The sequence below is a fragment of the Mytilus galloprovincialis genome, chromosome 3 (genome assembly GCF_965363235.1).
Source record: "Mytilus galloprovincialis chromosome 3, xbMytGall1.hap1.1, whole genome shotgun sequence".
Lineage (NCBI taxonomy): Eukaryota > Metazoa > Mollusca > Bivalvia > Mytilida > Mytilidae > Mytilus > Mytilus galloprovincialis.
Window position 1 is genome coordinate 4,481,175 of NC_134840.1, and position 144,179 is coordinate 4,625,353.

The 144,179-nt window shown below is 35.2% G+C and overlaps 4 protein-coding genes and 1 long non-coding RNA gene across 6 annotated transcripts; 2 read left to right on the top strand and 3 right to left on the bottom strand.

Moving 5' to 3' along the window:
• Positions 1 to 46,815: 46,815 nt before the first annotated feature.
• On the bottom strand, positions 46,816 to 70,505 carry LOC143066982 (uncharacterized). Its single transcript, XM_076239879.1, has 7 exons — positions 70,487 to 70,505; positions 69,540 to 69,655; positions 55,290 to 55,417; positions 52,135 to 52,272; positions 51,016 to 51,097; positions 48,414 to 50,753; positions 46,816 to 48,380 (listed from the first exon to the last, which is right to left on the bottom strand). Exons 2-6 carry the CDS (start codon positions 69,601 to 69,603, stop codon positions 50,470 to 50,472), a joined length of 696 nt encoding a protein of 231 aa, XP_076095994.1. The 5' UTR covers positions 69,604 to 69,655; positions 70,487 to 70,505; the 3' UTR covers positions 46,816 to 48,380; positions 48,414 to 50,469.
• A 13,832-nt stretch (positions 70,506 to 84,337) lies between these two features.
• On the top strand, positions 84,338 to 85,870 carry LOC143066984 (uncharacterized). The gene is made up of 2 exons (XR_012975824.1): positions 84,338 to 84,643; positions 85,252 to 85,870. It is a non-coding gene; the product is annotated as an uncharacterized LOC143066984 (long non-coding RNA).
• An 830-nt stretch (positions 85,871 to 86,700) lies between these two features.
• On the bottom strand, positions 86,701 to 88,393 carry LOC143066983 (uncharacterized). The gene has a single exon (XM_076239880.1). It carries the CDS (start codon positions 88,295 to 88,297, stop codon positions 86,732 to 86,734), a length of 1,566 nt encoding a protein of 521 aa, XP_076095995.1. The 5' UTR covers positions 88,298 to 88,393; the 3' UTR covers positions 86,701 to 86,731.
• Positions 88,394 to 92,789: 4,396 nt separating this feature from the next.
• LOC143067001 (transcription factor IIIA-like) lies at positions 92,790 to 112,562 on the bottom strand. The gene is made up of 9 exons (XM_076239925.1): positions 112,425 to 112,562; positions 107,786 to 107,886; positions 105,540 to 105,630; positions 104,724 to 104,812; positions 99,769 to 99,842; positions 99,232 to 99,318; positions 98,200 to 98,423; positions 97,215 to 97,268; positions 92,790 to 93,380 (listed from the first exon to the last, which is right to left on the bottom strand). The coding sequence occupies exons 1-9, from the start codon at positions 112,521 to 112,523 to the stop codon at positions 92,820 to 92,822; spliced, it is 1,380 nt and encodes a 459-aa protein (XP_076096040.1). The 5' UTR covers positions 112,524 to 112,562; the 3' UTR covers positions 92,790 to 92,819.
• Positions 112,563 to 118,773: 6,211 nt separating this feature from the next.
• Positions 118,774 to 143,739, top strand: LOC143066999 (uncharacterized). Of its 2 annotated transcripts, XM_076239921.1 has the most exons (19): positions 118,834 to 118,957; positions 119,435 to 119,572; positions 121,208 to 121,364; positions 122,304 to 122,406; positions 122,875 to 122,996; positions 123,262 to 123,382; positions 124,896 to 124,965; positions 127,994 to 128,197; positions 130,100 to 130,235; positions 130,679 to 130,810; positions 132,867 to 133,007; positions 136,007 to 136,081; positions 136,632 to 136,766; positions 137,541 to 137,777; positions 138,378 to 138,500; positions 138,927 to 139,199; positions 141,131 to 141,373; positions 141,999 to 142,115; positions 143,253 to 143,739. In XM_076239921.1, the coding sequence occupies exons 2-19, from the start codon at positions 119,504 to 119,506 to the stop codon at positions 143,363 to 143,365; spliced, it is 2,571 nt and encodes an 856-aa protein (XP_076096036.1). In that variant the 5' UTR covers positions 118,834 to 118,957; positions 119,435 to 119,503; the 3' UTR covers positions 143,366 to 143,739. The 2 variants fall into 2 exon arrangements, with proteins under 2 accessions (XP_076096037.1, XP_076096036.1); XM_076239922.1 differs by lacking the exon at positions 119,435 to 119,572 and having other exon boundaries at positions 118,774 to 118,957.
• Positions 143,740 to 144,179: the final 440 nt, after the last annotated feature.

A 144,179-nucleotide genomic window follows, 5' to 3' on the forward strand; every position in this document is an offset into this window, starting at 1 on the left:
TATGTATTTGTTGCCCTGTTCCTGTGCTACAAGTCGATATCAATTTTTTATATGTGGCCCAAATATTATGCCCGCAACGTGTGTCAACCTAAGGTGTGCGTGTTTACGATTACGTTAAGAAAATGACACCTCCGCTAACGCTATTGGGTCTAATCGTTTTCTCCGTTTTTTCAAAAATACCGGCGAGTTTATCGGCTGAGCACAACTTTAGTGTTATTAGTTAGTTGCCCTGGCAGTTTGCTAACTTTCTGCCGCTATTTATAGGGGGTCGCATGTATAGTTTGTCCACAATTCATTAAACGGAAGTGACTTTCCAGACTGTCATAGATTTCCGGGAGTGTGCTAAATGCCGAAAGTTGTCACAACAAAGCATACATCTACTGGTATGTATTTGTTGCCCTGTTCCTGTGCTACAAGTCGATATCAATTTTTTATATGTGGCCCAAATATTATGCCCGCAACGTCTGTCAACCTAAGGTGTGCGTGTTTACGATTACGTTAAGAAAATGACACCGCTAACGCTATTGGGTCTAATCGTTTTCTCCGTTTTTTCAAAAATACCGGCGAGTTTATCGGCTGAGCACAACTTTAGTGTTATTAGTTAGTTGCCCTGGCAGTTTGCTAACTTTCTGCCGCTATTTATAGGGGGGTCGCATGTATAGTTTGTCCACAATTCATTAAACGGAAGTGACTTTCCAGACTGTCATAGATTTCCGGGCTGTGCTAAATGCCGAAAGTTGTCACAACAAAGCATACATCTACTGGTATGTATTTGTTGCCCTGTTCCTGTGCTACAAGTCGATATCAATTTTTTATATGTGGCCCAAATATTATGCCCGCAACGTCTGTCAACCTAAGGTGTGCGTGTTTACGATTACGTTAAGAAAATGACACCTCCGCTAACGCTATTGGGTCTAATCGTTTTCTCCGTTTTTTCAAAAATACCGGCGAGTTTTTCGGCTGAGCACAACTTTAGTGTTATTAGTTAGTTGCCCTGGCAGTTTGCTAACTTTCTGCCGCTATTTATAGGGGGTCGCATGTATAGTTTGTCCACAATTCATTAAACGGAAGTGACTTTCCAGACTGTCATAGATTTCCGGGAGTGTGCTAAATGCCGAAAGTTGTCACAACAAAGCATACATCTACTGGTATGTATTTGTTGCCCTGTTCCTGTGCTACAAGTCGATATCAATTTTTTATATGTGGCCCAAATATTATGCCCGCAACGTCTGTCAACCTAAGGTGTGCGTGTTTACGATTACGTTAAGAAAATGACACCGCTAACGCTATTGGGTCTAATCGTTTTCTCCGTTTTTTCAAAATACCGGCGAGTTTATCGGCTGAGCACAACTTTAGTGTTATTAGTTAGTTGCCCTGGCAGTTTGCTAACTTTCTGCCGCTATTTATAGGGGGGTCGCATGTATAGTTTGTCCACAATTCATTAAACGGAAGTGACTTTCCAGACTGTCATAGATTTCCGGGCTGTGCTAAATGCCGAAAGTTGTCACAACAAAGCATACATCTACTGGTATGTATTTGTTGCCCTGTTCCTGTGCTACAAGTCGATATCAATTTTTTATATGTGGCCCAAATATTATGCCCGCAACGTCTGTCAACCTAAGGTGTGCGTGTTTACGATTACGTTAAGAAAATGACACCTCCGCTAACGCTATTGGGTCTAATCGTTTTCTCCGTTTTTTCAAAAATACCGGCGAGTTTTTCGGCTGAGCACAACTTTAGTGTTATTAGTTAGTTGCCCTGGCAGTTTGCTAACTTTCTGCCGCTATTTATAGGGGGTCGCATGTATAGTTTGTCCACAATTCATTAAACGGAAGTGACTTTCCAGACTGTCATAGATTTCCGGGAGTGTGCTAAATGCCGAAAGTTGTCACAACAAAGCATACATCTACTGGTATGTATTTGTTGCCCTGTTCCTGTGCTACAAGTTGATATCAATTTTTTATATGTGGCCCAAATATTATGCCCGCAACGTCTGTCAACCTAAGTTGTGCGTGTTTACGATTACGTTAAGAAAATGACACCGCTAACGCTATTGGGTCTAATCGTTTTCTCCGTTTTTTCAAAAATACCGGCGAGTTTATCGGCTGAGCACAACTTTAGTGTTATTAGTTAGTTGCCCTGGCAGTTTGCTAACTTTCTGCCGCTATTTATAGGGGGGTCGCATGTATAGTTTGTCCACAATTCATTAAACGGAAGTGACTTTCCAGACTGTCATAGATTTCCGGGAGTGTGCTAAATGCCGAAAGTTGTCACAACAAAGCATACATCTACTGGTATGTATTTGTTGCCCTGTTCCTGTGCTACAAGTCGATATCAATTTTTTATATGTGGCCCAAATATTATGCCCGCAACGTCTGTCAACCTAAGGTGTGCGTGTTTACGATTACGTTAAGAAAATGACACCTCCGCTAACGCTATTGGGTCTAATCGTTTTCTCCGTTTTTTCAAAAATACCGGCGAGTTTTTCGGCTGAGCACAACTTTAGTGTTATTAGTTAGTTGCCCTGGCAGTTTGCTAACTTTCTGCCGCTATTTATAGGGGGTCGCATGTATAGTTTGTCCACAATTCATTAAACGGAAGTGACTTTCCAGACTGTCATAGATTTCCGGGAGTGTGCTAAATGCCGAAAGTTGTCACAACAAAGCATACATCTACTGGTATGTATTTGTTGCCCTGTTCCTGTGCTACAAGTCGATATCAATTTTTTATATGTGGCCCAAATATTATGCCCGCAACGTCTGTCAACCTAAGTTGTGCGTGTTTACGATTACGTTAAGAAAATGACACCGCTAACGCTATTGGGTCTAATCGTTTTCTCCGTTTTTTCAAAAATACCGGCGAGTTTATCGGCTGAGCACAACTTTAGTGTTATTAGTTAGTTGCCCTGGCAGTTTGCTAACTTTCTGCCGCTATTTATAGGGGGGTCGCATGTATAGTTTGTCCACAATTCATTAAACGGAAGTGACTTTCCAGACTGTCATAGATTTCCGGGAGTGTGCTAAATGCCGAAAGTTGTCACAACAAAGCATACATCTACTGGTATGTATTTGTTGCCCTGTTCCTGTGCTACAAGTCGATATCAATTTTTTATATGTGGCCCAAATATTATGCCCGCAACGTGTGTCAACCTAAGGTGTGCGTGTTTACGATTACGTTAAGAAAATGACACCTCCGCTAACGCTATTGGGTCTAATCGTTTTCTCCGTTTTTTCAAAAATACCGGCGAGTTTATCGGCTGAGCACAACTTTAGTGTTATTAGTTAGTTGCCCTGGCAGTTTGCTAACTTTCTGCCGCTATTTATAGGGGGTCGCATGTATAGTTTGTCCACAATTCATTAAACGGAAGTGACTTTCCAGACTGTCATAGATTTCCGGGAGTGTGCTAAATGCCGAAAGTTGTCACAACAAAGCATACATCTACTGGTATGTATTTGTTGCCCTGTTCCTGTGCTACAAGTCGATATCAATTTTTTATATGTGGCCCAAATATTATGCCCGCAACGTCTGTCAACCTAAGGTGTGCGTGTTTACGATTACGTTAAGAAAATGACACCGCTAACGCTATTGGGTCTAATCGTTTTCTCCGTTTTTTCAAAAATACCGGCGAGTTTATCGGCTGAGCACAACTTTAGTGTTATTAGTTAGTTGCCCTGGCAGTTTGCTAACTTTCTGCCGCTATTTATAGGGGGGTCGCATGTATAGTTTGTCCACAATTCATTAAACGGAAGTGACTTTCCAGACTGTCATAGATTTCCGGGCTGTGCTAAATGCCGAAAGTTGTCACAACAAAGCATACATCTACTGGTATGTCTTTGTTGCCCTGTTCCTGTGCTACAAGTCGATATCAATTTTTTATATGTGGCCCAAATATTATGCCCGCAACGTCTGTCAACCTAAGGTGTGCGTGTTTACGATTACGTTAAGAAAATGACACCTCCACTAACGCTATTGGGTCTAATCGTTTTCTCCGTTTTTTCAAAAATACCGGCGAGTTTTTCGGCTGAGCACAACTTTAGTGTTATTAGTTAGTTGCCCTGGCAGTTTGCTAACTTTCTGCCGCTATTTATAGGGGGTCGCATGTATAGTTTGTCCACAATTCATTAAACGGAAGTGACTTTCCAGACTGTCATAGATTTCCGGGAGTGTGCTAAATGCCGAAAGTTGTCACAACAAAGCATACATCTACTGGTATGTATTTGTTGCCCTGTTCCTGTGCTACAAGTCGATATCAATTTTTTATATGTGGCCCAAATATTATGCCCGCAACGTGTGTCAACCTAAGGTGTGCGTGTTTACGATTACGTTAAGAAAATGACACCTCCGCTAACGCTATTGGGTCTAATCGTTTTCTCCGTTTTTTCAAAAATACCGGCGAGTTTATCGGCTGAGCACAACTTTAGTGTTATTAGTTAGTTGCCCTGGCAGTTTGCTAACTTTCTGCCGCTATTTATAGGGGGTCGCATGTATAGTTTGTCCACAATTCATTAAACGGAAGTGACTTTCCAGACTGTCATAGATTTCCGGGAGTGTGCTAAATGCCGAAAGTTGTCACAACAAAGCATACATCTACTGGTATGTATTTGTTGCCCTGTTCCTGTGCTACAAGTCGATATCAATTTTTTATATGTGGCCCAAATATTATGCCCGCAACGTCTGTCAACCTAAGGTGTGCGTGTTTACGATTACGTTAAGAAAATGACACCGCTAACGCTATTGGGTCTAATCGTTTTCTCCGTTTTTTCAAAAATACCGGCGAGTTTATCGGCTGAGCACAACTTTAGTGTTATTAGTTAGTTGCCCTGGCAGTTTGCTAACTTTCTGCCGCTATTTATAGGGGGGTCGCATGTATAGTTTGTCCACAATTCATTAAACGGAAGTGACTTTCCAGACTGTCATAGATTTCCGGGCTGTGCTAAATGCCGAAAGTTGTCACAACAAAGCATACATCTACTGGTATGTCTTTGTTGCCCTGTTCCTGTGCTACAAGTCGATATCAATTTTTTATATGTGGCCCAAATATTATGCCCGCAACGTCTGTCAACCTAAGGTGTGCGTGTTTACGATTACGTTAAGAAAATGACACCTCCACTAACGCTATTGGGTCTAATCGTTTTCTCCGTTTTTTCAAAAATACCGGCGAGTTTTTCGGCTGAGCACAACTTTAGTGTTATTAGTTAGTTGCCCTGGCAGTTTGCTAACTTTCTGCCGCTATTTATAGGGGGTCGCATGTATAGTTTGTCCACAATTCATTAAACGGAAGTGACTTTCCAGACTGTCATAGATTTCCGGGAGTGTGCTAAATGCCGAAAGTTGTCACAACAAAGCATACATCTACTGGTATGTATTTGTTGCCCTGTTCCTGTGCTACAAGTCGATATCAATTTTTTATATGTGGCCCAAATATTATGCCCGCAACGTGTGTCAACCTAAGGTGTGCGTGTTTACGATTACGTTAAGAAAATGACACCTCCGCTAACGCTATTGGGTCTAATCGTTTTCTCCGTTTTTTCAAAAATACCGGCGAGTTTATCGGCTGAGCACAACTTTAGTGTTATTAGTTAGTTGCCCTGGCAGTTTGCTAACTTTCTGCCGCTATTTATAGGGGGTCGCATGTATAGTTTGTCCACAATTCATTAAACGGAAGTGACTTTCCAGACTGTCATAGATTTCCGGGAGTGTGCTAAATGCCGAAAGTTGTCACAACAAAGCATACATCTACTGGTATGTATTTGTTGCCCTGTTCCTGTGCTACAAGTCGATATCAATTTTTTATATGTGGCCCAAATATTATGCCCGCAACGTCTGTCAACCTAAGGTGTGCGTGTTTACGATTACGTTAAGAAAATGACACCGCTAACGCTATTGGGTCTAATCGTTTTCTCCGTTTTTTCAAAAATACCGGCGAGTTTATCGGCTGAGCACAACTTTAGTGTTATTAGTTAGTTGCCCTGGCAGTTTGCTAACTTTCTGCCGCTATTTATAGGGGGGTCGCATGTATAGTTTGTCCACAATTCATTAAACGGAAGTGACTTTCCAGACTGTCATAGATTTCCGGGCTGTGCTAAATGCCGAAAGTTGTCACAACAAAGCATACATCTACTGGTATGTCTTTGTTGCCCTGTTCCTGTGCTACAAGTCGATATCAATTTTTTATATGTGGCCCAAATATTATGCCCGCAACGTCTGTCAACCTAAGGTGTGCGTGTTTACGATTACGTTAAGAAAATGACACCTCCACTAACGCTATTGGGTCTAATCGTTTTCTCCGTTTTTTCAAAAATACCGGCGAGTTTTTCGGCTGAGCACAACTTTAGTGTTATTAGTTAGTTGCCCTGGCAGTTTGCTAACTTTCTGCCGCTATTTATAGGGGGTCGCATGTATAGTTTGTCCACAATTCATTAAACGGAAGTGACTTTCCAGACTGTCATAGATTTCCGGGAGTGTGCTAAATGCCGAAAGTTGTCACAACAAAGCATACATCTACTGGTATGTATTTGTTGCCCTGTTCCTGTGCTACAAGTCGATATCAATTTTTTATATGTGGCCCAAATATTATGCCCGCAACGTGTGTCAACCTAAGGTGTGCGTGTTTACGATTACGTTAAGAAAATGACACCTCCGCTAACGCTATTGGGTCTAATCGTTTTCTCCGTTTTTTCAAAAATACCGGCGAGTTTATCGGCTGAGCACAACTTTAGTGTTATTAGTTAGTTGCCCTGGCAGTTTGCTAACTTTCTGCCGCTATTTATAGGGGGTCGCATGTATAGTTTGTCCACAATTCATTAAACGGAAGTGACTTTCCAGACTGTCATAGATTTCCGGGAGTGTGCTAAATGCCGAAAGTTGTCACAACAAAGCATACATCTACTGGTATGTATTTGTTGCCCTGTTCCTGTGCTACAAGTCGATATCAATTTTTTATATGTGGCCCAAATATTATGCCCGCAACGTCTGTCAACCTAAGGTGTGCGTGTTTACGATTACGTTAAGAAAATGACACCGCTAACGCTATTGGGTCTAATCGTTTTCTCCGTTTTTTCAAAAATACCGGCGAGTTTATCGGCTGAGCACAACTTTAGTGTTATTAGTTAGTTGCCCTGGCAGTTTGCTAACTTTCTGCCGCTATTTATAGGGGGGTCGCATGTATAGTTTGTCCACAATTCATTAAACGGAAGTGACTTTCCAGACTGTCATAGATTTCCGGGCTGTGCTAAATGCCGAAAGTTGTCACAACAAAGCATACATCTACTGGTATGTATTTGTTGCCCTGTTCCTGTGCTACAAGTCGATATCAATTTTTTATATGTGGCCCAAATATTATGCCCGCAACGTCTGTCAACCTAAGGTGTGCGTGTTTACGATTACGTTAAGAAAATGACACCTCCGCTAACGCTATTGGGTCTAATCGTTTTCTCCGTTTTTTCAAAAATACCGGCGAGTTTTTCGGCTGAGCACAACTTTAGTGTTATTAGTTAGTTGCCCTGGCAGTTTGCTAACTTTCTGCCGCTATTTATAGGGGGTCGCATGTATAGTTTGTCCACAATTCATTAAACGGAAGTGACTTTCCAGACTGTCATAGATTTCCGGGAGTGTGCTAAATGCCGAAAGTTGTCACAACAAAGCATACATCTACTGGTATGTATTTGTTGCCCTGTTCCTGTGCTACAAGTCGATATCAATTTTTTATATGTGGCCCAAATATTATGCCCGCAACGTCTGTCAACCTAAGGTGTGCGTGTTTACGATTACGTTAAGAAAATGACACCGCTAACGCTATTGGGTCTAATCGTTTTCTCCGTTTTTTCAAAAATACCGGCGAGTTTATCGGCTGAGCACAACTTTAGTGTTATTAGTTAGTTGCCCTGGCAGTTTGCTAACTTTCTGCCGCTATTTATAGGGGGGTCGCATGTATAGTTTGTCCACAATTCATTAAACGGAAGTGACTTTCCAGACTGTCATAGATTTCCGGGCTGTGCTAAATGCCGAAAGTTGTCACAACAAAGCATACATCTACTGGTATGTATTTGTTGCCCTGTTCCTGTGCTACAAGTCGATATCAATTTTTTATATGTGGCCCAAATATTATGCCCGCAACGTCTGTCAACCTAAGGTGTGCGTGTTTACGATTACGTTAAGAAAATGACACCTCCGCTAACGCTATTGGGTCTAATCGTTTTCTCCGTTTTTTCAAAAATACCGGCGAGTTTTTCGGCTGAGCACAACTTTAGTGTTATTAGTTAGTTGCCCTGGCAGTTTGCTAACTTTCTGCCGCTATTTATAGGGGGTCGCATGTATAGTTTGTCCACAATTCATTAAACGGAAGTGACTTTCCAGACTGTCATAGATTTCCGGGAGTGTGCTAAATGCCGAAAGTTGTCACAACAAAGCATACATCTACTGGTATGTATTTGTTGCCCTGTTCCTGTGCTACAAGTTGATATCAATTTTTTATATGTGGCCCAAATATTATGCCCGCAACGTCTGTCAACCTAAGTTGTGCGTGTTTACGATTACGTTAAGAAAATGACACCGCTAACGCTATTGGGTCTAATCGTTTTCTCCGTTTTTTCAAAAATACCGGCGAGTTTATCGGCTGAGCACAACTTTAGTGTTATTAGTTAGTTGCCCTGGCAGTTTGCTAACTTTCTGCCGCTATTTATAGGGGGGTCGCATGTATAGTTTGTCCACAATTCATTAAACGGAAGTGACTTTCCAGACTGTCATAGATTTCCGGGAGTGTGCTAAATGCCGAAAGTTGTCACAACAAAGCATACATCTACTGGTATGTATTTGTTGCCCTGTTCCTGTGCTACAAGTCGATATCAATTTTTTATATGTGGCCCAAATATTATGCCCGCAACGTCTGTCAACCTAAGGTGTGCGTGTTTACGATTACGTTAAGAAAATGACACCTCCGCTAACGCTATTGGGTCTAATCGTTTTCTCCGTTTTTTCAAAAATACCGGCGAGTTTTTCGGCTGAGCACAACTTTAGTGTTATTAGTTAGTTGCCCTGGCAGTTTGCTAACTTTCTGCCGCTATTTATAGGGGGTCGCATGTATAGTTTGTCCACAATTCATTAAACGGAAGTGACTTTCCAGACTGTCATAGATTTCCGGGAGTGTGCTAAATGCCGAAAGTTGTCACAACAAAGCATACATCTACTGGTATGTATTTGTTGCCCTGTTCCTGTGCTACAAGTCGATATCAATTTTTTATATGTGGCCCAAATATTATGCCCGCAACGTCTGTCAACCTAAGTTGTGCGTGTTTACGATTACGTTAAGAAAATGACACCGCTAACGCTATTGGGTCTAATCGTTTTCTCCGTTTTTTCAAAAATACCGGCGAGTTTATCGGCTGAGCACAACTTTAGTGTTATTAGTTAGTTGCCCTGGCAGTTTGCTAACTTTCTGCCGCTATTTATAGGGGGGTCGCATGTATAGTTTGTCCACAATTCATTAAACGGAAGTGACTTTCCAGACTGTCATAGATTTCCGGGAGTGTGCTAAATGCCGAAAGTTGTCACAACAAAGCATACATCTACTGGTATGTATTTGTTGCCCTGTTCCTGTGCTACAAGTCGATATCAATTTTTTATATGTGGCCCAAATATTATGCCCGCAACGTGTGTCAACCTAAGGTGTGCGTGTTTACGATTACGTTATTTAATTTATTATTATTGATGCATTGTTTATTTGTAATGTAATTATTATTGTATTAAGAGAGCCTTATTGAAAATTGGTGTAATCCAAATGAGTTACTCTCTCTAAATAAAGATATTATTATTATTATTATTATTATTACGTTAAGAAAATGACACCTCCGCTAACGCTATTGGGTCTAATCGTTTTCTCCGTTTTTTCAAAAATACCGGCGAGTTTATCGGCTGAGCACAACTTTAGTGTTATTAGTTAGTTGCCCTGGCAGTTTGCTAACTTTCTGCCGCTATTTATAGGGGGTCGCATGTATAGTTTGTCCACAATTCATTAAACGGAAGTGACTTTCCAGACTGTCATAGATTTCCGGGAGTGTGCTAAATGCCGAAAGTTGTCACAACAAAGCATACATCTACTGGTATGTATTTGTTGCCCTGTTCCTGTGCTACAAGTCGATATCAATTTTTTATATGTGGCCCAAATATTATGCCCGCAACGTCTGTCAACCTAAGGTGTGCGTGTTTACGATTACGTTAAGAAAATGACACCTCCGCTAACGCTATTGGGTCTAATCGTTTTCTCCGTTTTTTCAAAAATACCGGCGAGTTTATCGGCTGAGCACAACTTTAGTGTTATTAGTTAGTTGCCCTGGCAGTTTGCTAACTTTCTGCCGCTATTTATAGGGGGTCGCATGTATAGTTTGTCCACAATTCATTAAACGGAAGTGACTTTCCAGACTGTCATAGATTTCCGGGAGTGTGCTAAATGCCGAAAGTTGTCACAACAAAGCATACATCTACTGGTATGTATTTGTTGCCCTGTTCCTGTGCTACAAGTCGATATCAATTTTTTATATGTGGCCCAAATATTATGCCCGCAACGTCTGTCAACCTAAGGTGTGCGTGTTTACGATTACGTTAAGAAAATGACACCTCCGCTAACGCTATTGGGTCTAATCGTTTTCTCCGTTTTTTCAAAAATACCGGCGAGTTTATCGGCTGAGCACAACTTTAGTGTTATTAGTTAGTTGCCCTGGCAGTTTGCTAACTTTCTGCCGCTATTTATAGGGGGTCGCATGTATAGTTTGTCCACAATTCATTAAACGGAAGTGACTTTCCAGACTGTCATAGATTTCCGGGAGTGTGCTAAATGCCGAAAGTTGTCACAACAAAGCATACATCTACTGGTATGTATTTGTTGCCCTGTTCCTGTGCTACAAGTCGATATCAATTTTTTATATGTGGCCCAAATATTATGCCCGCAACGTGTGTCAACCTAAGGTGTGCGTGTTTACGATTACGTTAAGAAAATGACACCTCCGCTAACGCTATTGGGTCTAATCGTTTTCTCCGTTTTTTCAAAAATACCGGCGAGTTTATCGGCTGAGCACAACTTTAGTGTTATTAGTTAGTTGCCCTGGCAGTTTGCTAACTTTCTGCCGCTATTTATAGGGGGTCGCATGTATAGTTTGTCCACAATTCATTAAACGGAAGTGACTTTCCAGACTGTCATAGATTTCCGGGAGTGTGCTAAATGCCGAAAGTTGTCACAACAAAGCATACATCTACTGGTATGTATTTGTTGCCCTGTTCCTGTGCTACAAGTCGATATCAATTTTTTATATGTGGCCCAAATATTATGCCCGCAACGTGTGTCAACCTAAGGTGTGCGTGTTTACGATTACGTTAAGAAAATGACACCTCCGCTAACGCTATTGGGTCTAATCGTTTTCTCCGTTTTTTCAAAAATACCGGCGAGTTTATCGGCTGAGCACAACTTTAGTGTTATTAGTTAGTTGCCCTGGCAGTTTGCTAACTTTCTGCCGCTATTTATAGGGGGTCGCATGTATAGTTTGTCCACAATTCATTAAACGGAAGTGACTTTCCAGACTGTCATAGATTTCCGGGAGTGTGCTAAATGCCGAAAGTTGTCACAACAAAGCATACATCTACTGGTATGTATTTGTTGCCCTGTTCCTGTGCTACAAGTCGATATCAATTTTTTATATGTGGCCCAAATATTATGCCCGCAACGTGTGTCAACCTAAGGTGTGCGTGTTTACGATTACGTTAAGAAAATGACACCTCCGCTAACGCTATTGGGTCTAATCGTTTTCTCCGTTTTTTCAAAAATACCGGCGAGTTTATCGGCTGAGCACAACTTTAGTGTTATTAGTTAGTTGCCCTGGCAGTTTGCTAACTTTCTGCCGCTATTTATAGGGGGTCGCATGTATAGTTTGTCCACAATTCATTAAACGGAAGTGACTTTCCAGACTGTCATAGATTTCCGGGAGTGTGCTAAATGCCGAAAGTTGTCACAACAAAGCATACATCTACTGGTATGTATTTGTTGCCCTGTTCCTGTGCTACAAGTCGATATCAATTTTTTATATGTGGCCCAAATATTATGCCCGCAACGTCTGTCAACCTAAGGTGTGCGTGTTTACGATTACGTTAAGAAAATGACACCTCCGCTAACGCTATTGGGTCTAATCGTTTTCTCCGTTTTTTCAAAAATACCGGCGAGTTTATCGGCTGAGCACAACTTTAGTGTTATTAGTTAGTTGCCCTGGCAGTTTGCTAACTTTCTGCCGCTATTTATAGGGGGTCGCATGTATAGTTTGTCCACAATTCATTAAACGGAAGTGACTTTCCAGACTGTCATAGATTTCCGGGAGTGTGCTAAATGCCGAAAGTTGTCACAACAAAGCATACATCTACTGGTATGTATTTGTTGCCCTGTTCCTGTGCTACAAGTCGATATCAATTTTTTATATGTGGCCCAAATATTATGCCCGCAACGTCTGTCAACCTAAGGTGTGCGTGTTTACGATTACGTTAAGAAAATGACACCTCCGCTAACGCTATTGGGTCTAATCGTTTTCTCCGTTTTTTCAAAAATACCGGCGAGTTTATCGGCTGAGCACAACTTTAGTGTTATTAGTTAGTTGCCCTGGCAGTTTGCTAACTTTCTGCCGCTATTTATAGGGGGTCGCATGTATAGTTTGTCCACAATTCATTAAACGGAAGTGACTTTCCAGACTGTCATAGATTTCCGGGAGTGTGCTAAATGCCGAAAGTTGTCACAACAAAGCATACATCTACTGGTATGTATTTGTTGCCCTGTTCCTGTGCTACAAGTCGATATCAATTTTTTATATGTGGCCCAAATATTATGCCCGCAACGTCTGTCAACCTAAGGTGTGCGTGTTTACGATTACGTTAAGAAAATGACACCTCCGCTAACGCTATTGGGTCTAATCGTTTTCTCCGTTTTTTCAAAAATACCGGCGAGTTTATCGGCTGAGCACAACTTTAGTGTTATTAGTTAGTTGCCCTGGCAGTTTGCTAACTTTCTGCCGCTATTTATAGGGGGTCGCATGTATAGTTTGTCCACAATTCATTAAACGGAAGTGACTTTCCAGACTGTCATAGATTTCCGGGAGTGTGCTAAATGCCGAAAGTTGTCACAACAAAGCATACATCTACTGGTATGTATTTGTTGCCCTGTTCCTGTGCTACAAGTCGATATCAATTTTTTATATGTGGCCCAAATATTATGCCCGCAACGTGTGTCAACCTAAGGTGTGCGTGTTTACGATTACGTTAAGAAAATGACACCTCCGCTAACGCTATTGGGTCTAATCGTTTTCTCCGTTTTTTCAAAAATACCGGCGAGTTTATCGGCTGAGCACAACTTTAGTGTTATTAGTTAGTTGCCCTGGCAGTTTGCTAACTTTCTGCCGCTATTTATAGGGGGTCGCATGTATAGTTTGTCCACAATTCATTAAACGGAAGTGACTTTCCAGACTGTCATAGATTTCCGGGAGTGTGCTAAATGCCGAAAGTTGTCACAACAAAGCATACATCTACTGGTATGTATTTGTTGCCCTGTTCCTGTGCTACAAGTCGATATCAATTTTTTATATGTGGCCCAAATATTATGCCCGCAACGTGTGTCAACCTAAGGTGTGCGTGTTTACGATTACGTTAAGAAAATGACACCTCCGCTAACGCTATTGGGTCTAATCGTTTTCTCCGTTTTTTCAAAAATACCGGCGAGTTTATCGGCTGAGCACAACTTTAGTGTTATTAGTTAGTTGCCCTGGCAGTTTGCTAACTTTCTGCCGCTATTTATAGGGGGTCGCATGTATAGTTTGTCCACAATTCATTAAACGGAAGTGACTTTCCAGACTGTCATAGATTTCCGGGAGTGTGCTAAATGCCGAAAGTTGTCACAACAAAGCATACATCTACTGGTATGTATTTGTTGCCCTGTTCCTGTGCTACAAGTCGATATCAATTTTTTATATGTGGCCCAAATATTATGCCCGCAACGTCTGTCAACCTAAGGTGTGCGTGTTTACGATTACGTTAAGAAAATGACACCTCCGCTAACGCTATTGGGTCTAATCGTTTTCTCCGTTTTTTCAAAAATACCGGCGAGTTTATCGGCTGAGCACAACTTTAGTGTTATTAGTTAGTTGCCCTGGCAGTTTGCTAACTTTCTGCCGCTATTTATAGGGGGTCGCATGTATAGTTTGTCCACAATTCATTAAACGGAAGTGACTTTCCAGACTGTCATAGATTTCCGGGAGTGTGCTAAATGCCGAAAGTTGTCACAACAAAGCATACATCTACTGGTATGTATTTGTTGCCCTGTTCCTGTGCTACAAGTCGATATCAATTTTTTATATGTGGCCCAAATATTATGCCCGCAACGTGTGTCAACCTAAGGTGTGCGTGTTTACGATTACGTTAAGAAAATGACACCTCCGCTAACGCTATTGGGTCTAATCGTTTTCTCCGTTTTTTCAAAAATACCGGCGAGTTTATCGGCTGAGCACAACTTTAGTGTTATTAGTTAGTTGCCCTGGCAGTTTGCTAACTTTCTGCCGCTATTTATAGGGGGTCGCATGTATAGTTTGTCCACAATTCATTAAACGGAAGTGACTTTCCAGACTGTCATAGATTTCCGGGAGTGTGCTAAATGCCGAAAGTTGTCACAACAAAGCATACATCTACTGGTATGTATTTGTTGCCCTGTTCCTGTGCTACAAGTCGATATCAATTTTTTATATGTGGCCCAAATATTATGCCCGCAACGTCTGTCAACCTAAGGTGTGCGTGTTTACGATTACGTTAAGAAAATGACACCTCCGCTAACGCTATTGGGTCTAATCGTTTTCTCCGTTTTTTCAAAAATACCGGCGAGTTTTTCGGCTGAGCACAACTTTAGTGTTATTAGTTAGTTGCCCTGGCAGTTTGCTAACTTTCTGCCGCTATTTATAGGGGGTCGCATGTATAGTTTGTCCACAATTCATTAAACGGAAGTGACTTTCCAGACTGTCATAGATTTCCGGGAGTGTGCTAAATGCCGAAAGTTGTCACAACAAAGCATACATCTACTGGTATGTATTTGTTGCCCTGTTCCTGTGCTACAAGTCGATATCAATTTTTTATATGTGGCCCAAATATTATGCCCGCAACGTCTGTCAACCTAAGGTGTGCGTGTTTACGATTACGTTAAGAAAATGACACCTCCGCTAACGCTATTGGGTCTAATCGTTTTCTCCGTTTTTTCAAAAATACCGGCGAGTTTTTCGGCTGAGCACAACTTTAGTGTTATTAGTTAGTTGCCCTGGCAGTTTGCTAACTTTCTGCCGCTATTTATAGGGGGTCGCATGTATAGTTTGTCCACAATTCATTAAACGGAAGTGACTTTCCAGACTGTCATAGATTTCCGGGAGTGTGCTAAATGCCGAAAGTTGTCACAACAAAGCATACATCTACTGGTATGTATTTGTTGCCCTGTTCCTGTGCTACAAGTCGATATCAATTTTTTATATGTGGCCCAAATATTATGCCCGCAACGTCTGTCAACCTAAGGTGTGCGTGTTTACGATTACGTTAAGAAAATGACACCTCCGCTAACGCTATTGGGTCTAATCGTTTTCTCCGTTTTTTCAAAAATACCGGCGAGTTTATCGGCTGAGCACAACTTTAGTGTTATTAGTTAGTTGCCCTGGCAGTTTGCTAACTTTCTGCCGCTATTTATAGGGGGGTCGCATGTATAGTTTGTCCACAATTCATTAAACGGAAGTGACTTTCCAGACTGTCATAGATTTCCTGGCTGTGCTAAATGCCGAAAGTTGTCACAACAAAGCATACATCTACTGGTATGTATTTGTTGCCCTGTTCCTGTGCTACAAGTCGATATCAATTTTTTATATGTGGCCCAAATATTATGCCCGCAACGTCTGTCAACCTAAGGTGTGCGTGTTTACGATTACGTTAAGAAAATGACACCTCCGCTAACGCTATTGGGTCTAATCGTTTTCTCCGTTTTTTCAAAAATACCGGCGAGTTTATCGGCTGAGCACAACTTTAGTGTTATTAGTTAGTTGCCCTGGCAGTTTGCTAACTTTCTGCCGCTATTTATAGGGGGGTCGCATGTATAGTTTGTCCACAATTCATTAAACGGAAGTGACTTTCCAGACTGTCATAGATTTCCTGGCTGTGCTAAATGCCGAAAGTTGTCACAACAAAGCATACATCTACTGGTATGTATTTGTTGCCCTGTTCCTGTGCTACAAGTCGATATCAATTTTTTATATGTGGCCCAAATATTATGCCCGCAACGTCTGTCAACCTAAGGTGTGCGTGTTTACGATTACGTTAAGAAAATGACACCTCCGCTAACGCTATTGGGTCTAATCGTTTTCTCCGTTTTTTCAAAAATACCGGCGAGTTTTTCGGCTGAGCACAACTTTAGTGTTATTAGTTAGTTGCCCTGGCAGTTTGCTAACTTTCTGCCGCTATTTATAGGGGGTCGCATGTATAGTTTGTCCACAATTCATTAAACGGAAGTGACTTTCCAGACTGTCATAGATTTCCGGGAGTGTGCTAAATGCCGAAAGTTGTCACAACAAAGCATACATCTACTGGTATGTATTTGTTGCCCTGTTCCTGTGCTACAAGTCGATATCAATTTTTTATATGTGGCCCAAATATTATGCCCACAACGTGTGTCAACCTAAGGTGTGCGTGTTTACGATTACGTTAAGAAAATGACACCTCCGCTAACGCTATTGGGTCTAATCGTTTTCTCCGTTTTTTCAAAAATACCGGCGAGTTTATCGGCTGAGCACAACTTTAGTGTTATTAGTTAGTTGCCCTGGCAGTTTGCTAACTTTCTGCCGCTATTTATAGGGGGTCGCATGTATAGTTTGTCCACAATTCATTAAACGGAAGTGACTTTCCAGACTGTCATAGATTTCCGGGAGTGTGCTAAATGCCGAAAGTTGTCACAACAAAGCATACATCTACTGGTATGTATTTGTTGCCCTGTTCCTGTGCTACAAGTCGATATCAATTTTTTATATGTGGCCCAAATATTATGCCCGCAACGTCTGTCAACCTAAGGTGTGCGTGTTTACGATTACGTTAAGAAAATGACACCTCCGCTAACGCTATTGGGTCTAATCGTTTTCTCCGTTTTTTCAAAAATACCGGCGAGTTTATCGGCTGAGCACAACTTTAGTGTTATTAGTTAGTTGCCCTGGCAGTTTGCTAACTTTCTGCCGCTATTTATAGGGGGTCGCATGTATAGTTTGTCCACAATTCATTAAACGGAAGTGACTTTCCAGACTGTCATAGATTTCCGGGAGTGTGCTAAATGCCGAAAGTTGTCACAACAAAGCATACATCTACTGGTATGTATTTGTTGCCCTGTTCCTGTGCTACAAGTCGATATCAATTTTTTATATGTGGCCCAAATATTATGCCCGCAACGTCTGTCAACCTAAGGTGTGCGTGTTTACGATTACGTTAAGAAAATGACACCTCCGCTAACGCTATTGGGTCTAATCGTTTTCTCCGTTTTTTCAAAAATACCGGCGAGTTTTTCGGCTGAGCACAACTTTAGTGTTATTAGTTAGTTGCCCTGGCAGTTTGCTAACTTTCTGCCGCTATTTATAGGGGGTCGCATGTATAGTTTGTCCACAATTCATTAAACGGAAGTGACTTTCCAGACTGTCATAGATTTCCGGGAGTGTGCTAAATGCCGAAAGTTGTCACAACAAAGCATACATCTACTGGTATGTATTTGTTGCCCTGTTCCTGTGCTACAAGTCGATATCAATTTTTTATATGTGGCCCAAATATTATGCCCGCAACGTCTGTCAACCTAAGGTGTGCGTGTTTACGATTACGTTAAGAAAATGACACCTCCGCTAACGCTATTGGGTCTAATCGTTTTCTCCGTTTTTTCAAAAATACCGGCGAGTTTATCGGCTGAGCACAACTTTAGTGTTATTAGTTAGTTGCCCTGGCAGTTTGCTAACTTTCTGCCGCTATTTATAGGGGGGTCGCATGTATAGTTTGTCCACAATTCATTAAACGGAAGTGACTTTCCAGACTGTCATAGATTTCCGGGCTGTGCTAAATGCCGAAAGTTGTCACAACAAAGCATACATCTACTGGTATGTATTTGTTGCCCTGTTCCTGTGCTACAAGTCGATATCAATTTTTTATATGTGGCCCAAATATTATGCCCGCAACGTCTGTCAACCTAAGGTGTGCGTGTTTACGATTACGTTAAGAAAATGACACCTCCGCTAACGCTATTGGGTCTAATCGTTTTCTCCGTTTTTTCAAAAATACCGGCGAGTTTTTCGGCTGAGCACAACTTTAGTGTTATTAGTTAGTTGCCCTGGCAGTTTGCTAACTTTCTGCCGCTATTTATAGGGGGTCGCATGTATAGTTTGTCCACAATTCATTAAACGGAAGTGACTTTCCAGACTGTCATAGATTTCCGGGAGTGTGCTAAATGCCGAAAGTTGTCACAACAAAGCATACATCTACTGGTATGTATTTGTTGCCCTGTTCCTGTGCTACAAGTCGATATCAATTTTTTATATGTGGCCCAAATATTATGCCCGCAACGTCTGTCAACCTAAGTTGTGCGTGTTTACGATTACGTTAAGAAAATGACACCTCTAACGCTATTGGGTCTAATCGTTTTCTCCGTTTTTTCAAAAATACCGGCGAGTTTATCGGCTGAGCACAACTTTAGTGTTATTAGTTAGTTGCCCTGGCAGTTTGCTAACTTTCTGCCGCTATTTATAGGGGGGTCGCATGTATAGTTTGTCCACAATTCATTAAACGGAAGTGACTTTCCAGACTGTCATAGATTTCCTGGCTGTGCTAAATGCCGAAAGTTGTCACAACAAAGCATACATCTACTGGAATGTATTTGTTGCCCTGTTCCTGTGCTACAAGTCGATATCAATTTTTTATATGTGGCCCAAATATTATGCCCGCAACGTGTGTCAACCTAAGGTGTGCGTGTTTACGATTACGTTAAGAAAATGACACCTCCGCTAACGCTATTGGGTCTAATCGTTTTCTCCGTTTTTTCAAAAATACCGGCGAGTTTATCGGCTGAGCACAACTTTAGTGTTATTAGTTAGTTGCCCTGGCAGTTTGCTAACTTTCTGCCGCTATTTATAGGGGGTCGCATGTATAGTTTGTCCACAATTCATTAAACGGAAGTGACTTTCCAGACTGTCATAGATTTCCGGGAGTGTGCTAAATGCCGAAAGTTGTCACAACAAAGCATACATCTACTGGTATGTATTTGTTGCCCTGTTCCTGTGCTACAAGTCGATATCAATTTTTTATATGTGGCCCAAATATTATGCCCGCAACGTGTGTCAACCTAAGGTGTGCGTGTTTACGATTACGTTAAGAAAATGACACCTCCGCTAACGCTATTGGGTCTAATCGTTTTCTCCGTTTTTTCAAAAATACCGGCGAGTTTTTCGGCTGAGCACAACTTTAGTGTTATTAGTTAGTTGCCCTGGCAGTTTGCTAACTTTCTGCCGCTATTTATAGGGGGTCGCATGTATAGTTTGTCCACAATTCATTAAACGGAAGTGACTTTCCAGACTGTCATAGATTTCCGGGAGTGTGCTAAATGCCGAAAGTTGTCACAACAAAGCATACATCTACTGGTATGTATTTGTTGCCCTGTTCCTGTGCTACAAGTCGATATCAATTTTTTATATGTGGCCCAAATATTATGCCCGCAACGTCTGTCAACCTAAGGTGTGCGTGTTTACGATTACGTTAAGAAAATGACACCTCCGCTAACGCTATTGGGTCTAATCGTTTTCTCCGTTTTTTCAAAAATACCGGCGAGTTTATCGGCTGAGCACAACTTTAGTGTTATTAGTTAGTTGCCCTGGCAGTTTGCTAACTTTCTGCCGCTATTTATAGGGGGGTCGCATGTATAGTTTGTCCACAATTCATTAAACGGAAGTGACTTTCCAGACTGTCATAGATTTCCGGGCTGTGCTAAATGCCGAAAGTTGTCACAACAAAGCATACATCTACTGGTATGTATTTGTTGCCCTGTTCCTGTGCTACAAGTCGATATCAATTTTTTATATGTGGCCCAAATATTATGCCCGCAACGTCTGTCAACCTAAGGTGTGCGTGTTTACGATTACGTTAAGAAAATGACACCTCCGCTAACGCTATTGGGTCTAATCGTTTTCTCCGTTTTTTCAAAAATACCGGCGAGTTTTTCGGCTGAGCACAACTTTAGTGTTATTAGTTAGTTGCCCTGGCAGTTTGCTAACTTTCTGCCGCTATTTATAGGGGGTCGCATGTATAGTTTGTCCACAATTCATTAAACGGAAGTGACTTTCCAGACTGTCATAGATTTCCGGGAGTGTGCTAAATGCCGAAAGTTGTCACAACAAAGCATACATCTACTGGTATGTATTTGTTGCCCTGTTCCTGTGCTACAAGTCGATATCAATTTTTTATATGTGGCCCAAATATTATGCCCGCAACGTCTGTCAACCTAAGTTGTGCGTGTTTACGATTACGTTAAGAAAATGACACCTCTAACGCTATTGGGTCTAATCGTTTTCTCCGTTTTTTCAAAAATACCGGCGAGTTTATCGGCTGAGCACAACTTTAGTGTTATTAGTTAGTTGCCCTGGCAGTTTGCTAACTTTCTGCCGCTATTTATAGGGGGGTCGCATGTATAGTTTGTCCACAATTCATTAAACGGAAGTGACTTTCCAGACTGTCATAGATTTCCGGGAGTGTGCTAAATGCCGAAAGTTGTCACAACAAAGCATACATCTACTGGTATGTATTTGTTGCCCTGTTCCTGTGCTACAAGTCGATATCAATTTTTTATATGTGGCCCAAATATTATGCCCGCAACGTGTGTCAACCTAAGGTGTGCGTGTTTACGATTACGTTAAGAAAATGACACCTCCGCTAACGCTATTGGGTCTAATCGTTTTCTCCGTTTTTTCAAAAATACCGGCGAGTTTATCGGCTGAGCACAACTTTAGTGTTATTAGTTAGTTGCCCTGGCAGTTTGCTAACTTTCTGCCGCTATTTATAGGGGGTTGCATGTATAGTTTGTCCACAATTCATTAAACGGAAGTGACTTTCCAGACTGTCATAGATTTCCGGGAGTGTGCTAAATGCCGAAAGTTGTCACAACAAAGCATACATCTACTGGTATGTATTTGTTGCCCTGTTCCTGTGCTACAAGTCGATATCAATTTTTTATATGTGGCCCAAATATTATGCCCGCAACGTCTGTCAACCTAAGGTGTGCGTGTTTACGATTACGTTAAGAAAATGACACCTCCGCTAACGCTATTTGGTCTAATCGTTTTCTCCGTTTTTTCAAAAATACCGGCGAGTTTATCGGCTGAGCACAACTTTAGTGTTATTAGTTAGTTGCCCTGGCAGTTTGCTAACTTTCTGCCGCTATTTATAGGGGGTCGCATGTATAGTTTGTCCACAATTCATTAAACGGAAGTGACTTTCCAGACTGTCATAGATTTCCGGGAGTGTGCTAAATGCCGAAAGTTGTCACAACAAAGCATACATCTACTGGTATGTATTTGTTGCCCTGTTCCTGTGCTACAAGTCGATATCAATTTTTTATATGTGGCCCAAATATTATGCCCGCAACGTGTGTCAACCTAAGGTGTGCGTGTTTACGATTACGTTAAGAAAATGACACCTCCGCTAACGCTATTGGGTCTAATCGTTTTCTCCGTTTTTTCAAAAATACCGGCGAGTTTATCGGCTGAGCACAACTTTAGTGTTATTAGTTAGTTGCCCTGGCAGTTTGCTAACTTTCTGCCGCTATTTATAGGGGGTCGCATGTATAGTTTGTCCACAATTCATTAAACGGAAGTGACTTTCCAGACTGTCATAGATTTCCGGGAGTGTGCTAAATGCCGAAAGTTGTCACAACAAAGCATACATCTACTGGTATGTATTTGTTGCCCTGTTCCTGTGCTACAAGTCGATATCAATTTTTTATATGTGGCCCAAATATTATGCCCGCAACGTGTGTCAACCTAAGGTGTGCGTGTTTACGATTACGTTAAGAAAATGACACCTCCGCTAACGCTATTGGGTCTAATCGTTTTCTCCGTTTTTTCAAAAATACCGGCGAGTTTATCGGCTGAGCACAACTTTAGTGTTATTAGTTAGTTGCCCTGGCAGTTTGCTAACTTTCTGCCGCTATTTATAGGGGGTCGCATGTATAGTTTGTCCACAATTCATTAAACGGAAGTGACTTTCCAGACTGTCATAGATTTCCGGGAGTGTGCTAAATGCCGAAAGTTGTCACAACAAAGCATACATCTACTGGTATGTATTTGTTGCCCTGTTCCTGTGCTACAAGTCGATATCAATTTTTTATATGTGGCCCAAATATTATGCCCGCAACGTCTGTCAACCTAAGGTGTGCGTGTTTACGATTACGTTAAGAAAATGACACCTCCGCTAACGCTATTGGGTCTAATCGTTTTCTCCGTTTTTTCAAAAATACCGGCGAGTTTATCGGCTGAGCACAACTTTAGTGTTATTAGTTAGTTGCCCTGGCAGTTTGCTAACTTTCTGCCGCTATTTATAGGGGGTCGCATGTATAGTTTGTCCACAATTCATTAAACGGAAGTGACTTTCCAGACTGTCATAGATTTCCGGGAGTGTGCTAAATGCCGAAAGTTGTCACAACAAAGCATACATCTACTGGTATGTATTTGTTGCCCTGTTCCTGTGCTACAAGTCGATATCAATTTTTTATATGTGGCCCAAATATTATGCCCGCAACGTGTGTCAACCTAAGGTGTGCGTGTTTACGATTACGTTAAGAAAATGACACCTCCGCTAACGCTATTGGGTCTAATCGTTTTCTCCGTTTTTTCAAAAATACCGGCGAGTTTATCGGCTGAGCACAACTTTAGTGTTATTAGTTAGTTGCCCTGGCAGTTTGCTAACTTTCTGCCGCTATTTATAGGGGGTCGCATGTATAGTTTGTCCACAATTCATTAAACGGAAGTGACTTTCCAGACTGTCATAGATTTCCGGGAGTGTGCTAAATGCCGAAAGTTGTCACAACAAAGCATACATCTACTGGTATGTATTTGTTGCCCTGTTCCTGTGCTACAAGTCGATATCAATTTTTTATATGTGGCCCAAATATTATGCCCGCAACGTGTGTCAACCTAAGGTGTGCGTGTTTACGATTACGTTAAGAAAATGACACCTCCGCTAACGCTATTGGGTCTAATCGTTTTCTCCGTTTTTTCAAAAATACCGGCGAGTTTATCGGCTGAGCACAACTTAAGTGTTATTAGTTAGTTGCCCTGGCAGTTTGCTAACTTTCTGCCGCTATTTATAGGGGGTCGCATGTATAGTTTGTCCACAATTCATTAAACGGAAGTGACTTTCCAGACTGTCATAGATTTCCGGGAGTGTGCTAAATGCCGAAAGTTGTCACAACAAAGCATACATCTACTGGTATGTATTTGTTGCCCTGTTCCTGTGCTACAAGTCGATATCAATTTTTTATATGTGGCCCAAATATTATGCCCGCAACGTCTGTCAACCTAAGGTGTGCGTGTTTACGATTACGTTAAGAAAATGACACCTCCGCTAACGCTATTGGGTCTAATCGTTTTCTCCGTTTTTTCAAAAATACCGGCGAGTTTATCGGCTGAGCACAACTTTAGTGTTATTAGTTAGTTGCCCTGGCAGTTTGCTAACTTTCTGCCGCTATTTATAGGGGGGTCGCATGTATAGTTTGTCCACAATTCATTAAACGGAAGTGACTTTCCAGACTGTCATAGATATCCGGGCTGTGCTAAATGCCGAAAGTTGTCACAACAAAGCATACATCTACTGGTATGTATTTGTTGCCCTGTTCCTGTGCTACAAGTCGATATCAATTTTTTATATGTGGCCCAAATATTATGCCCGCAACGTCTGTCAACCTAAGGTGTGCGTGTTTACGATTACGTTAAGAAAATGACACCTCCGCTAACGCTATTGGGTCTAATCGTTTTCTCCGTTTTTTCAAAAATACCGGCGAGTTTTTCGGCTGAGCACAACTTTAGTGTTATTAGTTAGTTGCCCTGGCAGTTTGCTAACTTTCTGCCGCTATTTATAGGGGGTCGCATGTATAGTTTGTCCACAATTCTTTAAACGGAAGTGACTTTCCAGACTGTCATAGATTTCCGGGAGTGTGCTAAATGCCGAAAGTTGTCACAACAAAGCATACATCTACTGGTATGTATTTGTTGCCCTGTTCCTGTGCTACAAGTCGATATCAATTTTTTATATGTGGCCCAAATATTATGCCCGCAACGTCTGTCAACCTAAGGTGTGCGTGTTTACGATTACGTTAAGAAAATGACACCGCTAACGCTATTGGGTCTAATCGTTTTCTCCGTTTTTTCAAAAATACCGGCGAGTTTATCGGCTGAGCACAACTTTAGTGTTATTAGTTAGTTGCCCTGGCAGTTTGCTAACTTTCTGCCGCTATTTATAGGGGGGTCGCATGTATAGTTTGTCCACAATTCATTAAACGGAAGTGACTTTCCAGACTGTCATAGATTTCCGGGAGTGTGCTAAATGCCGAAAGTTGTCACAACAAAGCATACATCTACTGGTATGTATTTGTTGCCCTGTTCCTGTGCTACAAGTCGATATCAATTTTTTATATGTGGCCCAAATATTATGCCCGCAACGTCTGTCAACCTAAGGTGTGCGTGTTTACGATTACGTTAAGAAAATGACACCTCCGCTAACGCTATTGGGTCTAATCGTTTTCTCCGTTTTTTCAAAAATACCGGCGAGTTTTTCGGCTGAGCACAACTTTAGTGTTATTAGTTAGTTGCCCTGGCAGTTTGCTAACTTTCTGCCGCTATTTATAGGGGGTCGCATGTATAGTTTGTCCACAATTCATTAAACGGAAGTGACTTTCCAGACTGTCATAGATTTCCGGGAGTGTGCTAAATGCCGAAAATTGTCACAACAAAGCATACATCTACTGGTATGTATTTGTTGCCCTGTTCCTGTGCTACAAGTCTATATCAATTTTTTATATGTGGCCCAAATATTATGCCCGCAACGTGTGTCAACCTAAGGTGTGCGTGTTTACGATTACGTTAAGAAAATGACACCTCCGCTAACGCTATTGGGTCTAATCGTTTTCTCCGTTTTTTCAAAAATACCGGCGAGTTTATCGGCTGAGCACAACTTTAGTGTTATTAGTTAGTTGCCCTGGCAGTTTGCTAACTTTCTGCCGCTATTTATAGGGGGTCGCATGTATAGTTTGTCCACAATTCATTAAACGGAAGTGACTTTCCAGACTGTCATAGATTTCCGGGAGTGTGCTAAATGCCGAAAGTTGTCACAACAAAGCATACATCTACTGGTATGTATTTGTTGCCCTGTTCCTGTGCTACAAGTCGATATCAATTTTTTATATGTGGCCCAAATATTATGCCTGCAACGTGTGTCAACCTAAGGTGTGCGTGTTTACGATTACGTTAAGAAAATGACACCTCCGCTAACGCTATTGGGTCTAATCGTTTTCTCCGTTTTTTCAAAAATACCGGCGAGCTTCTCGGCTGAGCACAACTTTAGTGTTATTAGTTAGTTGCCCTGGCAGTTTGCTAACTTTCTGCCGCTATTTATAGGGGGTCGCATGTATAGTTTGTCCACAATTCATTAAACGGAAGTGACTTTCCAGACTGTCATAGATTTCCGGGAGTGTGCTAAATGCCGAAAGTTGTCACAACAAAGCATACATCTACTGGTATGTATTTGTTGCCCTGTTCCTGTGCTACAAGTCGATATCAATTTTTTATATGTGGCCCAAATATTATGCCCGCAACGTGTGTCAACCTAAGGTGTGCGTGTTTACGATTACGTTAAGAAAATGACACCTCCGCTAACGCTATTGGGTCTAATCGTTTTCTCCGTTTTTTCAAAAATACCGGCGAGTTTATCGGCTGAGCACAACTTTAGTGTTATTAGTTAGTTGCCCTGGCAGTTTGCTAACTTTCTGCCGCTATTTATAGGGGGTCGCATGTATAGTTTGTCCACAATTCATTAAACGGAAGTGACTTTCCAGACTGTCATAGATTTCCGGGAGTGTGCTAAATGCCGAAAGTTGTCACAACAAAGCATACATCTACTGGTATGTATTTGTTGCCCTGTTCCTGTGCTACAAGTCGATATCAATTTTTTATATGTGGCCCAAATATTATGCCCGCAACGTCTGTCAACCTAAGGTGTGCGTGTTTACGATTACGTTAAGAAAATGACACCTCCGCTAACGCTATTGGGTCTAATCGTTTTCTCCGTTTTTTCAAAAATACCGGCGAGTTTATCGGCTGAGCACAACTTTAGTGTTATTAGTTAGTTGCCCTGGCAGTTTGCTAACTTTCTGCCGCTATTTATAGGGGGTCGCATGTATAGTTTGTCCACAATTCATTAAACGGAAGTGACTTTCCAGACTGTCATAGATTTCCGGGAGTGTGCTAAATGCCGAAAGTTGTCACAACAAAGCATACATCTACTGGTATGTATTTGTTGCCCTGTTCCTGTGCTACAAGTCGATATCAATTTTTTATATGTGGCCCAAATATTATGCCCGCAACGTGTGTCAACCTAAGGTGTGCGTGTTTACGATTACGTTAAGAAAATGACACCTCCGCTAACGCTATTGGGTCTAATCGTTTTCTCCGTTTTTTCAAAAATACCGGCGAGTTTATCGGCTGAGCACAACTTTAGTGTTATTAGTTAGTTGCCCTGGCAGTTTGCTAACTTTCTGCCGCTATTTATAGGGGGTCGCATGTATAGTTTGTCCACAATTCATTAAACGGAAGTGACTTTCCAGACTGTCATAGATTTCCGGGAGTGTGCTAAATGCCGAAAATTGTCACAACAAAGCATACATCTACTGGTATGTATTTGTTGCCCTGTTCCTGTGCTACAAGTCTATATCAATTTTTTATATGTGGCCCAAATATTATGCCCGCAACGTGTGTCAACCTAAGGTGTGCGTGTTTACGATTACGTTAAGAAAATGACACCTCCGCTAACGCTATTGGGTCTAATCGTTTTCTCCGTTTTTTCAAAAATACCGGCGAGTTTATCGGCTGAGCACAACTTTAGTGTTATTAGTTAGTTGCCCTGGCAGTTTGCTAACTTTCTGCCGCTATTTATAGGGGGTCGCATGTATAGTTTGTCCACAATTCATTAAACGGAAGTGACTTTCCAGACTGTCATAGATTTCCGGGAGTGTGCTAAATGCCGAAAGTTGTCACAACAAAGCATACATCTACTGGTATGTATTTGTTGCCCTGTTCCTGTGCTACAAGTCGATATCAATTTTTTATATGTGGCCCAAATATTATGCCCGCAACGTGTGTCAACCTAAGGTGTGCGTGTTTACGATTACGTTAAGAAAATGACACCTCCGCTAACGCTATTGGGTCTAATCGTTTTCTCCGTTTTTTCAAAAATACCGGCGAGCTTCTCGGCTGAGCACAACTTTAGTGTTATTAGTTAGTTGCCCTGGCAGTTTGCTAACTTTCTGCCGCTATTTATAGGGGGTCGCATGTATAGTTTGTCCACAATTCATTAAACGGAAGTGACTTTCCAGACTGTCATAGATTTCCGGGAGTGTGCTAAATGCCGAAAGTTGTCACAACAAAGCATACATCTACTGGTATGTATTTGTTGCCCTGTTCCTGTGCTACAAGTCGATATCAATTTTTTATATGTGGCCCAAATATTATGCCCGCAACGTGTGTCAACCTAAGGTGTGCGTGTTTACGATTACGTTAAGAAAATGACACCTCCGCTAACGCTATTGGGTCTAATCGTTTTCTCCGTTTTTTCAAAAATACCGGCGAGTTTATCGGCTGAGCACAACTTTAGTGTTATTAGTTAGTTGCCCTGGCAGTTTGCTAACTTTCTGCCGCTATTTATAGGGGGTCGCATGTATAGTTTGTCCACAATTCATTAAACGGAAGTGACTTTCCAGACTGTCATAGATTTCCGGGAGTGTGCTAAATGCCGAAAGTTGTCACAACAAAGCATACATCTACTGGTATGTATTTGTTGCCCTGTTCCTGTGCTACAAGTCGATATCAATTTTTTATATGTGGCCCAAATATTATGCCCGCAACGTCTGTCAACCTAAGGTGTGCGTGTTTACGATTACGTTAAGAAAATGACACCTCCGCTAACGCTATTGGGTCTAATCGTTTTCTCCGTTTTTTCAAAAATACCGGCGAGTTTATCGGCTGAGCACAACTTTAGTGTTATTAGTTAGTTGCCCTGGCAGTTTGCTAACTTTCTGCCGCTATTTATAGGGGGTCGCATGTATAGTTTGTCCACAATTCATTAAACGGAAGTGACTTTCCAGACTGTCATAGATTTCCGGGAGTGTGCTAAATGCCGAAAGTTGTCACAACAAAGCATACATCTACTGGTATGTATTTGTTGCCCTGTTCCTGTGCTACAAGTCGATATCAATTTTTTATATGTGGCCCAAATATTATGCCCGCAACGTGTGTCAACCTAAGGTGTGCGTGTTTACGATTACGTTAAGAAAATGACACCTCCGCTAACGCTATTGGGTCTAATCGTTTTCTCCGTTTTTTCAAAAATACCGGCGAGTTTATCGGCTGAGCACAACTTTAGTGTTATTAGTTAGTTGCCCTGGCAGTTTGCTAACTTTCTGCCGCTATTTATAGGGGGTCGCATGTATAGTTTGTCCACAATTCATTAAACGGAAGTGACTTTCCAGACTGTCATAGATTTCCGGGAGTGTGCTAAATGCCGAAAGTTGTCACAACAAAGCATACATCTACTGGTATGTATTTGTTGCCCTGTTCCTGTGCTACAAGTCGATATCAATTTTTTATATGTGGCCCAAATATTATGCCCGCAACGTCTGTCAACCTAAGGTGTGCGTGTTTACGATTACGTTAAGAAAATGACACCTCCGCTAACGCTATTGGGTCTAATCGTTTTCTCCGTTTTTTCAAAAATACCGGCGAGTTTCTCGGCTGAGCACAACTTTAGTGTTATTAGTTAGTTGCCCTGGCAGTTTGCTAACTTTCTGCCGCTATTTATAGGGGGTCGCATGTATAGTTTGTCCACAATTCATTAAACGGAAGTGACTTTCCAGACTGTCATAGATTTCCGGGAGTGTGCTAAATGCCGAAAGTTGTCACAACAAAGCATACATCTACTGGTATGTATTTGTTGCCCTGTTCCTGTGCTACAAGTCGATATCAATTTTTTATATGTGGCCCAAATATTATGCCCGCAACGTCTGTCAACCTAAGGTGTGCGTGTTTACGATTACGTTAAGAAAATGACACCTCCGCTAACGCTATTGGGTCTAATCGTTTTCTCCGTTTTTTTCAAAAATACCGGCGAGTTTCTCGGCTGAGCACAACTTTAGTGTTATTAGTTAGTTGCCCTGGCAGTTTGCTAACGTTCTGCCGCTATTTATAGGGGGTCGCATGTATAATTTGTCCACAATTCATTAAACGGAAGTGACTTTCCAGACTGTCATAGATTTCCGGGAGTGTGCTAAAAGCCGAAAGTTGTCACAACAAAGCATACATCGATTGGTATGTATTTGTTGCCCTGTTCCTGTGCTACAAGTCGATATCAATTTTTTATATGTGGCCCAAATATTATGCCCGCAACGTCTGTCAACCTAAGGTGTGCGTGTTTACGATTACGTTAAGAAAATGACACCTCCGCTAACGCTATTGGGTCTAATCGTTTTCTCCGTTTTTTCAAAAATACCGGCGAGTTTCTCGGCTGAGCACAACTTTAGTGTTATTAGTTAGTCGCCCTGGCAGTTTGCTAACTTTCTGCCGCTATTTATAGGGGGTCGCATGTATAGTTTGTCCACAATTCATTAAACGGAAGTGACTTTCCAGACTGTCATAGATTTCCGGGAGTGTGCTAAATGCCAAAAGTTGTCACAACAAAGCATACATCTACTGGTATGTATTTGTTGCCCTGTTCCTGTGCTACAAGTCGATATCAATTTTTTATATGTGGCCCAAATATTATGCCCGCAACGTCTGTCAACCTAAGGTGTGCGTGTTTACGATTACGTTAAGAAAATGACACCGCTAACGCTATTGGGTCTAATCGTTTTCTCCGTTTTTTCAAAAATACCGGCGAGTTTATCGGCTGAGCACAACTTTAGTGTTATTAGTTAGTTGCCCTGGCAGTTTGCTAACTTTCTGCCGCTATTTATAGGGGGTCGCATGTATAGTTTGTCCACAATTCATTAAACTGAAGTGACTTTCCAGACTGTCATAGATTTCTGGGCTGTGCTAAATGCCGAAAGTTGTCACAACAAAGCATACATCTACTGGTATGTATTTGTTGCCCTGTTCCTGTGCTACAAGTCGATATCAATTTTTTATATGTGGCCCAAATATTATGCCCGCAACGTCTGTCAACCTAAGGTGTGCGTGTTTACGATTACGTTAAGAAAATGACACCTCCGCTAACGCTATTGGGTCTAATCGTTTTCTCCGTTTTTTCAAAAATACCGGCGAGTTTTTCGGCTGAGCACAACTTTAGTGTTATTAGTTAGTTGCCCTGGCAGTTTGCTAACTTTCTGCCGCTATTTATAGGGGGTCGCATGTATAGTTTGTCCACAATTCATTAAACGGAAGTGACTTTCCAGACTGTCATAGATTTCCGGGAGTGTGCTAAATGCCGAAAGTTGTCACAACAAAGCATACATCTACTGGTATGTATTTGTTGCCCTGTTCCTGTGCTACAAGTCAATATCAATTTTTTATATGTGGCCCAAATATTATGCCCGCAACGTGTGTCAACCTAAGGTGTGCGTGTTTACGATTACGTTAAGAAAATGACACCTCCGCTAACGCTATTGGGTCTAATCGTTTTCTCCGTTTTTTCAAAAATACCGGCGAGTTTATCGGCTGAGCACAACTTTAGTGTTATTAGTTAGTTGCCCTGGCAGTTTGCTAACTTTCTGCCGCTATTTATAGGGGGTCGCATGTATAGTTTGTCCACAATTCATTAAACGGAAGTGACTTTCCAGACTGTCATAGATTTCCGGGAGTGTGCTAAATGCCGAAAGTTGTCACAACAAAGCATACATCTACTGGTATGTATTTGTTGCCCTGTTCCTGTGCTACAAGTCGATATCAATTTTTTATATGTGGCCCAAATATTATGCCCGCAACGTGTGTCAACCTAAGGTGTGCGTGTTTACGATTACGTTAAGAAAATTACACCTCCGCTAACGCTATTGGGTCTAATCGTTTTCTCCGTTTTTTCAAAAATACCGGCGAGTTTATCGGCTGAGCACAACTTTAGTGTTATTAGTTAGTTGCCCTGGCAGTTTGCTAACTTTCTGCCGCTATTTATAGGGGGTCGCATGTATAGTTTGTCCACAATTCATTAAACGGAAGTGACTTTCCAGACTGTCATAGATTTCCGGGAGTGTGCTAAATGCCGAAAGTTGTCACAACAAAGCATACATCTACTGGTATGTATTTGTTGCCCTGTTCCTGTGCTACAAGTCGATATCAATTTTTTATATGTGGCCCAAATATTATGCCCGCAACGTCTGTCAACCTAAGGTGTGCGTGTTTACGATTACGTTAAGAAAATGACACCTCCGCTAACGCTATTGGGTCTAATCGTTTTCTCCGTTTTTTCAAAAATACCGGCGAGTTTCTCGGCTGAGCACAACTTTAGTGTTATTAGTTAGTTGCCCTGGCAGTTTGCTAACTTTCTGCCGCTATTTATAGGGGGTCGCATGTATAGTTTGTCCACAATTCATTAAACGGAAGTGACTTTCCAGACTGTCATAGATTTCCGGGAGTGTGCTAAATGCCGAAAGTTGTCACAACAAAGCATACATCTACTGGTATGTATTTGTTGCCCTGTTCCTGTGCTACAAGTCGATATCAATTTTTTATATGTGGCCCAAATATTATGCCCGCAACGTCTGTCAACCTAAGGTGTGCGTGTTTACGATTACGTTAAGAAAATGACACCTCCGCTAACGCTATTGGGTCTAATCGTTTTCTCCGTTTTTTTCAAAAATACCGGCGAGTTTCTCGGCTGAGCACAACTTTAGTGTTATTAGTTAGTTGCCCTGGCAGTTTGCTAACGTTCTGCCGCTATTTATAGGGGGTCGCATGTATAATTTGTCCACAATTCATTAAACGGAAGTGACTTTCCAGACTGTCATAGATTTCCGGGAGTGTGCTAAAAGCCGAAAGTTGTCACAACAAAGCATACATCGATTGGTATGTATTTGTTGCCCTGTTCCTGTGCTACAAGTCGATATCAATTTTTTATATGTGGCCCAAATATTATGCCCGCAACGTCTGTCAACCTAAGGTGTGCGTGTTTACGATTACGTTAAGAAAATGACACCTCCGCTAACGCTATTGGGTCTAATCGTTTTCTCCGTTTTTTCAAAAATACCGGCGAGTTTCTCGGCTGAGCACAACTTTAGTGTTATTAGTTAGTCGCCCTGGCAGTTTGCTAACTTTCTGCCGCTATTTATAGGGGGTCGCATGTATAGTTTGTCCACAATTCATTAAACGGAAGTGACTTTCCAGACTGTCATAGATTTCCGGGAGTGTGCTAAATGCCAAAAGTTGTCACAACAAAGCATACATCTACTGGTATGTATTTGTTGCCCTGTTCCTGTGCTACAAGTCGATATCAATTTTTTATATGTGGCCCAAATATTATGCCCGCAACGTCTGTCAACCTAAGGTGTGCGTGTTTACGATTACGTTAAGAAAATGACACCGCTAACGCTATTGGGTCTAATCGTTTTCTCCGTTTTTTCAAAAATACCGGCGAGTTTATCGGCTGAGCACAACTTTAGTGTTATTAGTTAGTTGCCCTGGCAGTTTGCTAACTTTCTGCCGCTATTTATAGGGGGTCGCATGTATAGTTTGTCCACAATTCATTAAACTGAAGTGACTTTCCAGACTGTCATAGATTTCTGGGCTGTGCTAAATGCCGAAAGTTGTCACAACAAAGCATACATCTACTGGTATGTATTTGTTGCCCTGTTCCTGTGCTACAAGTCGATATCAATTTTTTATATGTGGCCCAAATATTATGCCCGCAACGTCTGTCAACCTAAGGTGTGCGTGTTTACGATTACGTTAAGAAAATGACACCTCCGCTAACGCTATTGGGTCTAATCGTTTTCTCCGTTTTTTCAAAAATACCGGCGAGTTTTTCGGCTGAGCACAACTTTAGTGTTATTAGTTAGTTGCCCTGGCAGTTTGCTAACTTTCTGCCGCTATTTATAGGGGGTCGCATGTATAGTTTGTCCACAATTCATTAAACGGAAGTGACTTTCCAGACTGTCATAGATTTCCGGGAGTGTGCTAAATGCCGAAAGTTGTCACAACAAAGCATACATCTACTGGTATGTATTTGTTGCCCTGTTCCTGTGCTACAAGTCAATATCAATTTTTTATATGTGGCCCAAATATTATGCCCGCAACGTGTGTCAACCTAAGGTGTGCGTGTTTACGATTACGTTAAGAAAATGACACCTCCGCTAACGCTATTGGGTCTAATCGTTTTCTCCGTTTTTTCAAAAATACCGGCGAGTTTATCGGCTGAGCACAACTTTAGTGTTATTAGTTAGTTGCCCTGGCAGTTTGCTAACTTTCTGCCGCTATTTATAGGGGGTCGCATGTATAGTTTGTCCACAATTCATTAAACGGAAGTGACTTTCCAGACTGTCATAGATTTCCGGGAGTGTGCTAAATGCCGAAAGTTGTCACAACAAAGCATACATCTACTGGTATGTATTTGTTGCCCTGTTCCTGTGCTACAAGTCGATATCAATTTTTTATATGTGGCCCAAATATTATGCCCGCAACGTGTGTCAACCTAAGGTGTGCGTGTTTACGATTACGTTAAGAAAATTACACCTCCGCTAACGCTATTGGGTCTAATCGTTTTCTCCGTTTTTTCAAAAATACCGGCGAGTTTATCGGCTGAGCACAACTTTAGTGTTATTAGTTAGTTGCCCTGGCAGTTTGCTAACTTTCTGCCGCTATTTATAGGGGGTCGCATGTATAGTTTGTCCACAATTCATTAAACGGAAGTGACTTTCCAGACTGTCATAGATTTCCGGGAGTGTGCTAAATGCCGAAAGTTGTCACAACAAAGCATACATCTACTGGTATGTATTTGTTGCCCTGTTCCTGTGCTACAAGTCGATATCAATTTTTTATATGTGGCCCAAATATTATGCCTGCAACGTGTGTCAACCTAAGGTGTGCGTGTTTACGATTACGTTAAGAAAATGACACCTCCGCTAACGCTATTGGGTCTAATCGTTTTCTCCGTTTTTTCAAAAATACCGGCGAGTTTATCGGCTGAGCACAACTTTAGTGTTATTAGTTAGTTGCCCTGGCAGTTTGCTAACTTTCTGCCGCTATTTATAGGGGGTCGCATGTATAGTTTGTCCACAATTCATTAAACGGAAGTGACTTTCCAGACTGTCATAGATTTCCGAGAGTGTGCTAAATGCCGAAAGTTGTCACAACAAAGCATACATCTACTGGTATGTATTTGTTGCCCTGTTCCTGTGCTACAAGTCGATATCAATTTTTTATATGTGGCCCAAATATTATGCCCGCAACGTGTGTCAACCTAAGGTGTGCGTGTTTACGATTACGTTAAGAAAATGACACCTCCGCTAACGCTATTGGGTCTAATCGTTTTCTCCGTTTTTTCAAAAATACCGGCGAGTTTATCGGCTGAGCACAACTTTAGTGTTATTAGTTAGTTGCCCTGGCAGTTTGCTAACTTTCTGCCGCTATTTATAGGGGGTCGCATGTATAGTTTGTCCACAATTCATTAAACGGAAGTGACTTTCCAGACTGTCATAGATTTCCGGGAGTGTGCTAAATGCCGAAAGTTGTCACAACAAAGCATACATCTACTGGTATGTATTTGTTGCCCTGTTCCTGTGCTACAAGTCGATATCAATTTTTTATATGTGGCCCAAATATTATGCCCGCAACGTCTGTCAACCTAAGGTGTGCGTGTTTACGATTACGTTAAGAAAATGACACCTCCGCTAACGCTATTGGGTCTAATCGTTTTCTCCGTTTTTTCAAAAATACCGGCGAGTTTATCGGCTGAGCACAACTTTAGTGTTATTAGTTAGTTGCCCTGGCAGTTTTCTAACTTTCTGCCGCTATTTATAGGGGGTCGCATGTATAGTTTGTCCACAATTCATTAAACGGAAGTGACTTTCCAGACTGTCATAGATTTCCGGGAGTGTGCTAAATGCCGAAAGTTGTCACAACAAAGCATACATCTACTGGTATGTATTTGTTGCCCTGTTCCTGTGCTACAAGTCGATATCAATTTTTTATATGTGGCCCAAATATTATGCCCGCAACGTGTGTCAACCTAAGGTGTGCGTGTTTACGATTACGTTAAGAAAATTACACCTCCGCTAACGCTATTGGGTCTAATCGTTTTCTCCGTTTTTTCAAAAATACCGGCGAGTTTATCGGCTGAGCACAACTTTAGTGTTATTAGTTAGTTGCCCTGGCAGTTTGCTAACTTTCTGCCGCTATTTATAGGGGGTCGCATGTATAGTTTGTCCACAATTCATTAAACGGAAGTGACTTTCCAGACTGTCATAGATTTCCGGGAGTGTGCTAAATGCCGAAAGTTGTCACAACAAAGCATACATCTACTGGTATGTATTTGTTGCCCTGTTCCTGTGCTACAAGTCGATATCAATTTTTTATATGTGGCCCAAATATTATGCCCGCAACGTCTGTCAACCTAAGGTGTGCGTGTTTACGATTACGTTAAGAAAATGACACCTCCGCTAACGCTATTGGGTCTAATCGTTTTCTCCGTTTTTTCAAAAATACCGGCGAGTTTCTCGGCTGAGCACAACTTTAGTGTTATTAGTTAGTTGCCCTGGCAGTTTGCTAACTTTCTGCCGCTATTTATAGGGGGTCGCATGTATAGTTTGTCCACAATTCATTAAACGGAAGTGACTTTCCAGACTGTCATAGATTTCCGGGAGTGTGCTAAATGCCGAAAGTTGTCACAACAAAGCATACATCTACTGGTATGTATTTGTTGCCCTGTTCCTGTGCTACAAGTCGATATCAATTTTTTATATGTGGCCCAAATATTATGCCCGCAACGTCTGTCAACCTAAGGTGTGCGTGTTTACGATTACGTTAAGAAAATGACACCTCCGCTAACGCTATTGGGTCTAATCGTTTTCTCCGTTTTTTTCAAAAATACCGGCGAGTTTCTCGGCTGAGCACAACTTTAGTGTTATTAGTTAGTTGCCCTGGCAGTTTGCTAACGTTCTGCCGCTATTTATAGGGGGTCGCATGTATAATTTGTCCACAATTCATTAAACGGAAGTGACTTTCCAGACTGTCATAGATTTCCGGGAGTGTGCTAAAAGCCGAAAGTTGTCACAACAAAGCATACATCGATTGGTATGTATTTGTTGCCCTGTTCCTGTGCTACAAGTCGATATCAATTTTTTATATGTGGCCCAAATATTATGCCCGCAACGTCTGTCAACCTAAGGTGTGCGTGTTTACGATTACGTTAAGAAAATGACACCTCCGCTAACGCTATTGGGTCTAATCGTTTTCTCCGTTTTTTCAAAAATACCGGCGAGTTTCTCGGCTGAGCACAACTTTAGTGTTATTAGTTAGTCGCCCTGGCAGTTTGCTAACTTTCTGCCGCTATTTATAGGGGGTCGCATGTATAGTTTGTCCACAATTCATTAAACGGAAGTGACTTTCCAGACTGTCATAGATTTCCGGGAGTGTGCTAAATGCCAAAAGTTGTCACAACAAAGCATACATCTACTGGTATGTATTTGTTGCCCTGTTCCTGTGCTACAAGTCGATATCAATTTTTTATATGTGGCCCAAATATTATGCCCGCAACGTCTGTCAACCTAAGGTGTGCGTGTTTACGATTACGTTAAGAAAATGACACCGCTAACGCTATTGGGTCTAATCGTTTTCTCCGTTTTTTCAAAAATACCGGCGAGTTTATCGGCTGAGCACAACTTTAGTGTTATTAGTTAGTTGCCCTGGCAGTTTGCTAACTTTCTGCCGCTATTTATAGGGGGTCGCATGTATAGTTTGTCCACAATTCATTAAACTGAAGTGACTTTCCAGACTGTCATAGATTTCTGGGCTGTGCTAAATGCCGAAAGTTGTCACAACAAAGCATACATCTACTGGTATGTATTTGTTGCCCTGTTCCTGTGCTACAAGTCGATATCAATTTTTTATATGTGGCCCAAATATTATGCCCGCAACGTCTGTCAACCTAAGGTGTGCGTGTTTACGATTACGTTAAGAAAATGACACCTCCGCTAACGCTATTGGGTCTAATCGTTTTCTCCGTTTTTTCAAAAATACCGGCGAGTTTTTCGGCTGAGCACAACTTTAGTGTTATTAGTTAGTTGCCCTGGCAGTTTGCTAACTTTCTGCCGCTATTTATAGGGGGTCGCATGTATAGTTTGTCCACAATTCATTAAACGGAAGTGACTTTCCAGACTGTCATAGATTTCCGGGAGTGTGCTAAATGCCGAAAGTTGTCACAACAAAGCATACATCTACTGGTATGTATTTGTTGCCCTGTTCCTGTGCTACAAGTCAATATCAATTTTTTATATGTGGCCCAAATATTATGCCCGCAACGTGTGTCAACCTAAGGTGTGCGTGTTTACGATTACGTTAAGAAAATGACACCTCCGCTAACGCTATTGGGTCTAATCGTTTTCTCCGTTTTTTCAAAAATACCGGCGAGTTTATCGGCTGAGCACAACTTTAGTGTTATTAGTTAGTTGCCCTGGCAGTTTGCTAACTTTCTGCCGCTATTTATAGGGGGTCGCATGTATAGTTTGTCCACAATTCATTAAACGGAAGTGACTTTCCAGACTGTCATAGATTTCCGGGAGTGTGCTAAATGCCGAAAGTTGTCACAACAAAGCATACATCTACTGGTATGTATTTGTTGCCCTGTTCCTGTGCTACAAGTCGATATCAATTTTTTATATGTGGCCCAAATATTATGCCCGCAACGTGTGTCAACCTAAGGTGTGCGTGTTTACGATTACGTTAAGAAAATTACACCTCCGCTAACGCTATTGGGTCTAATCGTTTTCTCCGTTTTTTCAAAAATACCGGCGAGTTTATCGGCTGAGCACAACTTTAGTGTTATTAGTTAGTTGCCCTGGCAGTTTGCTAACTTTCTGCCGCTATTTATAGGGGGTCGCATGTATAGTTTGTCCACAATTCATTAAACGGAAGTGACTTTCCAGACTGTCATAGATTTCCGGGAGTGTGCTAAATGCCGAAAGTTGTCACAACAAAGCATACATCTACTGGTATGTATTTGTTGCCCTGTTCCTGTGCTACAAGTCGATATCAATTTTTTATATGTGGCCCAAATATTATGCCTGCAACGTGTGTCAACCTAAGGTGTGCGTGTTTACGATTACGTTAAGAAAATGACACCTCCGCTAACGCTATTGGGTCTAATCGTTTTCTCCGTTTTTTCAAAAATACCGGCGAGTTTATCGGCTGAGCACAACTTTAGTGTTATTAGTTAGTTGCCCTGGCAGTTTGCTAACTTTCTGCCGCTATTTATAGGGGGTCGCATGTATAGTTTGTCCACAATTCATTAAACGGAAGTGACTTTCCAGACTGTCATAGATTTCCGAGAGTGTGCTAAATGCCGAAAGTTGTCACAACAAAGCATACATCTACTGGTATGTATTTGTTGCCCTGTTCCTGTGCTACAAGTCGATATCAATTTTTTATATGTGGCCCAAATATTATGCCCGCAACGTGTGTCAACCTAAGGTGTGCGTGTTTACGATTACGTTAAGAAAATGACACCTCCGCTAACGCTATTGGGTCTAATCGTTTTCTCCGTTTTTTCAAAAATACCGGCGAGTTTATCGGCTGAGCACAACTTTAGTGTTATTAGTTAGTTGCCCTGGCAGTTTGCTAACTTTCTGCCGCTATTTATAGGGGGTCGCATGTATAGTTTGTCCACAATTCATTAAACGGAAGTGACTTTCCAGACTGTCATAGATTTCCGGGAGTGTGCTAAATGCCGAAAGTTGTCACAACAAAGCATACATCTACTGGTATGTATTTGTTGCCCTGTTCCTGTGCTACAAGTCGATATCAATTTTTTATATGTGGCCCAAATATTATGCCCGCAACGTCTGTCAACCTAAGGTGTGCGTGTTTACGATTACGTTAAGAAAATGACACCTCCGCTAACGCTATTGGGTCTAATCGTTTTCTCCGTTTTTTCAAAAATACCGGCGAGTTTATCGGCTGAGCACAACTTTAGTGTTATTAGTTAGTTGCCCTGGCAGTTTTCTAACTTTCTGCCGCTATTTATAGGGGGTCGCATGTATAGTTTGTCCACAATTCATTAAACGGAAGTGACTTTCCAGACTGTCATAGATTTCCGGGAGTGTGCTAAATGCCGAAAGTTGTCACAACAAAGCATACATCTACTGGTATGTATTTGTTGCCCTGTTCCTGTGCTACAAGTCGATATCAATTTTTTATATGTGGCCCAAATATTATGCCCGCAACGTCTGTCAACCTAAGGTGTGCGTGTTTACGATTACGTTAAGAAAATGACACCTCCGCTAACGCTATTGGGTCTAATCGTTTTCTCCGTTTTTTTCAAAAATACCGGCGAGTTTATCGGCTGAGCACAACTTTAGTGTTATTAGTTAGTTGCCCTGGCAGTTTGCTAACTTTCTGCCGCTATTTATAGGGGGTCGCATGTATAGTTTGTCCACAATTCATTAAACGGAAGTGACTTTCCAGACTGTCATAGATTTCCGGGAGTGTGCTAAATGCCGAAAGTTGTCACAACAAAGCATACATCTACTGGTATGTATTTGTTGCCCTGTTCCTGTGCTACAAGTCGATATCAATTTTTTATATGTGGCCCAAATATTATGCCCGCAACGTGTGTCAACCTAAGGTGTGCGTGTTTACGATTACGTTAAGAAAATGACACCTCCGCTAACGCTATTGGGTCTAATCGTTTTCTCCGTTTTTTCAAAAATACCGGCGAGTTTATCGGCTGAGCACAACTTTAGTGTTATTAGTTAGTTGCCCTGGCAGTTTGCTAACTTTCTGCCGCTATTTATAGGGGGTCGCATGTATAGTTTGTCCACAATTCATTAAACGGAAGTGACTTTCCAGACTGTCATAGATTTCCGGGAGTGTGCTAAATGCCGAAAGTTGTCACAACAAAGCATACATCTACTGGTATGTATTTGTTGCCCTGTTCCTGTGCTACAAGTCGATATCAATTTTTTATATGTGGCCCAAATATTATGCCCGCAACGTCTGTCAACCTAAGGTGTGCGTGTTTACGATTACGTTAAGAAAATGACACCTCCGCTAACGCTATTGGGTCTAATCGTTTTCTCCGTTTTTTCAAAAATACCGGCGAGTTTATCGGCTGAGCACAACTTTAGTGTTATTAGTTAGTTGCCCTGGCAGTTTGCTAACTTTCTGCCGCTATTTATAGGGGGTCGCATGTATAGTTTGTCCACAATTCATTAAACGGAAGTGACTTTCCAAACTGTCATAGATTTCCGGGAGTGTGCTAAATGCCGAAAGTTGTCACAACAAAGCATACATCTACTGGTATGTATTTGTTGCCCTGTTCCTGTGCTACAAGTCGATATCAATTTTTTATATGTGGCCCAAATATTATGCCCGCAACGTCTGTCAACCTAAGGTGTGCGTGTTTACGATTACGTTAAGAAAATGACACCTCCGCTAACGCTATTGGGTCTAATCGTTTTCTCCGTTTTTTCAAAAATACCGGCGAGTTTATCGGCTGAGCACAACTTTAGTGTTATTAGTTAGTTGCCCTGGCAGTTTGCTAACTTTCTGCCGCTATTTATAGGGGGTCGCATGTATAGTTTGTCCACAATTCATTAAACGGAAGTGACTTTCCAGACTGTCATAGATTTCCGGGAGTGTGCTAAATGCCGAAAGTTGTCACAACAAAGCATACATCTACTGGTATGTATTTGTTGCCCTGTTCCTGTGCTACAAGTCGATATCAATTTTTTATATGTGGCCCAAATATTATGCCCGCAACGTGTGTCAACCTAAGGTGTGCGTGTTTACGATTACGTTAAGAAAATGACACCTCCGCTAACGCTATTGGGTCTAATCGTTTTCTCCGTTTTTTCAAAAATACCGGCGAGTTTATCGGCTGAGCACAACTTTAGTGTTATTAGTTAGTTGCCCTGGCAGTTTGCTAACTTTCTGCCGCTATTTATAGGGGGTCGCATGTATAGTTTGTCCACAATTCATTAAACGGAAGTGACTTTCCAGACTGTCATAGATTTCCGGGAGTGTGCTAAATGCCGAAAGTTGTCACAACAAAGCATACATCTACTGGTATGTATTTGTTGCCCTGTTCCTGTGCTACAAGTCGATATCAATTTTTTATATGTGGCCCAAATATTATGCCCGCAACGTGTGTCAACCTAAGGTGTGCGTGTTTACGATTACGTTAAGAAAATGACACCTCCGCTAACGCTATTGGGTCTAATCGTTTTCTCCGTTTTTTCAAAAATACCGGCGAGTTTATCGGCTGAGCACAACTTTAGTGTTATTAGTTAGTTGCCCTGGCAGTTTGCTAACTTTCTGCCGCTATTTATAGGGGGTCGCATGTATAGTTTGTCCACAATTCATTAAACGGAAGTGACTTTCCAGACTGTCATAGATTTCCGGGAGTGTGCTAAATGCCGAAAGTTGTCACAACAAAGCATACATCTACTGGTATGTATTTGTTGCCCTGTTCCTGTGCTACAAGTCGATATCAATTTTTTATATGTGGCCCAAATATTATGCCCGCAACGTGTGTCAACCTAAGGTGTGCGTGTTTACGATTACGTTAAGAAAATGACACCTCCGCTAACGCTATTGGGTCTAATCGTTTTCTCCGTTTTTTCAAAAATACCGGCGAGTTTATCGGCTGAGCACAACTTTAGTGTTATTAGTTAGTTGCCCTGGCAGTTTGCTAACTTTCTGCCGCTATTTATAGGGGGTCGCATGTATAGTTTGTCCACAATTCATTAAACGGAAGTGACTTTCCAGACTGTCATAGATTTCCGGGAGTGTGCTAAATGCCGAAAGTTGTCAGAACAAAGCATACATCTACTGGTATGTATTTGTTGCCCTGTTCCTGTGCTACAAGTCGATATCAATTTTTTATATGTGGCCCAAATATTATGCCCGCAACGTCTGTCAACCTAAGGTGTGCGTGTTTACGATTACGTTAAGAAAATGACACCTCCGCTAACGCTATTGGGTCTAATCGTTTTCTCCGTTTTTTCAAAAATACCGGCGAGTTTATCGGCTGAGCACAACTTTAGTGTTATTAGTTAGTTGCCCTGGCAGTTTGCTAACTTTCTGCCGCTATTTATAGGGGGTCGCATGTATAGTTTGTCCACAATTCATTAAACGGAAGTGACTTTCCAGACTGTCATAGATTTCCGGGAGTGTGCTAAATGCCGAAAGTTGTCACAACAAAGCATACATCTACTGGTATGTATTTGTTGCCCTGTTCCTGTGCTACAAGTCGATATCAATTTTTTATATGTGGCCCAAATATTATGCCCGCAACGTCTGTCAACCTAAGGTGTGCGTGTTTACGATTACGTTAAGAAAATGACACCTCCGCTAACGCTATTGGGTCTAATCGTTTTCTCCGTTTTTTCAAAAATACCGGCGAGTTTATCGGCTGAGCACAACTTTAGTGTTATTAGTTAGTTGCCCTGGCAGTTTGCTAACTTTCTGCCGCTATTTATAGGGGGTCGCATGTATAGTTTGTCCACAATTCATTAAACGGAAGTGACTTTCCAGACTGTCATAGATTTCCGGGAGTGTGCTAAATGCCGAAAGTTGTCACAACAAAGCATACATCTACTGGTATGTATTTGTTGCCCTGTTCCTGTGCTACAAGTCGATATCAATTTTTTATATGTGGCCCAAATATTATGCCCGCAACGTCTGTCAACCTAAGGTGTGCGTGTTTACGATTACGTTAAGAAAATGACACCTCCGCTAACGCTATTGGGTCTAATCGTTTTCTCCGTTTTTTCAAAAATACCGGCGAGTTTATCGGCTGAGCACAACTTTAGTGTTATTAGTTAGTTGCCCTGGCAGTTTGCTAACTTTCTGCCGCTATTTATAGGGGGTCGCATGTATAGTTTGTCCACAATTCATTAAACGGAAGTGACTTTCCAGACTGTCATAGATTTCCGGGAGTGTGCTAAATGCCGAAAGTTGTCACAACAAAGCATACATCTACTGGTATGTATTTGTTGCCCTGTTCCTGTGCTACAAGTCGATATCAATTTTTTATATGTGGCCCAAATATTATGCCCGCAACGTCTGTCAACCTAAGGTGTGCGTGTTTACGATTACGTTAAGAAAATGACACCTCCGCTAACGCTATTGGGTCTAATCGTTTTCTCCGTTTTTTCAAAAATACCGGCGAGTTTATCGGCTGAGCACAACTTTAGTGTTATTAGTTAGTTGCCCTGGCAGTTTGCTAACTTTCTGCCGCTATTTATAGGGGGTCGCATGTATAGTTTGTCCACAATTCATTAAACGGAAGTGACTTTCCAGACTGTCATAGATTTCCGGGAGTGTGCTAAATGCCGAAAGTTGTCACAACAAAGCATACATCTACTGGTATGTATTTGTTGCCCTGTTCCTGTGCTACAAGTCGATATCAATTTTTTATATGTGGCCCAAATATTATGCCCGCAACGTCTGTCAACCTAAGGTGTGCGTGTTTACGATTACGTTAAGAAAATGACACCTCCGCTAACGCTATTGGGTCTAATCGTTTTCTCCGTTTTTTCAAAAATACCGGCGAGTTTATCGGCTGGGCACAACTTTAGCGTTATTAGTTAGTTGCCCTGGCAGTTTGCTAACTTTCTGCCGCTATTTATAGGGGGTCGCATGTGTAGTTTGTCCACAATTCATTAAACGGAAGTGACTTTCCAGACTGTCATAGATTTCCGGGAGTGTGCTAAATGCCGAAAGTTGTTACAACAAAGCATACATCTACTGGTATGAATTTGTTGCCCTGTTCCTGTGCTACAAGTCGATATCAATTTTTTATATGTGGCCCAAATATTATGCCCGCAACGTCTGTCAACCTAAGGTGTGCGTGTTTACGATAACGTTAACAAAATGACACCTCCGCTAACGTTATTGGGTCTAATCGTTTTCTCCGTTTTTTCAAAAATACCGGCGAGTTTATCGGCTGGGCACAACTTTAGCGTTATTAGTTAGTTGCCCTGGCAGTTTGCTAACTTTCTGCCGCCATTTATAGGGGGTCGCATGTATAGTTTGTCCACAATTCATTAAACGGAAGTGACTTTCCAGACTGTCATAGATTTCCGGGAGTGTGCTAAATGCCGAAAGTTGTTACAACAAAGCATACATCTACTGGTATGAATTTGTTGCCCTGTTCCTGTGCTACAAGTCGGTATCAATTTTTTATATGTGGCCCAAATATTATGCCCGCAACGTCTGTCAACCTAAGGTGTGCGTGTTTACGATAACGTTAACAAAATGACACCTCTGCTAACGCTATTGGGTCTAATCGTTTTCTCCGTTTTTTTTCAAAAATACCGGCGAGTTTATCGGCTGGGCACAACTTTAGTGTTATTAGTTAGTTGCCCTGGCAGTTTGCTAACTTTCTGCCGCTATTTATAGGGGGTCGCATGTATAGTTTGTCCACAATTCATTAAACGGAAGTGACTTTCCATACTGTCAACCTAACTGTCAGCAATGACATTATTACAGTCAACAGTGACAAAATAAGTCAACAGAGACATCCATCCCCACTGCTAACAGAGACATCATAACAGTCAACAGAGATAAACTAACAGTCAGCATTGATATTATTACAGTCAACAGAGACATCATAACAGTCAACAGAGATAAACTAACAGTCAGCATTGATATTATTACAGTCAACAGAGACAAAAAAAGTCAACAGAGACATCCATCCCCACTGCCAACAGAGACATCATAACAGTCAACAGAGATAAACTAACAGTCAGCATTGATATTATTACAGTCAACAGTGACAAAATAAGTCAACAGAGACATCCATCCCCACTGCCAACAGAGACATCATAACAGTCAACAGAGATAAACTAACAGTCAGCATTGATATTATTACAGTCAACAGTGACAAAATAAGTCAACAGAGACATCCATCCCCACTGACAACAGAGACATCATAACAGTCAACAGAGATAAACTAACAGTGAGCATTGATATTGTTACAGTCAACAGTGACAAAAAAAGTCAACAGAGACATCCATCCCCACTGCCAACAGAGACATCATAACAGTCAACAGAGATAAACTAACAGTCAGCATTGATATTATTGCAGTCAACAGTGACAAAATAAGTCAACAGAGACATCCATCCCCACTGCCAACAGAGACATCATAACAGTCAACAGAGATAAACTAACAGTCAGCATTGATATTATTACAGTCAACAGTGACAAAATAAGTCAACAGAGACATCCATCCCCACTGCCTACAGAGACATCATAACAGTCAACAGAGATAAACTAACAGTCAGCATTGATATTATTACAGTCAACAATGACAAAAAAAGTCAACAGAGACATCCATCCCCACTGCCAACAGAGACATCATAACAGTCAACAGAGATAAACTAACAGTCAGCATTGATATTATTACAGTCAACAGTGACAAAATAAGTCAACAGAGACATCCATCCCCACTGCCAACAGAGACATCATAACAGTCAACAGAGATAAACTAACAGTCAGCATTGATATTATTACAGTCAACAGTGACAAAATAAGTCAACAGAGACATCCATCCCCACTGCCAACAGACACCTTAACAGTCAACATTCATGATGTGTCAACAGAGACAGCATAACAGTCAACAGAGCCATTCTCAGTCAACAGAGATATCATCACAGTCAACACAGTAAATACAAAGAATGCATAAAAGTCAACAGACACATCCTTACTGGCAACGTTGACATCAGAACAGTATCAGGGAGAGATCTTAAGTCAAGAGCCATATGACCCTAATAAGAAAGGTGACTGTTTTAAGTCTTCCAATGAATTTTAAACAGAAATCACTTATACTGAATTAAGTTACTGTGGATTCATTTATTTTCGTGGGTACCAATTTTCGTGGATTGCTGAAAACTTGTATATTCGTGGATATTTGATTTCGTGGTTTTGCTTATCTCTTTATACAAAGCCTATATATAGCTATTGAAAATATGTTATTCGTTGACATTTTAAATTCGTGGTTCATCGGTACCCACGAATTCCACGAAAATTGGTATCCAACGAATATTAATGAATCCACAGTAATGAAATTAAGAGGATGCCAAGCAATGTCAAAAAACTGGATCTATTCATATTCGAATTTTGATTTATTGTCATACTAGGCAGTAATGATGCAATAACTGAACCGACAGGATACCATACTGTAATCTTCTTTGATACTAATACTATATGACTAGTCTAACATCAGCTCTGTCCTTTTTGATAGGAATATTGTTGGCAAGTAGTAATACATTATCCTATTAACTTTGTAAACAAAAAAACAATTAATTTATGAATCTTATTATTTATTTCAGTATATATCATAATTAATAGGGAAATTCAACAGTTAAGAGTTAAACAATTATTTAACCTAACTACATGTAAAATATTTATACAAAATGTCCATAAAACACTTCACATTATACCCTGGAAGTTAATCAATATCAACAAATTTTGATTACATTTTGGAAAGCTTTTATCACAACTCATTGTTTGAAATCCTTTAAACATGCTGAAATTTCTTGCCTGTTTACTTCATTGAATACGCCATACATCAAATATAGTTCACCAATAGCTTAAAGTATCTGAGAAACAGGCCTTACTAAAGTAATAGAACTTTGACCAATGAACCATAAAAATAAGGTCAATGTCAGATAAACACTGCTATGTTTACCATACAAACAATATTTCTTTCAGTTTGGAATAACAGACAAAACCATGAAAACTTACAATTGACCAATTAACCATAAAAATTATGTCAAGATCAGATAGAATTGACCAATTAACCATAAAAATTATGTCAAGATCAGATAGAATTGACCAATTAACCATAAAAATTATGTCAAGATCAGATAGAATTGACCAATTAACCATAAAAATTATGTCAAGATCAGATAGAATTGACCAATTAACCATAAAAATTATGTCAAGATCAGATAGAATTGACCAATTAACCATAAAAATTATGTCAAGATCAGATAGAATTGACCAATTAACCATAAAAATTATGTCAAGATCAGATAGAATTGACCAATTAACCATAAAAATTATGTCAAGATCATATAGAATTGACCAATTAACCATAAAAGTTATGTCAAGATCAGATAGAATTGACCAATTAACCATAAAAATTATGTCAAGATCAGATAGAATTGACCAATTAACCATAAAAATTATGTCAAGATCAGATAGAATTGACCAATTAACCATAAAAATTATGTCAAGATCAGATAGAATTGACCAATTAACCATAAAAATTATGTCAAGATCATATAGAATTGACCAATTAACCATAAAAGTTATGTCAAGATCAGATAGAATTGACCAATTAACCATAAAAATTATGTCAAGATCATATAGAATTGACCAATTAACCATAAAAGTTATGTCAAGATCAGATAAAACCTGCAAGGAGGTAGTACTAGTATACACCCCTAATCATTTCTAACACCAAATATAGTTGACACGTAGCTTATGGTATGTGAGATATTGACTTGACCATGAAAAACTAACCTTGATCAGATGACATGTAGACCTTGCAAAGATCCCATAAACCAAATGTTGTTATCATATGAGTCATTATAAGAGGGATTTTTACATGACCAAAAAACTACCAAAAAAGCAGTTTCTGAACCATGAAAATGAGTTCAAGGACAATAGACATATAACAGACAAAAATATAACATAATTTGATTATATGGCATCATCATACTTGGTATGAAGCATCCAGGTCTAATTACTATTGAAAAATAAAGCTATGTACAAAAAGTTTACATTGTCGCCACCCAATTGTAATCCCTATTTCTTCCATTTTGATACTTTCAAGGCAGGCGAGACAAAACATTATGCTAAGCCTTCATAAAAACAATTTTATTTTGATGCTAAGCCTTCATAAAAACAATTTTATTTTGATGCTCTTTTAAATCATTCTTTAAAAAAAAAATCACAAAAAGGAAACTATCTTGCCAATTTAAACCAATAAATGTTTGAATTTGCTTATATTTTGAGAGCATACAATGAGAAAAGAATATCACACAAATGCAAGGCAGGCAAAACATTGGCAAGTTTTGTTGGGGTATTAACAATATGTTCAACAGGTTTTATGTAGTTGGACATTTTATATAACACAACCATGACATTTCATTCTAGCAATAAACACAACCATGACATTTCATTCTAACAATAAACACAACCATGACATTTTATTCTTATAATGAATCCTTGATACATAACAGAATACGACACTAATCTAGATATAAATGGGAAATATGCAAATTAAGCTGGCCATAAATGTAAACTTCTATGACAAAAATGTTTGAATCAATGGTTATATATGGGGACTTTTGAATATGTTTAACAATTGTTGTGTGAAAATTGCTGCCTATAAATATCTATTCTAAGCAAATTAAATATATAGAAAAAAAACATATAGAAATATTCATGTTTTATAAGTGAATAATTAAACCAAAGGGGTCCTATAAATAAATGTATCAAGCTCCCTGAATTCAGTATATGTACAACCCATTCACTATATGTATTTGTAAAAATATATAAGTTGTGCTATGATATAAATTTATTTTTTATTCAGTTCTTATAACACGGCCAAAATCAATCATAAAACCAGTATACAAATCTTATCTTAATTGATTAAATGATATCTTGGTGTCTTACTAAAGCAATCTTGTTCAAATTTGAATTTTGGATCAGGTTCAATTAAGAATAATTGAACTTCCTTCAGAACCTTAAAAAACATGATTACAAAGTAATTAAAAGTACCAGGGAAACTTTTTTACAAATCCAGTCTGCACATAGTCAAAATGATTTTTTTTAATACAAAAGTTTAAGCACTTACATGGCACTATCTTCAGTATTGCACCAAATATAAATCTAAATATACATTCTTAAAATTAAACATTGTACCCAAAACACCATAAAAATGAAAAATAAAAATGCATTTTTACAAAAAAAATCATTTAAATCAATAAAGTTAACTTATCTTATTACACTGAACCCATGTTTGAGCAATGGTAATTGAAAATAAAAAGAAGTCTATACGCCTTACACGCAATATTTGTCATATTTAAAGTACAGTAAATATGCAGTACATTCAGAAGACAATTCTGCTTCGTGTCACTATGTAAACTCAATTGCTACAGTAAAACCTACATTTTACATGGATGCAATTTAATATACAATACAGTTATTGTCATTTTAATACAAATTAAACACAGTTTCCCATTAAAGACTTCATTTGGGTGTAAAAATATTATATTGCTGGAAAATTCTGTGAAACATTGTTCTCTTCTTTGGAATAGTATAACATCGTTGTATCATGTATGCTTTTGGTATCAAATGTAAATGACATGAATAAGCATTATGCTATAATTTAGAAGAAAATAAAATTTAACAAACAGAAATGATTTTAAGGTGAGATATATATTGTGTTACTAATTGAAAAAATCACAAAAATTTAGAGATTCAAAATGGCAGTTTTCGATTTTTTACTGACCAGTTAACCTGGACTTTACCCCGACCCTCCCAACCCCCTGAAAATACAAAAGGTCATTTATTTAAAATTGTGACTACATTATAATTCAATTACAATGAAATATTGTTTCCTCTTTAAACAGATTGTTTCCTCTTTGTACAGTTCCCCCTTTGTAAAAATATATAATACACCTGAACGGCTGCGTCATAAATAAATGTAATCGTATTCCTTAATGTTAAGTATGAGATTCTTAATAAAATGTTTTACCTATAACTACTATTACTATATCATATAATTCTACAGTATTGTGTGTTATATTGTTGAAAAAATAGGATATGTATCATAATAAAGTCTGTACTTTCACATTTTACAAAATTATTTTAAACTGCCATTATGGTAAAGTACTTAAAACATCTTTGTAATGATTATGTAATGATTACAACAATAAATAAAGATTAGAACCTCTGGTGGTCATTTCTGGTTAGACCAGAATAAGTGACCATGTCTTGAAAATCAGGTCTGTTTTGATAGGTTGTCTCATCAGACATGCCACCATTTATAGAATTAGCATGAAATGTATTTTCTGGGTGCTCTGCATTTTGTACGAGAGGGGGTGTTGATAGGTATGATAACGCTCTATCTCTTCTCTTCTTCAGAATAATCACAACAATAATAGCGATGACAGCAAGTCCTGCTAATGTTCCTAGTATTGCCACAGCTATCTTTGCTCTCTCATTTACTGAATAATAAACACACATAACAATTATACAGGAAAGTAACTATATAATTTTAAGATCAGTGTTGAATTGAAGGATAAAAACCATATTTGTAAAGTGTAGAAAACATACATTTTTTTTTACTCCAATGGACATTCTCTATTATTTGTCCTTAATATATAGAACAATATATTTAAAAGTAATTTTTGTGAAAGATATTCTTTATTCATGAAAGAGATCTTTAATAAGCATAAACTTTTTTAAAATTCTGTATGAAATACTTACAGACAGAGCAGCTCTCTCCATAAAGCTTTAATGTGGAATTCATTATTTCTACATTTTTAAATTTTTCTGATAGAACTGTTACCTGTAATATAATTTAATTATCATCAACTCTCCTGATAGAACTGGCACCTTAAATGTTATATAAGCGTGCAGAAAAATAATATAATATGTGAAACTTGACTTTTTCCTTATAGATCTTCAGTCAGTAAATTTTACAATCATGAAATTAAATGCCACAAGTGAGTTGAAATGGATAAATGCAAAATACAGAATCTGTGAAAATAAGTTGGTTCACATTATATCTATCATAACATTGGACTCAGACTTCATTTAAACTGAGTTTTACTGTGCATATTGCTGTGTGTTTGCTTATTCCACATTGGTTAAGAGGTAAAAGAGGAGGGCTGAGATCTCATTAAACATGTTTAATCCCACTGCATTTATGTGCCTGTTCCAAGTCAGGAATATCTAGCCTGTATTAGCCTTGTGTGTTTTTTTTTTTTTTGGTTCATTTCTATCTTTCAAATTTTAGTGTCCATTTCTCTGAACTGGTATACATTATAGTTAAGGGGCCAGCTCAAATCACTCGACTATTATTGAAGACTGTACATTTATGTTGCTCTTTACATAACATTTAATCATTTTGTTGTAGAGTTGTTGTCTCATTTACTAAGCTTAGGGATCATACATATAATCAACAGAGAAACAAAAACTGTAATAGGTTCGGCGGGTGTCAAATTTAAGTCAAAGTCAAATGACATACACAAACATACATGTATAATTCAAGCAGCCATTTTGTTTTAAGTTTTCTTCAAAATAAGTGTATATTTTGAAACATGAAACTTTTGAAAATTCTTTTTGGCAATCTCTCCTTTAATAGGTATTTGAGTTGTCTTTAGAACTTTTGAAATGACAAGATTATACCAATTTAACAAAAAAACACCACAAATTTTCTGAAATAGACTATTGCGTACCATTAGAAGAACGCATGGTGTCAACAACACTGTTGAAATATATCATTTGTGTTTTAAAATGAACTATTCTAAGATTTTAGTCACTCAACATTAATCTTTTTTTGGTATATAAAACCATTTTTTTATGAACACATTAATTTGTTACCTGAATGCCATATTTCTTAGAATTGGAAGAATATTGTTGTTTAACCTGTAGGTAAATCTTCTGCCAATATCCTGGCAGTTCCTCTGTATCTATGGCACCTGTAAATGTTCTGCTCCAATCAAGTTTGGGCTTTTCACACTAAAACATGTAAAATTCATTAATAGATAGTGATTTAACATTTAACAAGAGCTGTCAAAATGACAGTAAACCGGATTCTTTAACATTTATTTGTGTTCTGGCATTTATCAATATTACAAGGACCAAAACTCCTAATAGGAAATTTTAAAAGGTTTGGTTGAACGGTTCATGAGTAAATGCACGGACACAACATTTTTTTTAAACTTTCAAGAACCGTAACTCCTGAACGGTAAAAGTCGAAATTGTCATTATTGAACTTGACCTCCATTTTGTTGTCAGTAACAACATATTAAAATTTTAAAAGGTTTGGTTGACTGGTTCATGAGAAAATGCACGGACACGACATTTTTTAAACTTTCAAGAACCGTAACTCCTGAACGGTAAAAGTCAAAATCGTCATTATTGAACTTGACCTCCATTTGTTGTCAGTAACAACATATTAAAATTTTAAAAGGTTTGGTTGAACTCTTCATGAGTAAATGCACGGACAACATTTGGTTGCCGCCCGCCCGCCGTACATCCCCAAATCAATAACCGACATTTTTGACACAAAAATCTGGTTAAAAAACATAACTAAACATTATAAACTGTTTTTTTGGCAGTCTTGAAATAAATATCAAAAACTCTTTGATTGGTAATTAAGAGCCCTAGGAAAACTGCTTTCAAGTCATTCAAGATAAAGATTAAAACTGACAATGATATAGGTTAAAATGATGACATTTTAATAGAGGATATGAAATAAAGATAAAGTGGTTGATTATCAAATTGCTTAAAATTGTCAAGTTATTGACTTTTCCATTCATAAAACATACCTACTTTCTTTCTCATTTTAATAGAATAACTCATATATAACAAAAAACTTATTATAAAGTGTTATATTTTAAAGCTTAGTTTCAGTTTAAGGAGAGATAATCCAATAGTTCTCCAATGCATTCACTGCAAACTTTAAGGAATGATGTTTGACAATCTAAGATATTACATGCCTTCATTTGTTGAATGTATGGACTTATAACTTTATAACTTTAGCAATTTCTTATTAGAAAATTATTTTATTTGAAAATTATCTTATTATAAGTATGCATGTAAACAATTTTGCTCATTTCCAATTTCTTAAGAGGAAATAATATAAAATCATGTGTGACTTGTATATTATGGATTTAATAAAAAAAAAATAACAATTTAAGACAATAGCATACAGACATGCATTTTTAAGGATCTAGATTTCAAAATAGCACATTATTGTATTTTTACTAATTCTAAACTTATGACTATGAAACTTATAGATTACAATGTATGTGATTTATGTGAAAATGAAGTAGAAAATGTCACTCATTTATTTTTATTATGTTCTGAATTAGTAGAATTTCATCTGTTTATGCAACAAAAGTTGTCAGTTTTATTTGATAATCTTGATTCTGACAAAATTGATAATTTAGTGTATGAAGAGGTATTTATGTTTGGTTTATTTGGATCTATCAAAGGCGTAAATGTAAGTTTTGTCAATTTCATGTTATCTAAAGCGAGATATTGTATCTTCAGAAGAAGGAATTTACTTAAAAATTTAAACGGTAATGTTGATCTTATTAGACTATTTAAATACACTGTAAAACATTATGTAACTTACCTGTATGAATATTTGTGTGATGCAAGATGTATGAGAAATGTTTTTGAGAAACACTTTTTAAAAAATAATATTTTGGTACAATAAACCGAAGGTGTCATAACATTTAATTTCTAATTATTGTGCTGATTATATATGCCATTATACTTAAAAACATTGCCTTGTGATATTTTTGTGTATAAATATGAAATATATCTGTTGTATATAAATGTTGAAGAATTGAATAAAGATAATAAAAAAAAAGACATGCATTTTTACAATAAAATATGGTTTATTTTAATTTTGATTATAAACAAAAAAAATAACCATGTAAGTGCTTCTTTGGTCTAAATTCTAAAAAGACAGACCTGTACATTTATTAGCATCAGTCTGTATTTATATATCATTACATTTTTCATATTGGCCCTTGTATAAGACCAAGACTCTCTTATCAACCCAGAGGGCTTAGTCAGATGGTTGATATAATCAAATGGCTAATACCAGGGTCAATATGGAAATGCCATGTAATGATCTATCTATCACATTTTTTCTTTATTGTTTTTAATTGACAAGTTTACTGGAAGTTAATTTTTTGGAACTCAAAATAAGTATTTGATTGCAAATATTGATATTGGCCCCAAAGACAAATAACCAACTTCCTTAACTCCTGAAAAACAATGAACTGAACCATAGTATACTGAAGTATAATGTATTTTATTTTATATCGGTTGAGAATAAGATTCTCTTATTGGATTAAAAGGGGTCACATGACATTCATTATTCTTCAGTAATAAATTCCATCGGTCATTAACAGAAAAAACGGACCAGAAAACCAGTCGCTAACAAACTTTTACATGATAATGATTGTTGGGGCGTGGTTTCCGTCTGATAATGACCGTTGGGCGTGATTTCTCTGTTAATGAGCAGTGGGGCGTGGTTTCTGTATAGAGAGATGTACCTTTTATAAAACATGTTCCTGTTTTTAATATTATATCTAAGTTGTTGAATTGTTTATTATATGTTTATTTCGTTTATTATATAAAATTAAAGATAACTTGATTAAGTATTTATATACTCAAAAATTGCATTAGAATGAATGGCAGTATTACTAAGACTGGTCTTCACTCTTTGCCATAGAAATCGTACAACTACTCGCGTTCGCTGTAGGCATTTTGAATTTATGAGAATTTTCCAAAACATGGTTGCTCAATGAAATAGACATTATAGTTCTTGAAAAACTGGTCATTATCGTGATACATGGACTGTCTGTAGGACAGTGGTATTGACTGCGACAGGGACAATGACCTCGCCTTCGGCTCAGTCATTATCACTATCTTAGTCAATACCACTGTCCTGTGGGCAGTCCATATATCACGATAATGACTAGTTTTTCAAGAACTATTATATAAATACTTACTGATATTCTTAACGTTATATCAACTGGGTCATTACATTCATTGATTGTGGCCTGGATTCTGGACATGGCAAATCCATCCAGTCTGTAATCACAATCTGATTTCAGATGATAAAACAGACATATTACACCTGAAAAATAAGGACAGGACATAAAATACTACAAGAACTGTGCAATAAGGATAGATGATAAAACAGACATATTGCACCTGTCATTCATATCTTTATTTCCTCTTTACAGAGATACATGAATTATATAATCATGAACAATACATTAAAACATTAATAACAGAACATATAAATGATAAAGTTGTGAGCAATACGCAATATACAGTTCAAAAGCAAAAGAGTTTATATCGCGTGCTGTCGATATTACATGTGCTAGCAATATACTATATTGTTCAATTGACGATTGTATTTGGATGCAGATTTTGTTACATGGATGTAGCAAAGTTGCTTGAATGACTCTTAAGTCGGAATCACTGAGCATAGTTGAAGGGTTTTTTCATAGACAGATTGTATATAAAGATTCATCATCACATTCACTTAGTTCAACATAGAGGTTGAGACAAAAGTTTTCTATTATTAAGTCCATCCAAGTGCTGTGCATATTTGATGTACACGTACAGCCAAAGCATGCATGTACGAAAATGTCAGTGAACGGACGGTCACAAATTTCACAAAATTTGAAAACATGGTTTGGAGCGGTAGATATAAGTTTTCCGATAAACAAAGCAGTGCGAATTTCAGAGCTGTTCGAGTGGAATTTCCACACATGAGCTGCAGATACGGATTTATGAATATATTTGAACCTCTTAAAGTCATTGTCCGAATTAATGCGAATCAGCCAGTCATTATCATGTTTTGATTCAACTGCATTTACAACAATGCGTTTCCATTGCAGCTTATCAGGAAAGTTGCCATCACTAATATAGGTTATAAGAAATTCATACAGATTGTACTTACATAGAATATTTAATATGTCCGTAATAAATCCAATATGGTTTCGTCCATCTAACAGGCACGAAAAAAGTCTTTGAAGAAAGATTTGTTTTACAAGACAAGAGTTTTTCGTTTTACAAAGTTTTCCAAAGAAATATAGCTTACGTTTTTCAATGTCACAGGTTATATTACGTAGTCCAACCATGCTTTCACACATATCTGATCTTGTTGACGTCTTAAAACTTTTGTATGTGTTTTACAACAAAATGCTGAAGTCTATTCAGTTATGTAATATCTTGGTTCTTCAGGTCACACTAAACTTCACAGCCATATAAAAAAGTAGGAATTACTACTGACTTGTACAGTTTGACAAGAACTAAAGGATTCGTACTATCACCTCTTAAGTTGGCAATTGTAAAGTTCGTGTTTCTACTCTTCCTGTCGTTCGTGCAAGTGTGTTTAATTTTCCAATTAGTTCAATACCTAGATGAATATGACTGTCTTCAACAGGTACAGATTCATGGTTAATTTTCCAGTCATAGTCTGTTTTTATTGAGGATTTTGAGAATTGAATAATACATGATTTCTTTCCGTTGAACTGAAACCTCCATTTATTTGAATAGTTTGTACATATATCCAGCATGTGTTGTAAACGCTGTGGTGTTGTTGCAATACATGTAATATCGTCAGCAAATGAGGGTGCGCAACATTTTATACAATTAACACCAGTGACTCTATTACATCTTTCCAATTCATTAATTAGTTCATTAATAAACACTTAGTATAAATCAAAGAGCTGAAGAGCTCTGAGGGAAAAGACGGCCATTGTTTCAATTTGTAGGGGGGTATCTTTTGATAGTCTACATACAAAGAATGAGCAAAAGAACAGCTAGAACATATAGAAAGGCTGACAATAATGAAACTAATTGTTGTTTATTGATATTTCATTTCCTTAGTCAAGAATTCATCATAGAGACAATTTGGACCAATGAGATCTGCACCTTCTAAATCAAAACATTTAATTAAAGATGGGAGTTAATTATCTAAAATTCAATTGAATTTAACAACTACTACAATATATTTTAGAATTTTAATTATGTACAACTGAACGGCAGGCTAAGACCATTCTCATTTTTTTGTGACAGTATTCTCAAGAAAGTGAGGACTGAAAAATCTATTCAGTTTTAATTTTCCATTGATAAATTTCCCAGTTACAACTCTCATCACAGGGATACATGTACTTATAAAATCAAATATGATTGATATAAGCTGTGTGAAGTTTGTTTCCAGATCCCACATTTTGATATATCTGTAAAATTCATGAATAAATAGCTTTAAAAGCAATATTTAAAAAAAATGAAAAAAAAAAAAAATGACCACTACATAATTATGTTGGTACGCAAAATTATTTTTTAATTGATGACTACTTATCATATATATACTTAATGTGACATTTTTAGTGTTCAGATACATTAACTTTCATTTTAGTGGGTAATTACTCATCAATTGAGGTGCCCCTTAATCGGAGAAAGATTCTAAAAACATAACTTTACAGAAAGAATGAAAACTGCAGTTGCTCTCCCCAATCTCAATAGGTATAAACTACAAAAAGCAACATTTTATTTTTTTTTAATTTTTTTTTTAACCATTTCAATAATTATGTTGGTACACAAAATTTTTTTTATATAGAAGACTACTTATCATATACTAAATGTCACATTTTAAGTGTTCAGAAACATTTGATTTTAGTGTATAATTACTCATCAATTGAGGTGCTCCTGAATTGGAGGAAGATTCTAAAAACAGAACTTTACAGAGACAATGAAAACTGCCGTTTTTCTCCCCTATCTCATGTATCCCCATTGAGAAATGAGGTTTGAGAGAAGAAGACGTGAAATTTGAGCAGCGAGTTTTTGAGTTATATATTGTTCAGTTTGGCACGTGCTATGCACATTGTTTAATACTTGTACAGCACATTTACATACATCTAGACAGAACAAACACAAACAAAACCGTGAGTTGACACTGAGACTACAAAAAAAAAAATCAAAGTTAACGTGTTCAAAAATGGGCGCCATTTTTGCCACCACGTGAGCGCCATATTGAAAAAACAAAAACACAAAACAAAACAAAAACACATCAACTTGATATTGAAATAAGCCCAATTAAATATAAATAAATATATTTATTGAAATTTCTCCAGGTGACTGATACATAGAAGAAAAAAGAATAAGATAAAAACAAAGCAACCCAAAAACAAATTAAAACTTTATTACTTTATTGCTGTATTTATTTATTCATTTAACCTCGTGAAACGAGCCTGTCAAATTTCATTATAAATTTTCATATTGCTTGCCCACTTGTTTAACGTTTTATATTTTATTGTAATAAGTGTTGGTCTGTGCTTGTATAACAGGTGACACAAAGAATTATTGTCTGTGCTTGTATAACGGGTGATACAAATAATTGTTGTCTGTGCTTAGTCGGTGGATACAGATTTAAAACTCATCAATTATATATATACATGTCATTGGCAAAACTAAAGAAAAGTGCAAATCGCCCAATACCAACACCAGAAGGGCCGTAGAAATATAAACCAGTTCTTTTAGGCGACAGCATTGGTGCGAAAATCCAAAAACAAAAATTTCATCCACAACATAGAGACATTACATGGTGGTGTGAGGGAGGAAGAAACGCAAATTCTGCTCTGTCCTGGATAGAGGAAAACCTTGAGACTGAACTTCAACTCATTGAAAAAGATATCTGGCTCTACATCTTAATCGGAACCTGTGACTTCACTGACCTGAACAGAAAAACTAGGAGTATAAAAAATCAAATATCAAAATACACAGGAAATTGTAGACCACCTTATAGCCAAATATAAACAAATAATAAAACATCTGGAAAAACTCTCCCCCAACAGCAAATGCACCATTTTGGAAATTCCATTCTTTTCAATAACTGAATGGAATAAAAAACAAAGAGAGAAGGCAGACAAACAGAAAAGATCAGTTGATTTGGAAGAAGAACAAATAGAAGAAGATCATATACTTGAAGGTCAAATAATTGCAGTAAACCAAGCAATACAACAAATTAATCAAGAAAATAATCACAAGCCTTCAAACTTTAACTCCGACTTGTACAGAACTTCAAATAGACAAGCCAAAAAATATAAAGGCAAGACGGAAAGCAATAGACACGGAGACACCAAGAGCCGTCGATTGTACAATATCACCCTACTATACGACGGGATACATCCTAACTACCACCTAGCCAGAGCCTGGCTAATGAAATTCACTCTACAAACGATTAAAGACTGCTGGATACCAGGCAACCATCTTGAAGCCAGAGAACCAGATTTAAATAATAATTCTGTAGAATAATAATAATAATAATAAAATATCACCTCTTGTAGGATTAAGGGCAATATAATATAAATAAATAAAGAATAAAAAAAAAAAAACAATAATTCTGGAATTAGAAAAGGTTATAGAGAAAGGGAAAAAAAATAACTTTCAATTAAGCTATATCTAAATAAGACTTGGAAATATATTGTAAAAACATTTTACTATAGAGAAAGCAAACAAAACAAAAAATAAATTGTAGTGTTTATGATTTAATTACACCAGGTGATAAGGAAAAGATAGCATACTTGAAATTCATAACAAGGTATATAGGGTATTATAAGATTCAGGACAACAAAATCTAGAGGTCAGCGTGGGATTCTGCGCTATACCATTATTGTAGTTATCCAGATACTGAGTAAGGTCAGTGTGGGACTCCGCGCTATACCAAGTTGCTCACCTGGATTAGCTTATTTAGGCCAGTGTCCTGAGACTTGTAACTGATTAAAGATTTTTTTCTAATTTTATTTTTTTTATTTAAAGAATAAATAAATAAATATTGTAGTTAGTTATCCAGATACTGAGTAAGGTCAGTGTGGGACTCCGCGCTATACCAAGTTGCTCACCTGGATTAGCTTATATAGACCAGTGTCCTGAGACTTGTAACTGATTAAAGATTTTTTCTAGTTTATTTTTTTATTAAGAGAATAAATAAATAAATATGTAAATAAATAGATGTAGCAAACTAAGTTATTTTCTGTTAAAGCAGATTGCTATAGCTATAGTGTAGTAAAAAGAATAATATAAGAAAAAAATAGAAAGAAAAAAAAAGAAAAAAAAAAAGAAAAAAAAAATTGACATTTAACCTATTATAGTGCATAGCAGATAATAAGGGCAGAACAAATTGCTATAATAATAAGAGAAAAAAAATCCAACTTTATATTATTGAAGGAATCAGGGCATCAAAATTTGAGGTCAGCGTGGGATTCCGCGCTATACCATAACATTGTGACTGGTTATCCAAATACTGAGTAAGGTCAGTGTGGGACTCCGCGCTAAACCATTGTGCTCACTTGGAATAACCTATTTAGATCAAAGTCCTGAAACCTTTGATAAATAAAGCAATATCTAGTGGAAAATAAATTAAGCAACTTCAAATTTAATGAAGATAGAAAGATAAGAAATAATAAATAAAAGATTATATAAATAAATAAATAATTAATAAGAAAGGTAGAAAAAGTAAAAATGGAGCTCAGAAAGATGAGGAAAACCTTTTCCATGGGAGATTTACATCCATCCTCAAAAAACACAAGATCATATACATTAGACAAGGAGAAAGCATTGCAAAAGAAATCAGAAGCGTGCAAAAGACAACATCTCATGTATGAATTAAAATCAGGAAAGAATTTCGTTGTTGAAATGAGTACTGGAGCCTATGAAATTATAAAGAAAGAGATCCATGAAATACTATATAATTCTGAGGAATGCAAATCGTATTCAGTTGTACAAAAACAAGATGGCGTGGAAAACGCAGGGTTAACTGTTGACTCCTGTTATCGAGTATACAATAAAAAACAAAATGGCCAAGTAGGCACTATGCTGAAGTTTACAATCAATCTCTATCATACCAGCTGCTCAATGAATGTGAATGGTAAAAGAGTGGACCTATTTATAAATGATATATTCGATAGCCTATGCGAAAAAGTAAAAAAGGAATACAACGAAATAGAACTCCTCAACCAAAGTATTGAATCTTATCTCTCTCAGATGAAAAACTACACTTCTAAAGTGATACAGAAGTCCATAACCAACAAGGAAATCCATCCAGAAAATGATCAGGCTGACCAATTCAAAAATATGAACAATAGCCAATCCAAGAACTTCAATAGACCAATTCTAGATACTCAATATATAGAATCTGATAAAAATATCTGTCCAGGCTGTAGAAAATATGTAGACGATGGAATTGGATGTGACCGGTGTGACTTTTGGTACCATTATGAATGTGAAAACATCGCAAGTAACATTGGAAATGAAGCATTAAAACATATTGAATATATATGCCGTTTTTGTAACGATGATATGTTATATGAAAATAGGAACCATCTGGAATGTGATGCTAATGAAGAATCCAACATTATTGCGGCTCTCCAACCAGTAAATGATATAAATGCAAATAGAGAAAAAGACCATCCACAAAATGCAGATAACGCAAAGAAAAATAAAGATACAAACATAGCCAGTTGCGAGATAGTACAATGTACTAGAAAACTGATAAGTGTAGATGAAAACACTCTTAATGAGTCTAGTCAAAATGCATTCCAACCGGATCCAGAAGAAGAAACCATTTTAAAATCAGTCGAGTCACCAAAGCCAAGCAAAACGGGTAAAAGACTCACCGATGATAACACAGCAGGCCAACCAAATGATAAAAAAAATGGAGGGAAAACACCAGTACAAACAGGTGAGAAGAGAAAATGTACTAAATCCAATCCAGCAATAAAAACATCTGAGAAGGATGAAATAATAGTGACGCAAAAAACTAGGATACTGAACCTAGAAAATGAAATAAGACACATGAAAACTGTCATTGATGCCATTCAAGCTGGGAAAGAAACGTCAAATCAAAATCAGACGTCAAATCAAAATGCTCATGCAAGAGAATATTGCCAACAAGATCATATGGCACAAAATCACATCAAAGACATGCTCCTTGATCAAAGACTACGAGGAATTGAAACCCAAATGATGCAAAACATGTGCATACAAACAGCCATAACAACTCAAATTGCAATACAAGCAAAACAGCATCCACCTGTTTTACCACATATATGCACAGGACAATGGCCAATACAACCAGGCATTGCTCAAAGGGGAACACCAAGTAATATACATACAGCATACATGAATCAATATACCTCAATGCCAAATTTACATTCAGGAATGAATAGAACATATGATCCACAAACCTATTTGAATCCGCATTATGGAACACCAATATATATGAATCACTATAATGGCGCATCAACATATATGAATCAACTTCATGGAACACCAGAATATGTGAATCACTATAATGGAACACCAGCATATATGAATCAGCAGTATAATCAACCTTATGGAACACCCACATATGTGAATCAGCACCATGCAATGCCAACATATATGAATTTGCAGTATAAAACACCAACAAATGTGAATCAACAACAGATGCCAGGAATTAATACCCACTCTACACCAGTAATAAATCAACATATACATCAAGGAACACGTCCACATGGAATGCCTAACGACTTAAGCTATAACGTTCATACAAATCAGCCAAATGTTCAAAGACGTAACGATTCAAACCAGATGTTGAATCCCCAGAATATCCAACAACATACAAAACCAGGGCTGCTACCTCATCCAAAGATTAACTGTCGAAATATCAAGGCGAGAATAAATCATGCAGATGACATTCCAATAGTAACAAGTCAATCTCACCACAGTCTCGCAAATTCAGAAATACAGAACGTAAAGGATCAACAAAGTACAGGTATTCAAAATGATAGTCATAGGAGTAAAGAAAACTCTATTATAGAAGGTAGAACAACTAGGAGGTCTGATTCTTACACCAATATTGAAAACGTAGAAAGAATCACAAGACAGAAGGAGAATATAGCTAAGAATACAAATAGAGCATGTAGAGAGAGCATTTCAAAAATACCAACAAACAGCAGCAACAAAGAAAACAATTCTGAAATGCAAAATTTTCGGATGCTAGCCCAAGAAAACCGCCCACCAGATCAAACACAAACAATAATAAACAAAAGGGAGATAATTCATCAATAGAAATTGTTACAAGCAATATTGAAGGACTGAAAACAAATATAGCGTTCTTACATTCATTAGATCTAGCAAAAACAATCATATGTCTTCAGGAACACTTTTTATGGGACTTCCAAATTCGAGAATTAAAAAACCTGATACCTTCAATGGAAAATCATACGAGATGTTCAGACACAAATGATCCAAGAGATAGCTTTAAACTTCCAAAAGGAAAAGGGGGGGTTTCCATATTATGGCCAAATTCATGGACTAATAATGTTAAAAAACTAAAGGATGGCAATGAAAGAGTAATAGCAATTCTAGTAACAACGTCTCAAGATATTTGTATTATAAATACATACATGCCAACATGTAACACTGACTCTCAATATGAATATAGAGAATGTTTAGACATAGTATATGATATTATACAAAAATATCAAGAATCTCATAAAATTATACTCTGTGGAGATCTAAATGGAACGTTACTGGATTCAAGGAACAATAAGCATGATAAGATACTTAAAAGCTTTGTGTCCGAGATGGGACTTTCTACAGGTGTAGATAAAGATGAAAGACATACCTTTTTTCACCATGCTTGGTCATCTTCATCACAGATTGATTATATATTGGTAAATGACAAAAAACTTATCTCAAAATATAATATAGATGAAAAATCAAGTATCAATCTTTCAGCACATACTTCAGTGACAGTGAAAACTACAATTGAGATACCAGCAAATACAAAACCTGCAATTAAGAACAAAAAAGCAAAGTTCAAACTCCAATGGGATAAAATAGATAAGAGACAATACAATAACCTCATTCAGCAGGATTCTACATCAATTATTGAAGAAAACAATGTCAACACTCAGATGGATATGGTCACAAACAGCCTTATAAGAGCAGGGAACATTACAATCCCAAAAAAACTACTACAGCTGAAGGGACCAAAATGGAAAGCATCTCCAGAGGTACAAATACTGCTAAGATCATGCAGAGATTTATATAAGCAATGGCAAGAAGTTGGTAAACAGAAAGATCATCCTATGGCTACAATGTTAAGAAATGAGAAAAGAAAATTGCGTAGTAAAGTAAGAATGGAACAAGCACTTAGTCGGCAAAATCTCTACCAGCAGATAATGGACAACCCAAATTCTCAACTTTTCTACAGACTCATAAATAGGAATCGCAGCAATCAACAAACCTCAACAAATTGCTTGAAAATTGATGAAAATTATAATTATGTTCCTGAAGAACAAAGGAAAAGTTTTGCCAAATACTATGAAGATCTTAGTGTACCAAAAGAGAATATATATGAAAATGGCTATCTTAATCTCTGCAAAATTAGGCAGCAACTGTACGAACAAGCAATAGACAAAGCTGAAGACCCAGAACAGTTTACAGAGTCTGAAGTCATGAAGGCAATTGGCAAGCTCAATACTAAAAAAAGTGCAGATGAATCTGGAATAACAGCTGAGCATCTACAAAATTCAAAATCAAGCGTCTCTCCTGTGCTAACCTCAATATTTAACAACATAATATTGAAAAGAACAGTACCAGTATCATTTAAATTTGGCATACTTACACCAGTACTGAAAAAACAAAAAGATCCAACTGTTATGGGCAATTACCGGGGAATAACAGTAACACCTACTATTGGAAAAACTTTTGAATATGCCTTTCTGGAAAAGCTTAATCTAAAATCAGAAACACTCCTACAATTTGGATTTACAGAAGGACTGTCACCAATCATGTCAAGCCTGCTCATATCAGAATCTCGATATGAAATAAAAAAACCAACTGAAAACTTCTTTATATCTGTTCTTGACGTACAATCAGCATTTGATGTCGTACAGCATATCATCTTAATGGATAAGGCTATTGACCAAAATATGCATCCAACTTATTGGAAAATACTAACAGAACTATATGAAGGGCTTACTTCCAAAGTAAAATGGATGGATGGACTTAGTGAACCATTTAAAATCAAGCAAGGTGTAAGGCAAGGCGGTATACTTTCAACACACTTATACAAAATATTTGTACAAGACCTATTAGTAGAACTAGAACAGAACTCTTTGGGTTATCATTTGGGAGACATATATGTAGGGGCACCAACTTGTGCAGATGATATAGCCTTTATCTCAAACAACGAGTATGAGCTACAAGTAATGCTGAATGTAATAGACAGATATGCTAAAGAGCATCATTACAAAATACATCCTACCAAAACAGAAATAATCGACTGTTCAAAGCGTAAATCTAGCTACAGCTGGACAATGGGAGGCAAAGTTGTAAAAACATCTGATTGTAGTGAGCATCTAGGAATAAAGAGAACAGATGGAAAAGAACATAACTTCAACATCAAAGAAAGAATACAAACCGCTAGAAGAACAAAGTATGCACTTATGGGTTCTGGTGTGCACGGTACAAATGGACTTAACCCTGCAATCTCATACCAAATATATAAAACCTATGTAATACCAAGATTAACATATGGTTTAGAAGTACTACCTTTAACAAAATCAAATATAGAGGAACTAGAGATATTCCATAGGAAAAACTTGAGGCACCTACAGTCACTACCAGAAAGAACATCAAATGCTGTGGTACTACTACTACTTGGAGCATTGCCTATAGAAGCTGAAATACATAAAAGACATTTATCACTTTTATACTCTATATTATCATGTGACAACAGCAAAATTAAAGATGTTATGATTAGACAAATTGCCACTAACTATGACAACAAGAAAAGTTTTTTCAGCAGGATACTGAATATACTTGAGATGTATGATCTTCCTTCCATCAACTATTTGCAGAAAAATCTTCCAAAAAGAGATATATGGAAAGAAGAAATAAAGAAAAAAGTAAACCAATATTGGAATGCTCAATTAAAATCTGAAGCTCGTAATAAAACCAGTCTAAAAAATATGAACATAGAAAATTTAGAAATTGGAAAAACAGCTCAAGTATGGAATCTACAAAATCAACCACGACTTGAATTAAGAAAAGCAATTATAAAAGCCAGAATGATGACGGGAGCATATATCTTACAGTCGGACAAACACAAGTTCACACACTTTGTAGCAGAACCGTTATGTCAGCTGTGCAATACAGAAAATGAAGACATTATTCATATGGTTACCTCTTGTCCAGTGTTAAGTACTATAAGAGAGAAATACTATGTAGAGATGAAAATGGAAATATTGGATAATATTGATCCAATTAAATGGAATACTTTCTGCTGCAATAAGATGGAAATAACACAATTGATACTGGATTGTAATAATTTCAAAGAAACACTGAACATAAGTAGTGAACTCATGACCAAGATAGAAGAAAAATGTAGAAATCTATTATTCCAACTTCACGCAAAGAGAATAGAAGTACTGGATGCATTAAACAACAAATAATATGTGCCAATGAATATATACATGTAGTGACAGTTATACGTGTGTAGAGGTTTGAAACAAAAGCCTATATTCAAAGTGAAAAAGGACATTGAAGGATATATTCTGATAATAATATCAACATGAAGGTGAAAATCACCCGTTTGCAAGCACAACAACCATATATAATGATTATGATTTTGTGAAAGTAATTTTAAAACTACAAGTGAAGCAGATAAAGTCTTTACTTTTAACATCACCATCATGGCTTTTAATCTTGTTTGTAATAATTTTAATTGTTTTTTTTTTGTTGTTGTTTTTTTTTTAATTTCCTTTAGTCAATATTACGTTGTTAATACTTTTATCCATTTTAATTTCCTATTTTTTTTAAGGTAAACTGAATAGGATTTTGTTTTTACAGAATAAACCATTGAAATTTTAAATGGTACAAACATCTTAAAATAAAGCACAAAATAATTATATTAAAATCATAATGTATTTTTAATATGAATTTTGTTTTATCATACTGAGCAAAGTTGGATATCATATCTAGATGAAATGAAAGATATGTTTTAGATTTTAAGCATTGGCTACTATGTTGATATTTTAAAAAGTTTTCTTTTTTTCTTTTAACATCATAAACTCCCTATGTAAATTACACCCATGTAAGCATCTATTATATAGGTAATTTTATTGTCACTTGCATGAATAGGAAAAACACATCATCGTCACATGTAAATAAGATAAGCATATGATAATAAACCAGTTAAAAAGCAATATCTGTATATATAACTTTAAAAGACACAACAAAACCAAAAAGTACATATAATAACAAACATACACATAATGTGCTGTACATAGTTGTAAAGAAACAAAAACAAAAAAAAATTATCCACAAAATTACCCTCATATATACTCTAATATCATTAGAGGTGTTCCTGTCTATAGGAAGCTTATACAAAGAAGAAGAAGACATTGTTTACCGCGAAAGTTGACCTACAAATTATCTGATTATAGCCTCAGATTAAAGCATTGCATGTTGGTGTGTGAATCATCTACACTACAGCAAACATCATTAGGTTTACATTTAACAAATACGGATTTTAAATTAGTATACAAATACTGTGAATGATTTTTATAATGAATAAAGGATATCCCTGTGTAGGTCGGCATTCCAACAATGACGTCACTAGGTTAGATATATTTAGAATATTTCGTAATACTGATTTTTCCGGACTGTAAAAGAAACGTATATAGTGTAAGGGAAAGCTCAATATACGATAATTTCACGAGATAAGAAGGGAAATGTGTAAAAAATGTATTTAAAGTCAATCTGTTCTCCTTGTCATCAATTTCAGTATGACATTTTGAGGGGGTTTCCAAACTATCAAAACAAAATGATTGACGTGAGGGAATGATACTCTGGCCAACCCCATTAGGGAATTGACGGCTTGAAGCCGTCTTTCCCCAAAAAAACAGACAATACCCCTCCTTGTCTAACACCTTCTTTGACTACAAAGTTATTTGATTTTCATTTATTTACAACAACTGAACCTTGTGTTTTACTATACATACATGTATCATTAATCAGGGACCATGCTTTCCCTTTGACACCCAAATTGAATAATTTAAACATAAGTGCTTTGCGCCATACTGTATCAAAGGCCTTTCTACTGTCTAAAAACGCTACAAAAACTTTGCTATTTTGTTCTATGTTATGGTAAATTGTTTCAAGGAGACAAAAAGACGCAGTCAGACATCCAAGACCTTTTTGAAATCCATGTTGGAGAGGATTAGGAAACGTCTCTGGTAATATGACAAATGTTTGTAGACGGATAAGTACTATCTTTTCAAAAAGCTTTAATACACTAGATAATAAACACACGGGTCGATAGCTGTCCGGGCTCAATTTAGACTAATGGCCTCCTTTAAACAAGGGAACAACCAGTCCTTTCTGACAGTCACTAGGAACTTGCTGTTTCTCTACAACAATATTCAGGAAAATGGAAAGACATTCCAAAACTTTTGGTCCACCATATATCAAGTGTTCGTTTTGGATCATGTCATTGCCACACGCTTTTCTACGTTTTAGTTGTTTAATAACAGAGCTTACATCATTACAAGAAATAATTCCACCAGGTAAGTATAGGTCTTCATCAGCTTTGCATACACGTTCAAATTCGCGGTAAGTTTTACTCATTTCATTAAGGGTCGGATCATCGAACGTTAACGTATCAGCTGGTGTATACAGATCTTCGAAATAATTCGCAAATGCATTACAAATCGACTCAGGTGATGCATGAACAATGTTATTATATGTTTAATTTGCTGACAAACTTTTGAATGTAAAATAAGGACAGGGGATAAAAATCAGACATACATGACACGTATATAATTATCTTACCTGGGACAATTGACACAGAATTATCTTACCCGGGACACTTGACACAGTATTACAAAATGTATCTTACTTGGGACAATTGATGATACACAATTATTTTACCTTAAACAATTGACACACAATTATCTTACCTTGGACGATACACAACTATCTTACCTTGGACAATTGACACAAAATTATCTGACCTTGGAAACTTGACACAGAATTATCTTACCTGGGTATTAACACAGTACTATCTTACCTGGGACAATTGACCCAGAATTATTTTACCTTGGATACTTGACACACAATTAGCTTATCTGGGACAATTGGCACACAATTATCTTATAATAACTGGGTCAGTTGACACATAATTATCTTACCTTGGACAATTGACACAGAATTACAGAGTATGATTACAAAGAAAACTGAAAATGCAGGAGACATATTTATTGTAGTTGTCACTTCTGCTGATTACCACTAGACTCAAGCTCCATATCTGAAGTAAAAGCAAGTACTAAATTATGATAAGAACATTAGTAAATGTTATGGCTCAAACTCAAACATAGTGGTACATATATATCACCATATATTTTAATCTGTACATAATACTTTTACTTGGAGATAATCCTTGGTGTTCCTTATAAAGGAAGCTAATACAGAGAGAAGAAGAAGAAGAAGGTACAGTGGCCCAAATTTAATTTGACAGAATTGGTTTTCTGCTTAAAATGTTGAACAGCAAACATATATAATAAAACAAGTGTAATTTTGAGCAAAACTTATGACCTAAATGTTGTCTATGAGATGAATAATCCCTTTTGTGATTATAAATTAAGTCCTCTAAGGGTGGCCGATTGCTCAGGGCTTTGATTTCCAAAAGGGATTTAATCATTTCTACATGAACATCTACATTCTACGTTGATCTGTCAAACTTAATCAATACTCAACGCTTCCGGGTGGCGCAAGAAAAAGAGTAATTTTGTAAGATACAAAAGTAAAATAACAAAAGTACCGAATATAAACATTTTTTGGTAGAGGGTAACGTGACGGACATCAATAAAACAAATGGAACAGCATCAAATATCTGCATGTTATATTCGTTTAAAGAATGACAAGCGTGTTTAATCAAAACAAAAGGCAATAGTAAAAATCTGAAAATATGTTGTCCCATTTTTGAAAGTTTCGTCTGTCAATACAATACAGGACGCTTTACATTACTTCATGGTTACACAACAGTTAGATCTTTTTGGGGGACATTTAGTGTTAAAACTTCTATAATACGGATAGCATTGTGTGTTGAAACACTACAAACAAAGATGAAGTTACTTACTTTTTGTTTACGGAAATGAATTTTCTAAAATTAACTCTTCACCGGAAAGGATATGAGATATTTTCGGAAATTCTACTAAAATCCATCTTAATGAAGCGTAACGTGAAAACATCATGAACCTCTGGTTTTCAGTTTGCATTATGATATTGATAGAGCAAGGATTTGCATAGTTATTAATCATGTAATACTTGAATGATACATGAAGACTGTGAGGAGAGTTCCCCTTTTTTCCTAAAAAACGGCCACTATATTATTTTCGATCCTTTTGTATTTTTCTGTGCCAAGTTATCATTACATTATCATAAATTTATTAAAAACAACATGTCCTTTTCAATTTGCTATCTAGGCACAGTGCTGTTTTACTTTAATCCACAGCGGTCACTAATAAAATATCAAAGTGACCCGCGTCATGGCCGGATATTCAGTTAAAACTAGAAATTGATAGAAAATCGTTAACTCATTATATTGTTTCTTGTAAATTTATGTAAGCATCACACATTAGAAAAACAAACAAGAAAATAATTGATATGAAAAAAAAACCCACAGAAAACGGGGTTGGAAAAGGGGGAAGGAAAACAAACTGATTGTCCCGTCCCGAGTACCTGGAATATTAGAGAAATAACGAATAACCGTACTCCGAAATTACTCTCATCATTCAATACACTATTGGGACTGATATATATGTACTGGTAAGCGATATGTTTCTAGCGAAAACGGTCGGCTATTTCTGAATTGCTATTTTCGTTTAAAGTAGTTAAGTTCCTTTTCCAAATGGGATACTGGAAAAATATATACCAACAAGAAACAATGAAAATTTCATCGTTAAGAGATACAACATCACATGCCTAAACAAGCACATTATTCTACTTGAAAAAGTGTAAAGGGGGGGGGGGGGGGCTGCACAACAGATTTTTAGGCTAGACAAATAAAGACAAAAATATATACTCAAACGTGTATGTATCAAGAGGAAAGTTTGACCCAAAATTAAATCCATTGGTGTGGACAGTGAAGATCTGAAACATTTAATCCTATATTGTGCAGAACTAGAACAAATTATATCAAAATACTGCTATTAGATCAAACATAGGCGGATCCAGGGGGAGCTGGGGGTCCGAGCCCGTTGGAAAAATTTGGTTGATTATATAGGGAATCACTGAAGCATGAATGGAGCGTGCCCCCCTTAGGTTAGTCAGAGCCCCCCCCCCCCCCCCCCCTTAGGAAACGTTCTGAATCCGCCACTGTCAAACCATGGACAAATCAATATATCAAACGGTAAACATTATAAATGATGGCAAACTCCGTCAGCTTTTTATGGACTGTATAGACTTGCATGTCATACAAAATACTAGAAATGTGTGATTTGAGATAAAAGGATGAAATATGACCAAGAGTGCAATAAACGAGTGTAAAATGTACAGGAAATTTCAACATGAACAGTAGAAATGATTAGAATAATAAATTCTATATTTCAAAAGATCATAGTTGTGATTTAAAAAAAAAACCTTTGAGTCAAAAAATGTTTAAATTATCTAATACATGAATTTTAAAACTTGTGAGACTCCATACATGTATAAATTAATTGCATCCAACTTCTTACATACACTCATCACGTGTTTTGTTTAATTTCTTACGATGCACATCACAGTAGCTCTAAAAAATGAACATATTTTACATGTGCGACATGCTCAGTCAACCTTTGTAACATAATTCACAGTTTGAACTTTTATGTTTAATTACTCTAAACTGAAGTTTTACATGGACATTTTTCAAACAGGTGTTGCCTTAATTGAAGTTGTCTCTTTGACGACACAATCTAATTAAAAAGTCCCATAATGCACTATAAAACAACTATAGGTTTTCGCTTGACAATATTTACATGTCATTTTTTTATGATAGAAAATATCATAAATAAAACCCATAATATAGTAAATAGCTTAAAGAATATGGTTGATCATTTCCTGAGAAAAAAATACAGGCTACACACACATGAGGAAACCAAATACTATGCTCTTTTAATCAGCCGCTATTCATCATTAACTCACTCTTGTATCGGATCTCTCAATTAACCATAATTTTCACACCAATACAAGGCTCTGGGATACAAGATCAATACGGCCCCTTTCTAATTTTGTACTCATGAACCGCTTACTACAATTTATTGAAATTTCTCACATGCTTATAACCATAAAATTGAGAATGGAAATGGGGAATGTGTCAAAGAGACAACAACCCGACCAAATAAAAAACAACAGCAGAGGGTCACCAACAGGTCTTCAATGTAGCGAGAAATTCCCGCACCCGGAGGCGTCCTTCAGCTGGCCCCTAAACAAATATATACTAGTCCAGTGATAATGAACGCCATACTAATTTCCAAATTGTACACAAGAAACTAAAATTAAAATAATACAAGACTAACAAAGGCCAGAGGCTCCTGACTTGGGACAGGCGCAAAAATGCGGCGGGGCTAAACATGTTTGTGAGATCTCAACCCTCCCCCCATACCTCCAACCAATGCAGAAAAGTAAACGCATAACAATACGCACATTAAAATTCAGTTCAAGAGAAGTCCGAGTCTGATGTCAGAAGATGTAACCAAAGAAAATAAACAAAATGACAATAATACATAAATAACAACAGACTACTAGCAGTTAACTGACATGCCAGCTCCAGACTTCAATTAAACTGACTGAAAGATTATGATTTCATCATATGAACCTCAGGCACAATCCTTCCCGTTAGGGGTTTAGTATCATACCATCATAACATATATGAGAAGAACATAACCTGTGTCATGCCAACAACTGTTTTTAGAATAAATGTGTTTAGTTCCGATGCAAAGACCTTATCAGTGACTCAATATTAACGCCAAAATATGCAATCTTTAATGACTTGACAACAGTATCGTAATTATATCCCTTCTTAATAAGTCTATTCAAAGGTTTTGTAAGTTTCTGAGGTGAATACTGACACCTTTGTGCTTTATAAAGAATATTTCCATAAAAAATTGGATGTGAAATACCTGAACGTATTAGAAGTCTGCATGTTGAGCTATATTTACGAATGATGTCTTTATACCGATGATAAAATTTAGTAAATGTTTTGACTAGTTTGTGATATCGAAAACCCTGGTGTAATAATTTTTCAGTAATACATAAATTTCTCTCGTTAAAATCTAAAACATTGTTACATACACGAGTGAATCGTACAAGTTGAGATATATAAACACCGTAAGATGGTGACAAGGGAACGTCACCATCTAAAAACGGATAATTAACGATAGGAAATGAAAAATCATCCCTTTTATCATAAATTTTAGTATTCAGCTTTCCATTAGTGATATAGATATCAAGATCGAGAAAAGGGCAGTGGTCATTGTTAGTATTAGCTTTATTTAAAGTAAGTTCAACAGGATAAATTTCATTAATATACATACTGAAGTCGTCATTATTGAGAGCCAAAATATCATCCAAATATCTAAAAGTATTATTAAATTTGTTTATCAGATGTTGTTTCGATGGGTCTTTGCTTATTTTTGTCATAAATTGTAACTCATAACAATACAAAAACAGGTCCGCAATAAGTGGTGCACAGTTAGTCCCCATTGGAATTCCGATAATCTGACGATATACGGAATCCCCAAAGCGAACAAAAATGTTATCTAGTAAAAATTCAAGGGCATATATAGTATCAAAGCATGTCCAATTAACATAGTTTTTTTGTTTATTGCTACTAAAAAATGACCTAAAAGAGTTTGAACATATATATTCACATTCTGATTTTTTGAATGCCCATTTAATTAGGTGTGTGAATTTTTTCTTAATGAGAATGTGAGGCAATGTGGTATACAGTGTAGAAAAATCAAAACTTTGAACAGATAATACTATTGTGACCATTTTTTTTTTATCAGAACCATTTTTTGTATTTCCTTTCGCATGTCATAGGTATGCCACAGGACACATTTATATCTTACATGATTTAATTATATTTCCTTAAAAACTTCACCATATATAGTGCCAATTTTGTGTTTGTTCTCAATCATTTGTATAATACTACTTTACACATCCTTGCCTTTTCAAAGCATTAATTTACTTTGCAAGGGGCGGTGGTATCATTTTTGTGAGAGTTGTGCACAGTACTGCTAGTTTTTTTTTTTTTTTTATGTTTTACTGATATAATAGTATGTGTATTTAACATGCAAGTTGCAATAACTTATGTCTAATTCTACTATGAAACATCATTACGTTAATGATATGCGTGCTTGAATGTTCGTGCTCAAACTTACAACTAAATTTAAAGTCTTTCTTTGTTTTCTTTGTTTTTTAATTTTCTTAAACAATAATAAAATACGTTTTATACGTACATTAATTAATTGGTATATGTTTTATGTCATTAACAAAACTGTAAAGGCGTTTAAAAATGACACAAGAAATGCATTTGTAGTTTATATATTCTCAAGGTTAGTCATTGTAATTAACGACAACGATAAGGATATAGGGAGACGTAGGGTAGTATAGATCCATACACAAAGGAGACTGCATCCAAACGAAAACAAAATACCCACTTATTAAACCAGTGACATATCTTTGATAGAGGTCAACAAACAGCCTTCAAACTGATACAGTTGCTTTTGCAATTTGTTAAGCTCTCTCAACAAGCTCTCAATTGCCATTAGGTCGAGAAAGTTAAATTAATTTAACAGATATGAAAATAAGAAAATGTGGCATATTTGCTAATGAGGCTAATGAGACAACTCTCCACAAGAGCACAGAAGACCAAATGACAGAAAAAAATGTTTGATTTTGTTCAATTAATAATGAAAGAGAAATAGTGAATTAAAAAATAACTTTGAGCAGCCAGTTTGGTTTAATTTTGTCAAAATAAGCTAAAATATCGATGATGAATTATTCACTTGCAAGTGAATAATTAGACCTATATTTTGTATTCATGTGACCTTCAAATTAACCCATCAACAAGAGATGGATTACGCAGGAATTATGTGTGTTCGGTTATCAAATTAAAAAGAACATTAAAAGTAAAACAAAGGAATATCATTTGATTGACTGGTTCTATCTACAATAAAATCATTCTTATACAGGTAAAAACGATTTTTAACGTATATTTTAACCTATTATATGAAATTAAAAATACCTAGAAAAATCCAATTGCACGAGTTCGCTTTCTATTTCAATCTATATTTATGTTTAAATCTCTTTTATAATCGTTGGAAGTGTCTGGAGGTCAACTCGTTAGTTAATTAAATGGCGTCAAAACTAAAATACACACGAAACGATATTACATATTATCGAGCCAAAGCCTTGTAAATTGTTTATTTTATATTTTTATACTTTGGATATACGTTTAAGTATGTTTTAAACCAAAAAAGAGATTTTAGTCAAATCGGTGAACATGAATATGACAGCTAGTGCCCCTTTAATAGTAATACTAATCAAGAAATGAGAAATAATGTTTATAGCAACGTAAGGACAATATAGTTTAAATGACTTAGATTTTTTTGTAATTACTGTAACTTGTTGTAGATGTACAAACATTCCCGAATTTGATTTAATACAGTTTTTTCTGTGTTCGAGTTACTTTATTATAAGTTCGTATAAAAAAAGATCAACATTTTAATTGATTCGAATAGCATACATGGATGATGTTAGCAACATTTGAATTTTTAATAAATGTTCTTTCAGTTTGGAAGAATTTAGTAAAATATTATTTGTGTTTTTGAGTTATGTATGTCTCATTTAAGTGTACCTAAATGACGTTCTATTATAAAAAAAAAAAAATATTGAAATGAAGAAAGCATTTCAACGAGGTGAAATATTTTTTTTTTTATTCTGAACTCATATTTTATGAATTCTTATCAATCAAAAATTGATATGTTATAAAAACAGCAAAACGCAAACATACTTTTCATGTGCAGTGAATGTCAAAAACGTCAATTTTACGATGATTGACACTTTGGTAGACCACTATGTGACCTCTTTATTTTGGTGACTTTTACATCAATCTTTATTTTACATATATTGAAATGTTCCTGTAGTAAAAAGGTATTTGAGGAGTATCGTTATTTTTTTCTAACAACTGATGTAGTTTTCACTGTATTTTAAGATTTAAAAAAATAAAAATCATAAATAATTCAACGAAAAAACGAATACTGTTAACATTTTTACATATCGGTAGATATGCGATACAAATCGATAAAAATCAAATTAATCGCATGAAACATTTTTTTTTCTTTATTTGAAATTAATCATACTTGCTTTATTTTATCCATTCTAAAATGCATAACATATTAATTTGAATAGTTTTCTATAACCAATACCATTAGTTTTTACTTTAGTTAAAAGTTGTGAGAGAGAAGCCCTGTTGGGATTCATATATACATGTAGTTGGTATTTTTTTTTTTCAAATGTTCTAGATTAGGAAGCATGTTATATTTTCTGACTCGATTTTTTGAAAAGTTTGACTCAATATTAATTATTCCTTATATAACAGCTTTTATATAAACGTTGTTGTGACAGTGTAGGAAGGGCCGGGTTTCGTATAATGATATCAAAGTTTTCCTAGCATTCTTTCTTTTATTTGGGTTTCTTTGCTCAAAAAGCATTTTTCAAATGTGTTAGAGAAAATTTTCCTAATGCGTTAGAGAAAAGGTTATGCGCTATTCACAATTTGATAACATACAATTTCGCTATAGATGAATTCTCAACAGTGTTGATATTATAGCTTTATACTATTCTTATACTATTGAGTCTCATAGCCCTATCTTTCCTCTTCAAAAAAGTATAGCTTTATACTATTCTTATACTATTGAGTCTCATAGACCTATCTTTCCTCTTCCAAATAGTATAGCTTTATACTATTCTTATACTATTGAGTCTCATAGCTTTATACTATTCTTATACTATTGAGTTTCATAGCTTTATACTATTCTTATACTATTGAGTCTCATAGCTTTATACTATTCTTATACTATTGAGTCTCATAGCTTTATACTATTCTTATACTATTGAGTCTCATCTTATTTTAACTTAAATTGAAGAAAGATAAAAAGTGTCTTTTTCTCATCTATCATAATCCTGCCCGACATTCAAACTGGAACCACGTAAATTGAACACTTTTCCTTCTGTTAACTTGGGCTAACACTCTGATAACTGTGTTTTTACACTCTGATAACCGTGTTTTTACACTCTGATAACTTTGTTTTTACACTCTGATAACTTGGGTTTTACACTCTGATAACTTGGGGTTAAAACTCTGATAACTTTGTGTTTATACTCTGATAACTTTGTTTTTACACTCTGATAACTAGGGTTTTACACGGTTTTACACTCTGATAACTTGGGGTTAAAACTCTGATAACTTTGTGTTTATACTCTGATAACTTTGTTTTTACACTCTGATAACTAGGGTTTTACACTCTGATAACTTGGGTTTAAAACTCTGATAACTTTGTGTTTATACTCTGATAACTTTGCTTTTACACTCTGATAACTTGGGTTTTACACTCTGATAACTTGGGTTTAAAACGCTGATAATTTTGTGTTTATACTCTGATAACTGGGGTTTTACACTCTGATAACGGGTTTTTACACTCTGATAACTTTGTTTTTACACTGATAACTTTGTTTTTACACTCTGATAACTTTGTTTTTTTCACTGTGATAACTTTGTGGCTTACACTCTGATAACTTGGGTTTTACTCTGATATCTTGGGTTTTACACTCTGATAACTTAGGTTTTACACTCTTATAACTTGGGTTTTACACTCTGATAACTTGGGTTTTACTCTGATATCTTGGGTTTTACACTCTGATTACTTTACATTCTGATAACTGAGGTTTTACATGCTGATAACTTGTTATTTTACACTCTGATAACTTGGGTTTTACACTCTTATAACTTTGTTTTTACACTCTGATATTTTTCACTGTGATAACTTTGTGGCTTACTCTCTGATAACTTTGTTTTACTTTCTGATAACTTGGGGTTTTCACTCTGACAACTTAGTTTTTATACTGATTTCTTGGGTTTTTACACTCTGATAACTTTGTTTTTACTTTCTGATAACTTGGGGTTTTCACTCTGATAACTTAGTTTTTATACTGATTTCTTGGGTTTTTACACTCTGATAACTTTGTTTTTACTTTCTGATAACTTGGGGTTTTCACTCTGATAACTTAGTTTTTATACTGATTTCTTGGGTTTTTACATTTTGATAACTTTGTTTTTACTTTCTGATAACTTGGGGTTTTCAATCTGATAACTTAGTTTTTATACTGATTTCTTGGGTTTTTACATTTTGATAACTTTGTTGATATCGAACGCACCTATGATTGTTTACATTTCGACGATTGAGCTCCCAAAAAAATCAGTTTTTAACAGTTAAATAGTGATTTGTGGAGTGTATTACTGAACTATATAGTGAATTTAGTATTTCTAGAGATAAACATTTACACTGAAGTATAGATAATTACTGAAATTTGTACATTGAGAACTTTCTGTGAATTCGAAATAGGACGGAAATATGGAGGACCAAACTGGACATGACAGTCATCAAACACACAGAGAGGTAATAACAAATAGCATACAAATAGACAGTACTGAACACAAAAACAATCAAGAGCATGCAGGTGAAACACGTGAAAACACACTTAAAAGACCTAGATCTGAAAATGTACAAAATGATGATACTGAAAGAAAAAAAAACGAGTGAAAAAAGATTCAGAATTTCATGAACTTAAATCGTTGATGTACGATCTAGCCACCGAGGTGAAAAGCTTAAATGATAGAGTTTTTGAACGCATAGACGATTTAGAGAAAGACTTTGCCAAGAATATTGTTGAAAATATAACAAAAATGATTGACACTAAAATAAGCAAAGAGGTCAACAAAGTAAAGGACGAATTTAAAACAGAAGTAAATACTGTAAATAAAAGAATTGATGGCATTGTAAATAAACTGAGAGTTGACTTTCAAAATTTGAAAAGTGATGTAAATGAGCAAGTGAAACGCAAGGATTATGCAGGAGCTGTAAGTAACAATCAATCGCGAAACGACACAAACATTGTTATCAAGATGCTAAGTGAAAGCGAGGCAGAGAAAACAGACCCTGCTATTACCAAAAATCGAGTATGCGCTATAATAAGAGATGGTCTGCGTATCCATGATGTGAAAGTTATTTCGGCTGAGAGGAAAGAAAGTAGAGGACGAAATCCTGGTGTAGTGGTAGCGACAGTAGAAACATCCGAACAGAAAGAGAAAATTATGAAAAACAAGATAAAGCTTAGACAGACACGGGAATACAACAGAGTGTACATAGAGGACGAACTTACGAGGGAAGCACAAGTAAATCAAACAAATATGATGGCGATTCTCAAGGGTATGGGACGAGACAAAGACTTTGTGTTTGTGAATGGGAAAATAAAGAACAAAGGAAACACACATCGACGTAATGAAACGGATCGTACACACGAACAATCAGAAAGAAATGATAGGAACGAATGGAGAACAGTACGTGGAAGGGACACTCGTGGTAGAGGTGGACGAGGCACGCGTCGCGGATATTAGGATTTACGGCTTGGTGTCTGGAACGTTCTTGGATGGGCAACACGCCAGAATGACAATGATAGTTTGAGAAAACTGATATTATATAACTTTGATTTTGATATTTTATGTCTATGTGAAACTTTTTTGAGGAGTAAAGAAAACCTTGAAATTGAAGGGTATAAATGTTTTTCTAGAAATAGAGATTCAAAAAATGTAAATTCCCGGAGAGGTTCGGGTGGGGTAGCAGTATTAATAAAAAATGATGTTTTAAAAGATTTTAAGGTAGAGATTTTAAATGACGATATACAAGATATATTGTGGTTGAAATTTAGTAATAACGAAGATGTTTTTTGTATATGTATTTGTTACTTACCCCCTGGAAATTCTGTGTATAATGACTCTTTTTTATTTTTTACCAAATTACTAGAGCAGGTATATATGTATCAAAATATTGGTAAACTATATCTATGTGGTGACTTTAATGCTCGATGTGGTGATATGCAAGATTTTATTGAAGGTGTTGATGATGTGCAAATAAGAGATGTCATTGATGATGTTTTAAATAGAAATGGGGAAATGCTTATTGAATTTCTAGTAGATTGTAATTTATGTATGTTAAATGGTCGTATTGGTAAACAAGATTATACAAATATTTCCTCGAAAGGAAAATCAGTGGTAGATTATATTCTTACCCCACATGACCAAATAAATGATGTCATAGATTTCCAAGTTCATACAATGTCAAATATTATATCTCGATTCGATTTAGCTGGTTACGAATCTATTCCGGATCATTCATTGTTAGAATGCACGATATCAACATATGCCGAAAACACCGATACAGTTGAACATTTAAGTGAAAATGAACGATTAAAAGCGCCGAGAAGGTTTAGATATGATGGTTTACGAAACGAACTTTTTTCAGATAAGCCTATGCAAAAACTTTTACAAGATACTATTTTAAGATTAGAACATGCTTTAGATCGACGACGTGACGTTGATTCGGCCTTTACAGAACTTAAAGATTTATTGGTTACAGAAATTGAACTTACTTGTAAAGAACAAAAGCAAAATATTCCAAATAAACGTCATCATAAAAATAACCGAAAGCCATACTGGAATGAAGAGCTTCAAGATTTATGGGATAAAGCATGCAAGGCTGAAAGGGAATGGACGAGTTGCAAAACGAACAGTAAATCGACGCTACGCAGTATATACGTGCAAAGACGGAAAAACTTTGATACATTTAACAGGAAATCAAAACGTAGGTATCAAATAGACCAGCAAAACCAGTTACATTATCTCGAGGGACATAATACGAAAGATTTCTGGAAATCCATAGGGAAGCTAGGGCTAGCAAATGAACGTAAAACGCAACGTATATATCAGGTTCGAACGGAAAACGGTGAAATAACAAATGACACTGATACCGTGCTCGAAAGGTGGAAAACAGAGTATGAATCGGCATTCAATAGCGTCGACTCGTGCAATACTTATGATGATACGTTTCTAGCAGATATCAAAAACAAAGTGCGAAATGAAAACAACTACAGAAAAGATATCGATGTTAGTGGCTTAAACCTTGAAATTAGTAGAGAAGAAGTTAAGGATGCAGTGTATAAAGCAAAGCTAGGTAAAGCCATTGGTATAGACGAAATACCAAGTGAAATATTGCGGAATGATAATTGCATTGACTTGTTACATAAACTAGTTAAATTCTGTTTTACCGAAGGACAAGTGCCGGAAGAATGGCTCACAAGTATAATTACTCCAATTCCGAAACCTAAAATGGATCCGTTGAACCCGTTAGAATACCGTCCCATTTCAATTATATCCATACCATGCAAAATATATGCAGATATATTAAATAAAAGACTTAATTTTTGGCTCGAACAAAATGACATTTTAGCGGAAGAACAAAACGGTTTCCGAAAAAACAGAAGTTGCTTAGATCATCTCTATGTGTTACAATCAATTATAAAGAACAGGAAACTTAAAAAGAAAGACACATTTGTTTGTTTCATAGATGCAAAGAGGGCATTTGACAATGTGAACCGTGATATGTTGTGGCATAAATTAATGAGTATAGGCATACATGGGTTATTTCTAAAGGCTATACAATCTTTATATGATGCTACTAAAAGCGCAGTGAAACTAGGACATTATTTGACTGATATTTTTCCTGTTGATTTTGGTGTGAAACAAGGCTGTAAAATGTCGCCTTCATTATTTTCTATTTATGTGAATGACCCAGCTGAAGACATACGTGCTCTAAATATTGGTGTTGACATTGATGATTTGAATGTTTCAATTTTACTATATGCTGATGATATTGCACTTATCGCGCCAGACGAAAAGAGTCTTCAAAATATGTTAAACTGTATTCATTCTTGGTGTATGAAATGGAGAATGACTTTAAATGAGACCAAAACCAAAATTATACATTTTCGTAACAAAAAGGCTCCGAGATCAGACTTCAATTTTAAATGTGGTGATATGCCTATTAGCTTTGACAATGCGTACAGATATTTAGGATTACATATAAACGAATTTATGGAACACAAATATACGATCCGAGAGATAACAAAATCTGCAAGCCGGGCGCTTTCTGCAGTATACACTAAATTTTTATCATGTGGAGGGATGTCATTTGATGTTTATACAAAACTTTATAAAACTCTTATTGAACCCGTGCTATTACATGGAGCCGGATTATGGGGACACAACAACTGGAGAGAAGTTCAAACAATTCAGAACAAGGCATGTAGACTTTTTATTGGTAGTTCATCAAATGCTTCAAATATAGCGGTTTTAGGTGATATGGGTTTTAAAACAACAAAATCAGCCGAACTGTTAGAAACGTACCGTCTATTTTTGAGAGTACGATATACGTATGACTATAGAATTACACACAAGGTCCATATGTGGGGTATGAATATTTCTCGATCGTGGGACAAGAAATGTTTTGCAATAGCTCATAAACTTGGTATATATGATATCATTGATAGCCAATATTCCAACAGACATAAAATGTATGATATTAAAACAAAATTGTATGAAATTGAAAAACAAGAATGGGTTGAAAAATTGTATCAAGATGGAAATGAACCAAATGGTAACAAGTTACGTACTTATAGACTTTATAAAAATGTATTAGAAACAAGTTCATATCTCAAAAATGTAAATGATAGACAACATAGACGTATTTTATCTAATTTTAGAAGTGGGTCTCTACCTTTAGCTATAGAGACAGGTCGTTACACCAAGCCAAAAACTCTTCTTAATGACAGAAAATGTAAATACTGTACAGTTGATTGTGTAGAAGACGAAAAACATTTTTTAATGCATTGTGAATTTTATTCAGATCTGCGATATGGTCTATTTTTAAAAGCAAGTGCTATTAACCCAAATTTTTACGATTTTAATCATGACGACAAATTTATTTTTCTGATGTCACATGACTGTATACAACCCTTTTTAGCAAAATCCTTATATTTTATGTTTAATCGCAGAAAATATTGTGTATAACAGGTTGTTTTTTTTTTGTTATTTTTAATGTTATTTAAAAGGTTATTTTTATTCATTTGTAAGGAATGTTAGAATAAGTTTTAAAGCAAAAGTGTCTCATAAGTCAGTCATGGCTGGATACCGATATTTTAACTTCGATGTAAATTTTTATTTGTATTTTTATACTAATATTATGATGTATGATATTGTTCTGTATTGGTATGTGACACTATAATAAAATATTCTGTCTGTCTGTCTGTCTGTCTGATAACTTGGGGTTTTCAATCTGATAACTTAGTTTTTATACTGATTTCTTGGGTTTTTTTAGATTCTGATAACTTTGGTTTTACGCTCTGATAACTTGGGGTTTTCAATCTGATAACTTAGGTTTTTATACTGATTTCTTGGGTTTTTACATTTTGATAACTTTGTTTTTACTTTCTGATAACTTGGGGTTTTCAATCTGATAACTTAGTTTTTATACTGATTTCTTGGGTTTTTTTAGATTCTGATAACTTTGGTTTTACGCTCTGATAACTTGGGGTTTTCAATCTGATAACTTAGTTTTTATACTGATTTCTTGGGTTTTTACATTCTGATAACTGGTTTTACGCTCTGATAACTTTGTTTTTACACTCTGATTAATTTGTTTTTACACTCTGAGTATTTCATTTTATTATTATTTTTTATTTCAATTTGTTTTCATTATTTATAGAATTACTAATCGAAGAAATCAAATAGAGAAAAATATTCAACGAATGACCAAACAACACATTAATTCACGAATGCGCGTAGTGTTGGTCGGTCACGAGTTGATTATTATTCGATATCGATTAGTTATTTTTTGTTTTATTACATTGGCAAATGTTATTTTTTTCTGAAATTAAAGTAGGAAATTTAAGCCTTCACAATTTGATTTGCATTAAATGTGCTGCACGTAGAATTGTTCTAATTTTCCGAGTTTGTAAGGGTGATTTTTTTTGTCACTTGATTTATCACTACTATACGCGTACATCACATGATGTGAGGTGATTTGTACTACATGTTTTAAGGCTATGGTTCATATACACGCTTCCCACATTAGGTATGTTGGTAAGTCATTTCCTGTTCACCCCAGTCGTTAGAACAAAGCATTGCTCCGGTTCAAACCACGCATACTTATCACTTATGTAGAATTATATATTTGACAGTTTTATACTAAAGAATTTCTGATGTCATATGACTTTTGACATTAATATCAATTATCATGTGTAATTAATAACTTTGTTGACTTGCGTTTTTGTTGTTAAATAAATCTTCTATGAAAACAGAATTGTTTTTTAATTTTGTTTACTTTCTCTGTACGAAAGCAAAATGGTAAGTCATAACTGATTTGTCCAATATCTGTTTTGGATAAATTTTGCATTGAAATCATGTAGAAATTCTACTGTGTATTTCCTGTGAGATAATATATATCTGTCTTTGTCCTTGGAATTTCTTATTGAAGAAAACATCTAGACAGCTATAAACGGTTTTCTGTTTTAAAGGAAACGGAAAACAATAAAAATAGAAAAAAATAACGTGTACTCAAACAAAATAATGTAAGCTCATTTTATAAAATGTTTTAAAAATTTATTTTGCTACATATCTGAAAAAAAAAAGCCACCATGATTTAACTTTTGGGAGATTGATATTATATTTTATCCTCTATCTTATTTCAGAAGACGGTATATTGTGTTTTACCTCTTTTATTGACTTTGATGGTAGTATCAGGGAGATGGTCCAGTAATAGTTATGTCGCAGTATGGCACGAGTGTAGACGTGAATGTATCAGTATAACTTTGATCTGTGAGTGGCCATGCCGTATTTACTCACAAACTAGAATGGACTTTAAGTATTGTGCACTGGAATGTAAACTTGACAGACTGGTTTGTATGGATGAGTGTGGTCGTTATGTCAGGAGATCACCCGTGCGGCGTAGAAACACGAGGAACTTTCAGTCAAATCGTAGAAAAAACTACGCCACAGAAAACGAAGAAAAGGAAGAGTCCTCGCCAAAGTTTAATTTATACCAATATCTACTTTCAAGCTTGGAATCATAAAAATATATACAGATACAAACTACTAATGCATGTTTCATTTTGGTGTTTGAAGTTGCGTATTGTGAAAGTAAGTCTTAAAATATGACATTCTCAATTACTCTGAACAATTGTGAAATTTGAACTTTACTTCCTAGTCTATTATAGTGAAAATCTTTGTAAAAGGATGATACATTTCGTTTGTATTTTGATTTGTGTCCATAAGCTAAATAATGGTCTCATAAAAACAAATACTTTAATTACTTGTTACTTGTGTCTCATCCGTTTTTTTAGTTTCTGAATAATGAAATAGGTTAGGGACGACATCAAAAGTTCAATGAAGGATAAAAAACTTAATTCAAATAGTTTTTTCACTGACCCCCCTACCCCCCTATTAACTTAATTTGGGAAAAATTGATTGACCCATATGGATATATGTAAAAATCAATGTCGGATAACCAAATCTTGCAGCAGTTCAACCCCCCACCCCCAAACTATTTGAATTAAGTTTTTTATCTTACATTGATCTTTTGATGTCGTCCCTTAGATAGATAGATAGTTCTTTATTCTAGCCGAATATATCTGTTCCTACACCAAAACGTTGCGTGTTTGACGAGCAACAGATACCAATATCTAAGTCTGTAATTTGATTCATAGGAAATTGAATTCACGACCTCAAACTTCTGGGACAAGCGAAACTGTAGTAGATAGAAAATGTTATCAGCAAAGTAATTTATATAAAAATTGTACATGTATATACATTTATGCGTTGCTGCAATCTAAATAAAATACACATACATGTATGGAGTATAACGAAATTAAAATTCTAAGATTAGACTAAAACGAAATCAGAGTTATATATATATGGGGCTCTATATGGAAGATAAAGAGAATCTCCACGCCAACAGAAAAATCAAGTTTAAAGTACTGGTATATAAATAGGTCAGTTAATTTTTAAGCACAAGTGAAAAGAACAAATGCAACTCCTAATAAGTATATATATAAAAAAAAAATGCTTTAAAGGAGGGGAAAGGTTCAGACTGCTTTCGGTTGATCGTAAGTATGCACACAATTAAAAGGTTACACGATGAGTAATTTTCGTATTTTTCAATACGTAATTGTTTTAATCCAAAAAAATGCTGACATCAATTGAGATTTGGTCAGTACATTCTTCAAGTAAGATATTGAGAAGTTTAGTCTGATCTTCAGTCAGTACAAGTCCAGCTGATTTCAAGCAGGATAAAAACACAGGAATTTCTACTTTCTTTTTCTCGTCACATTTTCCTTCTAAGAACTCGTGCACCTCTACGTTGTTCTTGATACAGTAGTTATATACCAGATCTAAAATGTTTGAAGGGTTGACAGTTTCTTTTGGAACATCAAAATACAGAGCATCGTCCTCAGATCTCATCCTCTTCTTGATAATAAACTTTGACAAGATTGACCCATGTATAACTTTGACGGGTCGTAATTTATCCAGTTCTTTCGTCATATTCAAGAATTCTTTGTCAACTTCAACACCACTTAAGTCAAGTTCTTCAACGATCGAATTAGCAGAGCTGATCCCTTGTAATATAGCCTTTGCACCCTCAACACCAAATCTGTTATGTCCTATTTTGAATGTTTTTAACACATCATTAACCTCTAAAGCCTTTCCAATTACCAATGCCCCAGGATCTGATATTCTATTATAACTTACGTCCAGAATTAAAAGTGTGTGATGTTTCTTAATAATGTCAGAAATAGCAAACGCAACATCATCATCAAAGCCATTCATTGATAAGTTAACTTTTCGAAGGCCCATGTTTTCCGAGATTCCCTCACATAGCCTTATTGCACTGGTACGTCTAAAATGATTCCAACTTAAATTCAAATTGTCAATAGTCTCGTTTTCTGAAACGGCTGGTCCGATGATACTACCGGCTTTTTCGGAAAATTCGTTGTGACTTAAGTTTAAATGTCTGATACGGTTATTTTCGTTTATTGCGTCCGCCATAAATTTAGCATCATGGTCTGAAATTTCATTTCCGGACAAATTTATATTTTGAATTACAGTGTTTTGCATTAGCATGTTGCAGACAGATTCTATACCTCTGCTTCCTAGACGATTATCGGACAAGTCAACATCGGAAATGTAACAATTCTCTAATAACATCGAAGCAATTGCGTCACCGCCTTCAGCTTCCAACCAATTATCATGAAGATCTAGGATGAGGGTTGATGTATTGCTCTGCATAGGCAAGGCTATTGCTTTTGCGCCTAGTTTTCCTAGACCATGATGCCTCAATTTCAATTCTTTATCATTCAAATGCCGTAAGAAATAAGAACAGGGTACAACACCCAAATGTTTGCATGCGCACATATAAATTCCTCGCATATCTGAATCAAACTCTGACTTTTCTTCTTCAATTTCTAAGTCCGTATCAGGATCCTGGTCTTCTTTTTTCTTAACTTCCCTTTCTCCTTCAGTCTCTTCATCTTCACTGTCATCGTTTTCATCTACACTGTCCTCGTTTTCGTCTACAATATCCTCGTTTTCATCTTCGTTTTCTTGTTCACCAGTATGCCCTTCATTTTCTTGATCTGTGATGCTTTTTAATTCTTCTAAACCATGATGCACATCTGTTACGCTTTCCTCTTCCAAAATTGGCATCATTTGATTTGCCTCATCGCTGCTAGTAGTCGCCATGTTGTTGAATTTTGATAAACTGATTGCCCAAAAATCTGTCTTGCAGAAACAATGGTGTTTAAAAACGTTGTGAGTCTATTTAGTTGCTAGGTGAGATTTGACGTCTGTGGCGTCATAATGCGTAGCTCCTTGTAGCTCCTTGTAGCTTTTCTTAATTTGTTCTAAATTGCATACAATTTCTTTGGTCAGTTGACCGTCTATGATTTCACTTTTGTATACGCTCTCCTGTTTTTTTTTTAGACAGATTATTAATTATCATCCTGATTGACCAAAGATGATTCTTTTTTTGTTCTTAACACAGCAGAACATATTTTTAAATAAACGTTTCCACCTTCCAAAATTAATTTTAAACTATTAAATTAACTGCATTTTGTCTTAGTTTTTCGCCATTTAAGAGCAAAGCACCTTTTCGTCGCTGGTTTTAATTTTGTGTTTTTGTCATCTACTGGTCGATGATTTAACGAAGAGACTGAGCCCTTTGAACAAGCATATTAACATCGCAGTATTTGTATACATATGTGCATTTGCCCATCTGGAGCATCGTTATAAAGTTGTCGTATGTTATATCTTACTGTTTTTCGTTATTTGGATAATTGGAATAATGATAGATCTATAATTATTTTGGTTAATTTATCGAAACAATTACTAGAACCTATACGATTTAAAGCATGAACCCGGAATATTCTACAGAAGATTACTATTTATTGTTAAAGAATGTATGATGACCTATAGAGACCTGTGTCTTCTGATTATATTTTGTTGGATGCATATATAGACGTTTGCTCAACATTTCTTATTATTCATACATACAAAACTCGAGATTCGAAAATCATTAAAAAAGAACCTGAGCAGGGAGGGGCGGGCGGATCGAGATAAACAAAACTGAGGAGTGAGTGTTAACTAGCTTCCACTTTTAAATTTAGATAAACCATTCGCCAAATAATTATATTGAACTTTGACAAGAGTGACCCATGTATACCTTTGACGGGTCGTATCTTGTACAGTTCTTTCACCATGCCAAATAATAAGCATACCAAGAGAAACAGAAGCAAGATAGACATTTAGTGTAGTGCAATTTATGGGATGGTAAACAAGATAATAGATTGCAGATGTCGTTAAACTACACATGATTATAAAACAAGAGTGCACACGCTGAAATGTCTCGTCTTCTTTACTAATCATTGATTTTATGTTGATAGTCCTAAATATAAAGCTTTACTACAACTATCACATAAGCTATTCATGATCCAAGAAAATGTGACAAGTTTCACACATAACAAATATAGTTATCCTATTACTCATAAAAAGAGAGAAATTAACATTACCATAAATAAGTAGTCACTTAACCATAAAAATGAGGTCAAGGACAATCGACCTGTGGCAGACGGTAACATCGTAACACCAGGCATCTATATACAAAGTATGAAGCATTCAGGTCTTCCACCTTTTAAAATATTAAGCTTTTATGAAGTTAGCTAACACCACCGCCGCTGCTGGATCACTTTCCCTATGTCGAGCTTTCTGTGACATAAGTCGCAGGCTCGACAAAAACTGTTAACACATACACGTTGACAGGCCTGACAATTTGTTTGTGGATATTGATTTGCTGATCATTTGTGAAGAGTTGGCTAACAATTTGAGTATCATATGTAGACTTATTTGTAAATCTTGTCTTGTTAATCATTTTTGCTAATTAAAGTTTCTATCTATCTAATTGAATAGAGTAGAGTATTTTTTATTTTCCAAATGAAAGGGTCCATAAAGGGCATATAATCAGTTACAATTGATTAATATCATAAGTTATATGGTTCGCTACTGACCCACTACAGATCCATAGAGGGTTAGTAAAATTCATAGGGTGCGAGGCCGAAGGTGAAACTATCACATGTTTACCTTGAAAAAAGTCGTAGCCTGTAACACCGTAGTCGTCATGGTAATAGTTTTAGGCTTGGAAAACAAATGAACAAACGGCTATACAATCTTAAGAAATTAACCATTTTAGATTCCACACAGTATCTTATCCTATATAAATTGCTCTGCCGGGCGCAGCTGATTAACCATTTTAGATTCCACACAGTATCTTATCCTATATAAATTGCTCTGCCGGGCGCAGCTGGATACGACCGCAGAGGTCTAACCCTAAACAGTTGGGGCAAACATGGACACAATATTCGTGCTTATAAAGGTGTGAATTTGGATTGTAATTAAATATTTGACACATAATAGGTTTCTTAGATTAACTGTAGTCAAAGAACTTAGAATTGGTTATATGATTTGAATTTATATTCATTTTTTTTGCTTTTGTGTAACACACTGCGCCTGTGCCAATTGATCCCTCTCAAAAAAACAAAAAAAAAAACAAAAAAAATAACCCAAATATTTTTGCTTTTGTGCAATACACTATGCTGTTGCATATTCAACCCCAACCCCCCTTTTTTTGGCAAAAAAAAAATAATTTGTGAAGAAATTTTGTTTAATTCTGAAAAATTGCCCCCCCCCCTTTTTTCCCTGAATATATCATTTCCCTCAAGATATGGTCATAATCTCAATTCAAATTTCATATGGAGTTTGCAACCACAATTACCCATTTAATACATCATAAAAGTCATAAATAGAGGATTTAAAAGCAGTGTAAGGGAGGTAATCCAACATTTTTACAACATTGTACAATTTATTTTTTTATTATATCCCTTTCTCTGCTTTTAAATTGTCCATTAACCAGAAAACGCTACTTTTTAGCCCTTACTTGCCCCTAATTCCCCCCCCCCCCCCCCCCAAGCAAATCCTAACCCCACCTTTGTTGTATGGAAACTTGTGGTATAATTTTATAGAAATCCATACACTTAAACACAAGTTATTGTCTGGAAACTAGAATTGGCCCTAAATTCCTAAACTGTTAGGACCATAACCCCTAAAATGAATCCAAGTCTTCCTTTTATGGTTATAAACCTTGTGTTTAAATTTCATAGATTTCTACTTACTTATGATAAAGTTATTGTCTGGAAACCAACTGTCTTCGGATGACGACGTGGTACCAATATACGACCACAAATTTTTTTTTGCGATTGTATAAAAACCAATTCTAATTTCAATAACTGAAAATTGGGAGTTTTTTTGCAATGCATATTCTACTTGATATGTCAATATGAAACAAAATACATAACAAATCTGTTCAATTGGAAATTTGCTTTGAATGAGTAGAAGAAATAAGATAGATTACTCATAGTTTTCACTGCAAATGAAGAAAATATTAAATATTTAGAAGTGATATGAAATATTTCCTTTTATAACCACTAGATAATATAGTTCCAACAAGGATTACCATCTCCAACACTAGGTTCATCTCACAAGTCCCTCTGTGGAACAACAAGATCAATAGATCCATTCTTTTGATGTGTTTGAGCTTTTGATTTTGCCCTTTGATTAAGACTTTTAGAAATTGAAAACATAACTTTACGACAAAGAATGGTGAAGTTGTGATCATCACTTCGTTAATATTATGGAAGCCATCAAAAGTTGGTTGACCATTATGGGATATTCGTTATACAGATGATATTGGATATGTTTCTTATGTGGTAACTACAATCCCCTTCCAAATAAGACTATTTACTGGGATTGTACAACATGAGCAACACCACAGCTGCTTCATTTGGAGCAGGATCTGCATCCCCTTCCAGTGCACATGAAATCGAGTTTTTGGTTGGGTCCGTGTTGTTTTAGTATCCCTTTATGTGACATTTTGTTCACACATCATTGTCAATATAATGGAAATTGATGCGACTGTCGTACAAGTGAGAGGTTTAGCGCTATCAAACCAGGTTCAATTCACCATTTTCTACATTTGAAAATGCCTGTAACAAGTCAGGAATATGACAGTTGTAAGTTGTCCATTTGTTTGATGTGTTTTATCATTTAATTTTGCCTTTTGATTAGGGACTTTCAGTTTTCAGTTTTCCTCAGAATTCAGTATTTTTGTGATTTTACTTTTTTTGTTTATGTCTGCAGGATGTTTTATCCACAATAATGAATGCAAATTTATATACATTTGATTTGTACTAACTAATGAAAAAAACAATTTTTGTGATTTAAAACTAGTCTACTATTGTCATATAGACCATCCCACATCAGGAAAAACACCATCACACTTTGACAAAGAACATGACATATGAGAGTCAGTCATATTTACTAATTTACATGTGACCTCAAACAACCTTGAACCAAAACTTTAACCTTATACATGTACTGGAATGATGGACCCACAGAACAGAAAACATATAATTGGCCCTCTACTATTGTCATTGGAGAATAAAAACAGACCCACAGAACAGAAAACATATAATTGGCCCTCTACTATTGTCATTGGAGAATAAAACACTTTACTACAGATTATTTGGTCAAGGGGATGTTGATTACTTAAAAGCAATAATGTCATGCTTTGCTTTTATTTAGTCCTGAATTTAATCACCTGTTTCAAATATATCATTAAAACAAATAAGCTTGAATTTTATTCATCAAGAATAATTCATGAACAAACACTTCTTTGATATAAATCATAATGTGAATCATCAGTGTTATTGGAACAATTTTCCCCTATACATAATCCAGAACTCATCTGTGAATCCCCAAACAGTTCTGCATGATCACTACTGGCTATCACTGGGATATTATAAACTTTTTCAGCATTTGCATCTACCTGTTTGGAACAGTTTGTATTTTCATTGTTAATTTCCACACCTTTTTCAATAAGTTCATCTTCTGTATGTCTATTCAAAATATCAATATTGATAATGCTTTCATTAAGTAGAAGTCCTTCATTGTTTTTACTGATTTTTAAATTTATAGTCTTTCTTCCTGGCAATTGTTTTTCATGTACACCAGCATTAGATATACAGAGATGAGATTCTGTCAAATATTGCACACTTCCTGTCACATGACCTGTCTGTTTCTGTTCTTCCTCATGAGCACTCTCTGATTCTGATAAACAAATGCGATCTTCAATTGATTCACATTTAATTAATTTAGGATCGATTCCAGTTACTGATGCAGCACAGCTTTTCTTTTTTACTCCTTTTCTACTTTTTTTCTAAAAAAGAATTATTTTTTTTGTAATCTTCGTCAACAAAATAAGAATTAAAAGGACTAGGTTTACATTTTCCCAAACTTTGGTCTTGAACTTGACTTTAAGTCTTATTTCTTTTATTAAAACTGATGGAGATTATATTCTTTAATATAACTAATAGTGGAGGTACTCCTATTCCAAGATGAAATTCATGAAAATTTTACGTTTTAAAAAAATTAAAAAGAGTTATCAAATGGTTTAATGCAGGTGGGTCAGGATCCCTAATAGACCTTGAGATGAGTAACTCAAATGACGTAATTAAAAAAAAATATTAGTCCGCCATACAATTGTGGATGCTGTGATTTTAAAAATGGACATAAATGAACAATAAAAACTGTTTTATAGATCTGATGTGATGAGAAAAGAAATATGTAGATCTGACCTGAAATAAATTATTAGAAAGGACAATTTTTTTATTGAATTTTGTGATCAGAATTTTGTGATTATTTCATGAGGAGAGTGACATTTTTCACCATCTTCCGGGGTCCAGCAATTTGCGAAAAAAGTAATCTCACTTGCCAGCCCGAAAATTTAACCAGACATGTTACTGATGTATACATGTATCACCTTCGATATGAGCCATCATACATGTTCAAGTAAACGATATGGACTGAGCAACGGAGGAAAACGTTACCATTACCGCCTATGAAGAATTAATTGTAAATGTATACCCAGGTGTGGGTTTTCAATGAGTTCCATTCAAGTATTTTAGATTAATATCATTTAGAAACAAATTAACTGATGCCCTGTCTTAGATTATTAATTTTTGGCCTACAGTGATTTTTTATGACTCTGATTAATTTCTAGGAACTTTTTATGTATTTCACAATGAAATTTAGCTATTTGGACCTTAAATGGCTCATGAAACAAGATAGTTGAAAACAGAAAACAATTCTGAAATGCTTAGTAATTTGATTACCAGGGCGGGTCATAAACAAATCTCAGGTGAGCTGTTTAATCCATGGATTAAGCTGGCAAAAATTAATGTCAGTCGACAGGTATAAAAAAATGAAAAAAAAATTCAAGGGGGGGAATCTACGTCATCACGCAGGGTGTCGGCGATTGAAATTGGACCAACATTTTGTCGCTTCAAGGTAAGAATTTTACTTATTATGCCAGTTATATGAGGGTTATGATTATACAAAATAGTCCACCAAAGACTATATAAAGTAGGAAAATAAATGAGCCATCGCTCAGTATTATTGATTATCTCAATTTTGCAAACACTTCGATACAAGTTTTAGGAATTGGGTCAACATGCAGGATATCGGCAAAATTTTTCATAACAACATCTTGATTATCAAGAACCGCCTACTTTATCAACAAATGAACATGTCCGAATTCTTTATTGTACTCGGGAAAATACTTGTTACTCACAAATATCCGTCATTATGGTCGAAAAACGTCTTATTTTTAAAAAAAGAAAAAAGGATGTCGGCAACACATCGAATATCGAAGGATGTCGGGGACACACTAATATATACTATTTTTAACACATATGTTATTCAACATGTGACTAGATCTAATTTAAAACTAATGGTCATGACAAGCCGCAAATCAAATTTAAACTTGTGCAGGCGGAAACGATCGCGAATACAATCTGATGTTGAACAGCCGACCAGATCGCCCACTAAATCGCCACCCGTAAAAAAATCAAAATCATGCAAATCCTCATTTGTCATCAAAATAAAAACGCCTGGCAAAAATATTAACTTTCCCCAATGTCAATTACTGAAGAAATTTCAACAAAACCGCCAATAGACTTGAGTAAATGTCACGATAGAGGACCAACAGGGCCATGCATACGATTGTTTGTAGATCAACTTCAAAACGACATGTACTGAAATGGAACATGAAATAAAGGATCCCACAAAAAATGACGAACTGCAAGAGTTGATAGCACTTGCTCCTGCAGTTCTTCCGTATTCTAATGTGTGGTTGAACAACGTGTAGTTATATAAGATTGCTTTTTTAATGTGGTGTCTGGGATGTCATTGCATAATTGTCTGGATGGAATGCCTTTACCAGCATAGTTTCCCATGAGATCTTTTTGTACTGTAGAGACACGAAAGTTCGATTAAAAAGCCATATTAACTACGGTATCAAAAAATGTAACTAAACGCACGTCTTTCGTAAAAATTTTAAACCTGATACTTTTTGTTAGCTATTGTTAGTGTATTTCTCTGTCCTATATTTTCTCCCATTTTTTTGTAATGTAATCCTGTCAGGTAATATTGTCATTTTAATGTTAAATTTATCATTGCCATTAAAGTGGAAGGTTTGGCATGTCACAAAACCAGGTTCAATCCACCACTTTTTTTTCTTAAAATGTCCTGTAGCAAGTCAGGAAAATTGGCATTGTTATATAATAGTTCGTTTCTGTGTTTGTTACATTTTAATGTTGTATTTCTGTTGTGTCGTAGTTTTCCTCTTATATTTGATGCGTTTCCCTAAGTTTTAGTTTGTAACCCGGATTTGTTTTTATTTCTCGATTTATGAATTTCGAACTGCGGTATACTACTGTTGCTTTTACTAAACACCCGGTAGATGTAGGGCCAGATGAAATGTCATATATATATATAGTATAAAATAAACTCATCATAGATACCAGGACTAAATTTTGTATACACGCCAGACGCGCGTTTCGTCTACAAAAGACTCATCAGTGACGCTCGAATCCAAATTTTTTTTTAAAAAGCCAAATAAAGTACGAAGTTGAAGAGCATTGAGATCCAAAATTCCTAAAAGTGTTGCCAAATACAGCTACGGTAATCTATGCCTGAGGTAGAAAAGCCTTAGTATTTCAAAAAATTCAAAATTTTATAAACAGTTAATTTATAAATAAAAAGACTTGGTCCAATAATTGACCCCTGTGGGACCCCTGGCTTAACTGAAACGAAATCTGACTTTCACCTTCTAAAACTTTTTTTTTCTCGAATATTTACAAAAATTGAATCCTGAAATTGAGTGCATGAAATGGAAGCAAGCAAGGAACACTAATCCTGTTTTTTTGTATCGTATCTTTATTATGGTTGATATAATCAAAGGACACTTACATTGTTAATATATTAGTGTGTCCCCGACATCCTTCGATATTCGATGTGTTGCCGACATCCTTTTTTCCATTTTTTAAAAATAAGACGTTTTTCGACCATAATGACGGATATTTGTGAGTAACAAGTATTTTCCCGAGTACAATAAAGAATTCGGACATGTTCATTTGTTGATAAAGTAGGCGGTTCTTGATAATCAAGATGTTGTTATGAAAAATTTTGCCGATATCCTGCATGTTGACCTAATTCCTAAAACTTGTATCAAAGTGTTTGCAAAATTGAGATAACCAATAATATTGAGCGATGGCTCATTTATTTTCCTACTTTATATAGTCTTTGGTGGACTATTTTGTATAATCATAACCCTCATATAACTGGCATAATAAGTAAAATTCTTACCTTGAAGCGACAAGATGGTGGTCCTATTTCAATCGCCGACACCCTGCGTGATGACGTAGATTCTCCTCCTTGAATTGTCACAATAATAATTCTGGAAGAACCATAATTCAAAAAGAAAATTAACAGAATTGAAAACACAAAACAATTTGGTAATCTGAAATGACTACTGTTTATGTTCGACCCTGACCCTGTGTTTTTCATTTACTGTTAGAAAGTTTTATGGTCAAGTTATGATGGACACTCGGGACTATGCAGGTGAAGTGTTCCTTGTTTTTAACCTATGTTAAACTAAAAACAGAACTTATCCTAATTTTCAAGATCTCCAATCTCACAACTCTATACTAACCTTAGGAAGTGTGCCTTTCATTTGGTGTAGGAGGGTGTGTTTCTGACACTTTTGCTGAAATACAAAATCAAATTATTTGTCATAACAGTCTATTTTAAGAGGATATAGACATCTCATTTTTGTGTGTTTAAGAAATCATCTTTTTATAAGAATGTTTCATAATTTGACAAGTTCAATGAGTAGGTTTCTTTTTCGTTTTTTTTTTAATTTCCACATTAGCTTTCTATATCATCTCTGACAACATAACACTTTTTTTTTTAAATATAAAGCTTGAAACATTGAACCATTTTATATCTAATGATTTTCAATGAATTCATTTGAAGAGTGACAACAACAAAAATAAAGTTAGACAACAGAAACAGAATATTCAGTAATTTTTCCATTTGCAAAGGGGCATAACTCTAGAATGATAAAAGTGACGCAATCAAAATTCAAACTTGGTCCGTGTTTAGTGGTCATACTGTGGTTTCAATTATTTTTGTGGGTAGCAATTTTGGTGGATCGACGAAAATTTGCATTTTTGTGGATATTTGATTTGGTGGTTTTGCCAATTTCTGCATGAAAAACCTATAGAAAATTGTAAATTGTTGAACATTTAAATTTGAAGTTAACCTGTACCCATGGAATCCACGAAAATTGGTATCCAACGAATATTAATGAATTTCCAGTTAGCATTGTGTATAAGTTTCATAACATTTTGTTAAGGCAAACTAACGTATTAAAATGGAAACAAAAAATTTAGCAATTTTTCCATTTGTAAAGGGTCATCTCTAAAACAATTAAAAGTGATGACACCTAAATTCAAGCTTGATCTGTGTTTTGTGGTAATAAGCATTATGTATAAGTTTCATAACATTTAAGTGAGGCAAATATAAATTAAGAGATTGGAAACCAATTTTGGGAAGTACGTACTGACAAGGGTAAAACTGAATGCCCCTCTACTTCAGTGGGGCATAAAAAGAAATCAACCACAAGCAGTGCTTACTTTTGTTGAGAAGTTTCTATCACAGCCTTCATATTGACAAGAGAATCTGTGTCCTTCATGATAAGATTTGATGTGAGCTGTCAAATTCTTCTGTTCTAGATAAGTTCTACCACAGTTAGGTCTAGGACAAGTGTAGACTTCCCTCTCTTCACAATGACTTTTCATGTGTTGATGTAAAGCATTCTTCTGTGTGAATGTCTTGTCACATTCTGTACATATGTGCACTAAAATGAATAAAAAGTCCTATGAGTCATACATGTAGGATGCTGCAGGTTGGTTGTTTGAGCCAGTTCATGACATGCTTGTGTATCAACTTTTAAGAACTTATTTTTTCAAAAAAGTAGGATCCTGTGCATATCTATGTTGACTGCGGCAGATTCAAAACTGGATCAGAAGTCAACGTAACTGGTCAGATCATATGTTTTAGTATGTGATATGAATGTGTACTATGCAAACATTTTCAATTGAAATTGTGACATCACAATACATTCTTAACAGCAGCAACTGATGAGATGAGGATTATTTATTTTTATATACCTACACAGCTAATTTTGCATAGGTACTATTTCTGCACTAAAAATTCTACTTTTAAAATTCAGTACTATTTTGTTACTCTAAAATTATTGTAATATTTAGGTACCTGTATTTTACAGTACTTTATTTGTACTTGAAATTTAGGTACTACAGATTTTTGATTACTACCTTTACATTTTCAGCATTTTGAAAGTTTTTCTATTTCAAATCTCTTAAAGTTATTATTTTCAAACATGGAATATTGTATTATTTGCAAAATTTATGCTCTTCACACCTCAACCAGTGTTTTGATTGGTAGAGTTGGAGCAACAATAATCAAGCTTGAAAGTTTTATGCCTGTAAAGCCATGAGGCAATTTTATGGATTTGTTTTTACATACTTTAGGATATTATAGATATAAACTTATTTTTACATGTAGGATGCCGCAGATATCTGTTGTTTAACAAAAATTAAGGAGAGGCACAGGAGTTAATGTTTATGATTTATATATTTACGTACATGTAGGATGGTGTAGATATCTGTGTTGTCTGAGTTGAGTCCAGGTGTCAAATACTTCTGCACATCCATCATGCTTACATTGATATCCTAAAATAAGCCAAAAACACTTGTATATATAAATGTTTGCAAATAAGACTGCATTGAAATGGAAATTTACAGACTTTATTTTGGATACATTACATATATCTCAATAGTCATACATATTTTATAGTTTACAAACAATAAGTTAACATTAACAGAGAAGTAATTATTGTGTTATACATTGTACATTGGAAATATTTTACAAATTGTACATTTATTTTCAGTTTTTGACACGGGAGACAACTTTGAATAGATATTACTGCAAAATCAAACATGTTTGTTTAGTTCTTTATGAAATGTACAGCAAAATTAGATTGCATGTGTTAAACAAATGTCCAATCAATTCCTTTTGCCCCAAACAAATGTGGTTCTCAATTTTGAAACCTGCTTTTTAACACAGAGACAGTTATTCACAATGTGAGAGAATTGGTGGAAGAAGAATACATATATGCCTACCTGAATGAACTTTTATGTGTTGTTTCAGCTTACTTGGTAACAAAAAACGTTTCTCACAATCTTTAAAAATACACCTGTGGAAAATATGTAAATTATACTTCAGTACAGAAAGTTCAAATTTTGTTAGTTGAATGGCAATTTTAAGAAAACAGTTTCTTTAACCATGTTATTTTTATTCTAATGCATAAAATAATAGAATAGTGCATTAAAGCTTGGAAATTGTATAAAGTTGAAATAAAATAAAGTTCAGCAAAATTGCAAGGCTGATAATATTGCATTAATATCATGCAAAACAATACAAATTATTAAAATCCTCAAGCTGAACATTATTGTTACTGGTACGCCTCAAATTCCTATAATTTCTTATCAAAATAAAGTTTTTGAAGTTGGAATGGTTTCATTTTAGATTCAATTGCATTAATCGACCATTTATGGATTTCAGAAAGTCAATATTGTGGTTTACTAACAAATTACAAATACTGAATTAAAAACAAGAATGTGTTTCAAGAACAAGGATAACCCATCCACACTATCATTTTCTATGTTTAGTAAACCGTGAAAATGGGATAAAATCTCTAATTTGGCATTAAATTTAGAAAGATCATATGGTAGGGAACATGTTTTACTAAGTTTCAAGTTGATTGGACTTCAACTTCATCAAAAACTACCTCGATCAAAAACTTTAACCTGAAGCGAGATGAACGGACAAACGAACGGACACACAAACCAGAAAACATAATGCCCATAAATGGGGCATAAATTCAAAGTGATGGAAATCACTCATGGAAAGATTGGAAGAGTAGTTTGAATAATATCATATCGGTATGGTCAAGGATTCGTATAGTCTTACTACACAATTCCTTGGTATGGCGTGGACAAACAAGAACATTAATAAAGCACTATTTCTGACAATTGCATTAACTGAAGTGCTTTTCCAGTATGATCTTGTTAATCCTTAATTAATCATTTATCTTTCAGGCATAATTTATAGAATCACGTTATGTAGTAAAGATCAAAAGTTATAGGCAATGGATAAATTCTCCTTATATATATCAAACATCTAATATACATGCACATTTGTGTATTCAATTATGAGGTCAATTTACTTGTGTAAAGAATTGATGTATATTGAATGGTCTGTATAATTATGTAAGACTGAGGTTGATAGGCAATGTGGTCAACTTGATTTGCAGTTTAGAAGGTGGGGCATTGTAATAAAAGGTCCACCTTGTCTCTAATTTTTCTGTGATAATGACAGTTGTCAATCATACTAGTATTGTATCAATAATCAATTACCTAATTAAAATGATTAAAATAGCTTGCACGTCAACATATCTTAATGACATACATTCTTGAATGAACTGCTCCAAAAATATACCCATTTTTTTCAGTTTATATGTATTATGTGCACATACAGGAGAACTTAAGGGAACTATATTTCAGTGTAATTACATAAATTTAGTACCTAACCTGTCGTGTTGTTAGGGAGGCCGGTGCCTTAGGAAAGATTTAGAACAAGTTCCAATCTTTCCAATCAAACACTGAAAGAGAAGATTGCTCTGAGGGATACGATTGCCATTGTTTTCATTGACACATGTATACATGTCGCTGGATAACATTATTTTCAAAACTAATTTAACTGCATATGTAAATTGTAACGTACGTAATCTGAATAGTTACAAAATAGCCAATCCGGGATACAAGTGTAACAGTATGAACAATGTACTTATTGTGTTTTATTTTTGTATTATCAATTCCAAGTTTAGGATCTCCTGTAGTTGGTGATCGCAATACTGGTATAAAAATTTTGTACCAGTATTGTATTCCAGTATTGTACCAGTATTGTGTTTCTTTTTTAAAATAAACAATACATATAGGTAATTAATATTTTATTTAAGGTGTCACATATATATGCATAATGATATTAACATATGACATGACAATTCTATATGGAATGATCGTATGTTTAACTGATGATGCCATTGATGGTACACTGTTATTGTACAAATGTAATCAAAGACAGTTTTAAATTTTCTTTAATATGTTTATTTCTCAAGGGAAGCATACTGTCTCAACATTTTAACAAACTCTTAACTTTCTTTGTTTTCTTCCAGCTCTCTCTTTCCAAGACTTGATAGAATTAGTATATTTAAGTGAATTTTATATTGACATTAATGCTGTTATATATAGCTTCTGTATCATCAGCATTGGTATGGTTTATTTCATCTTCAGATGGCATTTCAGCAACCCCCATTTCCTATACTGATATTTAGGTATTCAGTCTGTGGACGTTCTCATACGCTTACTAGATTACAAGCTTGTTTAGATAGCACCTGTACGGCTCTCTTAGTGTAGGATTGCTTGTCTAATACATGTATTAGTGTTTGATTATTTGTAGAAGTAGATATATCTGCTAAAAATTATATTGCCCATGGTTTGAATCAACAGCTTTAACTACCATCTACCTTATTGCTAATCCCGGCTGACCCGGCCGCTTGAACTTTTGACGTCAACAACAACCACTTTTCCATTGTGGCGTCAGATATTTTGTTTTATGACGTCAAAATTTTACGGGTACCTGTGTGATATCCAGTAATGGCGGACAAATAGCGATAAGGTGTATTAACATTTATGTAGCATGTGTAGACAAACTAGTTAATTTGATTATAATCAGGTATATTAAGCAACATTTAATGTTTAATGGAAATTAATATCTTTTATCATTTTTATTGTTAAAGGTCTGAAAGATTAATAAGAAAATAAAGACCAACAAATGTAAATGATCTTAGTATACAAATACATGTATTAAAATATCTGTAAAAAATATACAATGACATACATGCAAATGCTGAATTTACAGTCTTATAGTGTAATTATCAGCTTATTTATTTATTATTGTATCTTATCACCTATAATTTTTCCTATGTTAATTCTAGGAGGAACCCCATTCCTAACTCTTTAAATATTTAATTTCCTTTTGGTCAGTGGTCATGACTCCTTCCTGTACACATTCCTCGGTTTAAATTGCGATCATTTTTAATATAATACGACGTTTATCGACAGAACGAGTTAATTTTTCTCGACGTGTTGTATTGTATTTAGATTCATAAATATATTGTCATATAAGAACTGAAGTGGAGTTTTTCTTATATGTCACCGTTATGAAACTGATATTTGATATTGTACTTCCATAAAGAAATAGAGAACCATCTATGTTGTTAAATTAACATTTAAAATATACGTTCTTGCTTCAGGGTTTGTTTAGGTAATTATGCCCATGCGTATAGTTTTCTTGACTTCAAGGGGTATTAGATTGAATGGTTGCTCTGGATTCCCCACTCAAATGATTAATTTAAAACTCATGGGATCCTTTCTATGTATTTCTGCTATTGAGGGTTATTGTTGTTGCATAATTTTAAATAATATGCATCATTTAAATTAAAATAAATGTAGTCCACATCGTAAAGGTGTAACTACAACATCCCTTTAGGTGAAATGGAGTCTTCCATATTATCGTTTCGAGTTGTCTCCCTTCCGGAAGTAACTCATATGACAGAAATAGATTTATCGGAATTCAGAGAACTCTCGCATTTTTAACACAAGAGTGCACACGCTGAAATGTCTCGCCTTCTTTACTAATCATTGATATTATGTTGATAGACCTAAATATAAAGCTTTATTACAACTGTCACATAAACTCAACATTAACCAAGAAAACAAAACATTGATCAATGAACCATGAAAATGAGGTCAAGGTCAGATGAACCATGCCAGGCAGACATGAACAGCTAACAATTCTTCAATACAACAAATATAGTTGACTTATTGCTTATAAATTAAGAAAAACAGACCAAAACACAAACACTTAACACTTAGCAATGGACCGTGAAAATGAGGTCAAGGTTAAATAAAACCTGCCTAACAGACATATAGATCATAAAATATTTCCATACACCAAATATAGAAGACCTATTGCATAAAGTATAAGAAAAACAGACCAAAACACAAAAACTTAACTATAACCACTGAACCATGAAAATGAGGTCAAGGTCAAATGACACCTGCCATTTGGACATGTACACCTTACAGTCCTTCCATACACCGAATATACTAGCCCTATTGCTTATAGTATCTGAGATATGGACTTGACCACCAAAACTTAACCTTGTTCACTGATCCATGAAATGAGGTCGAGGTCAAGTGAAAACTGTCTGACAGGCATGAGGACATTGCAAGGTACGCACATACCAAATATAGTTATCCAATTACTTATAATAAGAGAGAAATTAACATTACAAAAAATCTGAACTTTTTTTTCAAGTAGTCACTGAACCATGAAAATGAGGTCAAGGACATTGGACATGTGACTGACGGAAAGTTCGTAACATGAGGCATCTATATACAAAGTATGAAGCATACAGGTCTTCTAACTTCTAAAATATAAAGCTTTTAAGAAGTTAGCTAACGCCACCGCCGTAGCCACCACCGCCGGATCACTATCCCTATGTCGAGCTTTCTGCAACAAAAGTTGCAGGCTCGACAAAAACTGGGCAATTCCCTCTGACGTGTTTCTAAATTTATAAAAACACTAAATATAAATACTGCTTAATTCTGATTTTCCATGTTGTTAAAAACATGCATATAAGTCAAGGGAAATAACAAACATGAAGATTACGAAAAGAACATTATAGGAAAGTTGTTTAAGTTCAATCCCTTTGTTTGTTTTTACCTTTTAAAGCAAGACAATCATAAGAATCTAAGATGTTCCTTAATGTTTAGAATAAAATGGTTGACGTGAGGGCATGGCCCTGAGCCAATGGTATAAGTCTACAGATTGCTTGAAAGCAATCATATTCCAAAAACTGATTTTATATTTGATTTTTTTTTTAAATTCCAAAGTCTTAAGTCAGGGGTTACTTGCACCTGTATTTTTGATGTGATTACAGGTAACTTACTTAAATGGTTTTACATCTGTATGGTCGTACTCATGTATTGTCAGGTGTTGATGTTTGTGGAAATATCGGGTACAGCCTTTAAATGTACACTGAAATTAAAAGAAACAAGTAAAAGAAAAACAAAAGTGTAGAACTGAATTAAAATTGTTTTACTATTATGTCATGTCATGTCTAGTTTTATTTCGTTGCCACTTTTCCGGAAAAATTTTGCATGAAAATTTGCCACTGGACACAAAGCTGGATAAACAGATGACACCATACTGTCCACTTCAGAAAGATCAAGCTCTCACAATAGCAAGAAATCTAATTTCAAAGTTCAATTTTTAGTTTAATTGTGTGCTTAATAAACATTAGAAAATAAATGTAAGAAATGTTGTACTGCTTTATATTAAGAGTCAAATTGGTCCTAAATTGATAAAGAAGGAAAAACAATAAAAAAGAAAAAATATAAAACACTTTGGAAAGACTAAAATTAATATAAAAAAGAAGATGTGGTATGATTGCCAATGAGACAACTATCCACAAAAGACCAAAATGAAACAGACATTAACGACTATAGGTCACCGTACCGCCTTCAACAATGAGCAAAGCCCATACCGCATAGTCAGCTATTAAAGGCCCCGATAAGACAATGTAAAACAATTCAAGTACTCAGTAAAATCAATTTGTTTATGGATTTGTCTGGTGTCTGAAATCTAGCCATTATTTGTCTTCAGTTTGCTTGGCCTTGAATAATGAAATCTAGCCATTATTTGTCTTAAGTTTGCTTGGCCTTGAATAATTCTAATATAACTTTTATTAATAGGTTTATATTACCTCATACAGTTTCTGTTCATGCCTCCTTTTAATATGTTTATTCAGAGCCTGTTTTGATGAAAATGTCTGGCTACAGCCCTCTTCCTCACACCTATAAATAATACACAACTTTTAAAACTTCCTCACATCTATAAATAATACACAACTTTTTAAACATCTTTATAAAATAAGGGATCTGAATGAGTACTTGAATACCAAGATGATACAAGACTAATGGGTTTCTCTGTTAAAACTGCATCCCCTTCTTTTCATAAAATTGATTCTAAGTTGATTGTAACATTTTCTCTATCTTCCAACATAAAGTTTTTTCCCCATTTTAACCTTTACTGATACCAGTGTGGTAATTATTGATTTAAATACAGTGGTTGATAATAAATTCCCTCTATTTGACAACTTTTTACCAGTAAACATGTGCTTAAATGTAAAAAAAAAGATTTCTCAGAATTAATCAATTAGGCATTTACTAATCACATAGTCAATTGGTGCAAAATGCATCTTTATTTTTGGTGGTAGAAGACTTCAAGTCTTCTGAAGGCCTATGGTGCCGACTTTAAAATCATTGAACCTCTGCATGCCGCATTCGTTTCTGTGTATTACAATTTCATAACAACTTCTGATTCCTGACACCGATTTTTGTTTCTTTTAGTTTTAGCTGTTTTAGTAAGCAATGCATGAAAATGGGAGTTAATTTTTTGGAAAAACAAGAAAAATTTTTACAGATACTTTTGAATAGCTTAAAGTTAAGGATTAATAATAGGATTCAGTGGGCATAACCAAGAAATTGACCCAATGACACACAGGTTCATGATAATATGGTGGGTTCAGACATATAATCATGTGTCATGGGAACAGGTTCAACTAGTTCTCTGAAAATAGTTATTTATATAATCAAATATTTAACGCTTGATTTTGTGATCATGAATACTGTAATCCAACTAACTTTCACGATAAGAAAAATAATGCGAATATAAATACTCATGAACCTTGAAAAATGGCTCTCCCTTGTTTAATAAGATCAAGTAAATTTGTGGATCGCAAAATTAATTCACTGTGAATTGCATGAGTAAAAGCTAAACACAAAGTAAAGTATCCGCGAAAAATAAGTTGGTTTACAGTATCTGCTGTACATGTAGATGCTACATAAATCCTAAAATTAAGAATGGAAATGGGGAATGTGCCAAAGAGACAACAACCCGACCATAGAAAAAAAAACAACAGCAGAAGGTCACCAACAGGTCTTCAATGTAGCGAGAAATTCCCGCACCCTGAGGCGTCCTTCAGCTGGCCCCTAAACAAATATATACTTGTTCAGTGATAATGAACGCCATACTAATTTCTAAATTGTACACAAGAAACTAAAATTAAAATAATACAAGACTAACAAAGGCCAGAGGCTCCTGACTTGGGACAGGCGCAAAAATGCGGCGATGTTAAACATGTTTGTGAGATCTCAACCCTCCCCCTATACCTCTAGCCAATGTAGAAAAGTACACGCATAACAATACGCACATTAAAATTCAGTCCAAGAGAAGTCCGAGTCTGATGTCAGAAGATGTAACCAAAGAAAATAAACAAAATGACAATAATACATAAATAACAACAGACTACTAGCAGTTAACTGACATGCCAGCTACAGACTTCAATTAAACTGACTGAAAGATTATGATTTCATCATATGAACATCAGGCACAATCCTTCCCGTTAGGGGTTTAGTATCATACCATCATAACATATATGAGAAGAACATAACCCGTGTCATATCTACCTAGGAGGGCAAAGCCCCATTTCACATACCTTCTTACCTCAACCTTGTTAAAAATATTATACCATAAATAGATTGTATATTAATTAAAACTAGGTTCAACATTTTTTTGCATACACTTTTTATAGCAATATTGAAAATATGGAATTATTTTGTGCAATTTCTGTTAATAATGCTTGCAAATAATGCTATAAAATTTTTAAATGTCCATTTTTTTTCATTTTTGCAATGTCTCTTCTGTTACTATTTTTTTGCAATAAAATAAGATTGCCAAAATTACTTTATTTACATGTAGAGTATATAATTAAGCTACATGCTTTTCCAGCATTTGATTAAAATCAGGACACACATTGTTAACATTCTATGCTCCAGATCTGTGATCAGTGAGTTAAGATGTACATGACTTCTTTGGTACAGACTTATCGCCCACAATTATTATTCTGAACCTTCAAAAGTGTTCATATCAATACTTGTCAATACTAACAACAAAGACTGAACCACTGTTGACCCATGGACAGTTTCCTTGTGTCTTGTCAGGTGAGTTGATCTGGCATAACTTTTACCACATTCACAAAGGTAAGGCCTCTGAAAACAATAGATTAATGTCAACAATTAATAACAATTTATGTAAATATATTTAAAGTAGTGTTGTCAAATTGTACACTTTTTCCTAACCGGTTACTCGGATAATGGTTCGACCGATTAACCAGTTAACCGGTAGTTTAAGTTGGTGTTTGAAAGCCTTATCAATAGTAACCTACATATAGATAAGATGTGGTATGAGTGTCAATTTGACAACCTTTCATCCAAGTCATACATTTACGCTTATGGAATTGAAGTTTGTCCTTTGGCATTATAAGGCTTGTCTGTGAGGATTTCTGGCAAAGTTTGACTTTTAATAATCGAATACACCGTATCAGCTATTGCGTTTGTACCAACTTCAGATTTGAAATAAAAAAAAACTTCTTGATCTCGTAGAATTGTATATGTCTGAAACCGATTATTCTTTCCTTTTCTCTTGTTGTCTCCGAAAATAATGTGGAGTGTTTCAATTTGAAATGACTAATTATTAAAAAGAAGATGTGGTATGATTGCCAATGAGACAATTCTCCACAAGAGACCAACATGACACAGAGATGAACAACTATAGGTCACCGTACAACATGTTTCTTTACTTTGTTTGCTTGTTTCTTTAAGCATGTTATTTGTACTATCACGTACACATTGAGTACAGTCACATTGGTTTGCATTTCACAATTTTTGAGTTAGCATTTCGTTTAAAGTAAGACTAAGCCTTGCACTAAGGATGTTGCACATTCAGGTGTAGGTTTACACAATATTAGATCAAAAACGAAATAATAAAGTAATTAGTAAAATCTAATCGCATTACTGATTTAAAGTTTCTGTTAAAAAAACATGTATACTAATTATGTTTCTTTAAGAACCTGCCCTGAGCTTTAATTTATTTAAATTTATGTTTTTAGGATTAACAATAGCAATCAATATACTGCACAACTGACCTATCGAGACAACATTTTTTTTAAATAAAACATAACTTTTTATTGATTTCTAAACAAATTTATATCAAATCAGTTAATCTATCAAAATTGAAAAAAAAGTCTGGTTAACCGGTTAGCGTTTTTGGTATTCGGTCGTTCGACCCGTTAACTGGTTAACCGTTGACAACACTAATTTAAAGCACTGGCTACAATTATGTTGAAATGTAACAATAACCAAAAAAATATTTTTACATTTGACACCAATTGCTGGAATGCTTGGTTGGGTATGGAACAGATTAATTACAAACCTAACCATGATTTAGTCGTGTTCATTTCAGTCCATTACTTAATTTACTAATGTTGTGTTGTACATTGTACATTCAGAAATATTGGAGAGGTTTTTAAATTAATGGGAATAATGTGACTTCTTAAACATGGTGAGTATTGCATAGCCCAAAATTATGAAGTCTTGAAAGGCAATTTTAATTTTTATGTGATGTCATTCTAAATTTTGCATGTTGTCATATCACTGAAGCCATTTTTTTCACATCTGGTATAGGAGTGAGAATTTTTGGCGGAACATGCATATTTTTCTTTAGAAGACAAATCATTGTCTTTCAATGTTGCCATAATTTCATAAAGATGCTTGACTAATTCATAAATATGCTTGGGTCTTGAAGTTGACAATTTTGGCAACTTTTCGACTTGTAGGAATGTAGCCTGAAGGAGTTCTGACGAATTATAGTTAACCCGTACCAATGTAAACTCGTACCAACGTCAACTCGTACCACTAAAAAATAACTCGTACCAATGTAAACTCGTACCACTGCTAACTCGTACCAACTTATTTAAATGCATTTGATTGGTGTTTAATTATGAATATACTAGAACACACCCGCGGAATCGCGGTCATTCAGAGCGTAGTTTAAAGTATGTAAAGTGTTGTTGGAAGAATTTTGTAAAATATTGAATGACTGGAGAATTTCAGCAAAAGTATCATAAGTCATAGGTCATTATTTCCAAAATTCCCAATTTTTGGTTTTCTATCAATTTCAATATGAACATACATTTAGTATGTTATGAACATTTAAGTAAGGATCCTGTAATTCAGTGGTTGTCGTTTGTTTATGTGTTACATATTCGTTTTTCGTTCATTTTTGTGCATAAATAAGGCCGCTAGTTTTCTGGTTTGAATTGTTTTACATTGTCAGTTCGGGGCCTTTTAAAGCTGAGTATGGGGTATGGGCTTTGCTCATTGTTGAAGGTCGTACGGTGACCTATAGTTGTTAATTTCTGTGTCATATTGGTCTCCTGTGGAGAGTTGTCTCAACATGGCAATCATACCACATCTTTTTTTTTGTAATCAATGAATTTTGTAAAAGATTTAATGACTGGAGAATTTTAGAAAAGGTATCAAAAGTTCACATGAATATTTTTAGCGCTTATCTAGAGTTATCTCAACATGGCAATCATACCACATCTTCTTTTTTTTGTAATTAATGAATTTTGTAAAAGATTTAATGACTGGAGAATTTTAGAAAAGGTATCAAAAGTTCACATGAATATTTTTAGCGCTTATCTGTATATTATGAACATTCAGTACAGTAACTATATAAATATAGTGTATTTACTTTCAATTCTAAGTTTACTAATCGATTCATGGTGGTCATTGGTATAGTATACACGTACACATGAGTATACAGAGTCTGACTCTCTCTATTTAATAAACTCTGTGACCGCAGTAGATAGGAAATTCTAAGTTTACTAATCGATCCATGGTGGTCATTGATATGGTATACAGACTCTCTCTATTTAATAAACTCTGTGACCGCCGAAGATAGTAAACTTGAAAATGATAGCAGATAGAATTCTGAAAATACACTTTTATATTCTTTGTATATGTATGTTCAAAGTATACAGAAAAATCGATCCATGGTGGTCATTGATATGGTAATTATACAGACTCTCTCTATTTAATAAACTCTGTGACCGCCATAGATAGTAAACTTGAAAATGATAGCAGATAGAATTCTGAAAATACACTTTATTCTTTGTATATGTATGTTCAAAGTATACAGAAAAACGCAAACCGGAAGTCTAATCTGACTTAAAATTTCGTCCAATGACGGGACAATATCCGGATGCCTTTTTCTCGTTTTTCTCCCAAAATAACTCAATCTGAATAATCATATGAATGGATGACAAATGCGACTATGCAGTGTACCCATGGGACATAGAGGCGTGTTGATTAATTTATTGTGGAAAGAAGAGAAGCGACACCCAAAATGAGGTCTTCTCGTTTAATAGTATAGATACTGTTATTTTTCTCAATACCTCTTAAGTCTGTAAAATGTATATAATTTGAAAGTAAAATGACCAATCTGTAGCTAATGTCCCATGTGTATTAGATATAGACAATACCTTGGCAGATTTGATTTGTTGTCTCCCTTGAATCATTCTTTTTTAAACTTATACTGATAACCATTGGATTTAATTTTTAATAATTCCAAATCAGTTACATTGAATAGATTTGGGTACTTTTCTTTTGTTTCTCGAAGGAATTTTATTCACTGAAAGAATTAATTTAGTGTGTTGTAAAGGTTGTAAATTGTTTATGACCAACATGTTAAAAGTGTTAAATTTTTTATATATAATATTTTGCACAAGGTATGATTACTGACCGAGCAAGGGTTGCATAGCCAGTGAAGGTTGATTTTAGTTGTAATGATAAACGAACGAGGTAAGGGCAAAATAGCCAGTCACGATCGTTAAGTACTTCTATGTATTGTTATCAAAATATGACAACTTCTTTTAAGATTTTAAGTAACGTCATGTTCATTTAATGTGTGAGATATGCATTGCTTTGAAAAAGAGTAGTGACACCGTCACAGGAAAGTAAATGAGACCTGAAATCTGAAAACCTGAAAACAAGTTGATTCGTTAATAATCAACCAATAATCACACAATCAAAGGAAAGTATTAATTTGATCACACAATCAAAGGAATATCATATATTAATTAGCAGGTAATTAAGACCATTTATATTAGTATCTTAATTAAAACAAAACGTATTTTTGTCCAAGATTTCATTAAAATCTAGTATAAAATTACAGTAATTCAACTTTTTTTTATTAATTTTAGAAAGAAAAAACACCACAAAACATTCGTATTCTTTAATATATTTTTAATGGTACGACTTCCCAGTGGTACGACTTTAAGTTGGTACGAGTTAACTTTTTTGGTACGAGTTAACATGGTACGAGTTTCCGTTGGTACGAGTTAACTTGCTTCCGTTCTGACCATGCATATTTGCAACTTTTAAAGCAGATTAAACATTCCTTGCATTACACTAATTGACTTATTGAAGTAATAATTTGTCTTAAAATAAATTAAAGGGAGACACATTTTGAAACCTTCAAATGTATACCGCTATGAGTCAAAAGCATATTTAGACTTATTTATACAGGGCTGAGCTCTCCCGTTGAGTAAAAGCCAGAATTGGTATCTTCAACGTATACATACAGATACAGAGAGTAGTGTAACTGTCATTCACATTTATTGTGAACAAATTATAGCTACATAAGTGCTGCATTTTTAAATTAAAGTCCACGAGTCAAAGTATACCTCTCCTGTGTGTGTTCTCAAATGAATAATTAATCTATCTTTCCTTGAAAACGTCTTTTCGCAGCCCTCAAATGAACAAACATGTGCACAGGTTGACATTTGGTACAATTACAGAGTAACTTCCCTTTATTGAGATATACTAAAAACCAGAGTTTGGACCTGCTAAGGTACGTAAAGTTTTTTTTAGTACATCTGGTTCCGTTTATATTAAAAAAATTCTGTAAATATGATGTATGTAAAAGATAAAGAAAACAATGAAATGATGTTAATCAAATATCCGATATCGTTAAATAAAAGGATTTACAATTGTCACTAAAATATATTTTAATTAAAATTGAGGATGTTTCGAGAAGTACTTCTTTGTTCAGGGATTGTCTTTTGACTCTGATGAATCGAAGAACTGATGAACTGTTTACACAGATGAACACAAGATCGGACTGATAATAACAGACTTCCCGGTGTCCTACACGCTCCCTTGGGCGGTGTTGGGTGGGGATTGTTCTGGTGGTGGGATAATATTGTAAAGGACACATCTCCATTAATCCTTAGGGAGTGTACATGGATCCGCTGTACCCTTGCAGTCAATCAAGAGGTGCGTCTTAATTGGCGGAATCTCAGTACATACATACTGATGTCCACTTAGATGGCTAGCAAATAAATCATACAGATACCAATCTCCATGTAGACTTATGCTTGCAGTTTTTATTCTCATGTCGATTTAAAAGAAACTCCCAGTTGCTTTCTCATGTGGAGTGTTAAAAATTTCAGACACAATTATTGATGTACCTATAGTTGTAAATTTCTGTGCCATTTGGTCTCTTGTGGAGAGTAATCATTTGTTTCAATCGCAATAATACCACATTTTCATTTTGTTCATAAGGTTGGAAATTTAAAAAATCAAGAAATTTAAAATTGATTCTATATTAAAATCGAAAAAAGATCTAACTGACTTCATTTTCAGAAAACAACATCTGAAACAAACACAAACTTTTAGCTACATCTTTACAAGCAGAACCAAATACAATGAAAGTCCTAACTATGTACTGGCTTCCGAAGCTACACAAAAAAAACTTACAAATATAGATTTATTTCATCTTCAAGCCATTGTTCCACTTCTAAATTGTCTACACAATAAAAAAACCTGATAATGAATTGTTCAAATAAGGCCTGTGAAAATAGTGGAATTAATCACTTTTGGAGTGTCAAAAACTCGTTGCAAGTACTTGATGAATTGCATGCATATATTGGTGATTTTGAATCTGTTCAAAGTTTTGATTTTTCTACCTTATATACCACTTTGCCTCATGGTCTTATTAAGAAAAAATCACATCCCTAATTAACTGGGCTTTAAAAAGGCAAACTGCGAGTACTGACATATGTTCAAACTCTTTTATGTCATTTTTAGTAGCAATAAACAAAAAACTATGTCAATCGGACATGCTTTGATACTATATCTGCGCTTGAATTTTTACTTGATAACATTTTTGTTCGCTTTGGAGATTCCGTATATCGTGAAGTTATTGGAATTCCAATGGGGACTAACTGTGCACCACTTATTGCGGAACTGTTTTTTGTATTGCTATGAGTTACAATTTATGACTAAAATTAGCAAAGACCCATCGAAACAACATTTGATACAAAAATTTAACAATACTTTTAGATATTTGAATGATATATTGGCTCTCAATAATGACGACTTCAGTATGTATACTAAAGAAATTTATCCTGTTGAACTTACTTTAAATAAAGCTACTACTAACAATGACCACTGTCCTTTCCTCGATCTTGATATCTATATCATTAACGGGAAGCTTAATGTCCTTCATCATAAATTAGTTCAATCGAAAATACCTCCTTATTTCAAAGACCAGTCTGTACCAATCATTTCTTATACCTATACCAAACCTATTGCAACTAAAATTTTCAATTACAAACACGTTTTGCAGGATCTCGATATTAACGACTTCAAGTCTAAACCTCCTGATTGCACTTGTGCTAGTTCCCAATTCACATATAATCCTGCTGGCCACGTTATTACTGGTGACCTCAACAATGGTAATAACACTTCTGTTCGAAATGTGTTATCGAAAGGTCCGAAATATCGTGAGCCTAAATCCATCAATTGGAAATACAACTTTAAAATTTTGATGGATTCAGTTGAGGATTATGCCAGGCAATGGGCTAAGCGCGAGAAGGAAGACACTCTTTCCGAATGGATTAAGGCAGTGAGGTCGTTGATACAAATCAGAATTAAGAAACTGAATGGGTCTATCAATGCCCATGCCACGTCAATCTTTAAAGATCCAAATGTTGCAAAACACCTATCCTACCTCCATGACAAATATGTTGTTGTCCCCGCAGATAAAGCCCCAAACAACATCGTTTTTGTGTTTAAAACTCATTACATTAACTGCTTGATAAACGAATTAGGTATTGACAATTCACTTGGAAACTCAACATATACCCTCACGACACTTACCAAAGAGGAAATCCTGGATAATCATAGGTCTGTTCTGTGTTCCTTTGGAATTTCAACCAAAGATGAAGAACTGGATCTTCCATAACTGTATTGGATACCTAAACTACATAAGTGTCCTTACTAACAACGGTATATTGCTGGGTCTTCCAAGTGCTCCACGAAACCTCTTTCTAAATTATTAACATCAATTTTATCAGCAATCAAAGACGGGCTTCAAAGTTATTGTGAAACTGCCTATTCTAGAGGGGGTGTGAATCAGATGTGGATATTTAAAAATTCCAAAGATCTATTAGAGTACATACAATCTAACTCTCTTTCATCTTGTAACAGTATTAAAACATTTGACTTTTCTACTCTTTACACTATAGTATTCCACATTCCAAACTAAGAGACAAATTGAATGAGTTGGTATTGCTTTGCTTTATAAAAAAGAATGGCCAACGTAGATACAAGTATCTTGTCCTAGGGAGGGATAAATCCTACTTTGTAAAGGACCACTCTGATTCAAACAAAAAATTCTCTGAAACTGATATTATCAAGATGCTTGATTTCTTGATTGACAACATATTTGTTACTTTCGGAGGACGTGTTTTTCAACAGACTGTCGGCATTCTAATGGGAACAAACTGTGTCCCTCTACTTGCCGACTTGTTTCTTTATTATTGTGAGGCTGACTTCGTGCAGGAACTTCTTAGGAAGAAAGATAAGAAGTTAGCAACATCGTTTAACTCTACTTTCCGCTATATAGATGATGTTCTTTCACTAAATAATTCAAAATTTGGTGACTATGTGGAACACATCTATCCCATCGAGCTAGAGATAAAGGATACCACGTGCACAGATACAGTTAAGTCGGCCTCATATCTTGACTTACACCTAGAAATTGACAATGAGGTTAGGTTGAAAACAAAACTTTACGACAAAAGAGATGATTTCAGCTTTCCAATTGTGAACTTTCCATTTCTAAGTAGCAACATTCCAGCAGCACCTGCATACGGGGTATATTTCTCCCAATTGATACGATATTCCCGTGCTTGCATTTCCTATCATGATTTTCTTGATAGAGGGTTGCTGCTCACAAGGAAGCTATTAAACCAAGAGTTCCAAATGGTGAAGTTGAAATCATCCTTTCGTAAATTTTACGGACGCCATAACGAGTTGGTTGACCGTTATGGAATAACAGTTTCACAAATGATATCGGATATGTTCCTTACGTCGTAACTACAATCCCCTCCCATTTCATGAATGTGACCTACCGAATTAGACTATTTACCGGATTTGTTATCACATAAGCAACACGACGGGTGCCACATGTGGAGCAGGATCTGCTTACCCTTCCGGAGCACGTGAGATCACCCCTAGTTTTTTTTGGGGTGGGGGGGGAGTCGTGTTGTTTATTCTTTAGTTTTCTATGTTGTGTCATGTGTGCTGTTGTTTGTTTGTCTTTTTCATTTTTACCCATTGCGTTGTCAGTTTGTTTTAGATTTATGAGTTTGACTGTCCCTTTGGTATCTTTCGTCCCTCTTTTAATACAAAAATTTATGATAAAAGAGATGATTTTTCATTTCCTATCATTAATTATCCATTTTTAGATGGTGACGTTCCCTTGTCACCATCTTATAAATGGTGTTTATATATCTCAACTTGTACAATTTGCTCGTGTATGTAACAGCGTCTTAGATTTTAGCGAGAGAAATTTATGTATTACTGAAAAATTATTACACCAGGGTTTTCGACATCACAAACTAGTCAAAACATTTACTAAATTTTATCATCGGTATAAGGAAATAATTCGTAAATATAACTCAACATGCAGACATCTTATACGTTCAGGTATTTCACATCCAATCTTGGTAATATTCTTTACAAAGCACAAAAATGTCAGTATTGACCTCAAAAGCTTACAAAACCGTTAAACAGACTTATTAAGAAGGGATATAGTTACGATACTGTTGTCAGGCCATTAAAGATTGCATATTTTGGCTTTAATATTGATTCACTTATAGGGTCGTTGCATCGGAACTAAACACATTTATTTAAAAAACAGTAGTTGGCATATCACGGGTTATGTTCTTCTCATATATTTTTTGATAGTAAAATACTAAACCCCTAACGGGAGAGATTGTGCCTGATATTCATATGATGAAGACATAATCTTTCAATCAGTTTAATTGAGGTTCCGGAGCTGACATGTCAGTTAATTGCTAATAGTCTGTTGTTATTTATGTATTATTGGCATTTTGTTTATTTTCTTTTGTTACATCTTCTGACATCCGAGTCGGACTTCTCTTGAACTGAATTTTAATGTTCGTATTGTTATGCGTTTACTTTTCTACATTGGCTAGAGGTATAGAGGGAGGGTTGAGGTCTCATAAACATGTTTAACTCCGACGCAATTTTGCGCCTGTCCCAAGTGAGTAGCCTCTGGCCTTTGTTAGTCTTCTATGATTTTTAATTTTAGTTTCTTGTGTATAATTCTGAGTTTAGTATGACGTCCATTATCACTGAACTAGTATACATATATTTTAAGGGGCCAACTGAAGGACGCCTCCGGGTGCGGGCGTTTCTCGCTACATTGAAGACCCATTGGTGGCCTTCGGCTGTTGTCTGCTCTATGGTCAGGTTGTGTCGCTTTGACACATTCCCCATTTCCTTTCTTAATTTTATTTAAGGAACAAAATAAGCTAAAAATGTCTATAGGTTATAGATTGGAGATATTTGAGTTTTAAATATGGTAGGAAAAGACTTTTACCTTATAATTGCATTGGTATTGTTTTGGGTCTCAATTCGAAGAAAAGAAAACAAGAATCTGCTTTAATTTTGGTAAATGACCTTCAACGATATATCGAAGTCTTCCATGAAAAGAAAATTGGGTGTTATGGGCAAAATATTTTATTGTAGGAAAAAAAGGAGTAAAATAAATCTGATACAAATTCCAAAACCTCACCCAAGTACATTCTTAACATATACTTATGATTGTAATTTACATGCAATAAATTGGCAAGATTCCATTAAATATCATTTACTAAACCATTAGCAGATTCTAGATTTATTTTCTTCCGATTTGAGACCCAAATAATATCGATGCAGCCTTTCCCCGCAAAGTAGCTCCCGATCAACTATCTATATTTTTAGCTTTTTTTTTGTTCCGCAATTAATGCTCTTATGACTTAAACTATTAATTTCAAATTACAGATTTTTTTTTAATTTCATCTAAATACATCCTTAATATTAAAACTGCAAGACCGTAAGTTCTGACTCATGCCAAGATCACACATATTTTAAATTAACTACATAGAGAATTAACTAACATCGTCCAAACCCGAGCAGACTCTAGAATGAAGGTGGGAAACAAGTAGATTAATATTAACCATGTTCTACATAACACCCAATGTTGAAGCAGCAGTAAACATACCATATTATATAATTACTGATAGATCATCCACCTGATAAAAAACCTGCAATCTATAGACATTTAACAAGACCAGTACCTTCATGGGTGTCTACAAGTATGGATATACACCACACACTATCATCGACTGGAATAGCATAGCTGTAGCCTTTTGAGCATCCCAATCCGCTATATACTTATTGAGTGCTTCACCGAAAACCTACAAAGACTACATGTACATATATTTGAGTTTTTTTATGTGTTTTTAATTGTATTCTAAAATGTAAACTTTTGACCGTACTTAGTAGTTTCATTACACTGTGTCTGTTGCACGAGTTTCCTAGTGTATATCGGAAGTGCAGTGACAAAGCGTTCAAAGTTTTATGAAACTCTTATCACCAATTGTACACAAAATATTTTTTATATTTTAGAATAGGGCATGCCTAACAAAGTATCATTTTATTTAACTAACTATAAAAGACTTGAACTTAACTACATCCGAGATACTTGTGACACTTATTAGCATTGTTTCCGGTAGAAAAGATGTCAGTCACTCCACCTACCATAATATATCCATAATAAAGTCCAGTCTGGATATAAAAGTGCTTTAGTTCTAACAGTAGGATGAAGGATTTTGTAGTTTCCTTGTTTTCGCTTTTGACAGTAAGTATAGATACATCAGTTGGGTTTAGAAAAAATAGTCATAACTGAACATTTAAATTCAAAATTTGAGAATGACTTATTCTTGTATCCTATTTCAATAAACTCTAACGGATCTTATTCTTGGTTTACAACTATATATACACATATGTTTCGGTTTACTGTTAGGTTCATGTTTGTATACTGATGTGTGATTTAGTAAGCCTTTCTAAACATAAAGGATATCAAAAACAAACTCACATGACTATGGTTGTAGATAATTATAAATGTCATTTATTCAAATAAATGCAAATTTTGCACGGGCTCTTCATTTAAGGATTATTTGATATATCAAATATAAAAAAAAACAACCGATAACCTAAACACATACATCATACAGACACCTTTTGATCAAGATTACTAGATTCACAAGGTTTGTACCCACAGGTGTAGTTAACAAAACCAATCCCATTTATAATTATCATCTTTTTTAAATAATAGAAATCTGCCAAAGAACGAGCCTCAAAGAACATAAGAACATAAGAAGTATATGTATATATAGAGAGAAATATGCGACAAAGCTGTACAAACCATCCAATTAAAGTTATGATGGAAACACTTATTCTAAGTTACAAGTTGGTAATAGAGGTTTCAAGTGTTTTTGTTTCTATGAATATTATTGTAAGCACATCTTGTTAATTTAACAACGATGCAAAAGTTTTATTATACCGCCATCTATCTGCTTGTAAGATAACAGAGAAAATCAATTTTGAACTTCTAAACATTAAACTGGTGTTTTATTTTGAATCTTTATTCTTTTTAATTCCTAGAATAATATACTAAAGACACATGCTATTCCAATGCATAAACATTTTAAATTCATAGGAAAGTTTATGCAACCAATCGTGTAACTTTTTTTTAACACAATGTTTACTCATCTTTCAAATGACCATTAAAACAACCATTACAACTAATGACTTATAATATTTAAAAAAGTTTCCTTATACAAGTCATAATACGTTACAGTTAGTGTTCCGATGAATGAATATATCTGTCTAAAGAGTAGTCGTAGTCGTTAAACATCCCCGTGGTAGGAGCACCCTATAAAGTAATATATAGTGAATCACTTGAACTGATTGGATGGTAAGGATTTTTCAAGTCTTATCAAACGGCCCTTCAGTCTTACTAGCAACGAGTTTAATTCTTTTATCAGTCTCTCGAGATCAGTCTATCAATTTATGAGATGAGTTCATTCTGCAACATGATAGAAAAGACATTTAAGTATACAATTTATATTGAAATGATTAAAATAAATTATTTCTATGTCCGTTTTGAGTCTTATGAGTATTATGTAGACAAAACGCGCGTCTGGCGTATCAACTTATAAGCCTGATATCTTTGATTACTATTGTTCATACAGCTTCTTACATATTTAAATACTTCTAGCTTTGCCAAGCCAATATATACCATATCATGTTTTGTCAATACAATAAAATAACGGTGAAAATCATATATTCCTTCGCCTATACGCACGTTTCCCTGTGTGGTGCAGTGGGTCGTCATTGCGGTTAAAATCGAGTCAAAACTAATAGTAATAACATTCAGAACCCTGAATTTAGAATATTTTACGATTTTTTTCATCTCTGAATGTCTACTAACAATTTGTTTCATTGGGTTGCAGGCTTATCCTCTTCTATCTATAATAGAATACCAGCTTATATAATCAAATTCTCCCGCCCTGTACGTCAACATTCAATCTATGCCTACATATATACCTTTACATTTAGATCTGTATTGGGTTCTGACGTTTATGGTTACACTTACAATTCTTTTAACATTTTATGTCAGTCTTCAATTCCAACAAAGGTATTAGGAAACAATTAAGCATTAAGTGAAGTAAATAATTGAGAATATGACGTCTTGCTCAACGGAAACAACCACCCACTAATTGTATTGACTCATTGTATATATAATTTTTTAATAGAATTGATTTCAAGATCATAATAGCCGTAGAGAAGAATTATGCAATTTTTATTTATATTAATCTTTTGAAATAATATTTGAAATTCCTGGAGATGTATTCTTAAGACTGTTTCCGGTATGTGAGTGAAGTGTACATTTAGGAAATAGTCTACACTTCTTAAGGTGTTCTTTTTAAAACATTAGAAATTTGAAAACACATAAAAAGGTTACATACTCTTAAACATCATAAATGAATAAAAACACTTTCGTATAAAAAAACTCTAAAAATATATATTATAATGTTTGATATAGGTATCTGTCTTTTGGAACTCATGTGAAGGACAGTCTATGGCAGAATTAAGGAAAGCCAATATCACTGGTGTCAGACCTACGGATATAAACAGCCCAGAAGCTCAAACAGGACTTAGCATGGACCAAATCATTGTGAGAGCAATGGGCGGAATTGAAGGTAAACTAAAAATTCACAACATGTTCTAATGCATATCACCCCATTTTCAAAAACATGTAACAAACAAAAATATCATGGTTACTGAAAACCAGATCAAAGAACTTAATATATCCTGCTGAAATGCATTCTTAAATCATCATCTGCTTTTCAGATTTCTTTTAATTTTAATCTTACAAATATCTTGCATCAAAGCTGACTCAAATTTACTAAAACAAATTCCTTGCAGCTGTAAAATTTAAAACAGGCGAAAGATACCAGAGGGACATTAACACTCATAGATCGAAAATAAATTGACAACGCCATGGCTAAAACAGAAACAGACAAACTGACAAATAATAGTACACAAGACACAACATAGAACACTAAAGACTAAGCAATACGAACCCGACCAAAAATTGAGGATGATCTGAGGTGATCCGGAAGGGTAAGCAGATCCTGCTCCACGTGTGGCACTGTAAAGCTTACCGGCTTTCGTGATATGCGCATGTCTCTATGAGTAACAATCAATTTCTCTACAGGGAATTGCTCTATATGTAACTGATTTTTATTCAATATATTGTGGTCTGGTTGACATAAACCAAAAGTTTAAACATTACTCCAAGCCAAACAAAACAAACAACAGGTGCAAGGTTTCAGTCAATACGTTCAACATTGTATATACTAACAAAATCAACCAATGGTAAACAAAAGTTTTCCAGTGAATAACTCTTTACAACACAGGTATTTTGTAAATTTACCTTAAAAATGAACAGAATAGAAAACATCCCATCCCGAGTTCAACGAAATGGTATATAACAAGGCTAAAAATTATATGAAAATTATATTTTTCCGACCAAAAATGGGAAAGTACATACCCTTATCTATACGCAATAACATGAATCCGTCCTCACATTGCAGACTTTCTCTGAATGACTCAGTTCACATGATTTCTTCCTATAGTTGCGGCACAAAGTATGGTATCCCCTGGTGGAATGATCTTAGCGGAACTAGACATGCTGTTGACAGAGGAACAGTTTAGTACTTTATATGAGCCACCAGAATAGTAAGTCCTTCTTTAACTGGTCATTATCCACTTAGGAATATTTCACTTGAAATGGGCCACCAGAATAGTAAGTTTACCTTCAACTACTCATTAATTAGAGGTACATGACTTCATATGATCCTCTGGAAAATTAGGTCTACTGTACTTTTAACTTGACACGGAAAAGTTTATGATATTTTGGACCAATGTCAACGCCACAGAGACTATATCTCAACAACACATTTTCACCATTACCACACTGATTATGAAAATGTAAATGTAAATCTTTTCTTTAACTTTCTCAATAAGTTTATATCGTACAAAACTCAATTGTACCTGTAAACTCCTCCAGTTTGATTTATATATTACTTGGAGCATGAAGTCGAAATACTCACCCTTGTTTTTAAAACGGTAATCAAAAAGTCATATCTGGAACCAAATCTTTTTTTTTATATTTTGTTAACTAAAAGCATTAGTTTTATTTCGTAGTGGTGACCTTCGTGAGATGCCTTTCTTTGAACACAGAAGAAAGAGAAGGAAAGCCGTAAGACAATTAGACCTGAGGTGGGCGGAAGGCGTTATGCCTTATTATTTTGCTGATGGTCATTTTTGTAAGTACTTAATAGATTCTAGTATCGGTGAATCTTTTGTTTACAGTAGAGTTTAAATATACATGTAATAAATTCAATATTTCAGTTTTAAAACATGTCACATTTGACATTTATATAAAATGGGTATGACATTCCTTGATTATGATTAAATTCATTTCATAAAATTGAATTCACAGAAATATTAGAAATATAAATAAATTTAAGTATGCATATACACATAAATCTATTGTATTGTATTGCTAATCCATACACTATTTCATTCCAGCGGACAAAGAGAAATACCTAATCAAAGTGGCAATGCGTGAGTGGGAAAAATACTCTTGTGTTAAGTTTAGGGAGAAAACCCGTAGCGACCGGAACTATGTTAGATTTCAGAATGGAATGGGGTAGGTATCTATCCGTTGTGGACCTAACACTACATATTTTGAATTTATGTCAATTTAAAAAAAAGCATTTTGCTGTCTACCATTGAAGCAGACACTGCTTCTCATCTCGGTGAAAACATTCATCTTTAATTGTAAGCGAGGTTCGGGCAGATTACCCTCTGGTGTTCTGTGTAACGTTTTTCAGACATTTATTTGTATTTGCATCTGTCCTTTTGATATTGTTTTTTTGTTAACTTACGATGCTTCATTAACTATATAATGTTCTAACCTTTTTATTGACCGGTACAATGCTATATTCAGAATATAAATGGCTAAGTATAGTATATCTTTACTGCTAAAAGCTTGGAAAATTTCAGACAAATATCCATACCATAAAAGCATCAGTAGTTACCGCTGTTCAAAAGTAATAACCTGATTGAGAGAAAACAAATCCGGGTTACAAACTAAAACCGAGGGAAACATATCAACTATAAGAGTAAAAAACACAACAACAAAAAGTGCAGCAAACGCCAAATGCAACATACATAGAAACGAACTTTAGATAACAACTGCCATATTCCTGACCTGTTAAGAAAAAATGGTGCGTTGAACCTGGTTTTATTGCTAACCTAAACTCTCACTTTTATGACAATGTTTAAAATGGTAAGATATTTTCTAGCGACCTTAGCTTTGTTAGATATCAGAAAGGAATGTTCACATATTCACACAACTAGCGACCAGAGTTTTGTTAAATCTAAAAAGAGAATGGTCAGATATTCATACAATTAGCGACAAGAGCTTTGTTAGATATCACAAGGGAACTGTCAGATTTTTATGCAACTAGCAACCAGTGCTTTGTTGGATATAAGAAGGGAATGGTCATATATTGATACAACTAGCGATCAGTGCTGAGTTGGATATAAGAAGGGAATGGGCAGATATTGATACAACTAGCGATCAGAGCTGTATGAGGTATCAGATGAGAATGGTAAGATATTGATACAACTAGCGATCAGTGCTGAGTTGGATATAAGAAGGGATTGGGCAGATATTGATACAACTAGCGATCAGAGCTGTATGAGGTATCAGATGGGAATGGTCAGATATTCATACAACTAGCGATCAGAGCTGCGTGAGGTATCAGATGGGAATGGTCAGATATTGACAAAACTGGCAACTAGAGCTTTGTTAGATATCAGAAGGGAGTGGTCAGATATTCATACAACGTGTGACTGGAGCACCAGGATCGAATGGATAGATAAGCATATACTTAATGACTGGAGCTATGTAAATAAGGTTTCAGATGTTCGTGGTGTGTATTTATTAAAGATGTGCTAGCAAGCCGTTTGGTTTATGCGGTTTACTTAGATTTGTACTCTAATTGAAAGCTTAAACATAACATAGTAGAGTTTTCTATTTTATAAATCTATAATTAAAGAAGAAGAAAAGAAGAATGGTAAGACACAATCAGCTTATTTCATTTATATAGTTGTACATAACTTGTTAAGTTCGAATAGTTTTATTATAACTTCAGATGTAATTCTCAGCTTGGAATGGTTGGCGGAATGCAAGTTCTCAATCTTGACGTTAATGGGTGCAGATGGGTATTTATGAGAGAGAATAATTCTAATAAAAGTTAAATGTTTTGTTTGCCTTTCTGTTACTGATTTTAACTGAGTTGTGTACATTAAAAAGAAGGGTAATAGAACATTTAATTTAAATTAGATTTTAAAAACAGCATGTTATCCGTTAAAAGAGTTATTTTTGAGGATTATTGTGTATCCCATATTCTTTTATTATGTTTTTGCTGGTGTGATTTTGTGCTTCTTTGTTATTTTTTTTTTATAGTGATTCAGATTATAACACAATGTTAACTGCTGTATCCCTATTTTTGACATTTTTGCCTATTGTGTCTGTTGTTTGTTTGTTTTGTTCTCAAATCGTTGTGAATACTATGGAACTTGATGCGACTGTCATACAAGTGAAAGGTTTAGCTAGCTTTCAAGCCAGGTTAAATCCATCATTATCTACATAAGCATGAACCAAGTCAGGAATATAACAATTGTTATCCATTCGTTTGATGTCTTTGAGCTTTTGATTTTGTCAATTGATTAGGGACCACGTCCACTAGTATTTTTGTCCATCTGATGAGTTAAGCCTTTTTCAACTGATTTTTATAGTTCGTTCTTATGTTGTACTGTTATACCACTGTCCCAGGTTAGGGGGAGGGTTGGGATCCCGCTTACATGTTTAACCCCGCCACATTATTTATGTATGTGCCTGTCCCAAGTCAGGAGCCTATAATTCAGTGGTTGTCGTTTGTTTATGTGTTACATATTTGTTTTTCGTTCATTTTTTTTTACATAAATAAGGCCGTTAGTTTTCTCGTTTGAATTGTTTTACATTGTCTTATCGGGGCCTTTTATAGCTGACTATGCGGTATGGGCTTTGCTCATTGTTGAAGGCCGTACGGTGATCTATAGTTGTTAATGTCTGTGTCATTTTGGTCTTTTGTGGATAGTTGTCTCATTGGCAATCATACCACATCTTCTTTTTTACATTTCCTTTTAAATTTTCCTCTGAGTTCAGTGTTTCGTGATTTTACTTTTTTCTTTTATTTATATGTTTATTTTATATTAAGTTCTTGTTTATGCCTTTAAAAACACTTACAAAGATTAAAAAATTGAGGAAGCAAAGTGAATTAATGGAACCATTTGTTTTTCTCCCCAACATAAGACATTTTCCTATTGTCTATATACATACGAATACGATTATGGTATAATTCGATATTTATTTAAAATAAGTACAAACATTTTGATTTTTTTTGAATGATACATTTTGAACTTCACTCATCACTAGTAAACCCATTTTGATCTTCAAAGACTGATCAATAATTCATCAAATTATTTAGTCTTTCAGTAAGTTGTAAGATTTAGTCACTGCGGTTAATTCAGTCCTGTTCAGACAAATAACCTGCAGTCATTACGATCTGTTCAATAATTGGTATTACCTGTACACACCAGCAGTACTGTATTGACCGAAAGCAAAAGACTGAACATGACTGAATAATTTAATGTTCAAACTTTTCATGTGATGATAAGATGAAAATGACCGTTTCAGACTCAAAGGAGTAGGTCCGGTAAGGACTGATTTTGGCCTCAAATTACAGGTTCATCTGACGAAAGATTTTGACCACTTTTTAAACACTTAAGTGTCTATTTTATTTGAATTAATTAGTTTATGTGAAAGATTTTAACATATTTAGTCATTAAAAACGATCCGATTCAAGCTCAAATATGAAAAATCTACCTAATATGTCAAAAATGTCACTTTTCAGATGGTTTTTGGTAAAAATGAAAGTGGTCGCATCCGTGTTCATCCTCAACCCTTATATATGTTATGTATTATCATAAAATACAACTTGCATTTCAATATTAAGGATGAACACGAATGCGGCCACTTTCGTTTTACACGAAAACCGTCTAAAATTTAACTAAAATGCTAGAATTATGAGAATTTCAGTAATTTAGCATGACTTAATGGTGCTAGTACCGGATATATGTGCATTGTATTGTCAAAAAAAGACCATATTTATGTAGCAGAAGCATTCTACTGTCCAATAAATAACTAAAGGTTTACATTTTAACAATTTTGTAAAACTGCTATATTTTAGGGCCAAAAAGGGGTCTTACTGAACCTACTCCTTTATTTGCAATTGCATGCATACTTTTTAACATTGTTCGAATCGGAGTGCCCGTACTCAAGTGTGATTAAAAGTCGAACATTGTTTATCATCGGTCAAATTTTATAGTGATCCAATATATAAACCTTAGTAAATAAACTCATCATAGATACCAGGACTAAATTTAGTATATACGCCAGACGCTTGTTTCGTCTACAAAAGACTCATCAGTGACGCTCGAATCCAAAAAAGTTAAAAAGGTCAAATAAAGTACGAAGTTGAAGAGCATTGAGGACCAAAATTCCTAAAAGTTTTGCCAAATACAGCTAAGGTATAGCAAACCAAGCTATAGTCCACATTATAGACTATGTATGATATGACCTGAAATGATCAGACAATACATCTGGCTCTTTGAGAAAGATACCTGAAATTATCAGACAATATATCCGACCAATTTAGAAAAAAAAATATCAAAGTGAGGCAGCAGTCAACAAATACGTTTCCTCCCTGATAATAAACCAGAAGTTAAAAAGGTCCATAAAAATATCTCAGAAAAGTAAAACAATCAGCAACACGAATCAAATAAAAACCGAAGAAAAATACGTATGCTCTAGATAAGTAGCTGTTCCAGGTTCACCTCTGTCTGATCCGTTATTTAACTCATTTTGAAAACCCGTTAACTATATGTGGTGATCACGATACTAGACCAAAGAAACGTTTGCCGTATAACTAAATACATAAATAATTTTGAATCGAATCGGGAAATGTACTGAAACAATTTATATCGAGAAAAATAAAATGTTCAGATTTCTAGACCATGGAAACTAATGAAATATACAACAGCATACATTGATCATTTTCGTCTGAACATAACACACAAGCCTACATACTTACATTTGGGCAATTTGAATGAAATTAAAGCACTACTGATACTGTTTATCTATTTCCAGAAAGGATTATATCTGCATGAAATTGGACATGCGTTAGGTTTGGTACACGAGCACCAGCTTCCAAACAGAGATGAATATATAGAAATTATGTACTCCAATGTCGAACCGAGTATGCGTATCTGGTTCAATAAATATTCGGGACAAGAAGTCAACCAATATGATGTCACTTATGAATATTCTTCAGTTATGCATTATGGGATTACGGTAATAATCTTATTGAAATAATATCAAGCAAAGTCTGAAGTTTATCACTACTTATAATTATATAACAAAATATTTTATAATAAAAAGGCGGAATTCCGTATTTAAAGCACCAAGGTAAATGGTAAATGCACTAATCTGGCGTGCACATTCTGTATATGCCTGGCCAAAGTCAGGAGCCAGTAGTTCACCGATTATCGTTTGTTGCTGTATGTCATATTTGTCTATCATTCATTGTTTTGTACATAAATATGGCCGTAAGTTTTCTCGTTTAAAATATTTCACATTTGTTATTTCGATCCCTTTATTAGCTGACTATGCGATATGGGTTGTGCTCAATGTCATATGGTGATCTTTAAATGGTAACTTCTATTATTTTGTCTCTGGTGGCGAGTTGTTTCCTAGGCAACCATACCGCATCTTCTAATTTTTATACTCAAAGCACATGGAATTAAATAGCACCGTCTTATAAACCATATATTGAAAAAAACTCCAGTAAAAATAACGTTGACGTAAAAACATATCTTCGCAAATGGAATTAACATTGCAGCAGAGACATTCATCATTTCAAGCTAGTATAGTAGTAAATTTTAATCGCTATCTATGTCTAGATAATACATAAATTGATGCCATTGCTAGTATAATTATTTCCTATATTTTCATGCAATATTTTATTATAAGAGATACAATTTATGTAATACTGCTGAAAATTTGAGAAATCAGAAATCAGTCATCCTTGATTTTATAAATATTGTCACCATCGAATATAACACAACCGATAAAAAAAGAAAAAAAAAAGAATGTGCACATGATGTTGTTGGGATGTGGTAACTTTTTATATCATTTTCTTTCATGTTTGCTTATGTGCTTTGCCTATATGTCATTTTGTTTTTCTTTTTGATACATTGTTTGTTTTTGTGGTGATTAAGATTGTAACACAATGTTGACCGATGTGTGTTGCACAGTCTTTTGTTTTTTGTTGCACTTCAGTGTTTCTGTTGTTTCGTTGTTTTCCTCTTAAAGTTGATGTGTTTCCCTCTTTAAGTTTGTAACCCGTATTTGTTTTCTTTGAATTGATTTATGACTTTCGAACAGCGGTATACTACTGTTGCCTTTATTTGTACCCCTATATTTTATATTTATACTTATTATCTCTGTTTGTTGTCAATTTAATAGAATTTTATGCGACTGTCATACATTTTCTACAAAGGGACATGTCTGTACCAAGTCACGAATATAACAGTTGTTTTCCATTCGTTTGGTGTATATCAGCTTTTGATTTTGCCATTTGAAAAGGGACTTTCCGATTTGGATTTTCCTTGGACTTTTGGTACTTTTGTTATTTTACAGTTTATGATAATAGTTATTACAGGTACAACATGTACCAGGCTTATAATTTAATACACCGGACGCGCGTTTTGTATACATAAGACTCATCAGTGATGCTCAGATCAAATAGTTATAAAGTCAAACAAGTACAAAGTTGAAGAGCATTGAGGATCAAAAATTCCAAAAAGTTGTGTCAAATATGGCTAAGGTAATCAATCAAAGCCTTCGATGGGAAATCCTTAGTTTTTCAAAAAATTGATACTTTTGTAAACAGGAAATTTCTATAAAAAAGACCGTGGAATTGATATTCATGTCAACACCGAAGTGCTGACTATTGGGCTGGTGATACCCTCATGGACGTAGCAGTTGTATCGACCCAGTGGTGTTAATAGTTATCAAAGGTACCAGTCTTATGAAGCTGCTAGTTAGAGATTAAATAGTTTTTCTAATGTTATTCCATTTTTATCAGTTATATTAACGAAGAGCAAAATAACATCTGCTTTTTTTGTGTTTTTTTTTTGTCACTTTGAAGTTCCTTCACTTTTTTATAAGAAAAAATTATAATATTCTTGAAAGGCTTTTTCCAGTGACGGCAAATCCCAGACCATCAAAGCTAAGGACAAATCTAAAGAGGAGACCATCGGAAAGGTTTGGCGTAAAGAATTGTCTTTCAGTGATGTCAAGGCGATCAACAGATTATACAGATGTGGTGGTAATGTTATGTGATTCATTAAAATGTAACAGAGGTAACAAAATGACTTCACACAATTAAACACCTGAAGGGTCAACTTCAGAAATAAAGGAAATTACCTAAATATACGGCATAGCCTAGACATCTTCGTTCAAACAACCATACAACCGATGTTAAGAATAAACTAAATCTGAACAATTTGCAATCTAATTGAAATGGCGTGATGAACAAGATATAATAGACATAAGTGAAAGATCTGACATATTCGGATTGCAGTACAGAAATAGGGTGGTAATCCAGCCTGGTATCTATGATGAATGTATTTGTCATTTTAAATTAGTTATGAAATTATGTGAACAGATAGATCATACATTATGAAAACAATTTCTCAAAATAAATCTGTGAAACTAAATGACCAAGCTGGTCGTAGAAACAAATTATTACAGAGTCTTGGTTTGTTTCAGAAAGATGTCCTTCAAACATTCGTTGTCGTGATGGAGGTTTTGTTGACCAGAATTGTAGATGTATCTGTCCAGATGGATCACAGAACTGTCAGGAAGGACAACCTGCAATCGGAACTGATGCTGAACAGGACGGTACTAAACTGAAATGAGCAAATAGATAAACAAATTCAATAGTACTATATATTCGTAGTCCGTTACAAAGGAATCTGATGTTAAATTCAATCTAAACAATCATTCAAATGCCAATACAAGCATTCTTTTCTGTGGTATCATTTTTTTTTCTATTATCGTGTACCACTGACCAAGATTGCAATACAGAATTTTAACTGCTAACCAAATACAATAAATAAAAACAAGATGTGGTATGATTGCCAGCTAGACGACTTTTCACAAGAGATCAAATGACACAGAAATTAACAACTATAGGTCACCGTACGACCTTCAACAATCCACAAAACCCATACCACAGAGAACACTATAAAAGGCCCTGCAATGACAAATGTTAAACAACTCAAACGAGAAAAAATAACGGCCTAATTTATGTACAAAATAATAAACGAAAAATAAATATGCAACAGAGCAACAAACGACAACCTCTGATTTACAGGCTCCTGACTTGGGTCAGACACATATATAATATGGCGGGATTAAACAAGTTTATTGGCGCCAAACTCTCCCACTAACCTGGAACAGCGACGGCAAAATACAAAAGCAAACTTTACAAATAAATAAGCGAAAAACGAATATGAAAAACAGCAATATACGACAACCACTCAATTACAGGCTGCTTGCTTTTTGTATCTTTTTCATCTGCAATTTCAATGGGAGTATCTATGATGAGCTTAATGCAACAACTGGGTCGATGTTACTATTACTTGAGAGGTTTCCTACCCGATGGGATAACCTAGCAAGGTAGTCAGCACGTTTAATTTGACAGGAACTATCATTGATGTGGTCATAATTATAAATTAACTGTTTAAAAAACTGAATTTTTCGAAATTCTAAGTATTTCTTCCCCATGTATAGAGTACTTTATAGCTGTATTTGACAGAACCTTTTAGAATTGTGAGTCCTCATCACATCAACTTCGTACTTTATTTTGGCATTTTAACTATTTTGAATCGAGCGGAACTGTATATCATTTTAATTCTTGTATCTATGAGAAGTTCATTTTACCATTGATCAATATGGTGATGGAGAGGAACAACTATAATTTGTCACTAGAGTAGTCAAAGATGATCTAAAATTATACGTCAATGTTTTTATTTTTGTTGGCATCTGATGTAAATGTCATATCATCAATAGAGAATATACAGTTTATAAAACTGTTTAATAACCTTTGGATTATCTTTCTATTTATAAACAAAACAACTCTTGTCAATTCGTCACCAATTTCTTATATTATTTAGTGTACATGCTTTGGATTTATATAGAAAGCTAGAAGCAAATCTTTGGTAAGCAAACACTTGTATGTATCCATAGTAAGAATAGTTATTGAAGGTACCAGGCTTATAATTTGATACGCATGGCGCCCGTTTTGTTTACACAAGATTCATCAGTGACGCGCAGATCAAAATAGTTAGAAAACCTAACAAGATAAAAGTTGAAGAGCATTGAGGATCCAAAGTTCCAAAAAGCTCTACCAAATACGGCTAAGGTAATCTATGTCTGGGATAAGAAAATCTTTAGTATTTCGAATAATTCATACTTCAAGACCGATGTGATGACTATGGGCTGGTGATACCCTCGGGGACGAAACGTCCACCAGAAGTGGCATCGACCCAGTGTAAGAAACAAAACGTGGAATGCTGGTCTTGTGACGAAAATTGTTAACAGCAAGCAATAAATTGTTCAATAAAAAAACAAAACCAAAAAAAAAAAGAACCATAGCGTATCCATATACAACATAATATACACCTGTTACCTGTTACCTGTTCTTTATCTTCCTCCTCTAGCAGGAGCTTCGCTTCTATAGCGTACTTTTTATTTGCACCCTAACCCTTACACACGGGGCACTCATAAAATCAGTATACGTAATTATTACATTTAGGGCGGACCAGCCAAAACCAATTTACAAAACTTATCAATATGTATGTCTGTAATCATAGCAAGTACATTGACTACTGAAGGTTACACTGCACCAAGGAAACTACGAATTAACTTCAATTATGAAGGGAACATTTTTCAGATACTTGTACAAATATGTATGACGAATGGGCCTGTAATGTTTGGGCATCACAAGGTGAATGTAAAGCAAACAAGAAGTTCATGCTGACCTCCTGCAGGAAAGCTTGTAAACTGTGTGGCGACGATGCCGAAAGCGACGAGGGTATGATTATGCTGGTATTTTAGTAAACATACATAACATTTCAAAAAGATATAGTAGCTAAAATAACGAAGAAATATCTATGTAGTAATAATTTTGAACATGAACGATATAATTATATATAATCTATACTTGCCATCAATAAGCCATTACACATGTGATAAGATGTCGTTAAGAAACCTTCAAACTATCATTCAATTTTAATATAACTACACAGTGCGTGAACCGGTGACAAATTATTATCGCCCCTGTAAACAGTGGGCTCTTCTGACTAGAGGTAATCGGTAAAGAACAGCGGAAAATAGTGTACATTGTTTACGAGCTTGAAATGAGCTAACACAGACGAACTGAGACGTGTCAACGTAATGTGAATATGATAATGCACCAGGTAAATTATTAATTGTTAAGTTATCACATCATCGTATCTTCATATGATAGGTAAATAAGTGAATTTTCGATTTAAGTGTCGTCAGGGTTCAAACCTGGAATCATGCCAACCTTTCATTATTTTTTTTTAATACTAACCTATAGTCGGAACATCTTGATTTTCTCCCAATTTGTAAAGTTAATTATGCTGCTTGACATATATTTTTTTTGGGAAAAAAAATTGATATGCAGTCAAATGTGGCAGTTTTTAATATTTGTTGCTATGTGAAATAAAGGGAAGTAAATTAAAGTAAAAGAAGGCGCGCTTTTTCAAATAGTAAACAATTTAATTCAGATGCATAGTATTTTGTCAAATGATAAAGAATATCGTAGAAACTTGCTAGAAATTCATCTAATTTATAAAAGATATACAACATGACATACTGAAATCTGAAAAGGGGTAAAACCACCATACCTTGAACAAATTCAGTTAAAAAAAAAGGGGGGGGGGTAAAATGCTACGAAATTTAGATTTTATTTATTTTTTGTCGACAGCCAAAAGATGATTTGACATGTAACTAACTACTTTTTCAATTTCATTGTAAAGTAAAATTGGCTTTTTTTGGGGTCTCTGTTTATTGTGGTCTGATGTTTTCAGGTTCTCTTTGGATTGCCAAATAATATTATAATCATCTAATTGAATGTTCAAATTATTTTGCAGCGATGGTGTGTATGGAAGGAAGACTGTCATAAAACCCAACAGTTCCGGATGGCCCTTTAAAAAATTGCTTAACATCAATAGCGATGTAAGATTCAAGTGTTTGAGTTAGCACAAGTTTAGCCAGGTTTTCCTTGTAATTGTGGCAGAAAAACCACTAGACAGTGTCATGCATTGAAAGGATATCAAACGGATATTTTATGGAATGATTCTCGTACATATAAAATCATATGCATAGGAATGTGGAGCTAGTGTCTTTCATGCAGCAATTTTTAATTTCCAATATAAACTCTGAAAAGACAAGAGCATAGAAATGTATACTAATGAGAAACATTCTTTGTGAATAAAATCATTCCATAACTTAAATGTGTCATTAGTGTTGCATTATTTATCAGTAGAGATAATCAGATTCCAGTAAGATTGTCCAACTGATGGTTTTTGTTTGTAATCGTTTTTGTAAATCTTAGTTGTTTTGACAATCCGGGCTGTGCATGTTGCCCGGCTGACCCTTTCAGTGTGAGACAATATTTTGTTTATGATAAACAAAATCACTGATTCAAGACTGGAGCGGACCACTTTTAGGCAGTTAGTGCGAATCCTTTAGGTTTAAACCATTACATGCAATACGGGGGGAGGGGGAAGATTTTTTTTTACCGAGTCAAACATTTTTCCTAATTATAATACATTGAGATTTAATATATACTTTGCTATATGTAGTGTGTATATTAAAGTATTGCCAACAAAATTCATCAAATTTGGGATCATAATATTGTTTAAGAAAAACCCTTACCCCCTGTACATCATAAAAGTTCATAATCTTCTGTAGCACACGTGCATGGTTAATTCGGATCACATATTTTCTATTCCGATGTTATAAGAATTCGAAGGTTCATATCATTTACAATATCATTCAAAAAATTTTTGGGATTTTTTTTTACTATCAACGTTGAACCTCGAGGTTACATTGTAGTAAAAAAAATCCAATAAAAACGTTGAATGTAAATGATATGCACCTTTAAATCTTATATTGTAGGACTCATGTTGTTCAAACATAATGTGTTGATCAATTATGTTATGATGATTTTGATAAACTTCACATTAGGTAATCTTTCACGTATATTGATTACATTATATCGAGTTGTCCCAACGATATACTTGTCGGTGTGCTCGATCATACGAATTTACCGATATTCATATAGACAAAATGACACAACTTTGAAAAATTCTTGTGACGAAACTACATTTCGGAACACGTTAAAAATTGGATACCCAGAAAGCTACATTATTAAGGTTTGATATATATTTTTTTCAAAAAAAAAAGAAAAATATGCAGTCAAATCTGGCAGTTTTTTACACACCCCTATGTTGAACAATAGGTTGTTCAATTAACAGCATGTTTGGCAATTAAAAAATCATATATTAACACATTTAGCTTTAACATATACTTTATTTATAGTGGTTGTATAAAAGTTATATAATGGTTTTGTGTTTTAAGAGATATTCATCCCTATGCATATCGGGTTTTATGCGTAAATTGTCTCTCCTGTTCTTAGACCTTTTCTATCTCTTTCATAAGAAGAGTGACTTTTCTATTGTTCTAGTGTCACTGGAAATCCCACTGTACATAATACACTGGTATCAATAAACATAAGTTATTCTCTAAACACAGTCTATAATGTTTAGTTAAATATAATTTCTCCTCATTATTTTGATAAAATAAGTAATAATGTTAGAATAATCTACTTGATAGTCCTATGAAAAGTTATCAGAAGTTACAAGCTTGGATCTTTCTAAAACTAAAATTTATCTTAAGTCCCGATTGTCGTGTTCTATGAATATTTTGTATTTTGATTGATTTATCAATCTTTTAATTGGTATAGTATGTACAATGAATATGCTTATAATATAAAACTTTCAGGAGATCATGTGATGACATGGGCGTGGATGTGGCTTGGAACATTTGCAAACTTATTTCCAAGGAACTGGTCAATAGGTATTTTTTTAAATAACATTCTTCATACAGCTTTAAGTGATTACAAAGTCGTAGGCCTTTTTATCACTTCTTGCAAATGACGGTATCTCTATAGTATTCTGTTCAAAATTGTTATATTCAGTTGTCTTTTTCAAATTTAATCCCTGAACAGGTAATTGTAAAACCATTGGAAAGTAAATAACACATACATACTAGTATGTTGTATGTATTATACCAGACACTAAACATTGTTTTTAATGCGGTGAGTACCGGTTAAGATTTGTGCAAAAGTTATTTAAACATTATGATTTTGATGCTTTCGAATGCCTTTTCTAGATTTGCCTTCACAAGGAACGGTAAAAACCTGAAAAGGTAAAGCCAAGAATGTATTAATACTTGAAAATTATAAAAACTATACGACAATCAAAGACCTAAAATTCTAACCGAAACATCAGGTAAGCTCTGTCTAAGGCGTTGGAACCTTAGTCGCCGGATGAGTTCTAACTTTAAGAAGGATATATTATAAATCAGTATGTAAAATGAATTTATTTCTTACATTTATAATATAAAGCTGAATGCACAGACAAGTTTCCTCCAGCAAAATGCCAAAAATGGGAGAGTCTTGGTGATTGTGTAACAAGTGAGGAATGGATGACTGAAAATTGTAGAAAAACCTGCAATATGTGTAGTAAAAGGCAAGCAGAATGTAAGATATTACAGTTTAAAAACTTAGTCATGAGTTAATACTAAATTATTATAAAAGAACTCATTTCTATCGATCAAAGATCGTTTATTGGTCTAAAAATGTAAAGACAATAGATATTGTTATATACAGCCATTGCAATGACAGATAAATTCTATAAAAATTGTCACCAGGACGCCTACTGAATAAAATTACAAAGACACGAAGAGGTCAACACGCAGTTCTTAACTGTTAAAACTGTTTAGACAGTCGCTTGCAGATCAGTAAGACATGTTTTTATATATTTTCTTGCAGATTAGTTAGACATGTTTTAAGACATTTGCTTGCAGACAATTAATACATGTTTCAGCTATTTTTCTTGTTTTATAAGAGTCCGAAAATAATTGCTTCATTTTATATACAAACAAGATGATAAAATATCATAAATCAACTCAAATCCATCTTTGAAATCATTGTGATGATTTATGATATTCCCTTATGAATAATGATCATTTGAGAATGCATAATGCAATATATGCAATTATTCAGTACAGGAAATTAGGACATTCAATATGATTGTTCTTATTTTATATAATTTAGGATTTCAAGATTTCAAGATTTTATTTGAATACTTAGGCACAGATACATATATATTCACAATATATATAAAATGAACAGTTGGAAAACGTATACACAAGTTTTATTGTAATGTTATGTACCTTTTTGTATTGTTTTTAAGTAAACAAATGCACGACACCAAAGCTACTAACTTTTCATTACGAGAATTCTTTAATTCAGTTGATGCGACTACAAACTGTAGGAATTTATACGACAACAGTGAGAAATGTGACGGGTGGGCGAAAAAGGGAGAATGTGGAATTAACCCGTTATGGATGACTGAGAATTGTAGAAAATCTTGTCGACTCTGTCACAAACTGACGACAGAGCAGCCACCACAAAAAGACGACTCCGGAGATAACAATGATGACGAAGACACAGAAGAAGAAGAGGAAGATAGAAGTGGTAGAACAGCCAGTAAGATGGACATTTCTAAATGTTTTATGTTTTAGGGATGTTAAATGACATTATAATGTTGATAATTCAGAGCAGGACAAAAACATGAACGGTACCAAATATTCTGCACCCGATACTCATTTCGACAATCAATGTTTCTTCAGTGATGCTCGAGGCAAAATATTTGTAAATCCAAAGCTAATTAAAAAAGATGAAGAGCTATAAACCAAAAAGAACAAACAAGTATAACCAAAGTCGGGCAATGAATCAAACTTTGCACGAGGCAGACAAACATTGTATAAAAGCTTTAAGAGTTTACAATGAATACTACACTGATATTGATGTCAGAAGAAATGCATATGACAAAAAAATCACGATTTATAAAAAAGAACAACCGATCCAGGATGTACACTTATTTGTAAACTATAAGTTTCTTATATAGTTCTTAAATACGACAGTATTTATTGGATTTTGAAAGTTTGAAGACATCTTATCAGTTTAAATAAAACTTTTAAACATTACTTTGTTACTCTTTATTGATCATTGGGCAAAGCTAGAACTTGATCTGCTAGTTTTGCAGAGGAGTGCAAATTGCCTTATTGATGTCATTTGTCATTACAGGAAGCTGCCGCGATCTACATGATACGAGAAAATGTAAAAAATGGGCGGACAAAAACGAATGTGCTGTCAACCCCGATTGGATGATTCCTAATTGTAGAAAATCATGTGATAGATGCGTTGGAGGTAAACGTTTTTTTTTTTATCACAAAACAAACAATGTTTAAGTGTTTTGAATCAGACCGTTAATTTCTTGTATTGATAACTTTAGAGAAAATTGGAAAAACACACCAGTAAAGGGTGCAATATAAGAAGCATAGTTAGCCCATAATCATGAAACCAATCCTGACAGAAAAGGAAAAAATACACAAAAATAATACATAAGTAAAACCACATAATCTCATCCTTATGTTACTGTCATTTTGAATTATAAAGAAAAGGAAAAAGAAAGGTTCGAAAATATAAATAGAAGGTAGCCATGACACTGGGTTTGCGTTAGTGTTCGATATCCCTTAGTAAATCAATTTGTTGTCGTTTTTTTTTTAAATCACAGTGTTCAAGTTTTGAAAAGCACCAACTAATTTCTGAACAAAACTTTCGAACGTTATTTAGGTTCCTGTAGAAATTATCATGATGATACAGAATGTGACAGGTGGTCAAGTAGAGCAGAATGCATCAAGAATCCATCTTGGATGAGAAGAAATTGTGCAAAAGCCTGTCATTCATGTAACGAAATGGACATGGGTGTGTTTGATGACGACGAAGAGCAAGACGAAGATGACGAAAAGGACGATGTTGACACTACTGATACACAAAATGATCGGGACACAAATGTTGGAAGACGACGAGATAATCAGGACGACGAAGACACTGTTACTAGTACTGGTAAGTACAATACACACACTGTATAGAAAAAATATATAGGTTAAAAAAAAACAGAATAATTTGTAATACTTAGGCAGCTTATAATAAAACAGTATTTCAGCAATTTTTGGTACAAATTTTTACACGATTTGTGTCCCTTGTAAAAGGAATTCATATTGACCATATCTGCATTTTTTGCCGGATTCTTTTATTCTGAAGTTAAAGTTTTACATTCTATAAACATTCTTGCTACATTCTTTTTACTCTGCAGACTTTATTCTTGCAACTCGTGTTTTTATTCTGGTTTAGCTGCAGACTTTAATTTGGCAACTCTTGTCTATGACATGGTATCGCTTCACATTACAATTGCATACACTTTTGCCTCATTCTTTTATCGCTGCTACTGGCTATTTACTGTCAACTCTTAGTCTATACTATGGTATCACTGCAGACTACATTTTGGAAATACTCTTGCTACATTTTGTAGAATATATTATGTCAACTCTTAGACTATTTATCCTAGTATTGGTTCAGACTTCATTCTGGCAATTCTGTTCGATATACTGGTACCGACTTCTTCAGACCACATTTTAGAAGTAATAAATTTTAGTGATATAAAATCTGAAACCATAAAAAAAGAAAATGCAAAATAAGGCGGTTGAAAATAATAAAAATCAGAAAAATATAAATCATTTTTTATACTATAAAATTGAGAATGGAAATGGGGAATGTGCCTAAGAGACAACAACCCGACCATAGAAAAAAACAACAGCAGAAGGTCACCAACAGGTCTTCAATGTAGCGAGAAATTCCCGCACCCGGAGGCATCCTTCAGCTGACCCCTAAACAAATATATACTAGTTCAGTGATAATGAACGCCATACTAATTTCCAAATTGTACACAAGAAACTAAAATTAAAATAATACAAGACTAACAAAGGCCAGAGGCTCCTGACTTGGGACAGGCGCAAAAATGCGGCGGGGTTAAACATGTTTGTAAGATCTCAACCCTCCCCCTAGACCTCTAGCCAATGTAGAAAAGTAAACGCATAACAATACGCACATTAAAATTCAGTCCAAGAGAAGTCCGAGTCTGATGTCAGAAGATGTAACCAAAGAAAATAAACAAAATGACAATAATACATAAATAACAACAGACTACTAGCAGTTAACTGACATGCCAGCTCCAGACTTCAATTAAACTGACTGAAAGATTATGATTTCATCATATGAACATCAGGCACAATCCTTCCCGTTAGGGGTTTAGTATCATACCATCATAACATATATGAGAAGAACATAACCCGTGTCATGCCAACAACTGGTTTTTGAATCAATGTGTTTAGTTCCGATGCAAAGACCCTATAAGTGAATCAATATTAACGCCAAAATATGCAATCTTTAGTGACCTGACAACAGTATCGTAACTATATCCTTCTTAATAAGTCTATTCAAAGGTTTTGTTCGTTTTTGAGGTGAATACTGACACCTTTGTGCTTTATAAAGAATATTTCCATAAAAAATTGAACGTATAAGAAGTCTGCATGTTGAGCTATATTTACGAATGATGTCCTTATATCGATGATAAAATTTAGTAAATGTTTTGACTAGTTAGTGATATCGAAAACTCTGGTGTAATAATTTTTCAGTAATACATAAATTTCTCTCGTTAAAATCTAAAACATTGTTACATACACGAGCGAATCGTACAAGTTGAGATATATAAACACCGTAAGATGGTGACAAGGGAACGTCACCATCTAAAAAGGGATAATTAACGATAGGAAAGGAAAAATCATCTCTTTTATCATAAATTTTAGTATTCAGCTTTCTGTTAGTGATATAGATATCAAGATCGAGGAAAGGACAGTGGTCATTGTTAGTATTAGCTTTATTAAAAGTATACGTTTGTATAATGTTTGAAAGGTGTTCAATCATTCATGACTTTTTAGATGATGCTGAATGCATTGATGAACGACAGGAATGTGAAGCCTGGGCAAGACATGAACATTGTGACATAAACCCAGACTACATGCTCAAATCATGTAAAAAAGCATGTGGGGTTTGTCAGAATACCAGAGAAGATACAAATGTCGGGCACACAACGACGGTTGCTGGCAGAGATGACAGGAGCCATAATGATGATGAGACCATTGTCAATGATGGTGGTTCACGAGACCGTAATACAAATACAAGTATGATATATATTCTAATAAAACTTTAACATGTAATAAGTTTTACATGTGTGGATTATCGTTTACATTATCGTTCATTGGTCTCCAATGGATAGATGTCTCATTGACAATCATACTACATCTTCCTCTTAAACTGTTTAACAGACATATTGCGCATTTGGAGACAAGTATATATCTTTTAATTTAAAATGTAGCTTCAAACTTGATATATATGGTGCAAGAATGAAAACAACCTGCAAATTATTTTTTTTGAGTACGGGTCATTAATATTTAGATATAAAACTCATCATATTTTTTTTTTAGAAAGGTGTAAATATGTGTAATGTTTTGCTTACGTCTATTTTGTCCTGAAGCTATTCAAATAAAATGTCAATGTCGTTTTGTTTATGTCATCAAAGAGACATCTTAAGTGAATTTTATAAACAAAAGTGTCCAGATAAATTCAGTCTGTTTATTTATCAACAAATTATGTTTTAGAAATGGTGCTTATTTTGCACTTTCATCGGCCAAAAAATAGCTGTAATCATACTTTCTCCTGTTGAATATAACTTTTGACCAATCAAAGTTATCACGATAATATTTTGGTTGAACTATTATTCAATTTTGGATGATTATTTCGTTACAGATACTTGTGAAGATGACAACCAGGACTGCGACAGTTGGAAAAGAAGTGGAGCTTGTGATAGTAATCCTAGCTATGCTTTACGTCATTGTAAAAAATCATGTAATAATTGCAAAGATGGTGAGTATTTATCAGCATGTTATATTCGCAGGTTACATGCTTTTCGTTTAATATGTTCAAAGCAATTTATTTCTCAACTTTTGGTAAGATACTCATTTGTATCAGATTTATGAACACGATTAACACTAGACAAACGTCTGGTATAAATTGCATGCTTGTAGACCATAAATCCGAATGCTGGGAGTTTTATTATGGAGGGCTGAGCTATTTCAAATTATTTTTTTAATGATAACCTCTAAAGATGATTATTATTTACTATAAAAATAAATAAAGATAACATACATCTCTTGTAAGCAATAATTGTTTAAACCCACTACAAAGACAAAATATAACAAGAACTATCTTTAAAAAAGATATCCGACGTATTTAAATTTGAGTATATGTTTAAAACTATCATTTCCATAACCTTCAGAAGCACAAAGATACCATTTAAATAAGTAAACATTTTCTCTGTTTGTATTCAGTATTCTCGGTCCTCGTATCTTTCTGTTTACATTCACCATACCCCGCGGAAATCTCACATGCGTAGGTGCGTTCTAAAAGCCATCTACGTTCGTACAACAAAGTTTACATTAAAAATTATATAATTGTCTCGAATAAACAGCTGTCACGGATGCAAAGAGCTATTGGAGAAACTTTTAATAAAAACATAAATCTTTGTAAGATCTAGTTCAAATATTTATAGTTTTTCATTTGCTTTCCATCACCATATAATTAACGAGACGTTTTTTCAAACACAACAAAATCACCCACCATGACAGCATTTTTGTCCACAGAAAGGATTTTCGACCATGCGTATTGTGTTGCCATAGTTAAGCGTCCTTAGGTTCAAAGGGCACAAACCGAAACTATACCGATTACGTCGAAAAAAAAACCAACTGATGTTGTATCTTGTATCGCGGATGTAAGATGTCCTGATACAAAGTTTAATACATGTATGAATATAAGAAACGCTTAAGCAAATAAAGGCAACAGTAGTATAACGCTGTTCATATGTCATAAATCGATTGCGAGAAAACTGGGCTACTAAAACCGTGGGGAACACATTACCTACAAATAATAGCATTTGATTATAGAATGACTGATAATGTTATGTTCATACGACTTTGTTTGTGATCTATCGTTTATCTATTGCAGGTTGTCGTGATGAACACACACTTTGTCCTATATGGGGAAGAGGTAAAAGTTGTACATCAAATCCAGGATATATGCTTCGATTTTGTCAAAAAACATGCACTGTATGTCAGTGAAAAACACCAGATATTTCACAATCTTGTCATAAATGTATAAATGTAAAGGATGTGACATATGGTTTTTACCTATATTTTTAATAATCTGTAAAATTGACTTTCAGCAAGGAATATATGATTTGATAATCCTGGATCGCCGACTACTGTTCATTCATTTAGCTAGTAATGCATTCTGGTGTATTTTCGACACAGTAAGTACGTAAATGGAGATTTCATAGTATATTTACATCTTCTACATTGAAAATGTAATAATCCTTTATATTTTGTACGGTTTTGTTATATATATGTGATGTTAATTTAGAATTATATGTAATGGTTAGTTATTGTTGTTGTTAGTGATGAATAAAGACTAAGTGTATGTCCAGCAAACAAAATCAATGATATATATTAATAAAGACTAAGTGTATGTCCAGCAAACAAAATCAATGATATATATTAATAAAGACTAAGTGTATGTCCAGCAAACAAAATCAATGATATATATTAATAAAGACTAAGTGTATGTCCAGCAAACAAAATCAATGATATATATTAATAAAGACTAAGTGTATGTCCAGCAAACAAAATCAATGATACAATGTATATATTAATAAAGACTAAGTGTATGTCCAGCAAACAAAATCAATGATATATATTAATAAAGACTAAGTGTATGTCCAGCAAACAAAATCAATGATATAATATATTTACAAATCTGATGCATTATTTTAAGTTTTACTGTCGGTCAATTTAGGTTTCTTTTGTTGAACAAAAAGAAGACATATACAGTTCTCATATTGCGATGACTTTTCTATTCCGTATAAAAAAATCCGGT

Excerpts from the sequence above, each read along its gene's own strand:
- LOC143067001 (XM_076239925.1), bottom strand. The coding sequence starts at position 112,523 with ATGTCAACCTGTGCACATGTTTGTTCATTTGAGGGCTGCGAAAAGACG. Across the intron at positions 107,887-112,424 it reads TGAGAACACACACAGGAGAG|AGGCCTTACCTTTGTGAATG; the intron begins GTATACTTTGAC and ends TATTGTTTTCAG. Across the intron at positions 98,424-99,231 it reads ATATCTACACCATCCTACAT|TGCACATATGTACAGAATGT; the intron begins GTACGTAAATAT and ends TATTCATTTTAG.
- LOC143066999 (XM_076239921.1), top strand. The coding sequence starts at position 119,504 with ATGCGACAAAGCTGTACAAACCATCCAATTAAAGTTATGATGGAAACA. Across the intron at positions 119,573-121,207 it reads TTATTCTAAGTTACAAGTTG|GTATCTGTCTTTTGGAACTC; the intron begins GTAATAGAGGTT and ends TGTTTGATATAG. Across the intron at positions 141,374-141,998 it reads AGACCGTAATACAAATACAA|ATACTTGTGAAGATGACAAC; the intron begins GTATGATATATA and ends ATTTCGTTACAG.
- LOC143066983 (XM_076239880.1), bottom strand. The coding sequence starts at position 88,297 with ATGGCGACTACTAGCAGCGATGAGGCAAATCAAATGATGCCAATTTTG.
- LOC143066982 (XM_076239879.1), bottom strand. The coding sequence starts at position 69,603 with ATGTCTCCTGCATTTTCAGTTTTCTTTGTAATCATACTCTGTAATTCT. Across the intron at positions 55,418-69,539 it reads TTCTGTGTCAATTGTCCAAG|GTGTAATATGTCTGTTTTAT; the intron begins GTAAGATAATTA and ends CTTATTTTTCAG. Across the intron at positions 50,754-51,015 it reads TGGAGAGAGCTGCTCTGTCT|TAAATGAGAGAGCAAAGATA; the intron begins GTAAGTATTTCA and ends TTTATTATTCAG.